The sequence below is a fragment of the Chiloscyllium punctatum genome, chromosome 46 (genome assembly GCF_047496795.1).
Source record: "Chiloscyllium punctatum isolate Juve2018m chromosome 46, sChiPun1.3, whole genome shotgun sequence".
Classification (NCBI taxonomy): Eukaryota; Metazoa; Chordata; class Chondrichthyes; order Orectolobiformes; family Hemiscylliidae; genus Chiloscyllium; species Chiloscyllium punctatum.
Window position 1 is genome coordinate 64157154 of NC_092784.1, and position 144179 is coordinate 64301332.

Below are 144179 nucleotides of genomic sequence, written 5' to 3' on the forward strand. Positions count from 1 at the left end.
ATATAGTTTATTTTGTGTTGTCTGCGTAGGAAGAAAACAAGTGCTTTCCGTGGCAAACTGAGTAGGTTGTGTGACATCAATCGTTATGCAAATAAGGAGAAGTAACCCAGTTTACATTCTAACCTTTTGTGTGGCACCTTATTGACTGCCAGTTGGAATCCAAATGCACAACATCTGTTGATTCCTCCTTGTCCATCCTGCTTGTGACATTATTAAAGACTCCAGTAATTCAGTCAAACATGATTTCCTTTCATGAAACAATGTTGACTCTAACTGTTTTTATTCCAAATTTCTAAATGCCCTGCTACTATTTCCTTAATCATGGACTACAGTATTTGGCAGGGATAGCTGTTAAGCTAACTGGGCCACAGTTTCCTGATTTCAATCTTCCTCCATTCTTGAATTTTTTCTACTCATTACAGGATGAGAGAGTCACAGGATAACCAGCATTTATTGCCCATCCCGGCAGGCAGTTCAGAGTAAACCACATTGCTGTGAGCCTGGGGTCACACATAGGCCAGACAAGGTAACAGCAGCAGTTTTCTTCCTAAAGGACATTAGTGAACCAGATGGGTTTTTCCAACAATCAACAATGGATTCCTGGCCATCACAGACTCTTGATTCCAGATATTTATTGAATTCAAATTCCACCATCTGCTGTGGCACGATTTGAACCTGGGTCCCCAGAACTTTATCTGGGTCTCTGGGTTGAGTCCAGCAATAATACCACTAGGCCATTGCCACCTACATATAGATATTACAATGCAGTTTTGCTGTTTGCTGGAATCCTTCCAGAATGTAAGGAATTTTGGAAGACTATTATGAATATATCCATCTTCTCTGCAGCCACTTCATTTAGGATTTGAGGATGCAGGCCTTCTGGTGCAGGATTTTTACCCTTTAGTCCCATTACTTTTTAAGTATTATTTCTGTAGCAATACTGATTGTTTGATGCTCCTCCCTCTGTTTTGCTATTTGATATTCTACTGCTCTTGGGTGCCTTTTATGTCTTCTAGCATGAAAATCATTACAGAATACGTTTCAAAGTCTCTGCTTTTTTATTATTGCTCTCTATCAGTTGCCCTATCTCGATATTTAAGGCAACAACATCTACTTTAATTACTCACTTCCTCTTTATATATTTCATAGAATCCCTACAGTGTGGAAACAGGCCATTTGGCCCGAAACCTCCACATTGACCCTCCAAAGAGTAACTCACCTAGATCCATTCCCCCTACCCTATTACTCTACATTTACCCCTGACTAACGCAGCTAACCTACACATCCCTGAACACTATGGCTAATTCACCTAACCTGCACATCTTTGGATTGTGGGAGGAAACCAGAGCACCCAGAGGATACCCACACAGACACAGGGAGCACGTGCAAATCACACCCGAGACTGGGTCCCTGGTGCTGTGAGGCAGTGGTGCTAACCACTGAGCCACCATGCTGTCTATAAACCAACAGCCAACCAATGAGAAAAATAACTGCCAACTATGGACCAGTTAGCTTAACATCTGTTCTTGGGAAAATGTTAGAGTCCATTTTCAAAGATGCAATAGCAGAGCATTTAGAAATACATATTATAATCAAGGAGAGTCAGCATGGTTTCATGAAGGAGAAATCTTGCCTGTCAAATTTACAAGGTTTCTTTGAGAAAATAGCAAACATGTAGTAGATGTAATATATTTGGATTTCCAGAAGGCTTTTAATAAGATACTACTGATAGGATACTTAATAAGAGCCCATGGCATTGGAGAGAGGATTGAGTAATTAATAGAAGACGGAGAGTTGGGGTAAGGAGGGATATTCAGGATGGCATCATGTAGTTGTGGTGCACAGGATCAGTGCTGGAACCACAATTATTTAATAATATTTGTAGAAACTCTTCAGCCTCACAGTGCCAGGAACCCGGGTTTGATTCCACTATCAGATGACTGTCTGTTTGGAATTTGCACATTGTCCCTGTATCTGCGTGGGTTTCCTCCCACAGTCCAAACATGTGCAGGTTAGGTACATTGGCCATACTAAATGGCTTCATAGTGTCCAGGGATGTGTAGGCTGGGTGGATTAGTCATGGGAAATGCAGAGTTACAGGGATAGAGTAGGAGTCGGTCTAGATGAGTTGCTCTTCAGAGGGTCAGTGTGGACTCTATGGGCTGAATGGCCTGCTCTCACAGTGTTGGGATTTGGTGAAAATTCCTTGAGATCATAGAAGTATTTCAGCACAAAAGAAGGCTGTAATATTTGAGCCATTGTGTTTGCACTGGCTCTTTAAAAGAGCATCATTACCCATCACCAATTCTGTGTTTTGTTTTTTTACTCCATTCCCTTGCACATTATTTCTATTTAAATAAATCATCCAATACCTTCTTGAATGCTTCCTTTGAAACTGCTTCCATCATATTTCCAGGCAATGTATTCCACACATTAACTACTCACTGTGGGGCAAAAACTTCCTCCTTTAATAAATAATTTTAAATTTGTGGCTTCTCATTCTCCTAAACTCGAATGAATACAGGAATTTGTTCCTCATATGATACCATCCCCAGTATCAGCTTGGTGACTTTTTATGCACTCTCTCTGATAATTATAGCCTCTCCTCAGTAGAGAAAACTGAACTGTGTATACTTCTCCAGATGCAGTCTCACCAAGGCAAAGTTATTGCAGTGAGACATCCTAACTCCTGAACTCAAATCCTCTTACAATGAAATCCAACATGCCATTGGTCTTCCTAATTGCTGCACTCCAGTTTATTTTCATTGAATGATGCACACAGGCACCCAGATCAATCCACACTTCCCAAAATAATACCATTTAGATAATATTTGGCTCTTCTGTTTTACACTGAAGTATATAATTGCATACTAATCCATTTTATACTACATCTACCATGTGTTTGGCTTATGATAATGCTGTCACTTTAACAAGGCTATTTTGTCCTTGAGTTTTTTTTAATGAGGACACATAAAGGCAGAGGTGCTGAAATGTCTTGGAAAGAACTTTGTTTGTCAACGACAGTTCTCCCAGTTCAGGGATTTTCTAGTTTGTTTTAGTTGTAACATTCCAGAGAAAGGTTCCAAGCTTCAGCAGATGATCCCTAGCTGACCTTGCTCTGATATCTCTCTGTCTGTAAGAACCCGTGTTTGAATTTACCTTTTGCCAAGGGGTGTGTTTATGGGATGTTACAGGAATTGGAACAGCTCCTTAGTTAAGTTGCTGTATTGAGTCGGTTGAGTTTTCAAATAGTTAAGTTATTCTAAATTCCATTTTCTTTTGTTTGTATTTCAACAGCAGTCTTTAAATAAATTCTGTTTAATTAAAGCTGTGTGGTTTAACCAGCTGCATCATATCTGGAATATCCACTTCACATCTGCCTTTAAAATAAGAAAATGTTAAGGTCCAGGCTACCTTTTTAAAATATTATGAGGGGGTCTGGCCTGGTCCATAACAGCCCATACACTCAATTTGTCTTCTCATCCTGAAGCCTCCTCGCACCCTCCTCACAACTCACAATTCCAACTCGTGTTATGTCTAGTTTTTTAAAATTTCAAGTATTGAATGTTAAAGTCTGCACCGGTGCAATGTATTGTTGGTAGATTCTGTTTTGACAGAACTGGGAACTTTTTGTACCAGTGTGCATTGATGATATCACTATTTTCAGATAAACATGGCATGAATGCCCAATTGTATCAGCAACATGTTAACCCAGTTGAGTAAAGCTGTACTGATAGGAAAACCTGTCAGCATGAATTAGTGATTCAGGTTACTGGATAGTGGTGATGGAGGAAGAAAGTATACAAATTGGACTTGGAGAAGGGCTCCACTTTAAATTAAATCTGTCACATGAGCAAGCTTCAACATTCTTCAGATGGCTGACTATTACCATGTGCTCAATCCAAATTATACTAATGCAGTCAACCATTAAACCAGATGGAGAAAGCCAATTAAAAAGGTCTGCACTACTGAGCCACTAAATGTTTTTGAAATTCTGTAACAAATACTACTTGCCAGCCTTGTTTTAATTTATCCAGATTATTCCCAAGATTTCACAATTATGCAATTGTCTGGTTTCAGCACGATGCTGAGCCAGATAAATGTTCATTGGAAAAAAATGCCAAGTCAATGACTAAGGTAATATGCCTCTAACACAAGAGATGGCTCATTTGATAACTGAGACAGATATTTAACTTTCATATGGGTGCTGCACATACGTATTCGGAACTGCGCTAATTGTGTGCTCTGACCACAATCCCTTTGTGTGGTTACAGTTAGCTTATGATTAAAAAATGTATATCCGTTGTAATGGAGCATTGCATTGCAAAAATACAAAAGGATGATATAAACTGTTTTGGTTTATAAAATAGCTATGTCATCAAACTTTCACATAAATTATAAGGCAATTCTAGTCTTTGAAAACTTTGTTTCATGTAAAATATCGTGCTTTCTATGAAGTGCGAACAGGGAAATGGATATATTTCATCTAGGTGCTCAATGGAAGAGGAAGATCAGCACTTAATCTGAACCCCTGAGTGTAACAGTACTTTTTCCCAATTTATAGTTAGTAAAATATTATATGGAGTTCATAATACAATCAATGAGTAAATAAATATTCAGGCCTAATTGAGGCTTAAGGCTGTTACAATAAGTTGCTTGGGCAGGGATTCTGAAAGGTTTCACTGAATGTTAGAACGTAAGATGATGACAGGTGGTTTATGCTTAAAGTTTATTCTATTTCCTAAGTGTAATGAATCAAACAGAGTAGTGTGCAATCATGTAGATGTTAACAAATTTTCAAGTAAGTCTTTACAATTCAGTAACAGCTGTTATGAAGGCCAGACTCCTTCATAACTTTTCAAGAAAGTTGACCAGACCCTGATTTTGCTAGTTGTTTTAAGCAGGTGTAACGTGGCTATTCCAGGGGGGATGCAATTGGTCAAACGACTTAGTTTTAAACAAAACAGAATTTATTTACAAGATTACTGAATGAGACACAAACAAAAGAGAACAGAATACTGAATAATTTAACCAATCTGAAAACCCAATAAATCATTTCAATGTAATGATGTTCTTCCAATACTTGCAACAATCCCCACAAACACCTCTTGGCACAAAAGGTAAAATCAAACACAGGGACGTACAGGAGAGGTGTCAGAGAGAGATACCAGCATGGACCTGCTTCTTTGGGTCTAGCAGCTTCACAATACTACCACTTGCTAACCAAACCAAACCGGAGAAAATCTGAGCTGGGAGAACTGGTCACCCCCCTTTCATTGTTCAAATGTTTTCTTTAAACTTGAAAGCCTTCTGATTGAAGCAGTATCTGTTAGCTATAGACAGATTACCCCTAAAACCTTCAACTTAGACTTTTCGGAGTCTGTGTCTTTTATGACCTCTCTGAGAAAAACCCAAGGACAACACGACGTTGTTAAAGGAGCAGCATTGTCACACCTTCCCCTTTAAAAAAGAACCATTATAACCAAAGATGGCTTCATTTTGCAACCCCTTATTCCTAAATTGTTTTAGGAATTCGAGTCTCAAAAATACAAAAGCAATCACATTTTTTTGTCCTGCCACATGCACAATTTTCAAATTGAATGGCTGCCACAACAGGCTCCATCTAAACAGTCTGGCATTTTTATCCCTATCTTTCTCTACAAACTTCAATGGGTTAAGATCAGTGTATATGATTGTCTCAGATACATTACTGGTAACATAAGCATTGAAATGTTTTAACTGCAACACTAAGCTCAAAGTCTCCTTCACAAATGTCAAATATTTCTGCTGATGAATTTTCAATTCCTTAGAGAAATATCTGATTAGTCTTTCTATCTTGTCACCATCTTCCTGCAAGATCACAGCACTGACACCTCCATCACTTGCGATGATAGCCACCTTGAATGGCTTTGTATAATTAGGTGTAGCTAACACTGGGGCAGTGGTGAACACAGCTGTCAGGCTGTCAAATGCCTTCTGACAGTACACTGTCCACTGACATTTCTTGCCTTTCTTTAGCAATTCAGTGACTGGAGCAATCACAATGCTAAACTTTAGTACACATTTTTGATAAAATCCACTCAATCCCAGGAATCGTAGTACTGCTCTTTTTGTCGATGGTGTAGGGGATTCCCTAAGTACCTTTGTTTTTGCATCCCAAGGGGCCATTTGTCCATGTTCAGTAACATGGCCCAGAAAGGTGACCTGGGTTTTGGCAAATTCACTTTTAGCCAAGTTTATCAGCAAGCTTGCCTTCCAAAGTCGATTGAACAAGTCTGATAAATGTTGCAAATGTTCCCTCCTTGTATGACTAAAAATCATCAGGTCATCAATATATAGGACACAGTTGGGTAATCTGGCAATGACCTTATTGTTTAGTCTCTGAAATGTGGCTGGCGCATTTTTCATAACAAATGGCATGACTTTAAACTGATAAGTCCATTTAACGTTACGAAAGCTGAAATTGCTTTTGCTCTTTCTGGGGCGGCACAGTGGCTCAGTGGTTAGCACTGCTGCCTCACAGCATCAGGGACCCGGGTTCAATTCCAGCCCCAGGTGACTGTCTGTGTGGACTTTGCATGAGTTTCCTCAGGGTGCTCCGGCTTCCTCCCATAGCCCAAAGATGTGCAGGTTAGGTGGATTGGCTGTGCTAAATTGCCCATAGTGTTCAGGGATGTGTAGGTTAGGTGCATAAATCGGGGGTAAATATAGGATGGGGGAGTAGATTTAGGTAGGTTACTCTTCGGAGGGTTGCTGTGGACTTGCTGGGCTGAAGTGCCCTTTTCCACTCTGTAGGGAACCAAGATTGTAAAAAGGTACTTGCCAGTATCCTTTGAGCAAATCCAACTTAGAAATAAAAGTTGTTTGTCCCACCTTCTCAACACAATCTTCCCAATATGGAATTGGAAATGCATCAGTCTTTGTAACTGCATTGACTTTGCGATAGTTCACGTACAACCATTGGGTACCATCTGTTTTTGGCATCATTACTATGGGTGAGCTCCAATTACAGTAACTCACTTTGATTATGTCATCTTGGAGCATGCATTCAATCTCCTTTTGAACCTGTGCCAACTTTAGAGTGTTCTGCCTTCATGGGTGTTGCTTAATGAGAACAGCATCTCTTATACCTACATCGTGCATAATTAGGTGCATACTTCCCAGCTTATTTCCACATATCTCCCCATGTGATCATCATAATTCTTTCCGATCATTTCAATTTTCCTCTGGAAGGTAGCTCAATAATTTATCCCAATTTTACATAGAACATAAAACATTACAGCGCAGTACAGGCCCTTTGGCCCTTGATGTTGCACCAACCTGTGAAACCAATCTGAAGACCATTTAACCTACACTATTCCATTATCATCTATATATTTATAGTGATAGAGTCATAGAGGTGTACAGCATGGGAACAGACCCTTCGGTCCAACCTGTCCATGCCGACCAGATATCCCAACCCAATCTAGTCCCACCTGCCAGCACCCAGCCCACATCCCTCCAAACCCTTCCTATTCATAGACCCATCCAGATGCCTCTTAAATGTTGCAATTGTACCAGCCTCCATCACTTCCTCTGGCAGCTGATTCCATACATGTACCACCCTCTGCGTGAAAAAGTTGCCCCTGAGGTATCTTTTATATCTTTCCCCTCTCACCCTAAACCTATGCCCTCTAGTTCTGGTCTCCCCCACCCCAGAGAAAAGACTTTGTCTATTTATCCTATCCATGCCCCTCAAGATTTTATAAACCTCTGTAAGGTCACTCCTCAGCCTCCAATGCTCCAGGGAAAACAACCTCTCCCTGTAGCTCAAATCCTCCAATACTGGGAACATTCTTGTAAGTCTTTTCTGAGCCCTTTCAAGTTTCACAACATCTTTCCAATAGGAAGGAGACCAGAATTGCACACAATATTCCAACAGTGGCCTAACCAATGCACTGTAGAGCCGCAACATGACCTCCCAACTCCTATACTCAATACTCTGACCAATAAAGGAAAGCATACCAACTGCCTTCTACACTATCCTATCTACCTGCGAATCCACTTTCAAGGAGCTATGAACCTGCATTCCAAGGTCTCTTTGATCAACAACACTCCCTAGGACCTTACCGTATAAGTCCTGCTAAGATTTGCTTTCCAAAATGCAGTACTTCACATTTATCTAAATTAAACTCCATCTGCCACCTCTCACCCCATTGGCCCATCTGATCAACATCCCATTGTAGTCTGAGATAACTTTCTTCGCTGTCCAGGACTTGGCTAAAGTCGACTAGAAACAAAGATTTTATGTTGGGACAGTTGACGAGCGGTGGAGGGCTTTCAAAGCAATTTTTTAAAGCGCTCAGCAAAAGTGTGTTCCGGTGAAAAGGAAGGACTGTAAGAAAAGGCGTAATCTGCCATGGGGTGTCTAAGGAAATAATGGAGGCTATCAAAGTGAAAGAGAAGGCATACAATGTGACCAAAAACAGCAGGAACCTAGAAGATTGGGAAAACTTTAAAGGTCAACAGAAAGCCACAAGAGCTATAAAGAAAAATTACATTGAACATGAGAAAAAACTAGCCCAGAATATAGAGACAGATAGCAAAGGTTTCTATTAATACATAAAATGAAGAAGTGTGGCTAAAGTTAACCCTGGTCCTTTATAGGATGAGAAGGGGTATTTAATTATGAGATATGATGAAATGGCTGAGGCTTTGAACATGTATTTTGTATCGGTCTTCACAGTGGAGGACACTAATAACATGCCAGTAATTGACAAAGAGATGAAGGTACGTAAGGACCTGGAAACAATTATTATTATGGAAGAGGTAGTATTGGGTAAACTACTAGAGCTAAGGATAGACAAGGCTCCTGGCCCTGATGGAATACATCCCAGAGTCCCAAAAGAGGTGGCGGGAGAAATAGCAATTGCACTGGTGGTAATTTTCCAAAATTCGCATGATTCTGGGGCAGTCCCAGCAGAATAGAAAACAGCAAATGTGAAGCACTGTTTAAAAGGAAGGTAGATGAAAGATGGGGAATTATAGACCAGTTAGCTTAATCTCTGTAGTGGGGAAGATGCTTGAGTCTATTATCAAGAAAGAAATAGCAAGGCATCTCGATAGAAATTGTCCTGTTGGACAGATGCAGCATGGGTTCATGAAGGGCAGGACATGTTTTAACTAATCTCCCATGAAGAGAAACATTCTCTCAGCATTTAGGGATCCTATATGTTTCAAAGAGTATATTTTAAAGGTGAATTTCTTAACTGTACTCGTCTTGTAACATGCTCTGATTTGAACCAATTGGTTAATTGAAGGTGAATGGGAGGTATTTCTTCCATGTCCCATCTGCTGTCATGTGATCTCACACATTAGCACTTACAGGAAAATCAAGTTGAAGGGGTTGTCTTCCACTACCCTTCTAATATCGATCTGCTCTTCTCTTTATGAAGCTTCTAATCCCTCTTTCACATAAGTTGGAAAGACTGCTGACTTTGCTCTCTCCTATTATGAAGCTGTAACCCCCACACACTCTCATGCTATTTCAGAAGTGCACACACCCAATCCTTTTCCATGCTTAGTTTGCTTATATAACATAGAACATACAGCGCAGAACAGGCTCTTCGACCCTTGATGTTGCACCGACCTGTGAACTATTCTCAGCTCGTTCCCCTACACTATCCCATCATCATCCATGTGCTTATCTAAGGATTGTTTAAATCTCCCTAATGTGGCCGAGTTGACTACATTAACAGGTTTGGCATTCCCGCCCTTACCACTCTCTGCATAAAGAACATGCCTCTGACATCTGTCTTAAATCTATCACCCCTCAATTTGTAGTTATGTCCCCTCGTACACGTTGATGTCATCATCCTAGGAAAAGGACTCTCACTGTCTACCCTATCTAATCCTCTGATCATCTTGTATGTCTCTATGAAATCCCCCTTAGCCTTCTTCTTGCCAATGAGAACAGGCTCAAGTCTCTCAGCCTTTCCTTATAAGACCTTCCCTCCAGACCAGGCAACATCCTGGTAAATCTCCTCTGCACCTTTTCCAATGCTTCCACATCCTTCCCGAAATATGGGGACCAGAACCGTACGCAATATTCCAAGTGTGGCCACACCTGTGTTTTGTATAGTTGCAGCATGATGTTGCGGCTCTGGAACTCAATCCCTCAACCAATGAATCCTAACACACCGTATGCCTTCTTAACAGCACTATCCGCCTGAGTGGCAACTTTCAGGGATCTATGCACATGGACTCCAAGATCCCTTTGCACATCCACACTACCAAGAATCTTTCCATTGACCCAGTACTCTGCCTTCCTGTTATTCTTCCCAAAGTGAATCACCTCACATTTAGCTGCATTGAACTCTATTTGCCACCTCTCAGCCCAATTCTGCAATTTATTCAAGTCCCCCTGCAACCTGTAACATTCTTCCACACTGTCCACTATTCCACCAACTTTAGTGTCGTCTGCAAATTTACTAATCCATCCATCTATGCCTGCGTCTAAGTCATTTATAAAAATGACAAACAGCAGTGATCCCAAAACAGATCCTTGTGGCACACCACTAGTAATCGGACTCCAGGCTGAATATTTTCCATAAACCACCACTCGCTGCCTTCTTTCAGAAAGTCAGTTTCTAATCCAAACTGCTAAATCACCCTCAATCCCATGCCTCTGTATTTTCTCCAACAGCCTACCATGTGGAACCTTATCAAAGGCTTTACTGATGTCCAAGTACACCACGTCAACTGCCCTACCCTCATCCACATGCTTGGTCACCTTCTCAAATAACTCAATGAGGTTTGTGAGACATGATCTGCCCTTGATGAAACCATGTTGACTATCTGAAATCAGATTGTTGCTTGCAAGATGATTATAAATCTTCTCTCTTATAATCCTTTCCAAAACCTTTCCTACGACAGAAGTAAGGCTCACTGGTCTATAATTGCCTGGGTCATCTCTGCTGCCCTTCTTGAACAAGGGCACAACATTTGCAATCCTCCAGTCCTCTCGTACCAAACCTGTAGACAATGATGACTCAAAGATCAAAGCCAAAGGCTCTGTTATCTCCTCCCTAGCTTCCCAGAGAATCCTCAGATAAATCCCATCCAGACCAGGGGACTTGTCTACTTTCACTTCTTCTAGAATTGATAATACTTGTTCGTAACTAACCTCGATCATTTCTAGTCTAATATCTCATATCTCATTCTTCTCCTCTACAATATTCTCCTTTTCCTGAGTGAAAACCGATGAGAAATGTTCATTTAGCATCTCTCTGATCTCCACAGGGTCCACACAGAACTTCCCACTTCTGTCTTTGACTGGCCCTATTCCTATCCTAGTCATCCATTTATTCCTCACATATCTGTAGAAAGATTTAGGGTTCTCCTTTATTCTATTTGCTAAAGACTGCTTGTGTCCTCTCTTGGCTCTCCTTAACTCTCGCTTTAAATCCTTCCTAGCTGATCTGTACCATCTTGCCTCATCAACACATAAGCCTCCTCCTTCTTCTTCGTAACAAGAGATGCAATTTCTGTAGTAAACCACAGTTCCCTTACCTTATCACTTCCTCCCTGCCTGACAGGGACATACCTATCAAGGACACGTAACATCTATTCCCTAAACTAGCTCCACATTTCCATTGTCTGCATCCACTGCATTTTGCTACCCCATTCTACGCATCCTAATTCCTGCCTAATCGCATTATAATTTCCCTTGCCCCATCGATAACTCTTGACCTGTAGCATGTCCCTATCCCTTTCCATCACTAAACTAAATGTAACCGAATTATGGTCACTCTCTCCAAAGTGCTCGCTTACAACTAAATCAAACACCTGGCCTGGATCATTCCCAAGCACCAGATCCAATGTGCCCTTCGACATACTGTGCCAGGAAACTCTCCAGCACACATTAGACAAAAACTGATCCACCCTGTTCCTTTCACTCCTACCCAGAATAATTTTGCTACTCCTCTCTTCCACCTCCCTGGAACGCTGTGGAGGCCTATAAAAAACTCCAAGCAGTGTGACCTCTCCTCTCCTCTTTCTAACCTCAGCCCACTCTACCTCAGTAGGCAAGTCCCCATCAAACATTCTCTCAGCCACCGTTATACCGACCTTGACTAACAAGGCCACACCTCCCCCTCTTTTACTGCCTTGCCTGTTCGTAATGAAAGATCTAAACCCTGGAACCTGCAACATCCATTCCTCACCCTGCTCTATCCATGTCTCTGAAATGGCCACAACATTGAAGTCCCAGGTACCTATCCATGCTGCAAGCTCACCGACCTTAATTCAGGTCTCGTGGCGTTGAAGTAGACACACTTCAAACCACTTCGCTGTCTGCCAGCGCATTCTTGTGATCCTGAAATCTTGTCCCTGTCCTTCCTACTCTCATCCTCCTGTGCACTGCAACTACACCTCCGGTTCCCACCCCCTGCTGAGCTAGTTTAAACCCACCCGAATAGCACCAGCAAATTTCCCACCCAGGATATTAGTATCCCTCTGGTTCAAGTGAAGACCGTCCCATCTTCCCCAGAATAAGCCCCAATTATCCAAGAATCTGAAACCCTCCCTCCTGCGCCATCCCTGCAGCCACGTGTTCAGCTGATATCTCTCCCTATTCCTTGCCTCACTATCACGTGGCATGGGTAACAAATCAGAGATAACAACTCTGCTTGTTCTAGCTCTCAGCTTCCACCCTAGCTCCCTGAAATCCTGCCTTACATCCGTATCCCTATTTCTACCTAGGTTGTTGGCACCTCTGTGGACCACAACTTGGGGCTGGTCACCCTCTCCCTTCAGGACACGATCAGAGACATCACGGACCCTGGCATCTGGGAGGCAACATACCAACTGCGAGTCTTGTTCATTCCCAACAAACCTTCTATCTGAGCCTCTAACTATTGAGTCCCCAATGACTAACACTCTCCTCCTTTCCCTTCTTCCTTTCTATGCAACAAGGACAGCCTCTGTGCCAGAGTCCTGGGCCCCACTGCATACCCCTGGTAAGTCGTTCCCCCTGAACAGTATCCAAAACAGTATACATGTTTTTCAGGGGATCCCTCCGCTGACTGTTTCTTTCCCCCTTCGAACAGTCACCCAGCTTTCTTCATGCCTAGGAGTAACAACTTCCTTGTAACTCTTATCTATCACAGCCTCTGCCTCCCAAATGATCCGAAGTTCATCCAGCTCCCACTCCAGTTCCCTAACACGGTCTTGGAGGAGTGAGAGTTGGGTGCACTTCCTGCAGATGTACTTGGATGGGACACTAATGGCGTCCCTCACCTCAAACATCATGCAGGAGAAACATTACTCTCCCTGCACTGCCATTCCCGCTAGTCCCCTTATCACAAAGTATCACTTCAGTGATACTTGCTGCACACTTCTCCCAGTTCCAAGGCCGAAGTAGGGAACCCCTAGCCACTTCTTTGCTTTGTTGAATGACCTCTTGCTTATTTCTGGGCTATAGCTTCAGCAGGACAGTATGTAGAAATATATGGGGGCTGCACATACATTGTCTCTTGAAAGCTGATTTTTGAACAATCGTCTATCCTGGGAAAACAACCCTTGTGTCTGTTGTTTCTCCTTCCTGTTGATGCACAATATCATCCTTCTCTCTTGTTGAGGGGAAGAAATGTCTTGAGGGAGATCAAAGAGCCCATCCCCACTTACCTAGCCATCAGAACGAAAGCATCCATGGCTTGAGCAATAGTGAACATCTTTGTATATATCCAGCAAATTTGGATTGTTCTGCTAGATCTAATTCTCCACAGCAACTACTGCTTGTTCCATGAAAGCAGTCAGGTGTTATTCCCAAGCCATAATAATGGCCAGACTCCTCTTCCCTTCATACCAGATCACCTGTCATTCCTCTCCCTGGGAAGAATCTGTCCACCTTTGTCTTAAATATATGTGATGACCCCATCTCTATTGCCTTCTGAGGCAGAGTCCCAAAGTGCATAACACTCAAAAAAAATTTCTCAACTGTCCTAAAAAGATGACTCCTAATTTTAGAACAGTGCCCCCCCTCGCCCCCACCATTTCTTGGCTGACCCACAAGAAGAAACATCCTTTCCATGTTCACCAAGTCAAGACTATTCAGGATCTATCAAGTCAGTTACTCTAAACACTAGTAAAAATAAGCTCAGCCTGTTTAACCTATAAGACAGTGCACTCATTATAGATATTAATCTAGTAAATGCATTGAAGGGGTCCAGATGAGGTGTACATCCTTTCTTAAATAGGGAGACTAAAACTGCTCAGCATTTGTGATGTGGTTTTGAAAAGGCAGCTTGATTGAAGCATATAAAATTCTAAGAAAATATTTCCTCTTATGGGAGAATCTAAAACTAAGAGTCAATGTTTAAAAATCAGGGATCACCCATTTAAAGTGGTAATTTAAATGGGAATTATAAACTAATTGAGTCACAATTCAGGATGTAACAGCAAACATCTGGAAAATAATGAATAAGGTTTAGACAATGCATGTAAATTAACATCAAATCAAGGAAGAATACATGTACACTTTTATTATTATTTTGACTTTAACAAATATGTATTGTAGACCTGTGAAAACCTCACCAGTAAATACATGTAACAGTTTGAATTTCATAAGTTACATAAATATCCCAAAAGGTAGCTAATTTGTAAATATAGAATAAACAGACAATAAATTAGTGCAAAAAAAGTTACATTCAAATGGAAATACAAGATAAGACATCGTTCATGGAAACGTGTAGTAATAGTGTCCTTTGGTAGTTTCCAATGGAAATCAAGAGAATGAGGCAACTTGAATCAGATTTGAAATGGACACTAGATTGCCAAACAGTTCAAGTCAATTTGCTTTATATAAGTATTTCACCTCTTACAAAAAAGGCATATGTAGAGAATCCCAAATTTTGGAATACCATAATCTGAATATCAGACAAAGGACATAATAACATACCCGCAGCAAAGCAGGGACTAAACACTCATATATAAATAATGTAGTGAGATTAAAACATTAAGTCCCTTTATGCAAAAATGTTTAGACTCAAACAGGCTCACAATAAGCGTCCAAAAGTATGGCACTGCAAAAGTACAGCCAATCAGGCAGCACTGAGGAGCAGAAGAGTAGACATTTTGAGCATAAGCTCTTCATCAGGAACGTCCAGAGTTGGGTAATGATAAATAACCAACATCCATTGCATTGGGACAATCCATGAATCATACACAAATTATAGTTTGTTAAAGTGCAGTCAGTTGCATTGATTGAAGAACATCTAGCTTTCTATCAAGAAAGCTCCAAAATATGTATGATCAATATCCAGCATGACATTGTCTTCCTTCTGCAAGCCTTCAATTTTGGCTTGCATGAAGCCCTTGCTTGAGATTTGGACTAATATGCCCGAATACCCAAAGGCAACCTGTTCCTCTTGTCCCTTCTCTTGGGACACTTTCATCTCAGTGCTCAGTACAGGTAAGCAGGAACTTTCAATGCAGTGGGTAATATCTAACTTGACCGGTGAACTGTTCTTGCATTCATTTAAAACTGAGCAGTACACTTTCAGCTTTGCATACACATAATACATCCCATCTCTGGTGGTCTGTAACTTCTGATTTTCAAAACGGAAGCCACTGCCCAAATGGTTCCGTCCTAGCCCAGGGATGGCTGACCATCTTACTGTTGCGTTGGGCCCTGTTGAAAGAATTGAGATAGACAGAATAAATGACTTTGCTTCAGTTAATAAACACCTCTAAATATATAACTTGCCTCCACATGTGTAGATGTTGGCTGAGTAATTGTCACTGCCCAAAATTACACATGAAGAGTCACCAGGGAGATAAAGTGTGAGAGGGACATGGAAACAGTGGAAGTTCCTTTCAGTGGGCAGGAATAGAAGATAACTTATTTTATGCCTACTTTAAAACAGTCATTCTGTACTACTCAACATCTCAAGCTATGAGCATCACATAGGTGTTCTTAGTGAGTTTGAAGGGAAGTCAATCATGTAAACACTAGAAGACTTTAATTGAATAAAATGAAATTCACGCTGAAGATGCTGCCAACTGAGCAAAGTCAATAAACAACGCACTAAGATGTTTACCATTATTAATTATCCTAACATGACATCAACACTTGCAAGCAGAAATTAAGCTGGGGGGGGGGGGGGGTGGATCTTGAACTAGGAGGTCACAGTTACAGAATAAGAGGACACGTTTAAAACTGAGATGCAAAGGGATGGTTTCTCTCGGAGGGTAGTGAATATCAAAGTTGTGGAGGCTAGATCACTGAAAGGATTAAATGGATTTTTGGAGTTGAGGGCTGTGACGAGCTAGCACAAATGAGGATTGAGACCTGTGGCAGATCAGCCATGAGCTTAAGGAATAGGCAGGAGGCTGGGAGAACACAGCAAGCCAGGCAGCATCAGGTGGTGGAGAAGTCAATGTTTTAGGTGTTACACCTGAAATGTCAACTTCTCCACCTACTGATGCTGCCTGGCTTATTGTGTTCTCCCAGCCTCCTGCCTATCTACTTTGGATTCCAGCATCAGCAGTTTTTTTTTGTCTCTATGAGCTTAAAGAATGGCAGGGTAGGCTTAACAGGCTGAATGGCCTACTCTTACATTTTTTAAAAATGTAAGGAATTTAGTATTTAGTATCTGTGTTGCTTTATCCATTGGACCTATTTACACTAATCATATTCATACATTTTATATTATTCCTTTTCAAAACTTATCAAGTTTCATTTAAATGGTGTCTCTGCTCAAACCTCTAATCTTATTTGTGTGAAAAACACTTCTTCAAAGTTATTCCTTCCTCATAATGACAACACAGAGTCAATGCACATGAACTGTAATATCATTGGTTACCTTAAAGTAAGGAACTTGTCTCAATTCACCTGCAGCCCAGTGTCTCAGCACTTAATTATCACCCTTTCTTTGCTGAGTATCAAATGCGTTATTTTACTTTCATTTATTTTTGTTTCTGCAATCATTAAGATCAGAAATATAGCTTCCCCTATGCTGTCCATCATATTCTGAAGGTAGATGCAGCATAAGTTTGGTACATTGTAAAGGTCCCTTTACACTGACCTATCAAACACTCCCACTAAGGTACGGTCAACTTCCTGTTGTGTTTTCATGCCTAATCTTGTTACACATTTAGACTATTTATTTTTAAAAATAATTAAAGATATACTTACCATGATCTGCTAATATGTGTACAGCAAACTGCAATATAAACAGAATAATCATTAGGATGAAATCAGCAAATCTTTGAATTTACATATTCTGTCAATTCCTGTATCTATTAGATTTTTAAAATAAACAACAATGAGCATTGTGTATGAGCATTTTTGGGTGTTTGACTGTATTTCTGTGCACACACTTTAGTACATATTTCCCACATGTATGGCATAATGGTAATGTCATTGAGCTAGTAATCCCAGAACATAGGTCAATGCTCTGGGGAACACAGGTTCAAATCCAGTTGATGAAATTTAGATTTAATTAATAAAATCTGGAATTGAAAGCTAAACTGATGGTGACCATGAAACTATCATTGTTGTTAAAAACCCATCCTATTCACTTATATCCTTTAGGAAAGGAAATCTACCATCATTACCTGTTTTGGTCTACTTTTGATTTCAGATGCATAGCAATGAGATTGATTCCTAACTGCCCTCTGAAATGGCCTAGAGAGCCAGTTAGAAGCCAGTTAGGGATGACCTTGTATGCAATGCTCACATCCCACGAAAAGAACACTCCTGAAATGGACAACTCCAAGTACTATCTTAACTAATTGGCAAATCTGTGTGAAACAACATAAAGGTATATGGAAACAGAGCACAAATATGAGGACAACTCTTTGCAGATGGACAAATAGCTTCTTTGGATGCTCTACCCCAAAAACATTTTATTACCAGCAACAGTCATAATAAATAACTGTATGTAATTATTCTCCTGCACTTTGTTCTCTTTCAGTTCAACAGTCCCATATACAGCAATTGGAAACCATTCAAATCTGCATTACAATTTCAAATTAAGCAGATCCGGAAGAGGAGTGAGCCGTGTAGCTTCTTATTTGCAATTCAGTACAATTATGACTGATCTTGAGCTTGAACTCCATTTTCCCCCTTACCCCTGGACTTCCTGAGATTATAATCAGTCTCTCAAGATATTCAATAATGAAGCATCCACACTGAAGGGGTAGAGAATTTCACAGATTAATCACCCTATTGAAGAAATTTCTCCTCAACTCAATCCTAAATAATTTACTTAATTTCAAATTATGTCCTTGCATCATACATTCTCAAGCCTGGTTAAACAACCTCTGTATCTCTCCAATCTCTTCAGAATTTTATCTATTTCAATGACATCACTTCATTCTTCTAAACTCCCCTGCCAAAGGCTCACTTTACTCAGCTTAGTGGAAACTAACTGGTGAATATCTGCCATCCTGCCTGTATATTATGTCCTTCCCTAAATATGGAGAGCAAAACTCCACAGCTGTGGTCAAAGTCCTGTACATTTGTAGACTTCCTTATTCTTAAACTCCAGTTCCCTTGAAATAAAGGGCATTCTGCTTCTTTCCCCTCACGTGGTTTCCTTGGTAATGAAGGTTTGTTAATCACCGCACCAGGATATCCCAACTGGGGAAAAGGAGGAGGGCAAACTCCAAGTAGCATCTCAGCTGGTGTGGGATTGAACAATTAACTCGGTCTTGGCCTCCCTAACACGGCTTGCCTTACTAAATGCATGCTAAATTTCTAGTTCATTGCATGATTACGCTCCAGTCTCTATGAACAACATTTACAATTTTCACTCCTTTTGAAAAGTGTTCTACTTTTATCTCGGTACATGTGACAAATGAATCTTATCAAATCGTCAAAGTGACAAACCTCACTGCTCCACATTAGACTCTACCTGCACCTTTCGGCTTATTCACTCGGCCCTATCTCCTCTGAAACTTCCCCCACACCTCTCGATCCTTCCTGCCTTTGTATGATGAACAACCCTTAAATACATTACTGTGTTTGGTGATCTAGTTACTAATTGCCAAAGCCTGCCAACAGGAAAAATCTCCTTTCTCCATTGCGTTTGGTTCTTATCTTTGAACCAATCCTCTCGATATTCTGCTAGCAATGGCGATTTCGCAGCTTCATTCGTTTTCAATACTGGACCTGACCTTCCCTTCCAGTCCCACTCCATATTTTTAAATAAAATACAAGAATTGACGTTCGGCAGCCGTGGATTAAATAATCGTGGTACAACCCGGATATAATGAAGTGTTGAAGGTCGGGATAAATTCTAATCCAATGAATTTCCCTGATTTAAATACGATACCGATAGACCGAAACTGGCCTGCACTTACTTTGCCTCCAGTTCCCTTGTTCTCCGCGGTAAATTTGGGAAAGATTAAAAGCCAAAAGGTGCAGACAAGGGATGCGATGATGATGAAAAGTAGCAGCACGGAGGCGAGCAGGACAGTGAGCAAACGGCGCTCACACTGGTTCGATTCCTTGCCTCGGTCTAGCTCCCAGCTGCTCAGGGTTTGACTCACGGTAACTTCGCTCAAATCCTCTTTCTGTGACATGACTCAGCGTGGCGCCTTCTCACTTGGGTTGTCGATCCGCTCCCTGGAGAGGAACGTTTCTGCTCTGAAGCCTGTTACTTTCTCGGGCCCCTTTTTGTTTCATTAAAAGAGGAAGTTTCCGTGATGACAGAATCCATGTTGGACTTCCCCGGGGAGGAGATGCAGTTTCACTGACAGAAACTGTCCAGGATTCACCCGACAAAGCGGAGAAAGGAAACGGGGGCGGAGGAAAGGCAACTGTCAGTGGAAAGGGGCGAGGTTTAACTGGAGAGAAAATCATAATGAGTGAGAAAAGGAAACATTAAACGGAATAGCAACAGGAGAGACAACGAGCTCGGAAACTCAGCGCAGAGAGAGATGGCATAAAGGAAAACAAGTGAAAGGGTGAGAAACATGTAGTTATGATTTGAAGATGTCGGTGTTGGACTGGGGTGTACAAAGTTAAAAATCACACCACACCAGGTTATAGTCCACCGGGTTTATTTGGAAGCACTAGCTTTCGACGCGCTGCTCCTTCATCAGGTGGTTGTGGAAAAATGGTGACACCAAAATGAGCAGGACCCGAAGTGAGGCACAAGGGGAAAGGATCCAGACAAACAATACAGATACTACACAGAGACAGAGGCTTGGTCTAGGGCATAAAGTGGTACAGCCCGCCAGTACAGTCTCGTGAATCAGAGAGAGTTCACACACAAGGAAACACAGAATGAAAAAGCTTGTTGTGTGCAAATTGCTGTTGCCGTTACAGCAGTGACTACAGTTCAAAAGTATTGTCTAAAACACTTTGGACTTCTGGTGGTCGGGATAACCTTGTCAATGCAAGTCTTTCTACAAAGAAATAGACATGCACTCAGTGAGACAGGGAGGATGTACCACTTTCCAAAAGAAGCATATTTGGTGAGACACAGTCAGAAGGAAACACGAATCGCCTCAACGATACTAAAAGGCAGGGGCATTGAGAAAAACAAACGGTAGAGATTGGCAGGAGAGTGAAAGATGGAGAGGCGCTATTGAAACAGAATGGGAAAAGGAAATACTGACAGTAGTTGAAAAACATAAATAGCTGGGAAAAGAAAATACAGACAGGAGGCCACTTGCCTACATTGTCCCATCCCCCCACCCCGCCCCCTTCCAGTGAGCACCACCCATCCCCAGTGTAGCCCCATCCATCAGTCTGTACATCCACCTGCAGACTCACTCTGAGAGTGGAAGAGAGTCATTCTGGTCTGAAAGGGACTGCCAACGATGATGGGAAAAGATCCATTGGAATGAGCTGACCAGGATTACACCGTCCCTGGGATTTAGGACTGCAGGGGCATACATCTCTCTCTCACACACACAATCTCACACGCTCCCTCAGAGGTGCAAGACAGTTAATGTCAGTCAATGCCACTGAGTGTGGTGGTTCCTGCTGGTAATGCACAAAGAACTCAGATCAATGAGGGACCCAGGCCACAGGTGGGTGAGGAAGGGGAAGAGGATTGACTCCCAACAGGCAGCCATTCCCAATGGAAGGGCAGGCAGTAGCATAGAGATAATGTCATTGGGAAAATAATCTAGAAACCTCAGGGGACATGGATTTGAATCCAGCTCTAGCAGTTGGTGAAATTTGAATTAAATAAAAATCTGTAACTAAAGGCTAGCCCAGAGGTGGGGAACCTTTTCACATTGGAAGGCCTCATTATGTTAGTTGTAATCTAATAAGGCCTCATCCAAGAAACTTCAATTATATATTCTTCAAAATTCACATTTTTTTACTTGTGGCGGTCAGTCTGTGAGGATTATTTTGTTGAATTTTCTTTTACTCTCTGGTATTTTAAATACATTCATTTTAAGATTAAAATAAAAATAATAAAGGATGAAAAAAACATATTAATAAAAAATAAAAGATTTGTTCTGCAAAATTTGGATTCATTCAAAAGGCCCCACACAACGGCCTAGCAGGACACATGCAGCCTATCAGGTCGGAGGTTTGCCACCCCTGGGCTAGCCTAACGGCAATGACATAACTCTTATAAAAAAAAAGACATCTGTTCACAAATGTCCTTTAGGGAAGGAAATAGAACATAGAACTGTACAGCACAGGAACAGGCCCTTCAGTCCATGATGATGTGGCAAACATAACCAGTTAAACAAACCCCCTCTGCCTGCCCATGCTCCACATCCCTCCACTCCTTGTTTATTCATGGACTTATCTAAAAGACGTTTAAACACCCCTATTGTATCTGCCTCCACCACTATCCTTGGCAGCACATAACAGGCACCTACTATTCTGTGTAAAAAATTTACCCCTCACATCCCCTTTGAACTTCCCATCTCGAATACATGCCCTCTCGTATTAGATATTTCAACTCTGGGAGAAAGATTCTGACTGTCAACTGTATCATAATTTTATAAAGTTCTACCAGGTCTCCCCTGTGACAATGCTGTCACTTCAACAAGGTTATTTTTTTCCTTGGATTTTTTAAAGAGAGGTGGTAAAGGCAGAGCTGCTGAAAGACTCTAGTTTAACAATGGCAAGGGAGTGGCTAATTCTCCTAGCTCAGGTTTTTTCTAGTTTGTTTTTAGTTGCAACAGTGAGAAGCTGCTGCAGTCCAGAAAAAGGTTCCAAGCTTCAGCAGATGATTCTCAATTGACTTGTCTCTCTGAAATATTTCTGGGTGTTGTTCCCTCTTACCTGTAAGATTCTGCATTTGAATTTGCCTTTTGCAAATGGGATGTTGCTGGATTGGAACAGTTCCTTAGTTAAGTTGCTCCATGGGGTAGGTTAGGTTTTCTAATAGTTAAGTTATTCTAAATTCCATTTTCATTTGTTCATATTTCAACTGTAGTGTTTAAGTCAATTCTATTTTGTTTAAAGCTGAGTGATTTGACCAGTTGCATCACACCAGGAATCTCCACTTCACAGCAGCCTTTAAAATAAGAGAAAAAGTTAGGGTCTGGGCTACTGTAAAATACTTTAAGGGTGTCTGGCCTGGTCTAAAACACCCTCAGCCTCTGCTGCTCCAGAGAAAACCCTCTAATAGAGGCAGCATCCTGCTAAACCTCTTCTGCAACCTCTAACGCCTCCACATCCTTCATGAAATGTGGCAACCAGAATTGAATGCAATACGTTTAAGTGTGGCCTGACCAAACTTTTATCTGTTGTCCTTACCTGATCAGGTCAACATGTAGACTCTAGACCCACAGCATTGTTGATTCTTAACTGCCCACTGAAATGTCCCGAGTAAGCAACTTAGATCAAGAAACCATTAGGAATGGCTAATAAAAGCTAGCCCAGCCAAGGAATCCCACATCTCATGAAATAATTTTTTTAAAAGTGCCAGGTCACTTGATAAAGGAACCCCAGAAGCCTTCAACATGCTCAATAAACACAATGATACCCTTAAAAGGGCATCAGTTGGCCATTTGAGGATTTCAATTAACATCTAAGTGGAAGGCTGTCCATGATCAGGCAAAGGAGGGAATCCAGCGAGGACCCAACCTGCACCCTCCTGACAAATTAAATGTCCTCCATATTTACGTTTGGGGTTGGTGTACCATTGCATTTCACTATTTGTGTCTCTTCATTTTTCACTTTCTATTTTCCTCCTCCCATCTCTTTAGCTTAGAAATGATTATTAATGATGCTTTCTTTTTAATTCTTACATATATATGAGCAAGGCCAGCATTTGTTTCCTACCTTTAATTGTTTTTAGAAAGTGACAGTGAGCTACTTTCTTGAACTGTTGCACTCCATCAATTGTGGATACTGTTATGATGTCACTAAGAAGGGAACTCTTGGATTTAGATCCAGTCACCGTCTAGGAGCAGCTTCTGTATGTAGTTCAATATCAGTATAGGATGTGGCTTGGAGGGGAGTTTGCAGGTAATGGTGTTCCCTCGACTCTATTGCTCTTGTCCTATTCAATGCTATTGAAAGGCACTGTGTAAAGAGCCTTGGAGCAATCTTGTATAAAGTGCACGCATTGTCATTGTGCGCTGGTAGAGAGTGTGCATGTTTATTTTGGTGGAATGGGGTGTTGATAAGTGGATTACTCTGTCTAGATATGTCAAGTTTCTTGAGTATTGGAGCTGCGTTCACCCAACCAGTCTGGAATATTCTAACAGCCTTGTAAATGGTGGACAAGCATCCCCACTTTGGATGTCATGATGAAAGGAAAATTACCAATGAAGTGGCTGAAGGTAGCTGAGCCTTGGACACATAAGGAACTCTTTAAGAGATGTCCTAAACCTGAGAGGACTTGCCTCCAAAACTTCAACCATCTTCCTTTATGCGAGGTATGACTCTGACCAGCGAAAGGTTTTCTCCATGATTTTCATTGATTCCAGGTTTATTAGACTCATGGATGCCACAAAAAACAGTCACTTTCACCTCCTTTCTTGTGTTCAGCTCTTTTGTCCATTTTTGAATCAAAGCTATAATGAAAGCAAGAGGTGAGTAGCCCTAGTGAAACCCGACAGGGATGTCAATGACAGTCTAAAGCTGATCAAGACATTGCTGTGTAAGTGCTGCTGGGTGGCACTGTCATCAATAGAGATAAAATACTAAATGGTCCCTCAAGTTCTTTGCCTGTAACCTTTATTAGATGTTTTAACACATTTAAGATAAAGAACTGCTTGAATCAGTGGTTGCAGAATTAACATTTAAAAAAATCTCCAAATGTTGTAAACAATTTCTATACTTCTTTATCTGCCTCTAATTACATCCCTTTCTGTTCATTCCCTTTTTAAATTATCTGTCACCTATGTTTTCCTGTCATTTTCCAATACATGTTCACTTTCCTTAATTTTCTCTTCTCCACAACAATATTCTATTTTGTGGTCACTTCTTCATATCTCTGTGTCACTGAGTATCTTGTTTCTGTCTTTTTTTTCACTGTGTGTATAATTCTTTGAATGCCTGCGTTTCTATCTCTCTGTCAATCTCAATTTCTTTCCTTTGCAGTCTTAGTTCGATTTTCTGGCTAGGTCCTTCCTTCTTTCTATTTATCTGCTCATGACTTGAGCTATCTTTATCTTTCCCAACTAGCTCATGTCAAAACCTACTTGGTCAAATTTGGGATGTTAAACTTCCTTTCTAACACCACTTATGTTTTTCCTCTCTCCTTTAATGCCCCTTTCATAGAGTCATGGATTTCCACAGCATAGAGACAGGTCCTTTGACCCATGCTGACCAAAATGTCCATCATCTAGCCCCATTTCCCTGCACTTGGTCAATATCCTTCTAACCCTTTCCTATCTATGTATTTGTCCAAACACCTTTCAAATATTGTTAATGTCCCTGTGTCAACCATTTGAGTGGGAGCAGCGGCCGAGGAAAAGCGAACCCGGGAGACTACAGCTAAGGTAAGACAGTTTGTTTCAAAATTACTTACCTGTAGCGGGCAGCGGAAGTGAGGTTGGAGCGCATAGCTGGGCGGGAAGGTAAGTGATTAGTATTTGAGTGGGTGTGTTCTAGACCCCAGGTTATTGACTCAGTGTTCTTGTTTTTGGGACAAAGTGTACAGTCATGGCAGCGCAGGCGGTGGAATGTTCCTCCTGCAGGATGTTTGAGGTAGGGGTGACCACCGATACTCCTGCCGACTTCGTCTGCAGGAAATGCAGTCAGATCCTGATCCTCACCGAACGAGTTAGGGAACTGGAACTGGAGCTGGATGAACTGAGGACTATTCGAGAGGCTGAGAGGGTGATTGATAGAAGCTACAGGGACATAGTTACGCCGGAGAACAGAGGTAGCTGGGTAACAGTTAGAGGTGGGAAGGGGAAGAAGCAGGCAGTGCAGGGTTCCCCTGTGGTCGTTCCCCTAAAAAATAAGTATACAGCTTTGGAAACTGTTGGGGGGGACAGCCTTGCAGGTGTAAGCTGCAGTGAAGGGGTCTGTGGCTCTGAGACTCAGAAGGGAAAGGGGGAGAGGAGGAGAGCGATAGTTATAGGGGACTCTCTAGTTAGAGGGACGGACAGGCGGTTCTGTGGACATGGGCGAGACTCTCGGATGGTTTGTTGCCTCCCGGGTGCCAGGGTCCGAGACGTCTCGGACCGTGTCTTCAGAATCCTTAAGGGGGAGGGTGTGCAGCCAGAAGTCGTGGTACACATTGGCACCAACGACATAGGTAGGAAGAGGGGTGGGGAGGTCATTCAAGAGCTCAAGGAGTTAGGCTGGAAGCTAAAAGCTAGGACAGACAGAGTCGTCATCTCTGGGTTGTTGCCGGTGCCACGTGACAGTGAGGCAAAGAATAGGGAGAGAGTGCAGTGGAACAAGTGGCTGCAAGGATGGTGTAGGAGGGAGGGCTTCAGATATTTGGACAATTGGACTGCATTCTGGGGAAGGTGGGACCTGTATAAACAGGACGGGTTGCACCTGAACCAGAAGGGCACCAATATCCTGGGGGGTAGGTTTGCTAGCACTCTTCGGGGGGGTTTAAACTAATTTGGCAGGGGGATGGGATCCGGACTTGTAGTCCAGCAAGTAAGCTAGCTGTGTGTCAGGATGCCCAAGACTGTAGGGAGGCTGTGGAGAAGGTAGCACTGACAGGGACTATTTGCGGACACAGAGATGGGCTCAAGTGCGTATACTTCAACGCAAGGAGTATCAGAAATAAGGTGGGTGAACTTAAGGCATGGATCGGTACCTGGGACTACGATGTTGTGGCCATCACGGAAACATGAATAGATGAGGGACAGGAATGGCTGTTGGAGGTTCCTGGTTACAGATGTTTCAGTAAGATTAGGGAGGGTGGTAAAAAAGGAGGGGGGGTGGCATTGCTAATTAGAAATGGCATAACGGCTGCAGAAAGGAAGTTTGAGGGGGATCTGCCTTTGGAGGTAGTATGGGCTGAAGTCAGAAATAGGAAAGGTGCAGTCACCTTGTTGGGTGTTTATTATAGGCCCCCCAATAGCAGCAGAGATGTGGAGAAACAGATTGGGAAACAGATTTTGGAAAGGTGCAGAAGCCACAAGGTCGTAGACATGGGCGACTTCAACTTCCCAAATATTGATTGGAAGCTCTTTAGATCAAGTAGATTGGATGGGGCGGTGTTTGTGCAGTGTGTCCTGGAAGCTTTTCTAACGCAGAATGTAGAGTGTCCAACCAGAGGGGAGGCCATATTGGATTTGGTACTCGGTAATGAACCGAGACAAGTGGTGGGCTTGTTAGTGGGTGAACATTTTGGTGATGGTGACCACAATTCTGTGACTTTCACCTTGGTTATGGAGAGAGATAGGTGCGCACAACAAGGTAGATTTTACAATTGGGGGAAGGGAAATTACGATGCTGTAAGACAGGATTTGAGGAGCATACGTTGGGAGCATAGGCTGTCAGGGAAGGATGTGGTGGAAATGTGGAACTTTTTCAAAGAGCAGATACGACGTGTCCTTGATATGTATGTACCGATCAGGCAGGAAAGAAATGGTCGTGTGAGGGAGCCTTGGTTGACGAGGGAGGTTGAATGTCTAGTAAAGAGGAAGAAGGAGGCTTACATAAGGTTGAGGAAACAGGGTTCAGACAGAGCAGTGGAGGGATACAGGATAGCCAGAAGGGACCTGAAGAAAGGGATTAGGAGAGCTAAGAGAGGGCATGAAAAATCCTTGGCGGATAGGATCAAGGATAACCCTAAGGCATTTTATGCGTATGTGAGAAACCTGAGAATGACGAGAACGAGGGTAGGTCCGATCAAGGACAGTAGTGGGAGACTGTGTATAGAGTCGGAAGAGATAGGAGAGGTCTTGAACAAGTACTTCTCTTCAGTATTTACGAACGAGAGGGACCGTATTGTTGAAGAGGAGAGTGTGAAACGGACTGTTAAGCTAGAAGAGATACTTGTTAGGAAGGAAGATGTGTTGGACATTTTGAACAACTTGAGGATAGACAAGTCCCCCGGGCCTGACGGGATATATCCTAGGATTATGTGGGAAGCAAGAGAGGAAATTGCAGTACCGTTGGCAATGATCTTCTCGTCTTCACTGGCAACGGGGGTGGTACCAGGGGACTGGAGAGTAGCGAATGTTGTGCCCCTGTTCAAAAAAGGGAATAGGGATAACCCCGGGAATTACAGGCCAGTTAGTCTTACTTCTGTGGTAGGCAAAGTAATGGAAAGGGTACTGAGGGATAGGATTTACGAGTATCTGGAAAGACACTGCTTGATTAGGGACAGCCAGCACGGATTTGTGAAGGGTAGGTCTTGCCTTACAAGTCTTATTGAATTCTTCGAGGAGGTGACCAAGCATGTGGATGAGGGTAGAGCAGTGGATGTAGTGTACATGGATTTTAGTAAGGCATTTGATAAGGTTCCCCATGGTAGGCTTATGCGGAAAATCAGGAGGCATGGGCTAGAGGGAAATTTGGCCAATTGGATAGAAAACTGGCTAACCGGTCGAAGGCAGAGAGTGGTGGTAGATGGTAAATATTCAGCCTGGAGCCCAGTTACAAGTGGAGTTCCGCAGGGATCAGTTCTGGGTCCTCTGCTGTTTGTAATTTTTATTAATGACTTAGATGAGGGAGTCGAAGGGTGGGTCAGTAAATTTGCAGATGATACGAAGATAGGTGGAGTTGTGGACAGTGAGGAGGGCTGTTATCGGCTGCAGAGGGACTTAGATATGATGCAGAGCTGGGCTGAGGAGTGGCAGATGGAGTTCAACCCTGCCAAGTGTGAGGTTGTCCATTTTGGAAGAACAAATAAGAATGCGGAATACAGGGTTAATGGTAGGGTTCTTGGTCAGGTGGAGGAACAGAGGGATCTTGGGGTCTATGTACATAGATCTTTGAAGGTTGCCACTCAGGTGGATAGAGTTTGTAAGAAGGCCTATGGAGTATTATCGTTCATTAGCAGAGGGATTGAATTCAAGAGTCGTGAAGTGATGTTGCAGCTGTACAGGACTTTGGTTAGGCCACAGTTGGAGTACTGTGTGCAGTTCTGGTCGCCTCACTTTAGGAAAGATGTGGAAGCTTTGGAGAGGGTGCAGAGAAGATTTACCAGGATGTTGCCTGGAATGGAGAGTAGGTCGTACGAGGATAGGCTGAGAGTTCTCGGCCTTTTCTCGTTGGAACGGCAAAGGATGAGGGGTGACTTGATAGAGGTTTATAAGATGATCAGAGAAATAGATAGAGTAGACAGTCAGAAACTTTTTCCCCGGGTACAACAGAGTGTTACAAGGGGACATAAATTTAAGGTGAAGGGTGGAAGGTATAGGGGAGATGTCAGGGGTGGGTTCTTTACCCAGAGAGTGGTGGGGGCATGGAATGTGCTGCCCGTGGGAGTGGTAGAGTCAGAATCATTGGCGACCTTTAAGCGGCATTTGGATAGGTACATGGATGGGTGCTTAATCTAGGTTAGAAGTTCGGCACAACATCGTGGGCCGAAGGGCCTGTTCTGTGCTGTATTGTTCTATGTTCTATGTTCTATGTTCTATGTTCTATGTTCTATTTCTACTAGCAGCTCATTCCATATGCATATCACCCTTTGTGTAGAAAATGTTCCCCTCAGGTTCCCTTTTATTATTTCCCTCTAACCTTAAACTGATGCTGTCTAGTCTTCGATTCCCCAACCCTAGGAAAAAAACTGAGTGCATTCACCCTATCCATGCCTCTCATGATCTTATACAGTTCTATAAGATACTCTCTAAAGAGAAAAACCCTAGCTTGTCCAATCTCTCCCTACTCAGACCATTGAGTCTTGGTAACATCCTTGTAAATTCCTCCTGCCCTCTTTCCAGTTTAATAACGTCCTTCCTATAGCAAGGTGAGCAAAACTCAACACAATACTCCAAGTGTGGCCTCACTAATGCCCTGTACAACTGCAACATAACTTCCCAACTTCTATATTCAATGCTCTAAATGATGAAGGCCAGTGTTCCAAAAGCCTTCTTCACTGCCCTATCTACCTGTGACTCTACTTTCAAGGAACCATGCACCTGAACCCCAAGGTCCCTCTGTTCCACTATACTCCTAAAGGCCCTACCATTCACCATGAAACTTCCTTTATCTTATTTCCTCCAGATTGTCTTCTCTTTTCCTGTCCAGGTTTCATTATTGCCCTGTATATTTGTTGCTGTTGTTTGTGTGACTGCTCAGGGAATCATCTCAGTTAATCAGAAAACTCCTAAATGCCTTATAGAAAGGGGATCCTGGGAAGCCCCACATGAACAGTAAGAGCTGCCTATTTTTAGACACAACATAAAATTATGTCATAGCTCTACTTGGCTGTTTAAATGGAATTCTTGTCTAATTTTAGCAATTTTTTGTATGGTCTATATGTTTAGGTTTCATTATTAATAAAATTTAAAATAAATGCAGCTCCTAAAACATGTGAAAATACTGCACAGACAGGAGAATGACAGAGATAGAGTATAAGACAAATAGAGTGGACGAGAATACAGAGACAGATGGTGTGTGAGAGAATAAGAGATTATAGGTACAAAGAGAAGCACAAATGGAGAATTAAAGAATGGAGGCTGGGAAAGGACAAAGAGAGCCAGTGGGAGAGAATATAAAATCGAGTTCTTCCAAAACATTCTTGGCCACATCCTAACTTACACTAAGTCATATTAGCTCATCATCCACAGTGCTTGCTGTCTCACATTGACTCCCCACTAAGCAACACTTGATTTTAAAATCTGCGTCTTTGTTTTCAATCCCTTCACAGCCTTAACCCCCACCACTTCTAATATTTCCCATAGCCTCCTACAGTTCACTGCTGTTCCAATTCTCACTATTTTTAATTATTTCACATTTGGTGACAGTGTTTTACACTGGCTGGTTCCTAAAATCCTGAAATCCACCCCCCCCCCCCCCAAACTACTTTGCTTCTCCAAGTCTTTTCCCCTCTAATAGGTTCATCAAAACCCTTACCTCTTTGACCAAGCTTTTAGCTATCGATCCTATTACCATCTTCCAAAAGAAGCACGTTACCCAAGCCATGGTGACAAAATAGAAGAATCATTCAGACAGTTTAAAATTGTTAAGGAGATGTTGGATAAGCTGTTGATACTTAGATTTGACAAGATACTTGATCCAGAAGAGATGCAAGAGAAAGAAGAAAGAAATAAAATTGCAGACGCATGGCCCCTAATCCTTGAGTCTTCTCTTATCTTGAAGGTGGTGTTAGATTAGATTCCCTACAGTGTGGAAACAGGCCCTTCGGCCCAACCAGTCCACACCGACCCTCTGAAGAGTAACCCACACAGAACCATTTCCCTCTGACTAATTGATCTAACACTACGGGCAATTTAGCATGGCCAATTCACCTGACCGGCACGTCTTTGGATTGTGGGAGGAAACCGGAGCACCCGGAGGAAACCCACGCAGACACGGGGAGAATGTGCAAACTCCACACAGACAGTCATCCGAGGCTGGAATCGAACCTGGGACCCTGGCGCTGTGAGGCAGCAGTGCTAACCACTGAGCCACCGTGCCGCCCTGTTAGAGGATGAAGAATTGCATACATGACACTCTTACTCAAAAAGGTAGTTAAGTCAAGCAATTGTAGACCAGTCAGTTTAGCTTTGGTAGAGTCAGAGAGTTTTACATCATAGAAAGAGGACTTTTGGCCCATAGTGTCCTCAGCTGTCATCGAGCAGTCTACAGTAGTACCATTTTTTCAGTACTTGCTGTATCCTTGTGGGTTCCAAGCAATCATCTAAATACTTCTTTAATGTTCTGAGGGTTCCTGCCTCAACCACTCTTTCAGGCAGTGAGTTCCAGGAATCCCCAACTCTGGATAATAAAGTTGCCTGTAAATCCTCTCTAAATTTCCTGCCATTTACCTTAAAATCTATGTAATCTGATTATTAATCCCTCTACAATGGAGAAAAGTTTCTTCCTATCTGTCCTATCTATGCCCTCAAACCTTTATACACCTCAATCAAAATCTCCCTCTGCATTCTCTGTTCTAAGGAAAGCAGCTCCAGCCTAGCTCGCCAGTCATCACACCTGAAACATTCCAGCCTAAGAAACATTTTGCTGAATCTCCTCTGCACCCTCTCTAGAGTAGTCACATACTTCCTCTGGTGTGAAGGCCAGAACTGCAAACAATAATCTAACTGGCGGCAAATTAATTTCTTATCCAGCTCCATCATAACCTTCTTGCCCGTAATAAAGGCATGTAGCCCATATGTCATCTTAATACTTTATCCACTTGTCCTATTGCTTTCAAGAATCTATGGATATACACATGAGGTTCCTCTGATCCACTGTACTTTCAAGAATCCTACCATTTATTATGTATTCCCTTGCCTTATTGTCCTCTAAAGTGCATCACCTCACACTTTTCTGGATTAAATTTTGTCTACCATTGTTATGTCCATTTGATCAGTCTATCCATATCATCCTGCAGTCCAAGGCTTTCCTGCTTGCTATTTACCTCACTACCAATTTTTGTCTTATCTGCAAACTTATCTGTGGGAAGCTAGAGGAGTCATTGCTGGGCCTCTTGCTGAGATATTTGTATCATCGATAGTGACAGATGAGGTGCTGGAAGACTGGAGGTTGGCTGACATGGTGCCACTGTTTAAGAAGGGTGGGAAGGACAAGCCTGGGCACTATAGACCAGTGAGCCTCACCTCAGTGGTGGGCAAGTTGTTGGAGGGAATCCTGAGTGACAGGATGTACATGTATTTGGAAAGGCAAGGACTGATTCGGGATAGTCAACATAGCTTTGTGCGTGAGAAACCATGTCTCACAAACTTGATTGAGTTTTTGTAAGAAGTAACAAAGAGGATTGATGAGGGCAGAGTGGTAGACGTGATCTATATGGACTTCAGTAAGGCGTTCGACAAGGTTCCCCATGGGAGGCTGATTAGCAAGGTTAGATCTCACGGAATACAGGGAGAACTAGCCATTTGGATACAGAACTGACTCAAAGGTAGAAGACTGAGGGTGGTGGTGGAGGGTTGTTTTTCAGACTGGAGACCTGTGACCAATGGAGTGCCACAATGGAGTGCTGGGTCCTCTACTTTTTGTCATTGAGATAAATGATTTGGATGTGAGCATAAGAGGTACAGTTAGTAAGTTTGCAGATGACACCAAAATTAGAGGTGTAGTGGACAGCGAACAGGGTTACCTCAGATTACAACAGGATCTGGACCAGATGGGCCAATGGGCAGAGAAGTGGCAGATGGAGTTTAATTCAGATAAATGCGAGGTGCTGCATTTTGGGAAAGCAAATCTTAGCAGAACTTATACACTTAATGGTAAGGTCCTAGGGAGTGTTGCTGAACAAAGGGATCTTGGAGTGCAGGTTCATAGCTCCTTGAAAATGGAGTCACAGGTAGATAGGATAGTGAAGAAGGCGTTTGGTATGCTTTCCTTTATTGGTCAGAGTATTGACTACAGGAGTTGGGAGGTCATGTTGCGGCTATACAGGACATTGGTTAGGCCATTGTAGGAATATTGCGTGCAATTCTGGTCTCCTTCCTATCGGAAAGATGTTGTGAAACTTGAAAGCGTTCAGAAAAGATTTACAAGGATATTGCCAGGGTTGGAGGATTTGAGCTATAGGGAGAGGCTGAACAGGCTGGGGCTGTTTTCTCTGGAGCGTCGGAGGTTGAGGGGTGACCTTTTAGAGGTTTACAAAATTATGAGGGGCATGAATAGGGTAAACAGGCAAAGTCTTTTCCCTGGGGTCGGGGACTCCAGAACTTGAGGGCATAGGTTTAGGGTGAGAGGGGAAAGATATGAAAGAGACCTACGGGGCAACGTTTTCGTGCAGAAGGTAGTATGTGTATGGAATGAGATGCCAGAGGAAGTGGTGGAGGCTGGTACAATTGTAACATTTAAGAGACATTTGGATGGGTATATGAATAGGAAGGGTTTGGAGGGATATGGGCTGGATGCTGGCAGGTGGGACTAGATTGGGTTGGGACATCTAGTCCGCATGGTCTGTTTGGACCGAAGGGTCTGTTTCCATGCTGTACAATTCTATGACTCTATAACTTACTGGTCATTCCTCCTACATTCAGATCTAGATATACACTATAAAACAGCAAAGGGACCCAGCACTGAACCCCGTGGCATGCCACTGGAGGAAAGAGGCAAGGAGACTAAGTATCAGTCAGCACAGTAATGACAATTTCTTATGGTTTTTACACAATGTGGCTTGTGCTGCATCAGGTGCAACAGGCCAAACAGAACCTAACTTACACCCCATCCAGTAAATGAGAGCTGGGTGCAGGGATCACTCATTGACAGTAAACTTGTTCCTGCTCAAAGGGCAATTGGTCCCTGTCTGTGCTTAGAAGACAAGTGGTCCCATTATGTGCTCAGAACCAAATGCAACTTTTGTTGGTTGTTTCTTTATTTCTACTGCTGCTGAGTAGGAAGTGAGTGTTTTCAGCTGTCTGAAGGTTTTCTAGTGCAATGTGGCCCCATGTTGAACAATGAGAAGACAGAAGGCTACAATGGACATTGATGAAAGAGTAGCCCTCTCTAGTTGGAGTTCTAAGAAACTGAGTTCATTCTGTCTGCTATAGTAGAACAGTACTGTCGTACCATATTCCAGTTACCGGTACTATAAAGTATATGTAGGTCTACACATATGTACAAAGGTTAATAGGCATTCCAGCAGGTGGCCAGGGCATCTACCAGGGGATATTCGTACAGCACACACTTCATGAAATAAAAGCAGAAGAGCAGTAAGACAAAATAAAAATACTGATAGTATTTTATTAGAAAATATCACATGAAACTATCAATAATATAAGATAAAAACTTTACATCAAAAAACTGGTATTAATAGCAAAAAAATCTCCTTACTGTATATCACAAATATTATGGGATAGCTGCTTAAAACAAAAGTTGCATGCAAAAATCCATTAGAATCCTTCAAATTCACTGTCCTCATCACTTGCACCACTGAATAATTCCTTCCAGTCATCTGGGTCAAGTATATCATCATATGGATCATCTTTGTCTGCAGTCCCAAGAGGATCATCAATTGATTTGTCATCACTTCCATCTGACCATAAATAGTCATTCTCTGTACCATCTAAAACATTAGAAGTTCCACATTTTTTGAAGGCTTTCACAATAATTTCAGTTTTCATCTCCTTCCAGGACTCAACAATCCACTCACATACAGTTGCAAGTAATGGAGTAAGCGTGTTGCCACCCTTTGTGAAGCATTTTTTCCCCTTCTTACATCTAAATGTTCAATTAAGTCCTTAAAAGGTTTTTTGATACTCATAAGGCCTCCAGGAATCATTGCAATATCAGTATTGTTAGCTCAAAGTTCACTGATAAGACTTTTCACTCTGTGTGAACTGAACATATCCCAAATCAGTCAGCTTTTTTCCTTTCTAAGTCCATCTTGTTGCATATTCTAGACCTACCTAATCCAATTCTTGCAGCCACCTTCATCCATCCACCCTTTTTCATGGATGAGGACAATAATGCCCTTCAGAAATTTCTGATTGTGCAGTTTTCTGATTAAAAAATCATCAAAGGTTTTGTTCCATCTGCCATACAACCAAGTACCACAGTGAATTGGCTCAAAGGTAGAGGACAGAGGGTGGTGGTGGAGGGTTGTTTATCAGACTGTAGGCCTGTGACCAGTGGAGTGCCACAAGGATTGGTGCTGCGCCCTCTACTTTTTGTCATTTACGTAAATGATTTCGATGTGAGCATAAGAGGTACAGTTAGTAAGTTTGCAGATGACACCAAAATTGGAGGTGTAGTGGACAGCGAACAGGGTTACCTCAGATTACAACAGGATCTGGACCAGATGGGCCAATGGGCTGAGGACTGGCAGATGGAGATTAATTCAGATAAATGCGAGGAGCTGCATTTTGGGAAAGTAAATCTTAGTAGGACTTATACACTTAACAGTAAGGTCCTAGGGAGTGTTGCTGAACAAAGAGACCTTGGAGTGCAGGTTCATAGCTCCTTGAAAGTGGAGTTGCAGGTAGATAGGATAGTGAAGAAGGCGTTTGGTATGCTTTCCTTTATTGGTCAGAGTATTGAGTACAGGAGTTGGGAGGTCATGTTGCAGCTGTACAGGACATTAGTTAGGCCACTGTTGGAATATTGCATGCAATTCTGGCCTCCTTCCTATCGGAAAGATGTTGTGAAACTTGAAAGGGTTCAGAAAAGATTTACAAGGATATTGCCAGGGTTGGAGGATTTGAGCTATAGGGAGAGGCTGAACAGGCTGGGGCTGTTTTCCCTGAGCATCGGAGACTGAGGGGTGACCTTATAGAGGTTTACAAAATTATGAGGGACATGGATAGGATAAATAGGCAAAGTCTTTTCCCTGGGATCAGGGAATCCAGAACTAGAGGGCATAGGCTTAGGGTGAGAGGGGAAAGATATAAAAGAGACCTAAGGGGCAACTTTTTCATGCAGAGGGTGGGACGTATATAGAATGAGCTGCCAGAGGATGTGGTGGAGGCTGGTATAATTGCAACATGTAAGAGACATTTGGATGGGTATATGAGTAGGAAGGGTTTGGAGGGAAACGGGCTGGGTGCTGGCAGTTGGGACTAGATTGGGTTGGGTTATCTGGTTGGCATGGACAGGTTGGACCGAAGGGTCTGTTTCCATGTTGTACATCTCTATACGTCGATGCTCCATTCATGGTCAGTAGTCTTAGCCAAAACTGTTTTTGATCCAATCTTGTCCATAATTCTGTACCCTGGCATATCAAGGTTCATTGGGATTTTGTCCATATTGCTGATGCATGAGAACCTGTACCTGTTTTTCTTCTGAGTTCTGATTACAAAGCAATGGAACTCAATTAACTTGTCATAACGTTCTGCTGGTAGACAATGGGCAATCTTGGTTTTCTGTCTAAGCACTAAATCATACCTTTTCATAAACCTATTGCACCACCTAGCACTGGCTTTGAAATCACTGAATCCACCTTTTTTTGCTTCATTTTGTCGAGTCACTATGCTTCTGTTCTGATGACACTGAATTACCAAGGCAGCAATCTTTTCTTCTAGCTGTGGCCACTTGTCCGGCTTTCCTTGTTTGGCATACTTCTGTTTTGGATATGCGTTTAACTGTGTGGCTTTTTTCCTCCAATCTCAAACAAATTTTTCATGTCCTCATCACTTGCACCACCGAATAATTCCTTTCAGTCGTTTGGGTCAAGTATATCGTCACATGGATCATCTTCATTTGCTGTCCCAAGGGGATCATCAATTGATTTGTCATCACTTCCATCTGACCATAAATAGTCATCCTCTGTATTATCTCAAATATGTTGTCATTTCAGAAATACGGGAACCCTTGCAGCCACGCTATTGTTGTTCTTCTCTGCAACTTTAATAACTTTTAGTTTAAACTATGCTGTATACTTGTTTCTTCATGATGCCATTTTGTCAGAAATATTTGGGGGAGTTTTACAATAAGTTCAGAGCACAACTGTACACAACACCTACGACTAAAGAAACTGAGGCCACAGCGAGAAGACAAGGTCAAGGGCTGCCATAAGGTAGATATTTGCATGCGCAGGTTAAATATATGTATGTAAATATTACATAAATAAATATACACTATATATATTAGATTACGTACAGTGCGGAAACAGGCTGTTCTTGATACTTTGTCTTGGAAGTAAATAGATAATTTAAAGCATAATTGTTTTCAATGAAATAGTCTCAAAACCTTTCTTGGACTCTGCAAACACAGGTGCTGCTTCCCAGCAAAACAATCTAGACAGCCCCCTCACCCCAATCTATTATCAAGTAGTCTTCAGAAGTGGTTACATGACCAATTAACTTAATCCTAAATTAAAGTTTGTGAGAAGATTTGTAGCTCGGGTGCTCGTTGTTGTGGTTCTGTTCACCGAGCTGGGAATTTATGTTGCAGATGTTTCGTCCCCTGTCTAGGTGACATCCTCAGTGCTTGGGAGCCTCCTGTGAAGCGCTTCTGTGATCTTTCCTCCGGCATTTATAGTGATTTGTCTCTGCCGCTTCCGGTTGTCAGTTCCAGCTGTCCACTGCAGTGGCCGGTATATTGGGTCCAGGTCAATGTGCTTATTGATTGAATCTGTGGATGAGTGCCATGCCTCTAGGAATTCCCTGGCTGTTCTCTGTTTGGCTTGTCCTAGAATAGTAGTGTTGCCCCAGTCGAACTCATGTTGCTTGTCATCTGCGTGTGTGGCTACTAAGGATAGCTGGTCGTGTCGTTTCGTGGCTAGTTGGTGTTCATGGATACGGATCGTTAGCTGTCTTCCTGTTTGTCCTATGTAGTGTTTTGTGCAGTCCTTGCATGGGATATTGTACACTACATTGATTTTGCTCATGCTGGGTATCGGGTCCTTCGTCCTGGTGAGTTGTTGTCTGAGAGTGGCTGTTGGTTTGTGTGCTTTTATGAGTCCTAGTGGTCACAGTTGTCTGGCTGTCAGTTCAGAAATGCTCTTGACGTATGGTAGTGTGGCTAGTCCTTTGGGTTGTTGCATGTCCTTATACCGTTGTCTTTCCCTTAGGCATCTGTTGATGAAATTGCGAGGGTATCCGTTTTTGGCGAATACATTGTATAGGTGTTCTTCTTCCTCTTTTTGCAGTTCTGATGCACTGCAGTGTGTTGTACCCTTTTGAACAGTGTCTTGATGCAACTTCGTTTGTGTGTGTTGGGGTGGTTGCTTTCGTAGTTCAGGACTTGGTCTGTGTATGTGGCTTTCCTGTAAACCTTTGTGGTGAATTCTCCATTCGGTGTTCTCTGTACCATCACGTCTAGGAATGGGAGTTGGTTGTCCTTTTCTTCCTCTCTAGTGAATCGAATTCCTGTGAGTGTGGCGTTGATGATCCGGTGTGTGTTCTCTATTTCTGTGTTTTTAATGATTACAAAGGTGTCATCCACATATCTGACCCAGAGTTTGGGTTGAATTTGCAGTAAGACTGTTTGTTCTAACCTTTGCATTACTGCTTCTGCTATGAGTCCAGAGATGGGTGAGCCCATGGGTATGCTGTTGATTTGTTCATATATTTGGTTGTTGAATGTGAAGTGTGTTGTGAGGTACAGGTCCAGTAGTTTGAGTATGCCGTCTTTGTTGATAGGTTCCCCATCTTGTTGTCTGTTCTGTATGTCCAGCAGGTTGGCTATTGTTTCTCTGGCTGGGGTTTTGTCGATAGAGGTGAACAATGCCGTGGTGAATTCTCCGTTCGGTGTTCTCTGTACCATCACGTCTAGGAATGGGAGTTGGTTGTCCTTTTCTTCTTCTCTAGTAATAAACAGGTTTGACCTACAGAGAATGAAACCTGAAAGCAACAACACCCCCAGATTCTATGGACTAACTAAAGTGCACAAACCAGACATCCCACTCAGACCCATAGTGTCACTACCAGGGACACCATCACACAAACTGGCTAAAGAACTACAGCAGAAACTGAAACACCTGATCAGTGGATCCAGACACTCTATACAATCAACACAGGGATTCTTGGACATCATCAGAAATATACACATAGACAAGGAAGAAACTATGGTCTCATTCGATGTAATGGCACTGTTCACCTCTATAGACAAACCCCTAGCCAGAGAAACAATAGCCAACCTGCTGGACATACAGAACAGACAACAAGACGGGGAACCTATCAACAAAGACGGCATACTCAAACTACTGGACCTGTACCTCACAACACACTTCACATTCAACAACCAAATATACAAATAAATCAACGGCACACCCATGGGCTCACCCATCTCTGGACTCATAGCAGAAGCGGTAATGCAAAGGTTAGAACAAACAGTCTTACCGCAAATTCAACCCAAACTCTGGGTCAGATATGTGGATGACAAAAAAACACAGAAATAGAGAACACACACTGGATCATCAATGCCACACTCACAGGAATCCGATTCACTAGAGAGGAAGAAAAGGACAACCAACTCCCATTCCTAGACGTGATGGTACAGAGAACACCGAACGGAGAATTCACCACAAAGGTTTAGAGGAAAGCCACACACACAGACCAAGTCCTGAACTACGAAAGCAACCACCCCAACTCACACAAAAGAAGTTGCATCAAGACACTATTCAAAACGGCCACAACACCCTGCAGTACACCAGAACTGCAAAAAAAGGAAGAAGAACACCTATACAATGTATTCGCCAAAAACAGATATCCCCGCAATTTCATCAACAGATGCCGAATGGAAAGACAACGGAATGAGGACATGCAACAACCCAAAGAACTAGCCACACTACCATACGTCAAGAGCATTTCTGAACTGACAGCCAGACAACTGCGACCACTAGGACTCATAACAGCACACAAACCAACAGCCACTCTCAGACAACAACTCACCAGGACGAAGGACCCGATACCCAGCATGAGCAAAACCAATGTAGTGTACAAAATCCCATGCAAGGACTGCACAAAACACTACATAGGACAAACACTAAGACAGCTAACGATCCGCATTTATGAACACCAACTAGTCACGAAACGACACGACCAGCTATCCTTAGTAGCCACACTCTCAGATGACAAGCAACATGAATTCGACTGGGGCAACACTACTATTCTAGGACAAGCCAAACAGAGAACAGCCAGGGAATTCCTAGAGGCATGGCACTCATCTACAGATTCAATCAATTAGCACATCGACCTGGACCCAATATACCGGCCACTGCAGCGGACAGCTGGAACTGACAACCAGAAGCGGCAGATACAAATCACTACAAATGCTGGAGGAAACATCACAGAAGCACTTCACTGGAGGCTGCCAAGCACTGAGGATGTCACCTAGACAGGGGACGAAACGTCTGCAACACAAATTCCTAAATTAAAGACACAGTCCCAAGGCATAACAATCGCATAAAGCTTATAACTGCAACAATCCAATTTTTGCACATGTTCTCTGCGAAGCTCCTATTTCGCAAACTGAATCAAATGAAATGTGCTTATCCAACTTCTGTGGGGGTCGCTGTGGCATTTTGGCATTGTCATGTTCATGTGGTGCTGTCATAGAGGAACAATTGAGGCACTGTCAATTCTCCACATGTGTGTCAATGATACAATCCTGTGATTGGCCTCTGCAGATTCGGTTACATTTTTCATCATCCAATGTTTCCAAAGTTCTTAAAAGAAATACCACTGTCAGGAATTGGATTAATGTACTATTTTAGACTTAGTAAAAATGTTCAACGTGTGATAGACTGAGAAGATGGCAAAGATAGATGCTGAAGACAGTAAAAGATCAATGAAATACAAAATGGAGAATACTCGTACAAAAGTAATTTAAAAACTAAAGATGAGAGATAGATGCTATCAGTAATCTGGACGTTACAGCTGCAAATATCAGGCATGATTGAGGCCATGAAAACACTGCCAGAACAGCAGTACAACCACATTTTAAAATGTAGATGTGGAACTTCACGTACTTTGATTGCCGTTCTTTTAGAGCGATGCAACCCATTCACAGGACTGAAGATTTTTCTGTTATGAACAACAATGGATATGAGGCCATATTATAAACTTGGAAATAAAAAGTTTGCCAAAATTGGAAATCTGTAATTAACACAATGTTGGAAATAAACAGTAGCTTTGTGATACTGTGAAATGAAAAGACAGATTAACTTTGGGGAGGCCTTTAGTTCTTCTGAAGGAGAGTCCATAGTCAAAACATGACTAATATATTGTAGTTATGTAAATGTTTCTTTTATACCAGAACTCTACATTGTACAGATACTTTGTGAAGAATTAGAATTAGATTTTATTGTCACATGTACTCAGAACAGGAGTACAGTGAAAGGTGTAGAAAGTCATTATTCTATGGTGCCATCTTAAAATACAAAAACAAAACTAGAATTTTTTTAAAAAGAGAAGAAATAAAGGAAACAGAGCCAAGCACTGCCACAGAGTGTGATTGAGTTTTGACAAGATTTGTAGCTCTGGTTGAGGTTCTGGATGTAAGAGAGCAAACCTACATCCAGAACAGAGTGTAGTGCAGGCAGATTCAATCAAGATATTAAAAAAGGAATTAGACTTACTTGAAAAGGAGAAAAATATACAAGGCTATGGGGAGAAAGTAGTGAGATTTTCATTTGGAAAGCTGACATAGACATAATGTCTCGTTTTGTGCTATAATACATCAGTGATTCTGATGTATACAATAAAGGAAATATTATATAGAGCATCTTTCAGGGTATCTCAAAACACTGCAGAGCCAAGAGCTGTAGTTCCTGCTGTTATATGTGAAGCCTAGTAGCCAACTCATACACAGCAAGGCCCCCAAAACAGAAACATTATTAGAACATTTATTTGACTCTTGTGAGATGTTGACCAGAATAATGGGAAAACTGTATCCTTTTCTTCAGAAGATTCTACAGAATCTTTGAAATATAGAAACTCACTTCACCTGACAATGGAACAGTGCTCCAAAAGCTTGTGATTCCAAATAAACTTGTTGAACTATAACCTGGGGTTTTGTTACTTCTGTCCACCCCAGTCCAACACCAGCACCTCCACATCTTTGAAACATCGAAGCCAGGAGCAGCCATTTGAGCTTGCTCAGCCATTCTTTATAATCATGGCTGATCATGAAGCTCAATTCCCTGATCCTGTCTACAACCTCCCTCGCACTACCCCAATATCCTTTGATCCCTTTAGCTGCAAGAGCTATATCTACTTTCTTCTTGAAAACATGTAATCTTTTGGTCTCAGCCACCTTGTGAAACCTTGTCTCACCCTCTGTAGGTGAAGAAATTCCTCCTCATCTCAGTCCTAAAAGGTTTGTCCTTTAACCTTAACACCCAGTCTGGACTCTCCCACTATCAGTAACATCCTCCCTATACCTAAACTGTCTAGTCCTGTTAGGACTTTATAGGTTTTTAAGTACAGGGTTGCTTTTCAGACTGAAGGACTGTGAAGAGTGGTGTGTGACAAAGATCGGTGCTGAATCCATTGTTTTTTTGTCTTTTATAGAACTGATTTGGATGTGAATATAGGAGCTATGGATAATAGGTTTGCAGATGACACAAAATAGATGGTGTAGTGGGCAGCAAACAAGGTGCCCTCAGAGTACAATGGGACTTTAATCAGATGGGCCAATGGGGTGCGGAGTGGCAGAAGGAGTTTAATTCGGATAAATGCCCGGTGCTGCATTTTGGAAAGACAGATCAGAGCAGGACTTCATGGTAATGTCATAAGTGTTGCTGAACAAAGAAACCTTAGAGTGCAGCATCATATTTCGTTGAAAGTGTAGTCCCAGGTAGACAGGGTGGTGAAGAAGGCGCTTGATATACTTGCCATTATTGTTCAGAACACTGTATATAGGAGTAGGGAGGTCATGTTGAAGCTGTACAAGACATTGGTGAGGTCATGTTTGGAACACTATGTGCAATTATGGTCGCCTTTCTATAGGAAGGATGTTAGAAGAAAGTGAGGACTGCAAATGCTGGGGTTCAGCGTTGAAAATTGTGATGCTGGAAAAGCACAGCTGGTCAGGCAGCATTTGAGGTGCAGGAGATTCAATGTTTTGAGCAGAAGCTCTTCATCAGATATTGAAGTGGAGGGAACAAGGGGGCTGAGAGAAGGAAGGATGTTGTTAAATTTGAAAGGGTTTAGAAAAGATTTACAAGGATGTTGCCAGGACTGGAGGGTTTGAGTTATAGGGAGAGGTTGAATAGGCTGGTTTTTTTTCCCTGGCACATTGGAGGCTGAGGAGTGACTTTATTGAGGTTCTGGGTGTAAGTTTGTTTGCTGAGCTGGAAGGATTGTTTTCAGATGTTTCATCACCATACTAGGTAACATCATCAGTGAGTGTCTGGTGAAGTGCTGGTGTTATGTCCTGCTTTCTATTTATGTGTTTAGGTTTTCTTGGGTTGGTGAAGTCATTTCTGCATCAGTGATGTTATTTTCTGTGTCGGTGATGTCATTTCATGTTTAGTTCCACTGAGAAAAAGAACAGGAAATGACATTACCAAATGGGAAATTACATCATCAGCCCAAGGAAACCTAAGTACATAAATAGAAAGCGGGACATACCACCAGTGCTTCACCAGAGGCTCTGATGATGTTACCTCGCATGGTGATGAAATATCTAAAGACGGACCAACCAACTCAGCGAACAAGCTTACATCCAGAACCTCAATCTGAGCTACAAATCTTCTCAAAACTCGCTAACTTTAAAGGGGTTTATAAAATCATAAGGGGCATGGATAGGGTGAATAGCCTAGGGTGGGAGGGTCCAAAACTAGAGGACGTAGATTTAACATGAGAGGGGAAAGATTTAAAAAGGACCTGAGGGGCAACTTTTTCATGCAGAGGATGCTGCATGTATAGAATGAGCTGTCAAAGGAAGTGGTACATTTAAAAGGCATCTGGATTGGTGAATTGAATAGGAAGGGTATAGAGGGAAATAGGCCAAATGCTGGCAAATTGGATGAGGTCAGATTGGGATATCTAGTCAGTGCAGACAAGTTGGACCAAAGGGTATGCTTATTTATCCTATGACTTTGAGATCTGAGAGTCCTCCATTCTTCAAAACTCCAATGAATACAATCTGAACTGACTCAATCTCTCCTCACACATCAGTCCTGCCCCCCCAGCAGTCAATTTGGTAAACCTATATTTTACTTTCATTTCCAATTGTAGACAGGCCAAGGATACAATATAATACATATCCTGTAAACAGAAATTGCATATATGGTTGTAGTGTACAGGTTATATAACACTATAACATTATATGGAGAACAAGCAGACAGCATATATACTGTAGAGCACCATTCCCTCAAAGCTGTGTGGCTGCATGTATGTACAGCTGCTCCAAAGGTCCACATACGCTGATCACAGCATTGACTTTCAGCTCCAGATGTTCCTGCCATGCAGGGATCTTGGAGGCCTGCACAGCTGGGATGAGAATTACAGGGAATGCTACAGTGGAGCATAATGCCGTAACTTTATATAAAAGTGTAGACGTCTCACATAATGCAGACAGAGAAAAATAAGTTAGATAGTATCTCTCAGGACAGTCCCAAGCAATTATGGCCAATTAAATAGTTTTGAATGTAGTCACAGCTGTAACATAGGAGGTGTAGCAGCAAATTTATGCAAAGCTCTCACAAATGGCAATATGATAATGACTAGAAAACATGTATTAATAACATTGTTTTAGGGGTAAATATGGACCAGAATACCCAATATATCTCTTCTGCTCTTCTTTGAAATAGCCTCCTGAGATCTTTTACACTCATCTGAAAGGTTTAATGCTTCAATTGAAAGATTACATCTTGAACTATGCAACACTTCCTCAGTACTGCATTGGAGTGTGAGAAATGTTAATGTCCTCAAGTCTTGGTTTTGTTCCAGGCATTACAGCTTTAATCTAAATATGGACAACTGAGCTGAATTATCAAGCTGAGCTGAAAGTGATTGCCATTGGTATCAAAACAAACATTGATCAAGTGTGTTATCAAAGAATCCTAATAAAACTAAATGTCAGTAGGAACTGAAAAAAACTGTCTGCTGACTGCAATCATACCTACAAAGCAGAAGTCAAGAGTCTAATGGAATACTTTGCAGTTGCCTTGATAAGTGAAGCTCCAACAATACAAGCAACACAACACCATTCAAGACATAGCAGTCCACTTAAACACTACTCTTTCCACCAACTTAAACATCAACTCCCTTCAGAACTGAAGCACAGTGGCAGCATTAATTGTTCACAAGGTATGGGTGTCATTAGCCAGGCCAGCATTTATGACCCATCCTTAATTGTCATTGAGAAAGTGATGGTGAGTTGCTTTCTTGAATTACTGCAGTCCATAGGGTGTGCAGCCACAATGCTGTTAAGAAGAGAGTTCCGAGGTTTTAACCCAATGACAGTGAAGGAACATGATACAGTTACAAATCAGGATGGTATGTGGTAGGTAGTAGTGTTCACATAGTACAAAATACTCTGCTCTTACCACAGCTTCATCCAAATCTATGGCCTTCTTATGGAGACAGCAAAGACAAGAGCACACCACCATCTGCAATATCCTATCTAAGTCACGCAACATCTTGATTTGGATATATCTGGTTTATTCTCCTTCACTGTTGCTTGGGTAAAATCTTGGAACTTTCTCTCCAAGAGCACAGTGGGTGCACCTCTATACCTGGACGTAAGAAGTCCACAATCTGTCACCGAAGCAAGGCTGTCCAGTAATCTCTGGAAAATGAACAGACTTTCTTTTTTGAGTAGATGATATAGTATTTGAAACACGATTAGATGACGAACCACAAAGTACATAACTATAAAAATTGGAATACACAAAATATAATGAGTTGCTAAATATAAACTCTGTACCTACTGTAAAAATTCCAGGTCCTTATTTCTTAGTCACAAGCAGAGTGAGAGTTGCAGGAATTCGGGGAGTTTTTACAGAGTGGCGAGCTGGGGAAATTGGGACCATGGTGATGATTCCTCCACCTCCCTCTAGCGGCGATCCCCTGCTGCCTACCGCAAATTGGGAAACTCTCAGCGCCAAAGGGCAATCAGATGATGTTGTACAAACAACACTTGCACCAGTGACATGGCTCGTTGGATTCAGTGCAAACTGTACCGCGAATTGCTGGGAAGTAAAAACACAGCCACGTCGCCTTCATTTCTCCAGGACCGGTTCGGGGCCAGAAACTCTTATCTCAAAACTGTACTAATTTCACCTGTAACAAATCCTGACTCACTAAAATCTTATCTATAATCATAATATTGTGTATTATTTTAAAGAGTGTTGTGGCCTGTGCCACACGACTATGTAATCCATGCAGTGAAGGAAAGTGGGTGATGGTCATCGGGGAGTGAATGTACAGGTGATGGAGAGTTAGTGATGGACATTGGGGGGTGAATGCAGTGATGGGAGAGTTAGTGATGGTCATTGGGGAGTGAATTCAGGGATGGTGAGTGAGTGATGGATATTGGGGGGGTGAAAGTAGTGATGGAGAGTGAGTGATGGACATTGGGGGGTGAATGCAGTGATGGAGAGTGAATGATGGTCATTTCTGGTCAGTATATGTTAGCAATCAGAGGTAAAGGGACTCAAACTGACCTACTTTGATTTTAAAATACTTTCTCAAACTCTTAATATGTTAATTATAGTTAGGAATGTTTGATCTATTTCTGATTGCCTTTAAGATGATGCCATTCTCAACCTGACTACCTGATTCATTAAGTAACTGCTCATAGATTAATGTTTTGAGCAGACCTTTCTGTGTTCAAATAAGACAGAACTTTCCAGTCACTTGCTTGTTTTTTTCAGCAATTGCACTGGTGACTTTTCAGTTGTGGTTTTTAGTAATGTCATGCAGATCATTGGAACCCACTCGTACTTCCAGTATCGTGAACATTTTACTTTCACTTCTTTCTCTTGTCATTTCCCAACTTTGTGGAGCACATTTTAATTTAACTCTTTAGAATCACTGAAGTTTCATTCAGGTAAAACAACTCAGACATTTTTTAAAATTGGAGATTTAGAATCATAAAATCCCTATGGTATGGAAACAGGCCGTTTGGGAAGCTAGCTACAAATGCAATAATGGAAAGCAAGAGGCTTTTGATTTTCTAAGGGTACATAACTCTCCTGTGATTGAACTGTAACTTCAACAAAATGCATCTCAAAACTCTACTGCTATTTCTATCGATAAGCATAGACATAGCATTATGGGACTACTAATCTCAATGAATGACATGTTGGACATACATGCTTGGAAAGCTGTGGACCTATCCAATGGACCTTTGGATTTCTATCCTATAAACCGATAAACTGAAATTTGTGATACGATAGATTTTGCTGCCATTTTAGACTGTATTTGTATAAATATAAAATTTCGCTATTGCTTTTTCTGTCCTGGGAATGTCAAATTAGGCAGTATAAGCAGTGGTGAAGCAATTAACTTGGCTATATTCAAAGTTAGGTCAATACACTTGAGTAAGAAAGTAGGAGGATAACATGTTTTATAGGTTTACACAGAAAATATGTCATTTAAAAGGGCCATTTGGATTAACCAATCCATGCTGGTATTCAAGATTCACTCAAGCCTCTTCTCGTCTTTTATCATCTTCGTCTACCTTATAACCATTATTCTCATCTCCATCTTATGTCTGTCTAATTTCCCTGTAAACAAATCTGTACTATTCACTTCAACCAATCAAATTCCAAATTCCTATCATTTGTTGGCAAATATGTTTCTTTTGAGTTTCCTATTAGATTTCTTGGTGACTATCTTATATTCATAGCCTCAAGTTATACTCTTTTCCACAAGAAGAAACATTTTCTCTGTACTTATTCTGTTAACACTTTTCAGAAGTTTAAAGGCCTTCAGTACATTACCTCTCAGTCCTTTAGTTTCTTGGAGAAAAGTGAACCAGTCATTCAAACTTTTCCTGACATGCCTCCATACACATTTCTGAGATCATATAGAGAAATCTTTTCTACACCTTATCTCAGTGTCTCTATAGTCTATACATTTTAAAATAATATAATGACTAGAACAGCACACAGTATTCTAAGCATGGTTTATATAAAGTTTAACACAGTGATATAAAGGGGAATTACTATAGATGTTAGAGATTTGAAATAAAAACAGGAAGTGCTGGAGAAAATCAGCAGATCTGACAGTATCTGTGGGGAGAGAAATAGAGTTTCTAGTATTTGAATGATGTGAGACATGGTGAGAAATTTTAGACATTGAGAAAATCAGGTAAGACATCACACAAGGACTTTCCAGATAGAAACTAGTTGCCAGGAATTTCTGACATAAAAGTCAGAGCAGTCACCACCATTTGTTCCTCTGAATCTCCACCTTAGACCCTTAGAAACTTTCTAGGCTGGAATACACTACATCAAAGCCATTAGTAGGATTGATTCATAATGTTGCATGATATTTTAAAGAGTGCTTCAGGCCAGGATATGTACTCACAACAGTAGGTCAATGTGTAAGGCCTCCATTCCTGATGAAGGGCTTTTGCCCGAAACGTCGATCTTCCTGCTCCTCGGATGCTGCCTGACCTGCTGTGCTTTTCCAGTACCACTCTAATCTAGACTCTGGTTTCCAGCATCTGCAGTCCTCACTTTTGACTAGTTGATTTTAGCCTCTCAATGTGTAAGGTTCACATAGAGCATTTTGTGATCACAGGTGTCTTTCACCTACTCTGTCTAGGTGTCTGTTTAATTGCCCTTCAGGATGGCAGAGATCACATGAAAGTAGAGCCCTTCCCTCATTTACTCTATCACTCAGGGGCAGTCATTTTCATCTCCACACTTTCTGGTTTGATGTTGATGAAAGGAGACAGCAGTTGCAGTGTGTAACAGACTCAGCTTCTCAATCTTGGTGACCTCTGAAATCTTCAAATCTCCTTCTTGGTTGCCCTCTCTGACAAACTTATCAGCTTTGGTCTTCCCAAGTTCCCACCAATCAACATTTATTAACATGTTCATTTTCCCACTTTCATCTCTGAGCCCCAGGCATTCCACACTGTGATGTCAGTGCACTATGGCTCCATCAATGGTAGTGCTGACTATTGATTTCCCCCAAACCACTCTCCATACACAAATATGTTGCCCCTTTCCCTTCCATCCAGTATTATTTCCACCATACATTTTGAGTTGCCCTTCTTCAGAATTGTCACTCCTCATTCTAGCATGGTACCTCCAATCCCCACTATTGAGTTCCACAGCTTCTCTATCAGAACAGCAGTCTCGAGAAGCCCTTCCTTTGACAGTTTGTGGACAGATTCCCAGGATTGACCATGAGCCAATACCTTGAATAACTTGGATGGATAGTTCCAAATGACGACTAACCAGACTTCTGACTGCTGTCTGTGCAGTTTCCTGAGTTACTTACTACAACTCCCCAACCTGGTTGCACTGGCCCTACAGGGCTGAACATGACCACTCCCTGGACAGTAATGTTATCTGACTGTCCCAAGTGACCAATTGACTGTGTTCATGCTCCTAGACTGACAGCAGACACTGCCTTTGATTTACTGTGTTGGGACTCTCTGACTGAAGACTGGATCCTGACTTGAATGAGTTCTACTCATTCATTGAGATGTGTCAGTTGGATGAAGCACATGCAGTTTGTTTGTCAAGGTGTAAGATTGATGTAGCACGTGCCATACAGCAATAGTCCAACCTCATGACTTTCGAAAACATTGATAGGTTGTTTGGCTTTGTGCTCACAGTAAATGGCAAGGCAAGACAGAAGGGCTGTGAATATTTAAGCTGCGGCCATGCAGCAACAAGGCAACACAATTAAGACCAGGCAAGGCAGAGATTCTGAGAGCATCTAAGCAGGCACAAAGTCAGTAAGTATTAAGAGTTTAGGAGAGGAATCCTGAGATATAGTCTGTTACACTCAGTGAGTTGGGTAATTCATCCAGCCCACAGCCGTATTACAATGAAAATTGATGGTGTGCTCCAAGCTGCAACATTGAAGTGCAGATTCATGTTGTAAGTGAGTCAGAAATGTTCTATGAGTGTGTGGTCAGCTGGTACAAGTCCAATGTCAATATTCATGTAAGGAGGTTGCATGTACTTGGAGTCGATGGAATGTGCCCTTAGATGTGGTGACTGCTGTACAGTATGGAGTCCTGGAGAAACAAGCAGTGAGTTGGAGTCACCAGGCACTCACTCGGACTTGCATGACAGGATTTGTTGCTACCTAGTTCCTGTTGAGTGAGTGGGAAACTGCATATTAGTGAGATAAGATTAGGTATTATTAGTATCCAATAAACCTATTGGCACTCCATAGCAAGATTCTCATCTCACCATTCAGCATTTGGTTGGAGAATTAGTCTTTTTCTTCTTGATGTTGAAAAGCTCATTTCAGTCAATCTCACCTTATTTTCCTAACTCATTCACCAAGGCATGGATGGGATGGGTGGACAGGGTCTTTTTCCCTGGGGTGGGGAAGTCCAGAACTAGAGGGCATAGGTTTGGGGTAAGAGGGGAAAGATATAGGAGAAACCTAAGGGGCGGCTTTTTCACGCAGGGGTGGTACGTGTATGGCATGAGCTGCCAGAAGAAGTGGTGGAGGCTGGTACAATTGCAACATTTAAAAGGCATCTGGATGGGTATATAATAGGAAGGGTTTGGAGGGATATGGGCCGGGTGCTGGCAAATGGGACTAGATTGGGTTGGGATATCTGGTCGGCATGGATGGGTTGGACCGAAGGGTCTGTTTCCATGGTGTACATCTCTATGAATCTAATACCTGTGCTGTTCAAGAGCTGGGAAAATTCTGTCTATGATCTATAAAATCAGATTTCATTTTGGAATTTGACTGGTTAAGTTGTATCATCAGCTGAATCTTCCACACAATTGTAAGCAATTTAAAGGACAAATCATCAGTATTTAAGCTCTGAGTCTAATTTAATCTGACCAAACATGGAAAATACAATTAAAAATGTTTTATCCGTTATAATTTAAAAGAAAGCTCTCACACAAACAGTTTACCAAGAAAAGCAGAGTCATGTTCCAACTCTCACCATATCTAAAACCCCAGGCACATGATATAAATGCAGGTAAAAGGCTGCAAAATCCTTTCTGATGTTACTTTCAGTAAAGAATGGGCACGATCAAATGTTTAAAAACTATGAAGCTTGTCTGCAGGCTGAACTGGAGTGTGCAGCAGGGCTGGCAGCTTTTACTGCATTAGCAGCACAACTAATTTAACTGGGGCTCCCGAGTTCCGTAGTCCAACAGCACTATGGTACAGTTAAGTTAATCTACTCTATCCTCAATTACAGCTGGATTGTGGAGTGGAGGTGGGGTTTTGATTGGGATATTGAAGGGAGAGAGAGTGGAAGTTGCAGAGACACTGGCAATAATCTTCTAATCTTCTCTAGATTCAACAGTGGTGCTGGAAAACTGGAGACTTGTAAACATTTTGCCCTTGTTAAATAAAGATTGTAAATTACAGACGAGTCAGTTTAACATCAGTGGTGAGGAAAACATTTGTTTATATTTTACTAGTTATCTTACTATTAATTGTTATGATCTGTGTGCACAGATGCACAACAAGTCTAGTAGACAAAGAGAGTAGATTAAGAGAGCTTCAGTCTTGAACTGATTTGTGCTTTACTTTCTTCCTCTTCGGTCGAGTCTTCCTTTTGGTTTTCCAGTCAACAATCTGCTGTGATTGCTGTTTTAACACTGCTCTTGTGACAATGTCACCACTTTCATCACTGCTGTTGCCATCATCCTCGTCATCATCAATATCATCATCATCATCATCATCATCTGCAATCAGAAAACTTGGTTACACATCACTGAACAAGAAAGAACGCAGGAAAAAGAAACTGATAGAAAAGTAAGGAGGCAGAGAGAGATGCACACAGATATAATCTGTCTTCCATTCATTTACAGTATGGAAATGTTCCTCCTGACACTACTAGTGGAAGACAGAGAAACAGACTAGGTCAAAAAAACTGGCATTGGCTAGCATGCTAATTTTGCAATGCTGGTCAATGTTCAGGAATGTAGGAACAGGGGAATACCTGCCAGATTCCCCCAATTATGACCAACAAAGGCCCTTTGAGAGTTCAATAAGAACATACTAACAAGTGCTGTTGATTGTCTCAGGGTGAAGGAGTAGAGAGTGGGGACTGCAGATGCTGGAGATCAGAGTTGAAACCTGTGGTGCTGGAAAAGCACAGCAGGTCAGGCAGCATCTGAGGAACAGGAGAATCAAAGGGCATAAGCCCTTCGAAACATCGACTGTCCTGCTCCTCAGATGCTGCCTGACCTGCTGTGGTTTTCCAGCGTCACACTCTCGACTCTGTATCAGGGTAAAAGTGAGATAGGGTGGAAGGGGAACATGGGTTACATGCTTTGTTGGAGCAGACGTGATGAAGGGAGCCACTCATGACTATTCCAGGGAATTAAAATCAATGAGGTAAAAACAATGACTGCAGATGCTGGAAACCAGATTCTGGATTAGTGGTGCTGGAAGAGCACAGCAGTTCAGGCAGCATCCAAGTAGCTTCGAAATCGACGTTTCAGGCAAAAGCCCTTCATCAGGAATAAAGGCAGTGAGCCTGAAGCTTGGAGAGATAAGCTAGAGGAGGGTGGGGGTGGGGAGAAAGTAGCATAGAGTACAATGGGTGAGTGGGGGAGGGGATGAAGGTGATAGGACAAGGAGGAGAGGGTGGAGTGAATAGGTGGAAAAGAAGATAAGCAGGTAGGACAAGTCCGGACAAGTCAAGGGGACAGTTACTGAGCTGGAAGTTTAGAACTACGATGAGGTGGGGGAAGGGGAAATGAGGAAACTGTTGAAGTCCACATTGATGCCCTGGGGTTGAAGTGTTCCAAGGCGGAAGATGAGGCGTTCTTCCTCCAGGCGTCTGGTGGTGAGGGAGCGGTGGTGAAGGAGGCCCAGGACCTCCATGTCCTCGGCAGAGTGGGAGGGGGAGTTGAAATGTTGGGCCACGGGGCGGTGTGGTTGATTGGTGTGGGTGTCCCGGAGATGTTCCCTAAAGCGCTCTGCTAGGAGGTGCCCGGTCTCCCCAGTGTAGAGGAGACCGCATCGGGAGCAATGGATACAATAAATGATATTAGTGGATGTGCAAGTAAAACTTTGATGGATGTGGAAGGCTCCTTTAGGGCCTTGGAAAGAGGTGAGGGAGGAGGTGTGGGCGCAGGTTTTACAGTTCCTGCGGTGGCAGGGGAAAGTGCCAGGATTGGAGGGTGGGTTGTTTGGGGGCGTGGACGTGACCAGGTAGTCACGGAGGGAACGGTCTTTGCGGAAGGCGGAAAGGGGTGGGGAGGGAAATATATCCCTGGTGGTGGGGTCTGTTTGGAGATGGCGGAAATGTCGGCGGATGATTTGGTTTATGCGAAGGTTGGTAGGGTGGAAGGTGAGCACCAGGGGCGTTCTGTCCTTGTTACGGCTGGAGGGGTGGGGTCTGAGGGCGGAGGTGCGTGATGTGGACGAGATGCATTGGAGGGCATCTTTAACCACGTGGGAAGGGAAATTGCGGTCTCTAAAGAAGGAGGCCATCTGGTGTGTTCTATGGTGGAACTGGTCCTCCTGGGTGCAGATACGGCGGAGGCGGAGAAATTGGGAATACGGAATGGCATTTTTGCAGGAGGTAGGGTGGGAAGAGGTGTAATCCAGGTAGCTGTGGGAGTCGGTGGGTTTGTAAAAAATGTCAGTATCAAGTTGGTCGTCACTAATGGAGATGGAGAGGTCCAGGAAGGGGAGGGAGGTGTCAGAGATGGTCCAGGTAAATTTAAGGTCAGGGTGGAATGTGTTGGTGAAGTTGATGAATTGCTCAACCTCCTCGCGGAAGCACGAGGTGGCGCCAATGCAGTCATCAATGTAGCGGAGGAAGAGGTGGGGAGTGGTGCCGGTGTAATTACGGAAGATCAACTGTTCTACATAGCCAACAAAGAGACAGGCATAGCTGGGGCCCATACGTGTGCCCATGGCTACCCCTTTGGTCTGGAGGAAGTGGGAGGATTCAAAGGAGAAATTGTTAAGGGTGAGGACCAGTTCGGCCAAACGAATGAGAGTGTCAGTGGAAGGGTACTGTTGGGGACGTCTGGAGAGGAAAAAACGGAGGGCTTGGAGGCCCTGGTCATGGTGGATGGAGGTGTAGAGGGATTGGATATCCATGGTGAAGATGAGGCATTGGGGGCCAGGGAAACGGAAGTCTTGGAGGAGGTGGAGGGCGTGGGTGGTGTCTCACACGTATGTGGGGAGTTCCTGGACTAGGGGGGATAGGACAGTGTCGAGGTTGGTAGAGATGAGTTCAGTGGGGCAGGAGCATGCTGAGACAATGGGTCGGCCAGGGTGGTCAGGCTTGTGGATCTTGGGAAGGAGGTAGAACCGGGCAGTGCGGGGTTCCCGGACTATGAGGTTGGAAGCTGTGGGTGGGAGATCTCCTGAGGTGATGAGGTTCTGTATGGTCTGGGAGATGATGGTTTGGTGATGGGGGGTGGGGTCATGGTCGAGGGGGCAGTAGGAAGAGGTGTCCTTGAGTTGACGTTTGGCTTCAGCGGTGTAGAGGTCAGTGCGCCAGACTACCACTGCGCCCCCTTTATCCGCTGGCTTAATGGTGAGGTTGGGATTGGAGCAGAGGGATTGGAGGGCTGCGCGTTGTGAGGGTGAGAGGTTGGAGTAGGGGAGGGAGGTAGACAGGTTGAGGCGGTTAATGTCCTGGCGGCAGTTGGAAATGAAGAGGTCAAGGGCAGGTAATAGGCCAGCGCGGGGTGTCCAGATGGATGCAGTGTGTTGGAGGTGGGCGAAGGGTTCCTCGGAAGGTGGGCGGGAGTCCTGATTGTGAAAGTAAGCTCGGAGGCGGAGGCGACGGAAGAGTTGTTCGACATCACGGTGTGTATTAAATTCATTGATGCGTGGACGGAGGGGTATGAAGGTGAGTCCTTTGCTGAGGACTGGTTGTTCGACGGATTCCCGAGAGACATAAGCATTTAAATATTGCAAAGGAGGATGTAGTTCAAGACAAGCAGAGTGGGACAGCAAGGAACAGAAAGTTAAACCATAATTGTATATTGCTGAGTAAGGCTCATGAAGGGAACAGGGAACAGGGATTGGTTAGCTTTAGCTGATGCCGAACAATGCATATGTTATGGGTTCAATTCCTGCACTGGCTGAGGTCACATGACAGCCCTGCCTTCTCAACCTCATCCCTCATCTAAGGCGCAGTGACTCTCAGGTTAAACTAACCATCGGACCTCTCATTAAAGAGAGAGCAGCCTTATGGTTCTCTAGGGACTGTGGTAGCTTTATGATGCAGGGAATAATAGCAAAAAAAACCTAAAGTTTCTTTATCTGAATGCATGAAGGATCCACAATAAGACTGATGAACAAGTGGCATAAACAGAGGTTTACATTTAATTACTATTTTAGAGGTCTGGTAACAAGGTGTAATAAATAAACTGGGGGTGGACAACATTTCAAAAAGCCAGATGGAATGACAAAGGAAGAGAGGTACCCATGACAGTAAAGAATGACTTTATCGAAAAAGAATCCTTTCTTACAAATTAACCAAGTGGGATTAGAGAAGTTAGGTGTTTGTTTTTGACCAGATCAGACTTGATGAGCCAAAGGGCCTTTTTCTATGCTGTAGACTTCTATGACTCCATGAAGTTGAATAAGTATAAATAAAAATCAAGAATAGCAAGGATCAGAAAAACACTGGTCAGAGTAGTTTATACTCACCTGTGCCTTTGGACACAGCAGTAAACAAAAAAATTATTGGAGCTTTTAATACAGGCAGTCATAGAGAATTTTAATTTTCATATAGACTGGAGTGATCAAAAGTATTCTAGAAAAATGAGTTTGTAGAATATTTTCTGGATAGTTTGCAGCGTGTTGTGAATGGACTAGAAAAAAGTTACATTGGGTCTAGTGTTGTGTAATCAGGAGTATTAATTAGTAATGTCATAGAGGGAAATAGTGATATAGTGGTAATATCATTGGATTAGAAATCCAGCGATCTATTACAATGCTCTGGGATATACATTAAAATCCCACCAATGTAGCTACTGAAATTTAAAATCCCACCAACGTAGCTAGTGAAATTTAAATTCCATGAATGAAACCTAGAATTGAAAGCTAATTTCCGTTGTAGTGATCATGAAAGTATAATCAATTGTCATAAAACCCATCAAATCCACTAATATCCTTTAGTGAAGGAAATCTGCTGTCCTTATATGTTCTGGTCTACATGTGATTATAGATCCACAACATGGTTGACTCTGTAATGGCCTAAAAAAACTCAGTTGTATCAAACTGATATAAAGACTAAAATGAATCGGACAAACAACCTGGTATTACCAAAGCCAACAACAGCTAAATCAGCTCTGATGGCCGTGCAAATTCCTCCTTCCAAATATCTGGGGGACTATGCTAAATTGGGAGAGCTGTTGCACAGACTAGTGGGAAAGCAAATGCTTGACCGCAGAGAAACTCAACAAATCGTGCCTTATAGACAACAACCCCAGGGCTTGCAGCACAATGGTAAACAGTTGGGCATGAGTTGAGAGTGTGGTTCTGGAAAAGCATAGCAGATCAGGCAGCATCCGAGGAGCAGGAAAATTAACATTTCGGGCAAAAGCCCTTCATCAGGAATGAGGCTGGGAGCCTCAGGAGTAGAGAGATAAATGGGAGGGGGGTTGGGGCTGAGGGGGAGGTAGCTGAGAGTGCAATAGATATTTGGAGTTGGGGGTAATGGTGATAGGTCGGAGAGGAGGGTGGAGCGGATAGGTGGGAAGGAAGATGGACAGGCAAGACAGGTCATGAGGGTGGTGCTGAGCTGGAAGGTTGGGATAAGGTTGGGGGAGAGGAAATGAGGAAACTGGTGAAATCCACATTGATGCCATGGGGGTGGAGTGTCTGAGGTGGAAGATGAGGCGTCCTTCCTCCAGGCATCAGATGGTTAGGGAGTGGTGGTGGAGAAGGCCCAGGACCTGCATGTCTTTGGCGGAGTGGAAAGGGAAGTTGAAGTGTTTGGCCACGGGGCGATGGGGTTGGTTGGTGCGGGTGTCCCAGAGATGTTCTCTGGAGCGCTCTGCGAGTAGGTGTCCTGGCTCCCCAATGGGAAGCAGTCTGAAATACCATCTGAAGCTAATGCCATTTGTTCAAAATACAACCTTAAACATCTAAAGTTTTCTTTCTGGTGAAACTCCGAGGTTTTGTTGTTATTGTGGAGAAATTCTTAATTTTCCTCACCATTACATACCACTTTTTCTCTAACGGCAGCAATGAACGGGGTCCCAATGTTTGGTTTAAAATATCATTATTTATGGATTGCCAAGAAAGAGAAAGAGTGCACAGAGACAATAAGAAGATATATCAGTGGCCTTGGGATTCAGGGGCCTCCACTCAATTTACTTGACGTGGTGTTCCTCTTCTGGCCTTACAGGAGGTGGAGGCAGCCTGCTAATTTATTTCTGCTAGCAACTAAGATGCATGTGGTAGTTGTCCTCATTGTGAAGATGCCTGTAGGGACATCAAGAAGTTGCTGTATCATTGCAGGATCTCTGTCATTTGGCCCTCTAGCAGAGTCAACCACTATCAGAGGGTTGGCAGTTCCTGAGGAGTAGTGCTTTAGTCCTCTTCTTGGTTGATCTACTCATGCTCCTATTTCATATGACCTTAGGAACATATAGAGCACAACTTACATCCTTTCCAAAGATCACCAGTGCTATTAACAGGTTAGTGCTGCACAATGTAACAAACATTCTGCACATTTTGTTCAACTGCTCCTGCATGCACTCTGAGCGCTACCACATTTGGCTCTCCAATAAACTCACCACTCTCTTCCTGGAGATGCCCTGTATTTGTAGCCCTGGGCATTGGAGGTGCTCACAAGTTAGATGGATTCCTCCATCCTAAACCCATACCTCTACACTGCCTCAGAGAACATTGACTTGTGGGACTGCCAAAGTTGCCTATGGTTCTGGCTTCTGTTTCTGCACACTGGTGCCATGCTTTGCATCCAGTAACTGAATTGCTGATCATATGGGACTACGCACTGCAATAAGATTATCTGCATTGGTGGATAGTGCACTTTCAAGTATGGTGGTGCCTCCTTGGTTTCTTGCTGAGGATCTTTGCTGTTGCTTGAGAGGATCTCAATGGATGGATATCTTTATCTATGGGAGACAGAAGAAAAGATCAGAGCAATAGCACTAGAGAGAAGATGACTGTGCTTACTGAATGCAATGCTCTCTGTGATCAGCTTTTCCACAGTGTCCATTTTCACCAGATGTAACACCCAACTAGGCCACAATCCTGGCTATTTCCAATAGCCCAATCTTCCCTAGATGTTATCACTTGGATCAAGGGGTCACTTCTTCCCATTTGGGCTCTCTCCAGGGGCATTGTGACCCAATTTCTTCTGCAAAGAGAAAGATAAGGCACTGCTGTCCTGTACGTTTTATGTTTCTGCTCCAAATTATTAATAGCTGCATGTCTCTGTAGTAATGGATCATCATAGCTGCACTATGGCTCTGTGTGCCATTCTGAGGAATCTATAAGTTTCCTCTGGTACTCATTTTTGAGATTTTCAGGGGGAGCATATACTCTGCAATTCCTCAGCAGGTGATTTTGCTGCAGTGGGAATATCCTGAGAGTTGGAAATGGCACTCATCTTACCAGAGCTCATGAGGTCATTGAATCATTTCCAGCACTGGTTCCAGGACTTCTTGGTGATACTTCACTCTGTTCACATTCCCAACAATATCCTGTCATGCATGTTTTGGCCAAATAAGGGGTTTCCTCCTGCCACCTCCTCTAGGAAGCAGACCTCTCTTATGGCTTCCATCATAGCCTCAAGAACTGCATTGGTGAAAGAGAGGACAGCCTTGCTCAATGTTCTTGGCCCCATACTAACAGAGAACATTTTGGAGATAACAGTAGGTTTAACAGCAGCCGCAGTAATGTCTACCAGGATCTGTTTAAATCAGGCCCAACAATCTTCAGCTGCTTCCTCAATGACCTTCCCTCTCTCATAAGGTCAAAAGTGGGGATGTTCGCCGATAATTGCACAATGTTCAGTACCATTCACAACTCCTCAGATACTGAAGCAGTCCATGCTCAAATGCAACAAGATCTGGACTATATCCAGGCTTGGATCAAGAAGTGGCAAGTAACATTCACGCCACACAAATGCCAGACAATGGCCATCACTAAGAAGAGATACTCTAACCATCGCCCCTTAACATTCAACGGTATTAGCATCACTGAATCCCCCACTGTCAACATCCTTGGGATTACCATTGACCAGAAACTCAACTGGACTCACCACATAAACATAGTGGCTACAGGAACAGGTCAGAGACTAAGGATACTGCGGTGAGTAACTCATCCCTGACATCCCAAAGTCTATCCACCATCTACAAGGCACAAGTCAGGAGTGTGATGGAATACTCCCCACTCACCCGGATGGGTGCAGCTCCAACAACACTCAAGAAGCTTGACACCATCCAGGACAAAGCAACCTGTTTGATTGGTATCACATCGACAAAATTCAATCCCTCCACCACCGGCACTCAGTCGCAGCAGTGTGTACTATTGACAAGGTACACTGCAGAAATTCACCAATGATCTTTAAGTAGCACCTTCCAAACCCACAGCCACTTCCATTTAGAAGGACAAGGGCAGCAGGTACTTGGGAACACCACCCCCTGCAAGTTCCCCTCCAAGCCACTCACCACCCTGATTTGGAAATATACCATCATTCCTTCACAGTCATTGGGTCAAAATCCTGGAATTACTTCCCGACCAGCATTGTGGGTCAATCCACAGCAAGTGGACTGCAGCAGTTCAAGAAGGCAGCTCCCCACCACCTTCTCAAGGGTAAATAGGGATGGGCTATCAATGCTGGTCAGCCAGCGACCCTCAAGTCCCACACATGAACTTTTTTTTAAAAAACTCCCACTCCCATGGCCTCAAATTGGATGATCAACCTCTCTCCGTATCGATATATCACAGTACCAATCATCAGCGCAGATATTATTCATCATTTTGTGTTTTCCCCTGGATCAGGTTTGTGATCCAGAAACAGAACTTATTTGTATGTATTGACCTTTCTGTGAAACTTCAGCCTTAGGTGTCAGATATCACAGAATTACTTACCAGCTTTTCCAAAGATATGAATTCGAAAGCACTGTTGCAGCTGATGCTCACATGGTACAGTCGTGAAGAAGACAGACAGTGAAGAATTTGCTCCAAGTTTTGCTGTGATCCATCTTCAGTGACTAATTGACATGATTTGAGGGAGGATCACACATATCCAGACCCCACATGACAATGCAAGTCATAAGTTATTTCATTTTCTAAGTTTGTATTCTGCTTTATTGCCTTTAGTTATGAACTGTTTCATAAAGAATAAAGTTGGTAATAAAAACAAGACAGATTGCAACTGGAGCTGCAGCTTTATGAAGTCGACAGTGTAAACTTTGTGATGAAGGAGAATCAAATTTAGTTCCTCACCGTCATATGTATCAGGTTTTTGGGCTGTGGGAAGCTTCACTCTCATGTTGTAAGGTGGAAGTTTGCCTTCCACACTGGCATGGAACTGAAACACAAGCAAAAAGATTGTTCACGAATATATTTCCACAGAAGAATGGAGATTTGCAACACATACTTGTAGGATCCCCCGGTAATGTGGGACTCGTACAGAATTGAGTTTGAGGTCCTGTAAAGAAATTTTCGAGAGCTAAATTGAAATTTGAAAAGCAGGGCTCTATAGGGTTATAATCTCAAGATTATCCCATGTGCTAGTAGGAAATATGAACAAAATACAGTTGAATATGTGGCTAAAGAGCTGGAGCCAGAAGGAAGGATTCAGATATTTGGATCATTTTAATCTCTTCCAGGGAGGAGGGACCTGTACAAGAAGGATGGCTTGCACCTAAATTGGAGGGGTATTGGGTGTCTTGAAAAATATTAGGTTAGATAAATTCCCAGGACCTGATAGGATCCTATCCCAGGATACTGAGGGAGACTTCTGGGGCATTGACAGAAATCTTTGTAACCTCTTTAGCCACAGTTGAGGTCCCAGAAGACTGTTTTTCTTTTGTTTAAGAAGGCAACAGGGATAATTCAGGAAATTATCAGCCAGTGAACCTGACATCTGTGGTAAGAAAATTACTGGAGAAGATCCTTAGGGACAGGATTTACTCACATTTGAAAAAGAATGGACTTATTATGAGAAGTCAGCATGACTTTGTGTGGGGGAGGTTTTGTCCTGCAAATTTGATTTGAACTTTTCGAGGAAGTGACAAAGATAATTGATGGTAGGGCAGTGGATGTTGTCTACATCGACTTCATTAAACTATTTGGCAAAGCCCTCATGGCAGAGAGGTCCATAAGATTAAGTCACCTGGGATCCATGATGTGTTTGTAAATTGGATATAAAATTGGTCATTGAAGACAGAGGGTGGTTGTGGAGGGTTTTTTTTCTGATTGGAGATCTTTGACCAGTGGTATTTCACAAGAATCAATGCTGAGACCTTTGTTATTTAGAATTTATATAAATGATTTGGATGAAAATGTACATGGTCTGATTCATACTTTTGTAGCATGCACAAAATTAGTGGAGCTGTGGGTAGTGAGAGAGATTTTCAAGCATACAACAGGATGTGGATCAGTTGAAAAGATGGGTAGAGAAATGGCAGATGAAGTTTAATCCAGACAAATGTAAGGTTATGCATTTTGGGAGGTCAAATGCAAGAGGAAAGGATATAGTAAATGGCAAAATCCTTAGAAGCATTTATTTACAGAGAGATCTTGGGTGCAAATCCATCACTCTCTGAAAGTGGATAAGATGGTAAAGAAAGTGTGGGGTATGCATAACTTCATTGTATTGATTATAAAAGTTGACAAGTCATATTCAGTTCTGATTGCCACACTCCAGGAAGGATGTGGAGACGCTGGAGAGAATGCAAAATAGTTAACTGGGACGTTGCCTAGTTTGGAGTGTATTAGCTGTAAAGGAGATGTATATTAGAAGTATAAAGGAGAGGTGTTTTAGTTATAAAGGAGAGGTATATTAGAGGTATAAAGGAGAAGTATATTAGAGGTATAAAGGAGAGGTGTATTAGCGATAAGGGAGAGGTTGGATAAAGTTGGATAATTTGTTTTCACTATAGCATCAGAGGCTGAGGGGCAACATCATAGAAATACAATAAAATTTTCAGTATCCGGCACCTTTGGGATCATGAGTGTGCCTATTGATTAAGTGGTCCAGATAATCAAGAGGTCCACGTAATCAATACACATGCCAAGTAATGGAAATGGAATGTGGGAGTATACACATCACTATTATACTTTATTTACAACAGAAATTACTTAAATAATAACACAACTTTACCTTAAATTAAACTTAGCGGCAGAAAACCGTCAAATGGCTACTTGGACATAGCAGTAGATTGCGGTCTTTGAGGAGAAATTGACTCAAAATTGAATCAACGGTTGATATTTTATATATGAACAGGCAGGGAATAAAGTGATGCAGACCATGTTCAGGTAGTGGGATTAGTTTAGTTTGGTATCAAGGTTGGCACAGACATAGTGGGCTCAAAGTCCTGTTCCTGTGCTGTAATGTTCTATGTTCCTCCACTTCCCACCTTGCAAACTGGGGTTGCCATTTAAAACCAAGTAACTAGAGGATTAAAAAAAGTTACATGAAAATAAATGCACAGAGGCTGGTATCTGCTAATCAAGTCACCCTTTACCTATACATGCACTGTACATGGACTCTGACCAGCTAGCTCAGAGTCAGGCCCTAGTGCGAGGGCACGCTCTGAATCTCCTGTTTACACCTGTCAGCCAGGACTCCCTTATTGGCTCAGGTTAACAACCCCAATCAGGGATTGCATACTCAATGAGATCCACCAGGTCCTTGTTCAAATCACCACACTGCACAATGGGTTACCTTACCTCATCATCCTCGATCAATTGCAATGTCTTCTTCATGTCAATTCCTTCTAGATTTCGATAAAGTTTAAGAAGTTTGTCCTCTGTTACTGACAACAAGTCCAATACATACTCATCTGACGTGGGGCTCAGTGCCACAGCTGGAATATTGCCCTTTGACTGAATAATTCAAACACAAACAAATTATGTGAAAATCTCTGAGAGCCCAGCATTAATGTAGCATCTTTCAATATCAAATATGTCATACATTTTATAAAATACATCATGTGAAGAAACTTTAATCCAATATATTATCAACATTGTAAACTAATGAAACAGAAAAGCTTTTACCACCAGTAATATCAGTAATAGCAAACAGGATCTCATTCCAACTCTCAACTAACCTATGGGTGATGGTAAAATTCCCTGCAATACTCTGCAGCTGATCAAGTTACTCACTGGAACAAAATCTCTGGAATTAGTTTTTTTGTGTGTGTGGCGATTACTTACAATTTGCAGATGCTTCAATTTCTCGTAGACATGTTCTACGCCTGCTTTAATGGACATGGTAATATGGCTGACATATTCAAGGTACTCCATTAACTTATCTCGTCGATCCTCCTCATTGTTCAGGTGAGTTTGTAGCTCCATTAACAACTTTTGCTCACTATGTTAAAGACCACAGGGAAAGCAGACAAGTCAGATTTAAAGCAATAATGAATGAACAGAGTGCTCAGTATGAATGGCAGTATGAATTCAAACATACAAGTAGTACACATGCAGGTGCATGGTTTCATATCACAGTAAAAAGACTGAGAACACCAGACTTTGCATAAGTATAGAAAACAAGAAAGAAAAGAATGAAAGTAAGTGGAAAGAAAGGACAAAGTATGAAAAGAAAAGGTAGGGAGGTCAAGAGAGAACATTGAGACAAAAATGCAAAAAGCAGAAAATAATACAGAACAGAAGGAGGCCACACGACCAATCTTGTCTATGCCAGCTCTTTGAGAGAGTTATCTCATTCAAATCCATTCCCTGTTACATTCTTCAAACCCATGTTAAATTCTTCATCCAGTTTTGAGAGGTAATTGAAAGACAAAATGAGAAATAAACAAGTACCAAAAATGATTAAAAGTATAATAGAATGGGAGATCAGAAAAAAATACAAACATTTCATACTGAAGTATGATGAGGAATGGGAAAGGAGAGAGTTATAAAAGGAAAAAGAAAAAAAGCTTTTTATACACTTCAATGAACAAACAGAAATAAAAAGACAATAAAAGTATGGATTACTTAATGGTTGATTATGCACTGCTTCATTTTTAGGTTGCTCTGGAGATAACCATATTTAGTAGTGACACAGACATAAATGGCACCAAGGCTTTTAAAAAATTATTTGATCATGGGATATGCACATCCCTGATTAGGGCAACATTTATTACTGATTCCCCATTGCCTTTAATAATGTGGTGAGATGCTTTCTTGAACTGCTGCAGTCCTTGGGGTATAGGTGCACCGACAGTGCTTTTGGAATGGATTACTCCAGATTACTGGCTGTATTATCCTCTACCTTCTTTAGGTTGTTGAGTGAGATCTTTGCCAAAACTTCTGAATGTTTCCTCGTAAGACAACTTTTGTACTAGAAATCAGCCTAATGAACCTTTGTCCTTTTCTCTTGATGCTTTTCGATAATGGAATTCTCAGAGTGCACACAGAACTATAACTGTGCATATCCAATGTCAAAATGATTTTTCAGAACTATTTATAAAATTCAATGCTATTTGTTTTGAATGGCTTCATCAATCTAGACCACTATTTTCCCAGAATGATACAATCCCTACATTGTGGAAGCAGGCCATTCAGTCCAATGAGTCCACTCTACCCAGACCCACCCTATTCCTGTAACCCTGCATTTCCCATGGCTGATCCACTTGACCCACATATCCCTACACTATGGGTGATAAATCATGGCCAATCAACCTAATCTGCGTATCTTTGACTTAGATTTAGTTATTTTAGATGACTATTCTTTCTTCATACACACACTTCTGTGTCTGAAATATGAGCTCTACCAGACAAAGCTAAACTGAAACTGGTTGATATTGTGGATGCTGAAAATCTGAAATAAAAATAGAAAGTGCTGGAGACATTCAGCAAATCTGGCAGCATCCGCGGAAAGAGAAGCAGTTAATGTTCAGAGTGCAATGAGACTCAGTTCTCCAAGAATCATACTGGACTCTGTTTTTCTCTCCAGAGAGACTGATTCATACTTGAAGCAAGCAAAGTTTGTAATTAATTAAAAACACTGTTCCTTTGTCTGCAATATTCATTTCATTTGAAACTTCTCCTTTAAATCTGAAACTAACCTACTGTCTCTCATGCTCTGAACATGATTGGATTGAAACTCTTAAATTGAACTGACCTAGCTTAACTCCTGATGTTAACCACATGAGAGATCACTTAAAGCAGAAAGGATTAAACATAAATCATGTATCAGCAGATGTTTTCTAGCTTTATAGAATGTGTCGGTTACATAGACTACAAGTCCAAGAAACAAAGTTATTTGGGATTACCTCAGTCACGAGGCCTAGGGTGTGGAAAACAGAACTGTCATCTAGATACACGGTCAGGGAATATTCTTCCTACCTGGAGAGTTTTGTTTCACCAGAATATTTCAGATGGTCATATTCTGCCTGCAGTACCTCTTTCTCCACCCTTAGCTGCACCATCTGCTTCTCATTCTCCAGTTCCAACTCCTCTAAATGCTTCAAGGTCTCTTCCTGTATCACAAAGCGTTTCACTACATTCTGCAACCAAAAGCAAGACATAAGCTTATACCAGAAAATCACAGAATCATAGAAACCCTACAGTGTGGAAACAGGCCCTTCAGCACAACAAGTCCACACCGACCACCTGAACAGTAACCCATCCAGACCCATTCCCCTACCCTACTATTGTATATTACCCCTGGCTTACACACCCAACCTACACATCCCTGAACCCTATGGAAATTTAGCATGGCCAATCCACCTAACCTGCACATCTTTGGATTATGGGAGGAAATCAGAGCACCTGGAGGAAACCCACGCAGACACGGGGAGAATGTGCAAACTCCACACAGACTGACAATCGCCTGAGGCTGGAATCAAACCCGATTCTCTGGTGCTGTGAGGCAGCAGTGCTAACCACTGAGCCACCGTGCCAGCCATGCAAACTCCACACAGACAGCTACCCGAGGCTGGAATTGAACCTGGATTCAATTCAATTAAATTAAATCCAAATGACCCACACATTTCAAATTATTACACTACTCAGCATCACATTCTATTGCAGCATTTTTTCTATTTTATGCTTATGGATTTATTTATTGTATGATTCTATAGTTCAGACTATTTGGGTAAAGGAGCCTGAGATCATTGTTTTCAAGAACATTTTCACTCGCACATTTAGCTACAGTTCCTCTGCAGTGTGTCTAGAAATTGAATGGAGAAGCTTATTCATTTTATTTCAATAATTTATTTTAACCTCAACCTCAGGAAGTGGCAGAATAACATGATATTATCATCTTAGGCTCAATCTAACATGCAATTACTTAAACAGTATTGAAAACACGTAGCAGTAACCTAAGATATATAATTAAACATTTGCAATGAACAAGGAGAAAATAATTTTCTTAAATCAATCATCTTTTAATTTTCTCATAGCATTCAGGAGCTGACCAACCAAAATCTCAAAGCATCCTGGATGTGCCTTTTGCTGAATACGTTTAAAAGTAATTAGACACGAAGGAACACTACACACAGAGTGCAGTCCCCTTACACACAGGCTGGCCTTGGTATCTAGACTGGAGTGGCAGCTGCAGGAATCTTTAAACCACACTTCTCCCTGAACACCCTTCACCTGTATGTCGCTAACACCAGTCACAGTTTTGATCCATAAGACAGATTCTTCAAATACATTGATGGCCCTTTCCTCGGCTCCAGTTTCTTGCGTTGCAGGTCGCTCAAAGTGCAGCTCATCAGAGTGAGCACCTGCTCGCATTGCCTGAAAAAGTCAATCACAAAAACAGTTTAATTACTCAGACATTTGTTAAATTCTCCAATAATGCAAACTTCTGGTGGTATTTCACAAGGTAAAGATTGTGAAATAATAATAGCTTCACCAAGAGCTACAATTACTGTCAGTACTGCATAGGGCAAGATTTTTGGATTTTGGGATGATCTTTTTTCAACTGAGTCAATAATGAACTTCAGCACAACATGATTCCCTATCTGCTATGATCTGTTTCCAGGATAATGAAAGTGATTGTATACAACCCCACAGGCCCTGGCTCAAGGTGAATGAAGTTGCCTTATTGAGCAACAGGAGACCGAGTAATTAGTTGAAGGGAGTTTCTTGAAATGGAGAAAGGTGACCAGTGGTATTCCACAGGGGTCAGTGATGGGGCCACTGTTGTTTGGAAACATAAATGATCTAGAAGAGGGCACCGGTGTGATCAGCAAGTTTGCAGATGACATGAAGATTGGTGGAGTGGCAGAAAGCATAAGGGACTGTCAGAGAATACAGGGGGATATAGATAGACTGGAGAGTTGGGGGGAAAAGTGGCAGATGGAGTTCAATCCAGAGAAATTTGAAGTGATGCATTTAGGCAAGACTAATTCTAGAGCGAATTATACAATGAACGGAAGAGCCTTGGGAAAAGTTGATGGGCAGAGAGATCTGGGAGTGCAGGCCCATTGTACCCTGAAGGTTGCTGCACAGGTGGATAGAGTGGTCAAGAAGGCATGTAGTATGCTTGCCTTCACTGGATGGGGTATTGGGTATAAGAGCTGGCAAGTCATGTTAAAATTGTACAAGACATTGGTTCGGCCGCATTTAGAATACTGTGTACAGTTCTGGGCACCACATTACCAAAAGGATGTGGACACTTTGGAGAGGGTGCAGAGAAGGTTTACAAAGATGTTGCCTGGTATGGAAGGTGCTAGCTATGAAGAGAGGTTGAGTAGGTTAGGTTTATTTTCATTAGAAAAAAGGAGATTGAGGGGGGACCTGATTGAGGTTTACAAAGTCATGAAGGGCATAGACAGGGTGGATAGAGAAAAGCTTTTTTCCAGGGTGAAGGATTCAATAACGAGAGGTCAGGTTTTCAAGGTGAGAGGTGGAAAGGTTAAGGGCGATACACGCGGTAAGTACTTCACACAGAGGGTGGTGGGCGTTTGGAACGCGTTGCCAGCAGAGGTGGTAGAGGCAGGCACGGTAGATTCATTTAAGATGCGTCTGGATATATGCATGAGTAGGTAGGGAGCAGAAGGATACAGATGCGTAGGAATTGACTGACAAGTTTAGACAGTACATTTGGATCGGCTCAGGCTTAAGAGGGCCGAAGGGCCTGTTCCTGGGCTGTAAATTTTCTTTGTTCTTTGTTCTTCTTTATTTGTGGAGGATTTATTCAGTATTGCGGCAAATATCTTAAGTTCAGAAACCATGTCCCGGCTAAGCTGGGAATGGAGGAGTTCACCATTGAACATTTGGATCCAAGCATGCTCATATTAATACATTTATATGGTAGAATCGCAGCAATATACTATTCACTCTATTGAGATTCTTGCTCCATTCAATTGGATCATGGCTGCTCATCTACCACAAGACACTTTCCTGTGCCTGCTACATATCCCTTGTCATTATTACTATCCAGAAATTGATTTCTGTCTTGACCCTGCTCAATGATTGATCTTCCACAGCTTCTAGTGTAGAGACTTCTAAAACATCACCACTCTCTCAGCGAATAAATTCCTCTTTATCTCAGTTTTAAATGGCCTACCCTTATTCTCAGACTATATCCCCTGGTTTGGGATTACCAGCGGTGTTCCCTCTAATTTCCTTTCCAGCTATGTGGGTTTCCAGGAACCCGGCACAGCAGCAACTTCAAAAACTGCAAGTCAATGCCACATTCAGTGTGCCAACACCGATCATTCTGCAGGACCACAAAGCTGCGCAGCTTAAAGGAAATATTAATCACCAGCCAAGGAAAATATTCTTCCTATATCTGTATTGTAAAGATTATGTAAGTTTCAATGACATCATCTGTCATCCTTCACAACTCTAAAGTTGAGAGGCCCAGTTTTCTCAATGTCTCCTCATAAAAAAAACCTTCACTGAATTACTCTGGTGACCTGCGTTGAATCCCCTTTATAGCATCTATATCCTTCCATAGAAAAGGAGACTAAAACTGTATACCATACTCCACATGCAGTCTAACCAAGCCTGTACACATTTACCCCAAGACAACCTTTGGTCCTGTGCTCAAATACCTTTGCAATGAAGATCAACATACTATTTGCCTTTCTAATTGCTAGCAGCACCTGCATGTTAACTTTAAGTGAATTATGAATAAGGACAGCTGGGTTCCTTTGAAATTAAAGACTCATTCTATATAATTTTTACCCGTCTTTCTGCACGTTCTGCTTGTGTTCTCTTCTCTTCAGCCATCTTCTTGTACTCAGTGAGAATCCTTTCCCGTTCCCGTCTTTCCTTGTGCAGAACCTCCTCGTGCTGCTGAAGTTCTGTCTGCTCAGTGAAATCACACAAGTATCATAAACCATTAAGTCCACTAAAATACAGGAGGTGGTGTGCAGCACAGTCACTGAAATGGTATGCTGGATCTTTAGTGTCACTGTACAGATACAAAAAACTTCACCTCTAAAATAAACTTATGATTAAAAGAAACAAAAACAGAGAATACTGGAGTAACTCAGCAGAACTGGTAGTTTCTGTGGCGAGAAAGAAAATCAGTTACTGTTTCAAGTTCAATATGACTTCTTAAGAATCGGAAGAAATTCTGGGTAGGGTGTTGGCAGGGGCGGTGTCAGGTCCCCAGGGTAGAGGGGGATATTGTGTTCTGTGGTTCTGGGGGGAGAGAAGGGTGTTGCCTCAGGATCTGGTGGGTGTAAGGAGTTGGGGAAGATATAGTTCAGGATGTGTGAGGTAGTCATGGGTCAGTTTAGTAGTTATTTATGTGCTAGATAAGATATTTAATAGTCTAACTTTTCCTGAGGAAACACCTACTTAGCTTCATTGGAATCTCGGACTTAAATGGATACTTTCAGAGGTTTGTATGCACAGGGACATTGAACCTTTGATTTTCCTGGGCAATGTTTGTGTTTGTGTTCAGGTTAGTACCTTGGCAGCATCTCGAGATAGTTGAGCATTGGTGTTCATGGCTTGCAGTTCTTTCAGTTCCTGTTGTTGCTGTAGGACTTCAGCTTCCAATGCATCAAGTTGTTTCTGAAAGGTCACACTCTCCTCCTGGAAATAGCAATAATGATGAATATAAAACAACAGAACAACATCACAACTAAATAATACATTGTTCCCCATATGCAAACAGATATCTGAATGCTCCCAACAAGAACCAGTAAGATATGTATATTTACACTACTTCTTCTACATGCTAAAGCAGCAAATAATATGAGAGTTTTGCAGTCCTAACACATCAGTTATGAATAATACAACAGATAGTTAACCAACAAAGTAGAAGGCAAAGCTGTGTGAACATTCCAAGCTCAAAGATGAGGGTGCCCACAATGTTCAGCCCAAAGCACTTGCAACCATTTTCAGTCATAAGTGCTGAGCATCCTTCTGAGAGCTCCACAGGCCAGTCTTCAGTCAGTTCAATTTACTCTATATTATATCAAGAAATGGCTAGTGCACACCAATTCTGGCTACATCACTGAGGCTTCAGCACCAGAACATGTGACGTGGTGTATATGGATTTCAGTAAGGTGTTTGATAATGTTCCCCACAATAGGGTATTGCACAAAGTACAGATGCATGGGATTGAGTGTGATTTAGCAGTTTGGATCAGAAATTGGCTAGCTGAAAAAGGACAGAGGGTGGTGGTTGATGGGAAATGTTCATCCTGGAGTTCAGTTACAAGGGAGGGTACCACAAGATCTGTTTTGGGTCCACTGCTGTTTTTCATTTTTATAAATGACCTGGATAAGGGATAGAAGGATGGGTTAGTAAATTTGCAGATGACATTAAGGTCGATAGAATTGAGGATAGTGATGAAAGATGTTGTAGGTTACAGAGGGACATAGATAAGCTGCAGAGCTGGGCTGAGAGGGGCAAGTGAGGTTTAATGCGGAAAAGTGTGAGGTGATTCACTTTGGAAGGAGCAACAGGAATGCAGAGTACTGGGCTAATGGTAAGATTCTTGGTATTGTAGATGAGCAGAGAGATCTCAGTGTCCATGTACACAGATCCTTGGAAGTTGCCACCCAAGTTGTTAGGATTGTTAACAAGGCATATAGTGTGTTAGCTTTTATTGGTAGAGGGATTGAGTTTCTGAACCATGAGATCACACTGTAGCTGTACAAAACTCTGGTGTGGCCACATTTGGAGTATTTCATACAGTTCTGGTCACTGCATTATAGGGAAGGTGTGGAAGCTTTGGAAAGGGTTCAGAGGAGATTTACTGGGATGTTGCCTAGTCTGGAGTGAAGGTCTTACAAGGAAAGGCTGAGGGACTTGAGGCTGTTTTCGTTAGAGAGAAGATTGAGAGGTGAATTAATTGTGACATATAAGATAATCAGAGAGTTAAATAGGTTGTAGAGTGAGAGCCTTTTTCTTCAGATGGCAATGGCGAGCATGAGGGGACATTACTTTAAATTGAGGGGTGATAGATATAGGACAGATGTCAAAGCTAGTTTCTTTACTCAGAGAGTAGTAGGGGTGTGGAATGCACTGCCTGCAACAGTAATAGACTCATCAACTTTAAGGACACTTAAATGGTCATTGGATAAACATATGGACAAGAATGGAACAGTGTAGGTTAGATGAGCTTTAGACTGGTTTCACAGGTCAGCACGACATCGAGGGCCGAAGGGCCTGTACAGCGCTGTAATGTCCAATGTTCTAACAAGACACACTCTTAACCAAGATTAGATTACTGACAGTGTGGAAACAGACCCTTCAGCCCAACAAGTCCACATCGACCCTCCGAAGAGCAACCCACTCAGACCCATTCCCCTACATTTACCCGTTCACCTAACACTACAGGCAATTTAGCATGGCCAATTCACCTAACTTGCACATCTTTGGACTGTGGGAAGAAACCGGAGCACCTGGAGGAAACCCACGCAGACACAGGGAGAATGTGCAAACTCCACTCAGACAGTTGACCAAGGCAGGAATTGAATCCGGGTCTCTGGCGCTGTGAGGCAGCAGTGCTAACCACTGTGCCACCGTGCTGCCCCAAAGATATTTCAGTCCAGCTACAATACTGACAACTATTTGACAAATTTAAAATTGATATTTATTTTCTAATCAACCTCTTCAGAGACATTGTTACATACTCGGGAGCAGGTGGGACTTGAATTGAGGAAACTATTAGCCCAGTAGCAGGGACAGTATCACTGCACCATTGAAAACTGACAAGCTATCTTGAAACCACAAAAAGCTGCACAAATCCAATCCGGCTAGTTAACTATCTGTTCGTCCAATCTCAGTTATCACCAATGTGATAAAAGATGTCCTTGACAATTTTATCAAATGGTGCTTAGAAAAATCAGCAGCTCACCAAGGGGTGAATTTTCCTTTTTGCAGTTGAAATGTGGTGGCGTGCGAGTGTCATTGCATCATGGCCTGGAACAGGTTTTCTTCTACAATATTCTGCTTTTCACCAACTAATTACATAAGCAATATGTTGGGTACATTCCTCACTGAATCCTGTGGTGAGCAAAATGAAACTGTCCTCTACTGCTAGCACCATATTTAAAACTCAGCTGAACACCACCTCAGAGACTAAAAGCCTGGTCTAACGAACTGGTCCTTGCACAGTGATGCTCATCCCTAAACTATGAAGGCATAGCACAGAAGCTCACTCCCTAATTCTTCAAAAAGAACCTTGAGTTTCTAGTGAGCAGGGTGGCAGGGAGAAGATTAGCACTTTTCCTAGATGACTGCAGAAAGAAGTAACCCACCAGAATCATTGGGCCTAGTCAGAGATAGCAGCAGAGGACTGTTCCCTACACTGTAGAAAGGGATATCCAGCAGTGTCACAAGAAGGCCAACAATCTCCTACACTCCACAAGGGTGAATACCACCATCTTCTCTCTGATACTTCATACTCAAAGGGTCATTACTCACTCTATCTTTGTCATGGCAATATCCAATTTCTCAAATAAAACATTATGTTATGAAACTTCATAATATTGTTTCCATATTTCTAGCCAGCTTTCTCTCATAGTCTATTTTCTCCCTCTTCATTATTGTTTTAGACATTCTTTCCTTTTTTATATATATAATCTTACCTTCTGACTTGCCACTAATCTTTAACATCCTTAGTTAGACATGAATGGTAAGTCCTTCACTGAGAGTCTTTCATTCTCACTGCCATGTATTTTGGCTGAGTGTTGTGCGATATCTCTTTAAATGTCTGCCATTGTATTTCTACTGACTCATTTCCTAGCTTAATTTCCCAATTCACTTGGACAATTACCTTCATAACATCATAATTGCCTTTACTTATGTTCTCAACTCTAATCTCAGACACATTCTTCTCTCCTTCAGGTAAAGATAGAATTTAATCATGTTATGATCATCATTACCAAAACCTGCCTTTCCTGAAATTGTTAATTAATTCTATCTCATTGTATATTACCAGATCTAGAATATTCTGCTCTCTGGTTGCCTTTTGTATGTGCTGCTCTACAAAATTATCCTGAAAATACAAAATAAATTTAGGGCGGCACGGTGGCTCAGTGGTTAGCACTGCTGCCTCACAGTCCCAGGTTCAATTCCAGCCTTGGGTGACTGTCTATCACTCAAGTGCTCTGGTTTCCTCTCACAGTCCAAAAAAGTGCAGGTCAGATGAATTGGCCATGCTAAATTGCCCATAGTGTTAGGTATGTTAGTCAGAGGGAAATGGGTCTGGGTGGGTTACTCTTCGGATGGTCAGTGTGGACTGGTTGGGCCGAAGGGCCTATTTCCACACTGTAGGGAATCTAATTAATCTTCCAGAAGTCTTTTGCCAATAATTCACAGATCTGTATGTAGATTAAAATCACCTATGATTATCACCTCACCTTTCTCATAAGCCCCTATTATTTCTTCCTGCATTCCCTGACCTACAGAGTGGTTATAGTTGTGGGGTCTGTAAACTTTTCCCACAAGTGATCCTACATCTTGATCTTTAGAATTCATGTCAGCTCTCTCTCGTGTACTAAAGCCATCTTAATGATCAGAGATACTCTTCTTTCTAATGTTAGCTTCTTGTCCTTCCAAACTGTCAGGTATCCTGGATTATTCAGGTTCCAGCCTTTGTCATTTTACAGCATTGTCACTCCTATCTCCGTAATGGCCTTGTGGATCTACCTACAGCACATGGACTCCAGTTCAAAACAGCAGCATTTTCTCAAGGACATCCAGGGTCATGCAATAAATGCTGGTCTAGCCAGTAACATCCACTTCCCATGAGTGAACACAAAAAGCACAGCACGCATATTCATTCACATTTGATTTATCAATATATCTGAATCATTGTGAATGCTAAGTATATTTGAATACAGAGCCTTTAACTCTGTCTTTTCTCCATTTTTGCAATTTCTGGGTTTGTCTTCTAGCACAATCTTAATTTTGTAATGCCACATTCTAAGTATCATTTCTCTAAATGCTACCTTGCCCCACTATGTTTTGGTTTTGGGATCTTTGTTGCACTGCTAATGCCAAGTGGTTCTTGTGCTGTTTTATAATCTTCTGCTCCCATAATGTACTTTGCTATATTGCATTTGATATGAAAAGCAATTAATCAAATTTTTGGTTTCTGTAAAAATTCAAGCACAATGTACATTTATTTTACTGACTCCTGGTTACACAAAACATAATGGTGTCTACAGAATCATTTCTAACAGATTCCTAAACATTTCCAGAAATAGACCTCATCTTTACTGTAGTGATAGTAATGAGGTCAGCCAGCTGAACCTCAGAGAATATGAGTTCTCTGATTGCCTGTTAACCTGGTCCAATCAGGGAGCCGTGGCTGACAGATATAAACAGGAGTGTCAGGAGTTGTGTTCACTTTGAGAGCTGGCTCTGAGGGAGCTGGATCAGTGTCAAAGACTTTCCACATGTAAATAAAGGGTGACTTGGTGACAGGATACCAGCCTCTGTGCAGTTATTTCAATCTAGAAATTGTATGATTTATCAGTACCTTGTAGGGTTATGCAATACATAAATACATTTGTCTGTGTACACTATTCTGCTCATTGGATTGTATACAAAGGCAGGATGATGGATCCTGTGACTGGGAAAAAGAGGTGCAGAATCAGCATTTTCAGTTGTTAAAAGCTCTATTTTTTTGTTAAGATAAGAAAGGAGGATAGAGTAGCCACACTACATCTCAACAAGTACCTTATGGCACTAAACTTAAGAATAGATTTACTTAGAGTTGCTGTTTCTGTAATGTAAACAAATGAAGTAGTCATTTTATCTTCACAAAATCCTGAAAAAAAGCTTAATTTCTGATGGAGTTGATTGCAAGATAAATATATACTTGAAACATGAGAAAACTCCTCCCCTTTATAATGGAATGCCCACGTCCACTTCAATTCCTGTAAATGCCTCGTTGGAACATTCCTTTTATTGCAAACCTTCCTTCTAAAAATCCATCGAGGAAAATGTGTGTGAAGTGGCATTATGTGTGAATCTAAAGGTCCCTTTGCATCAATGCTCCATATATTGGTTACCATTTGTAAGATTTATGCAAAATATTGGAATGGTAAACAACCAAGTCCAATCACTAGGATTCACTTTCTTAAATTTTACCTAAGACTACCTCATAAGGAGAGCAAATAATGCATTTGATCATGAGGCAAAGTGATCATTTTCTGAGTTGTCTCATCTAGCAAAATACACATTAGAAGTTAGGCCACATATGGCAACTGATTTTCCAACCATTTATTGCAAGTTAATAGTCAGAAAATCACAACATAATATTTAAGGTGGATACTAGTCACGACGTCTGACTGACTAATAACACCGTTTCTCTTGTTCACAAAATACGGTGCTGAGGACCTGGCTAAAGCTTACAAAAAGAGACCAAATCAAGTGTGGTGAGTGGGTCCAGAACTAGAGGGCATAAGTTTAAGGTGAGAGGGGAAAGATTTAAAAGGGACCTAAGGGGCAACATTTTCACACAGAGGGTGGAGCGTGTATGGAATGAGCTGTCAGAAGAAATGATGGAGGCTGGTATAATTGTAGCATTTAAAAGGCATTTGGATGGGTATATGAATATGAAGGGTTTAGAGAGATATGGGCCAAATGCTGCCAAATGGTACTAAACTAATTTAGGAAATTTAGGACTGAAAGGTCTGTTTCTTTCTGTACATTGCTACAACTCTATAGAAGCAGACTTTTATGAAGCCAAGGTTGATTACATATTAGCAATTCAAACAAAAGAAGATTTTGAAGTAAAAAAAACTCTTGATGTTCCTTCTTATCATCAAGGAATGATATCTTAGAGACTAGGTAACATGTTGCTTTTACAGTCTGTGTTTCCACAGTAGAATATTGAAACGAAATCAATTGTTAGTTGTTAATTATATATTGTTGACATCAACTGTTTTAAATTGTCTTTAACTTATATTTCACGGTACTTTTGATCACGCTGAGATTGGTATTTGAAAAGATGACCCAACTAGATGGCATAACTTTCAGCTGAGAGGAGAAAGATTTAAAAGGAAACTGAGGGGCAACTTTATCACAAAGAGGGTGGTTCGTATGTGGAATGAATTGCCAGAGGGGATGGTAGATGCAGGTACAGTTACAACATTTAAAAGACATTGGACAGGTAGCTGAATACAATCAGTTTAAAGGGATATGGACCAAAGGCAGGCAAATGGGATTAGATTAGTTTAGAAACTTAGTCAGCATAAATGAGTTGGACCAAAGGTTCTGTTTGTGTGCTATATGTCTTTATGACTAGAGTTCTATCAGACTAGAGTTCATGTGCCCATATCCAAATACTCCACAATTCTGGAGGCGGTTATGCTTTTAAGAGATGGTGCAACAATAGTTAAATAAACATATAGGGCAGAATCTTATTGTTTTGGTTAAGTCCAAGTTAGAACATAGAACAGTACAGCACAGGAACAGGCCATTCATATTGTGATGCTGTGCCAAACATGTTACCAAATTAAACTACTTCTTTCTTCCTGCCCTTGGTCCAAATCCTTATTCATGTGCTTTTTTAAAAAGCCTCTTAAGCATCCCCATCTTATCTGCCCCCACTACTACCCCTGGCCATGAGTTCCAGGTACCCACCACTTTGTGTGAAAACAAAACAAAAAAACTTGCCCATCACACCTCCTTTGAACTTTCCTCCCCTCTTACCTTAAATACATGGCCTCTAGTATTAGTCATTTCAACTCTGGGAAAAAGTTCTGACTTTTAACCCTATCTGTTCCTCTCATAATTTTATAAATTTCTATCGGGTCTCCCCTCAGCCTCTACCACACCATCCTCTCCTTAAAGCTCATACCCTCTAATCCAGGCAGCATCCTGGTAAACTTCTTCTGCACCCTCTCCAAAGTCCCCACATCCTTCCTGTAATGTGATGACCAGAAATGAGAACAATACTCTAAGTGTGGCATAACCAAAGTTTTATAAAGCTACAACATGACATCCTGACTTTGTACTCAACACCCTGACTAATAAAGGCGCATATGCCATATGTCTTCTTTTCATCCAATCTGCTTGTGTGGCCACTTTCAGGGAGCTATGGACCAGGAGCCCACGATCCCTCTGTCCATCGAGGCTGGTCAGGGTCCTGCCATTAACTGCATACTTTCCCTTAACATTCGATCTCCCGAAGCCCAACACCTTACAGTTACCCAGAGTAAACTCCATCTGCCATTTTTCCACCCATATCTGCAATTGATCTATATCCCACTGTATTCTTTGACAATCTTATATATTATCCACTAATCCACCAATCTCTGTGTCGTCTGCAAATTTACTAACCCAACCATCTTTGTTTTCATCCAAGTCATTTATATAAATCACAAACAGCAGAGGTCCTAGTACAGATTGCTGTGGAACACCACTAGTCACAGACCCTCCAACCAAGGATATTTTATGACCTCTGCTTGCTCTTGTAATTTCCTATTTGAGTTCTTTCATGCTTTGTTTATATTCCTCATGGGGTCTGTCCGATTTTAACTTTCTAAATGTTACATCCACTTCCTTTCTCTTTTTGACTAAATTCTCAATCTCCCTCATTATCCAAGGGTCCCATACCTTGCCATCCTTGTCCTGCCTCCTTACTGGAATATGCTGATCATGAACTCTGATCAGTAGGTCTTTAAAGAACTCCCATATGTCAAATGTGGACTTGCCCAATAACAATTGCTCTCAATTAATACTTTCTAGCTCCTATATAATTCTGACATAAGTTGCCCTCCCCCAATTTAGTACCTTCCTGCATGGTCCTGACTTATCCTTATTCATAGCTTTCTTAGATCTTAAGGAGTTATGATCACTATTTCCAAAATGCTGTCCCAATGAAAAGTCAGTCACTTGGATAGGCTCATTAGCCGAATCAAGATTTAGTATTACCCCTCCTCTAGTTGGACATACTATTGCAAAATAAACCCTCTTTGATGCACCTTATAAATTTTGCCCTGTCTAAGCCTCTTGCTCTAAGAAAGTCCCAGTCAATATTGGGGAAGTTAAAGTAACCCACTATGATAACCCTGTTATTTTTGCATCTATCCATAATCTGCCTACATATCTGTCTCTCGATGTCCCAGTGGCTGTTGGGGTGGCCACTAGTATAATCCCATCAGAATGATTGCATTTTTTAAAATTTTTGAGCTCTACCCATATTGCCTCAGTGGATGGCATCATGCAACTGTGACGTTCTCCCTAATAAATAATGCAACACCTCTACCTCTTATACCTCCTTCTTAGACCTATTATGTCTAAAACATCAAAAACCTGGAGCTTTGAGCAGCAAGTATTGTCCGTCTCTCAACCCAGTCTCTGTAATGGCCACAACATCATAGTCCCATTTACTGATCCAGAATCTAAGCCCATCTACCTTACCCATAATACTCCTTGCACGCTTCAGCCGATCAACCCTATTGTGCTCATTAACCTGTCCCTGCCTGTCCTTCCTTTCAGACTTGTTGGTCATAACATCTACCTTTCCTCAATCCCTCCATCTGCTGCTCTGGTTCCCAGTCTCTGAATAGCACTAGTGAACTTCCTTGTGAGGATATTTGTTCCCCTCTAGTTAAGATACAACGTATCCCTTTGTACAGGTCAACCCTGTCCTAGAAGAAGTCCCAGTGATCCAAAAAGCTGCAACCCTGTCCCCTGCATGAGCTCCTTAGCCATGCGTTCATCTGTCCTATTTTCCTATTTCTGTACTCGCTTGCATGTGGCACCAGGAGTAATCCAGAGATTACAACTTTTGAGGTCCTGTTTTTAATCTACTGTGCACCTCTCTGAATCCTTGATGCAAGACTTCATTCTTCACTTTGTCCATATCATTGGTACCAACATGTACCATGACCTCCATCTCATCACCCTCCCTTTTCAGGTTGCCCTTGAATTAAGGATGCAACACATCATCCTGGACTCATGTTGGCTGCAGAAATGCCTGTCTGCTCCCCTGACTAAAGAATCCCCCATCATTATTGCTCTTCCTCCTCCCCCACTGTACAGTTGTGGTGTCAGACGCTTGGCTCAGACCTCACTCCTCCAAGGTACCGGCACCCACATCAGCTTCCAGAATAGAATTCTGGTTAGTGAGCGTGACCCCAGGGGACTCCTGTACTACCTGCCTGTTCTTTCTGGACTGTTTGGTAGTCACCAATTCCCTTCGTTTTTCCAGTCCCTATCATGCACCATTTCACCAATGCACCAATCAGCAGATATCTGCTGAATGACTGGTATCTCATGTGCCCATGCCACTGTGCATCCGGACAAGTGTTGAAAAATCTGGCATTGCCCTTCACTGGCAGTATAATGGCAGAGCAGGTGGCACAGTGGTTAGCACTGCTACCTCACAGCGCCAGAGACCCAGGTTCAACTCCCGCCTCAGGCGACTGACTGTATGGAGTTTGCACATTCTCCCCGTGTCTGCGTGGGTTTCCTCTGGGTGCTTCGGTTTCCTCCCACAGTCCAAAAATGTGCAGGTTAGGTGAACTGGCCATGCTAAATTGCCCGTAGTGTTAGGGGCAGGGGTAAATGTAGGGGAATGGGTCTGGGTGGGTTGCTTTTCGGCGGGTCGGTGTGGACTTGTTGGGCCGAAGGGCCTGTTTCCACACTGTAAGTAATCTAATCTAATACCACGTTACCTATAGCACATAATTGGCAAGGTTGACATCCTGATGAAGGGCTTTTGCCCGAAACGTCAATTTCGCTGCTCGTTGGATGCTGCCTGAATTGCTTTTCACATACAAACCCTATTCTCTTATCCTAGTCACGGTGTAATCACCAGGTCATATACTTTACCTGTCCTTAAACACTTTCTGTCTACATATCTCTCTAGGTCACCGCTACTCTTTTCCTAAAGCCCTATGTAGACCCTACAGTTTACCATTGTCCATTAAGGGAACATCATATATAGGATATACAAACAATTGGATCGCAATTCAAATCAGTATATCTCGGTTGGGAATTATAACAAAGATGGGAAAAGCAAGAAATAAGGATAAGGCTTTGCTCAAACAAGATCTGATGATAGCAAAACAGACTAGACAGAATTGCATCCTTCTGTTCCTGTGAGTCCTGTCTAAGTGCTTGCAATGCATTTGATCAGATGATCTGGTGCAAGATTACATTGCTCTGGGAAATTAAGTTGCAAATACAAATCTACAGCTAACCACTTTGCTACTTTCCTTAATAGAATCAGTGTGGGGACAGGTTTCGATAATATAAATACTGTTAATATTCATTACCCACTTAATATTGTACTTTCAATGGAGTAAAGATAGCATTTCTCCAGATTTTTGATGTCCCAGTTTAACCAGTTTGAGCTGATAATCAAAACAGAATTTGTTGATGTCCCTCTGATGTAACGATGTTCTGATCAACTTTACCCTTTTCCATCATAGCAATGCTGGGAATTGCAAGGCTACCAGGTTATGTTGCAAGTAAAAGGTGGTCATACCTGCAGATGCACCTTTAGTCTCTGATACACTTTCATCACATGAACTGCTTCACGATACTTTAGCTGGGTCTTCTCCAAACGATTCTCCAGGAGCCGCAAGGTCTGAAGTTAGTGACATCAGAGATAACTTAAGGGTTTACTTAGCAACTCATGTAAAACACATTCAATAAAACCACAATGTTCAGTGGCAACGACAAAATAAGCTGCCAGTAATTATCTCGTAACAACCCCAAAGGTTGTATCAAACAGCTTGCTCCCTACACCCTGACAGGGGGTGAGAACGTCACTCTCAGGAAACGATGTGAATGCTAACAGGCATCCAGCTTTCATCCCCTCTTTTAGAGGACCTTTTTTTTAAATTGATGTATTAAAAATTGCCCAGTGGCTTTTCCTTGAACTGGCAGTTTCACCTGTGCATCCTCGGACATGTCCTCCATGACGTCTTGCAGGGTTTCCACTTCCTGCATACTCTTGCTGTATTTTATCTCAAGATCCATCTGAATTTTCTTCTTCATCTCTGTCTCATGCTTAAGAGCATTCAGCCGCTTAATCTTATCACAAACTTTCTGGTCCAAAACCATAATAACATCCTGTGCAATAAATGAGGCATGAAAACCTTTAATTAAATTCATATTTTGTTATAAATTGTTATATTAGATGTTAAAAAGGATGTTATTCAATGAAAAACTAGGTGTTGCATGTTTTGGGACTTAGCCAAACATTTTCTTGTACTTTATCCTAAAAAAAACTTGTTAAAATTGGGTTGCCCAGAAAAATAGTTTGGGAGGCATTGACCTGTGTGAGTAAACCTTTAGTGCCATATTTCCAACAGCCTTCATTCTAAGGAAGGGTCAATTGACCCGAAATTTTAATTCTGATTTCTTTCCACAGATGCTACCAGAGCTGCTGAGCTTTTTCAGCAATTTCTGTTTTAGTTTCTAAAGTTCTATTCACTGTGATTGTACAGAATCTCAAAGGGCCAAACCCTTCCTATTCCTTCTTATTGTGCAGAGTCCCACTTCATCAAACTGCTTCCTTTTAGCTCCCGTGATGTGTGATTCCAATGGTTCAAGTTGTGAGTGGCTCACTGAGGCTTCCAAGAGCAATTCATTTACGGCTTTAATGCTAAAGCAAGCTGATGTTGAAATAGGCATGGAGTTTGTAGTCATTCTAAATTTCAAATATCTTGATCAGCAATGATTACAAGATTGGCTGGTATTAGTCTCATCCTTGGCAGTATGTAGTTTCCAACTGGCAGCAAATTTCTACATTTCAAAAATCTTTCCCCTCACAACAACCTCCTGGAACAAAGCAAACTTCACAGAGTTTTGAGTTTACTACAGCTTGAGCCCTCTCTGACAAAACACAATTAGAAACATAGGGACAGGAGGAGGCAATTCAGCCCCTCAAGCCTATTCTCCCATTCAGTGAGATCACAGCTGATCTGTGACCTCACCTTATTATCCCTTAGTATCTTTACTTAACAGATTTAAAACTAACAACTGCCATCAAAACAATTACCATTTATGGAACAGCATTCCAAACCTCTACCACTCTTTGTGTAGAAGTGCTTCCTACCATCTCTCCTGAATGGTCTGGCCATACTTTTTTAGACTATGCCCCTTAGTTCCCCATCCAGTGAAAATGGTTTATCCACCTTATCTTTTACAGTTAATATCCTGAAGATTTTGATCATGTGTTCCTTAACCGTCTAAATTCTAGAGAAAATAGGCCTAGTTTGTATAATCTCTCCTCATAACATAATCCCTAAAGTCAGGGTATCATTCATATAAATATGTGTAACAAATGTCTAGCTCGTGCTCAGGATCATGGGATTAAAAATGAAGCATTTTGGTTTGTGTTTCTCTTTTCACCTTTAACTATTTTCAAGAGGTTTGGAACCACATTTGATTTTGCTATCGCTGTCATGAACATCCACTAAAAATTACCTTTCCACTCTTGTTCCTCAGTGCCACTTTCTCATGACGATCTTGAAATGATTCTTTGACAAGTTTCTCATCGCTCTGAAACACAAAATTCAAATGCATTCCCATAAATTAAGGCATTACGCCATCCTATAAGATGGAAAGATACACAAAAACATCAGATAAGGATAAAATCCGACACAAGGCAGAGGGGTGAATCTGAGACAGGACAGGGTGGTGGGAAAGGAGAACCCTGCCACAGTGAGGAATGATGGACCATCACACATGTGGGTAGGGGTGGAAATCTGTTGCCAATTGTTGTAAAATCAGAGAGATTCACCTCCATGCCTATGGTACACTGAAAATATTCTTGCTCTAGAATGATATAGATAAGTTGAGCAACAGGTGTGCAAGGTTATGTGCTAAGTTACCCTATAGTGTGCAGGCTGGGTGGGTTAACTTTAGTAAACATGGGCTTAGTGGGAGGGGGGATGCTCTTTGGAGCATCAGTGCAGACTTGATAGGTCAAACAGCCTCTATCTGCAGTGTAGGGATTCTATGAACAGGTTAGAAGCTAAACCAAACTTATGTGCATTTTTCATACTGTCCGTTTACCTTCTAATTCCTGACCTTGATTACAGACTAGGCATTAAGATGAGGGTCTCCTTTCCCTGGCAAGATGGACATATCTAGCCACAATGACTAATGACCAATATTCACTAACCTACATTCATTCAGTCTACCAATCCATTAAACTTATAAGGTTCACCTTCAAATGTTTCCACTGTCTCAGTAATTCCACAAACTCTTCCAGCCAAATGCCGACAAACTTCATTTTCTTAAAACTTAACTTTTCAACCAAGTCTTTCATCAACTTTTATAATTTATTCTTCAATAGTTCAGTGTACATTATTTGTAATATTCTCAGTTATTCCCTTCCTGTCTCTGTGAAACACTTTTGCACACTTTCTGTTTAAAATATGCTGTGAACATGCAAGTTTATTGTTACTCCATCATTGTGATGAAGGCAATTAAAAGCACATATACAACTTCTATGGAAATTTGTTATAATAAAGGAGAATTACTGAGCCTGTGAGAATGACAGTTAAATCAAAATCCAAGGCCAACAAGTCAACATATCCAACCAGACCATAGGGCTGCTCTCTTGTTAGAGAGCTGACTGGTGATGATCTAACTTGAGATTTATTACACTTCAGGCAAAGGGAGAAATTGAGAAAGATTTCATCTTACCATCAATGCTCCTGCAAGCATTCTGCGTAGGCGTTTATTTTCTTCTCTGACATTTTGAATTGTGTCCTTGTTCTTCTTGATTTTGCACTGTGAATTTTCATAGTAAGCCTTACGATCACCCTCTGAAATAAACCAGTCAATGAGGTTAGGATGTTCTGCAACTGTGAATAATCTTATTCTGTTCAGGAAGCAGTAAGATAGAGTAAAGTCACCATAGTCCTACTGAGCATAGGGCTGCTCTGTCATTACAGATAGACTACAGGTGGTGGTTTAACCTGAAGTCACCACCTCAGGCAAAGGCAGAAAACCTAGGTCTGGCTCTGCCCTCTGCAACTGGATCCTCAGCTTGCTGACCCATAAGCTGCAATCAGTGAAGATAGAAAACTGCAAGCTCTCCACGATAACACTCAACGCTGGAGCCTACTGTACTTCCTGTGCTCCCATGACTGTGTTGCCAAACTCCAAACAACCACCATCTATAAATTTGCTGATGGTATCACCGTGGTAGGATGGATATCTAACAACAAAGAGTCAGCACCCAGAAAGGAAATAGAGGGCTTGGTGATGTGGTATGTTTCGACATGGGGTACACCCCTCTGCTAATTTAAACCAGCAACACAGAAAGGATTTACCCCATGCTGTAATGTGTTAAAATTTGAGAGGCAAAGAACTATCCCAAAAATCACTATTTAAAGTAAAAATTTAAGAACTTTATTCTTTAGGTTTAATAGAGTATTTACAACTCCTTTCCCTTAAACCTATCTTTTAGCTCCCACTCTACTAGTCCGATAAAAAAATCCTGATTACGATTTACAAAAAAAAATCATGTTTTAAAGCTAGTCAGCTTTGTCGAGTGTCCTCTGTAGATTTTCCTTTGTAGATTCTCTCTCCAGGTTGGCCTCAATGTTCTGTTGCACAAATTTATAGACAGGTACCTCTCCGAGAGCTGTTCTGCTGGTAGTCTGTACTTGTTGGTGGCTTGACAGTTCTCCCACTCAACTGTTCAAAAATATCCAGTTTTATACCCCAAGACATCAAATCATTTCACAAACTTGGCTGGAGTTTGGTATCTTGAGGCATAATTTAAACTGACCGAATTTGAATTTGTTTTTGTCATAGAAAGCACACAGTCTGGGTGCATAGAGGCCTGGTACGGCAACTGCTCTGCCGAGGACCGTAAGAAACTACAGAAGGTTGTGAGCACAACTAAGACCATCATGGAAGCCAATCTCCCATCCAGAGACTCCATTTACATGTCTCATTGCTGCAGAAAGACTGCCCATATCATCAAAGACCCATTCCACCCCAATAATACTCTCCCACAATCTCTTCCATCAGGCAGAAGATACAGAAGCTTGAACACTTGCACAAGCAGACTCAAGAACAGCTTCTTCCTTGTCGTTATTAGACTGATGAATGGACTCTAACTTCAAATATCGCTGATCTTGTTAATGTTGATATTGCTTAGCGCACATACTGTGCAGTATATCCTGTATGCCTCACTCTGTCCAAGGTTTTTTTCACCCTATGATCTGTATGTCCTTGCTTACTATGAGCTGCCTGTACTGCTTGCAAACAAAGCTTTTCACTGTACTCAGGTACATGTGGCAATAAATCAAATCAAAATGGAGAATCAAAGCAAATCAGGAAATTGGAAAGAACTTTGGCTTATTTTTTGCCACAGAAAATTTATAAAGAATTACAGAGGGGTTCCATATTACAGAGGAGGAAGTGCTGGATGTCTTGAAACACATAAAAGTGGATAAATCATCAGGACCTGATAAGATGTACCCTAGATCTCTGTGGGAAGCTAGAGAAGTGATTGCTGGGCCTCTTGCTGAGATATTTGTATCATCGATAGTCACAGGTGAGGTGCCGGAAGACTGGAGGTTGGCTAATGTGATGCCACTGTTTAAGAAGGGTAGTAAGGACAAGCAAGGGATCTATAGGCCAGTGAGCCTGACATCAGTGGTGGGCAAGTTGTTGGAGGGAATCCTGAGGGACAGGATGTACATATATTTGGAAAAGCTGATTAGGGATAGTCAACATGGCTTTGTGCATGGGAAATCATATCTCACAAACTTGATTGAGTTTTTTTAAAGAAGTTACAAAGAAGATTGATGAGGGCAGAGCAGTAGACGTGATCTATATGGACTTCAGTAAGGCAATCGACAAAGTTCCCCATGGGAGACTGGTTAGCAAGGTTAGATCTCACGGAATACAGGGAGAACTAGCCATTTGGATACAGAACTAGCTCAAAGGTAGAAAACAGAGGGTGGTGATGGAGGGTTGCTTTTTCAGACTGGAGGCCTGTGACCAGTGGAGTGCCACAAGGATCGGTGCTGGGTCCTCCACTTTTGTCATTTACATAAATGATTTGGATGCGAGCATAAGAGGTATTGTTAGTAAGTTTTCAGATGACACCAAAATTGGAGGTGTAGTAGACAGCAAAGAAGGTTACCTCAGATTACAACAGGATTGTGATCAGATGGGCCAATGGGCTGAGAAGAGGCAGATGGAGTTTAATTTAGATAAATTCGAGGTGCTGCATTTTGGGAAAGCGAATCTTAACAGGACTTATACACTTAATGGAAAGGTCCTAGGGAGTGTTGCTAAACAAAGAGACCTTGGAATGCAGGTTCATAGCTCCTTGAAAGTGTAGTCGCAGATAGATAGGATCGTGAAGAAGGTGTTTGGTATGCTTTCCTTTATTGGTCAGAGCATTGAATACAGGAGTTGGGAGGTCAAGTTGGGGCTGTACAGGACATTGGTTAGGCCACTGTTGGAATATTGCATGTAATTCTGGTCTTCTTCCTATCGGAAATATGTTGTGAAAGTTGAAGGGGTTCAGAAAAGATTTACAAGGATGTTGCCAGGATTAGAGGATTTGAGCTATAGGGAGAGGCTGAACAGGCTGGGACTGTTTTCCCTGGAGCATCAGAGGCTGAAGGGTGAGCTTATAGAGGTTTACAAAATTATGAGAGGCATGGATAGGATAAACAGACAAAGTATTTTCCCTAGGGTCAGGGAGTCCAGAACTAGAGGGCATAGGTTTAGGGTGAGAGGAGAAAGACATAAAAGAGACGTAAGGGGCAACTTTTTCACACAGAGGGTGGTACGTGTATGGAATGAGCTGCCAGAGGAAGTGGTGGAGGCTGGTACAATTGCAACATTTAAGAGACATTTGGATGGGTATATGAATAGGAAGGGTTTGGAACGATATGGGCCGGGTGCTGGCAGGTGGGACTAGATCGGGTTGGGATATCCGGTCGGCCCATGGACGGGTTAGACCGAAGGGTCTGTTTCCATGCTGTATATCTCTATGACTCTAATTTTAGGTTCCTGTTTAATAGCAACTCACTGATGTAGTAGGTTATCCTTGGCAACTATCACTAAAGGGATCATCACTATCTCTTTTATCTTCTAACTGATAGGATGAATACAGCTCAGACTACTGCATCCTTGTCTGCACTAATTTGTACCTCTTCAGCTTCGTTTATCTCACATTCATTGCTCTTTCATCTCTCCGTTTTTATTTCCTTCCTTTCCCATTCTCCATTTACCCGATTATCTCGCTTTTAATTCTCGCAAATCGAAGGAATCAAATGAAGAGTTTCTCCTACACGTCCCCAATGAAAATATCTGAACAGTTCGAGTCTCCAGAAATAATATCATTAGGGACACGAAGTGTCAGACTGGGCTCATTCTCCTCCGTTGTATTGTTTTGATCCATCCAACCAAACTTACCCAACAATTGGATTTTTTTCTGCAAATCCCAGATCTGTTCCTGAACGGGGACTCGCGAAGGTCCGAACATGGTGAACCCTGGGCCGTCCCTTCTGTTGTGCCTACCCTATTCTCTTTATCCCAGAACCTGGTGAGCTTCCAGTCTTTGCAACTGAATGTTTCGGAGCTTATTTCTCTCTTTGGCTCGACATAATATCTTTCTGCCACTGAACTGAAATCTCTTTCCAAATTCACCCCTCTCCTTATCTTCGCCGCTCTGAGCCGATTCCCCGCTCTGTGATCAGCTCCTCTCTCTCCCTTTTCTGTCTCGTTTCGTTTGCTTGATCTAATCTCCCGAGCAACAGTTGCTGAGAAACCCTCATTTCCGTTTCCCGTCCGCCCTGCTGTGGTTCCCAACCAGGTTGAGTTTTCTGCACCCTCGGATGAACGGGGAAGGGACCTATGAGTTGGCAGTATCCTGACTCATGCCATTTCTCCCCTCTCGTCAATGCTATATTGTACCTCCGACAGAACTGCGCTCGAATCAGCAAACCCGCCCCCTCCAAACCCTCTATTTGCTACCTGATCTCAAACACAAGTTCCTTCTTTTACCAGTAGCTTGCTGCCTGTAACTAAGGTCTACTGATATTGAACAGGGATGGTGTGAGTGTTGGGAGCTGCTGCAGCACTTCCTCATGTGACTGTGAAATCTGGAGGGAGCACCTGTAGATGCATCTGCTGCCCCCAGGATAGAAATGCCTGGTTCAGAAGGTGCTGTTGAAGGCAGCTTTGCAAACTTGTTGCAGCACATTCTGTAGTTACATTGCAGCCATTGTACTCTGGTCCTGCTAGAGGTACTGAATGTTGAAGGTGGTGAATAGGATGTCAGTAAAGGGGCTGTTTTGTCCTGGATGGTATTGAGCTTCTTGGGTATTGTTGGAGCTATACTCAGCCAGGCAAATGCAGAGTTTTCTATCACACTCCTGGTTTGTGTTTTGTAGATGGCGGGGGGGAGGGGGGGCAGGCTGTAAGGAATAAAGGGATGAAATACTCGTTGCAGAATTCCCAGCTTCTGATGTACTCCTGTAGCCATAGTTTTTATATGGCTGATTAGATTATGTTTCTCATCCTCATCCCTTTGGAATGGCAGTAGAATGGACACCATCAGATGGGAGAAGAAGACCTGGCAAAGTACATTTAATGGGGACCTTCAAGGCTCAGACACCACCTGGGCTAAACCAAGAGATGACAATACATCAGGTCTAATGACAGAGTATTGATGCCCATTATCCCAAATGGGACCAGAGGAATTAAGTCTTAATTTTCCAGCCAATAATCCTCGAAGGCTGTTAATGGTTGAGAGTTAACAATGATAAATCCAGGGGAATTTGTTTGATTCTCTGTTATTGGAGATGGCAATTGCCTAGCATGGCACTATTGTTACCACTGTTAGATGTTATTTTCTAAGCCACAGCCTAATCCTGACTTGAAACTATAGTGCCATTCCTACTGTTGCTGGATGAAGAACCTGATAGTCAACACTATGGATCTACCTGCGCCAGATGAACTGTGGTGCTGCAAGAAGGTGAGTTATTATCTTTTCAAGGAGTGATGTAACTGAAGATATTTTAGTCTTGGACACGACCCTGTAGAACTCCTCCATCATCCACAACCATCTTTCCTTGTGCTCATTATGACTCCAAACAGTGGAGAGTTTCCACAATTCTCATTTTGCCTGGACTCTTTGATGCCATACTGAGTCAAAAAGCTGACTTGATATTGAAGGGCAGCCAGTTTCACCTCACCTTTATTATTCAGCTCCTTCTCCATACTTGGGCTGTATTAAGGATTGGAGCTGAATGTTCCTGATGGAATCCAAACTGAGCTTTGGTGAACAGATTATTGCAGAGTAAGTCCAACTGGAGAGCATTGTCAATGACACCTTCTATCACTTTGCTGATGACTGAGAGTAGACTAATGGGGTGATATTTGCAAAGAACATACCTGGGAAATTTGAACCTTGTTGGGTTGATGTCAGTGTTTGTATCTGTACTACAACAGCTTGAATACATGTGTGATAATTCTGTATCACAGCCAGGTTGTTGTCGAGGCCTAGAGTTTTTGCTGTGCCTGATGTTGGTTATAGAGTCATAGAGATGTACAGTATGGAAACAGATGCTTTCATTAACCAGTCCATGCTGAACATAATCCCTAACTAAACAAGTCCAACCTGCCTGCTCCTGGCCCATATCCCTTCAAACCTCTCCTATTCATGTATTTATTCAAAAGTCGTTTAAACAGTGTAATTGTACCCACATAGAACATAGAATATTACAGTGCAGTACAGGCCCTTTGGCCCTTGATGTTGCGCTGCCTGTGAAACCAATCTGAAGCCTATCTAACCTACACAATTCCACTCTCGTCCATATGCCTATCCAATGACCATGTAAATGCCTGTAAAAATGGCCAGTCCGCATCCGCCACTTCCTCAGGAAGTTCATTCCACACGCGAACCACCAAATTCGCCCCCCGTCTCTTTTTTAAGTCTTTCTCCTTTCACCTCAAAAATGTATCCCCTAATCTTTGAAATGCCCCATTCCCCCTACCATTAATCTATCTATAATCATTATTTTATGAACTTCTATAAGATTGCTTTGAGGATCTGAAACCTGAATACAGGCTGAAGTGACAAGTTGTTGTCAAGGGCAACCACTTAACAGATCCTCTTAATAACCTAGGTGGCAACAAGATGGCTTCTCGATACAAATAACATGACAAAATGACTTCTAGGCAGCAAACTGACAATTCTGCTAAAGCTGCATAAAATGGCTTTTAAGTTACTAACTTCTAATTCTGCTAGAGCTGCATAAGTGACAAACCACAGTCTGCTTCAATAGAGATTAGCAGACAATGCGCCCTTTAAAGCATGGAAATGACTCAACTAGATAAGAAATTACTGGCCATCCTAACTGACCTTCGGGTGCCGGTGCAATGGCTCAGTTTGTGAGTGAAGAGTAGCCTAAGCGTTGGAAAATAAAGTCGGTTCCCAGGAAATATCACCGGACCATGTAACTGTAAAAGCAGTATCGTATATTGATTGGTAACTGTTTGAATGTACTATGCGATCACGGTCTATAACCTTCTCTAAGGCTTTTTGTTTTAAGCCATGCGTGCAGCTCCTCCGAGGAATATGGAACACTTCTGTGTTTCCGGTTGCTCTGTACCTGGCCATATGAAGAAATAAAGAGTGAAGTCTTAAAGTCTTAAAGTCCAAACTGATTGTGACTGCTTATTGACCGATCACAGAACCAAGAAACCCTCCCCCCCACTCCTCACCCTGGGGGTCCAGATCTTCAGCCTTTCAACCCCCTATGCACCAGTGAAAAAGTCCCAGCCTATCCAGCCTTTCTTTACAACTCAAACCTTCCATACCTGGCATCATCCTGGTAAATCTCTTCTGAACTCTCTCCAGCTTAATAATATTAGGGTGTTACGGTACCCCATCCAAATACCTCTTTTTATATTTCCAATATTTGTAACTTCATAGTTAATTCTTAATATGACACAGAGTGATTTGGCTAAAGATTGGCATCTATGATATCAAATAAAAATTGATTCCCATCTATGATGAAAAAGAACATTAAGCAGTTTTGGCTGATCATTGATTGCAAATATTTCAGCCTTGTCTTTTGCACTGATGTGTGTTTATCCTCAGGTTAATGGTAGTGGTTGATTGAGGGATGTACTGGGCCTTGGGGTTCAAACTTAGGGTTGAATCCAAATCTTCTGCAGATGGTAGAATTCTGTGGAAGTAGCTACAGAAATATTTACTGGTTGTAATCTTTCAAGAATTCTTAGATTCTGGAAAACTCCCAGAGGATTGGAAAATACCAACAAAACATTCAAAAAGAGTGGGACAAAACAACAGGTATTATAAGCCAGTTAGTTTAACATCTGTCATGGGGAAGACATTAGAGTCTATTATAAAGGATGTAATAGCAGAGCATTTAGAAATGCATAATAAAATTTAACAGAGTCAGCATGGCATCATGATGGGGAAATCACAGTTGACAAATTTATTACATAGAACATAGAACATTACAATGCAGTACAGGGTCTTTGGCCCTGTCATACCAATCTGAAGCCCATCTAACCTACACTATTCCACATATGTCCATATGCTTGTCCAATGACGACTGAAATGTACTTAAAGTTGGAAAATCTACTACCATTGCAGGCGAAGCATTCCACACCCTTACTACTCTCTGAGCGAAGAAACTACCACTGACATCTGTCTTATACCTATCTCCCCTCACTTTAAAGTTGTGTTCCCTCGTGTTTGCCATCCCCATACTTGGAAAAAGGCTCTCCCTGTCCACCCTATCTAACCCTCTGATTATCTTTTATGTCTCTATTAAATCACCTCTCAACCTTCTTCTCTCCAATGAAAACAGCCTCAAGTCCCTTAGCCTTTCCTCGTTCTTTGAAGAAGGAATAAACAGGCTAGATGAAAGGGAACCAGTGGCTGTAACATATCTGAATTTCCAAAAGATGTTCAATAAGGCATTGTACATAAGACTACATTTATTCCTGATGAAGGGCTTTTGCCCGAAACGTTGATTTCGCTGCTCGTTGGATGCTGCCTGAACTGCTGTGCTCTTCCAGCACCACTAATCCAGTACTTGATAAGAGCCCACGGTATTGGGGTTTGTATATTAGCATAGATAGAGGATTGGCTAATAGGAGGCAGAGAGTTAGACTGAATAGCAAATTTTCAGAATGCAACCTGTGATCAGTAGAGTGCCAAAGTGCTGAGACCACAATTCAGTGAGGTTTATTTTTGTTCTGTCAGAAGGTGAATTTGTGGAAACTAAGTTGTTATGTATACTCAAGGCTGAGATAGACAGACTGTTAATCAATAAGGGAATAAATGGTGGCGGACAAAAGGCAGAAAGTGGAAATGAAGGTTATTAGATTAGCTATGACTTTGTTGAATGCTGGAGTTGGCTCAATGCTGAATGGTGTTCATACCCGGTATCAGTCTAGCGCAATGTTTCTCAACCTTTCCAGTATCCAGGCACACTTCAATGAGACAAACAATTCCACATTGCACCCACTTCTTTTCAGCTGAATGGATTGCTCACAAATGTCACATTTATTTGCATTGACTATGTTACAGTTTTACGACAGTCGTTTGTAACATAGAGCAAAAGAAAGGTCAAATGCATTAATGTTTAAAATTCACCAGCAAAAATATACCATCTTCCACTGCAAGCGTCTGACACGTTTTCAAAATCTGCTCCTCAACTATTTCTGACTATTCATGCATGATGGGTCAGAGCAAAATGCAAACTAAATTCCAATGTCCTAGGTTGAGTGGGAAATCTGCACCTGCCCCTAGGGGATTCGATGAGAAGGCTACCCACAAATCATGCTCCACGGTCAAGCATTCTGTTTTGATGTGTAGAAAGTGCTATTTCGCAGAGGTATATTGTTGCAAGAGTACAGCAATAGCATGGTCAGAAATCGTCGAATATTTAGTTAGTTAAGCAAAAAACACACACACAGACACCTCTCCAAATTTCAGCGTCAATGTACAGTCCATCCATAGTTCTGAATATTCCACTTTTTCTTTTAATCTCAGTTTTTGTGATGATTCAGAAGACAGTGAATTTCACAATCCCAAGTTTGCGAACAGTTCTGTTCCGGACTTGGTTCGCAAGTCGATTTGTATGCACAATGCAACACAATATAAAGTAACTGTTTGTAAGTAGGGGAAAGTTTTTCAAAATGTCGAATCTTTAAAATTAAACTCGTGGATGGGATCTTGGTCGTAAGTCGGAGGTTTGTACATTGGGGACGTTTTTTGAAAGGTAGCAGAATTTGATCTTCTCCTGCAGTGCATTGAGATGTTTGAATATGAGGCAATGCTTGTTGACAACTGCATCTGTCGCTGACAATGCCAGTGGAAACATCGCAAGTGAACCCTTAGCCTCTAACTCTTGCCAAAGGCCCAGTTTGACCTGAAATCTTGAAGTTTATCTGTGATGGTCTACGTTTTAGTATTAGGCGTATTCAGAGGCTGAAAGTATATGTGGGATTTGCGAACTTGTCCCAACAGTAATCATCTTTACAAGACAGTTCCTGCAATGCTGAAAACTCCGGAGCTCCATGAACCCGGGAGAGACCCCTCCCCAACAATAACCGTGACACGTGTTTTGTAACAGTAAACCTTGCACACAAATAGCGAACAAATGCGATTGCAATGGCCATGATTTTATGTAATTCACAATTCTTACAGCTTTCTCAAATACCGCAGCTAACTTTGGTGACATTGTTTTGGCTACAAGAGCTTCACGGTGAGGGACGTGGTGGATGATTGGAATGCCAGGATTTTGATCTTTCATCTTACTGACAAATCCTTTGAGTTTCCCCATCATGGAGGCTACTCTGTCTGTGCAAATACTTCAACAAATGGCCAATATAAGTTTGCTTTCCCTCGAGTAGGTATCTGTTACATAAAATATTTATTCACCAGTCGTATCCTTACCATTAGTCACCATTTATATCGGTGGACTGGTCAATCTTCCCACTTGTGGCGCATTTCTCTTTCAGCACCTTCTTCCTGTCAGCTGACCAGTCGTCAATTTATAATCAATGATCATCACAATTTGTTGATCTCTTTTACAGCAGCGCTTCCTGACATAAAAGCTATGTTATTTTTGTATTCAGGCATGATTAAGGTTTCGGCCTTTACTACAAAATCAGTCACCAAATAACTAGGCTTTTGATCTTTATCTGACGCCTGCACACGCTTCATCAGGTTTTAGGTCTACTTGATATTTTCTTCTCCCAAGTTCTTGATGTACTGTTCATAAAATGTATATGTTCATAAGAGATTGATATTTAGTCTGTAAATGGCATGTTAATTTAATTGGTACCATTGCAATGTTTGCCAATTTCACTCTGTAGATGAAATATTCAAGTAAGGGGCAAGTACCATCTCCTGTCCATCAAACGCCAAAGGCCAGATATCTCTCATTGTGCTGTCTCTGATCAATTTTTTGTTTTATTTCCTTTTGGGTTCAGATAGTTCATCAACTGAATAAGACCTCTTTTGACAAGAAACATGCTGATTTCTTCTTAGAATCAAAGACTTGGATCAATGGCATTAGTAAAAAAAATCTAAAAATATTCACTTTAAAATCTATGCTAGCATGAAAGTGTGTTCAAGCAGTCAGGCAGGTTCTATAGCCATTTCAACTGAATGTATCTTTTACTGCACATGCAGTTTGTTTTCATGAAAAATGTTTGGTCCTTTGTGTGTGCAGGTTCTGATTCTCTGCACATGAGCAACGCCCAATATCTGCACATGTGCAGTGCTGATTCTCCACACATGCAGAATACTAACATGTATGGAGCTGGCTCTCTGTGCTTGTGCAGTATTGAATATCTGCACATGTACAATGCTGAATATCCACACATGTGCAGTACCATTTCTCTGCAGCTGTAATGTCTGTATATGTGCAGTACCAATTCCCAGCAAATGTAAAATCTGTATACATGCAATGCCAATTCTCTGCATGTGCAGTGCCGAATATCCATGTATATGCAGTGCTCATTCTCCTCACACGTGCAATGCTCATTCTGCACATGTGCAGAGCCAAATATCCTCACATGTGCAGTACTAATTTTCCACATATGCTTTGGGATTCTCAATGCATGTGCAGTGCTTTTCTCTGCACATGTGGTGACAAATGTTCATGTTTAACCTGATGCCATGAGATTTCATGGGGTCCAGAACAATGTTTCCTCTCAGCTGTGCAATGGCTCTGATGTTTTGTGTGGACACATTATTCACAGCATTGACTACCAGTTCTAGAAATGCACAGGTCTCAGAGACACATTCAGCCTAAAATAAAATTAAGAGAGAATGCTGTGACAGAGATTATGTTCTGGAGTTCCCAAAGCAACTCCATCCAGACTCTGTCTCACTTTGTTTCCATCTCTGTACTCAGGGATGGCGATATGGTTGTCTGTAAAGTATGATTCTGTGAGTGTGATTATGTCAGGCTGTTGTTTAAAGTGGAGAGTGTGATGCTGGAAAAGCACAGCAGGTCAGGCAGCATCCGAAGAGCGGAAGAATCGACTTTTCGGGCACAAGCCCTTCATCAGGAATGAGGCTTGTGGTTCGGGGCTGAGAGATAAATGGGAGGGCACTGGGGCTGGGGGGGAAGGTAGCTGGAAAAGCGATACGTGGATGAAGGCGAGGGAGAAGGAGATAGGTTGGGGGAGCAGAGTGATGGATGGGTCTGGAGGACAGTGCTGAGTTGGAGGCTGGGGCCTGGATAAGTGGGGGGAGGGGTGCAAATGAGGAAGCTGTTATAATCCACATTTATCCTGTGTAGTTGCAGGGTCCCAAGGCAGAATATGAGACATTCCTCCTCCAGGCATCAGGTGGTAACAGTTTGGCAGTGGAGGCGGCCCAGGACCTGCATGTCCTTGACTGAGTGGGAGGGGGAGTTGAAGTGTTCAGCCACGGGGCGGTGGGATTGGTGGGTGCGGCTGTCCCAGAGATGTTCTCTGAAATGATATGCAAGAAGGCATCCTGTCTCCCAGATGTAGAGGAGACCACACCAGGTGCAACAGATGCAGTAGTTGACATTGGTAGAGGTACAGGTGAATTTCTGATGTATGTGGAAGGATCCCTTGGGGCCTTGGACAGAGGTGAGGGGAGTGGTTTTGGTGCAGGCTTTGCACTTCCTGCAGTGGCAGGGAAAGGTGCCGCGAGTGTGGTGTGGGGTGGTGGGGTGTGTGGAACTGATGAGGGAGTCGTGGAGGAAATGGTCTTTTTGAAATGCTGATGGGGTGGGGAGGGAAACATATCTCTGGTGGTGGGGTCCGCTTGGAGGTGGTGGAAGTGGCAGAGGATGATATGTTATATGCGGAAGTTGGTGGGGAGGAAGGTCGGGAGGTTCTGTCCTTGTTGCATTGGGAGGGATGGGGTTCAAGGGCAGTGTGCATGAAGTGGAAGAGATATACTGGAGGGCATCATCAACCATATGGGAAGGGAAGTTGTGATCGTGGAGGAAGGAGGCTCCCTGGGACTTTCTGAGGTGGAATTGGTCACCCTGGGAACAGATGCGGTGGAGGCGGAGGAATTGGGATTAAGAGATGGCAATTTTACAGGAGGTAGGATGGGATGAGGTGTAGTTTAGGTAGCGGTGGGAGTCGGTGGGCTTGTAGTATATGTCTGTGGGTAGTAGGTCACCAGAGATGGTGATAGAGAGGTCCAGGAAGGGGATGGAGGTTTCCGAGATTGTCCAAATGAATTTGAAGTTGGGGTGGAAGTTGTTGGTAAAGTTAATGAAAGGTTCAACCTGTTTAGTCATCGATGTAGTGGAGGAACAGGTGGGGGTTGGTGCCGGTGTAACTCCGGAAGTGGACTGTTCCACACATCCAACAAACAGGCATAGCTGGGTCCCATGCAGGTGCCCATGGCTACCCCTTTGGTTTGGAGCAATTGGGAGGATTGAAAGGAGAAATTGTTGAGAGTGAGGACCAGTTCAGCCAGGCGGATGAGGGTGTCAGTGGAAGGGTATTGGTAGGGACAGTGTGACAGGAAGAAATGGAGGTCCAAGGTGAAGATGAGGCGTTGAGGACCGGGAAAATGAAAATCTTGGAGGAGGTGAAGGGCATGGGTGGTGTCATGAACGTAGGTGGGGAGTTACTGGACTAAGGGGGAACAGCAGTGTCAAGGTAAGAAGAGATGAATTCAGTGGGACAGGCGCAGGCTGAGATGAATGGTTGACCGGGGCAGTCAGGTTTGTGAATCTTCGGAAACAGGTAGAATCAGGTGGTGTGGAGTTCACAGGTGATGAGGTTTGAGGCTGTGGATGGGAGATCCCCAGAGATGATGAGGTTGTGGAAGGTCTGGGAGATGATGGTTTGGTGATGGGAGGTGAGGTCGTGATCAAGCAGTAGGAGGAGGTGTCTGCGAGTTGGTGTCTGGCTTCAGCAGTGTTGGTGCACTACTACTACAGCACCCCCCGCCCCCCCTCCTTGTCTGCGGGTTTGATGATGAGGTTGGGGTTGGAGCTGAGGGAGTGGAGGGCTGCAGGTTGTGAGAATGTAGTGCTGGAAAAGCACAGCAAGTCAGGCAGCTTGGGGGAAGCAGGAGAATCGACGTTTCAGGCATGAGTCCTTCTTCAGGAAGTTTAAAGTGACAGCTCTCCCAGTTTTGGTACTAGGTCTCTAATGTTAGTCAAGTCAGATTTGCGGGGTCAAATTTCTGGATTTGCCTTAGACATGATCGGTTCTGGAGTCAAAGTAGGTGCTGAGTGGTGCTCAGCTTCTCTGCTTTTCTTGGACTTAATAGCAATTTGATGTGATGTTTTCTTGGTAATTCCGGAGCACATAAGAGTTAACGACATAGCTGTGATCTAAAGTGATACATTGGTCAAGTCGGGTGAGGACAACGGATTTCCTTCGGGCTTCCCTCCTCTCTGGAGATATTGAATCTTGCTGCATTAAGCACATCGCCAAACATCAACGAGTGTGCGTGGGATAGTCACTTGTTTGAGTTTCGCTTTCACTGAAGAATCGCTCCTTCCCGAGTCATTAGATATAGCAGGGGCGCGATAGGCTTTTCCTGACCTGAATACTGAGAGCAGGACTGGAACACAGAGTGAGTTTCCTGCTTTCTGGGCTTGGCACTACTTCAGGGAAGGTGCAGAGAGCACCGCTTGGTGTTCGTCACGATCACAAACAATAACTGCAGAATCCGCACAGAGAGAGAACCAGAGCTCAGGTCTGGAACTAACTGGGACATTTCTGTTGGTACCTCTGGGAGATGGAAAGCTGCGCTCAGCCCCACTTGTATCTGGGACTGTTCAGTGAAAATTGAGTCGGCTGGGGCGTGGGCAAACACCAGTCACGGACAGATCCGGAATAAAAGGTGAGAGCGTGAATTTACTGGGAGTTTGTGGTCTGTGAGCTACTTTCCGTTTCGTGGTCACGGGAACAGGAGCAGGAGCAGGAGCAGGAGCAGGGCTGGCTGTTCGATCGGGACTGAGCTGACGTTTGAAGCAATCATTAGTAAAACTCGGAGGTGACTGGTTTCTTTTGGGAACCAGCGGTTTGTCTGTTTAAACTTGTTCCAAACGGAAGTTTCCGAACACTGTATCGGCAGCTAAAGGCTGAAGGCGAAACGCAGAGTCAAGTGTCGACCGCTTCCTGCAGCACCTTGTGAGTTTTTGAATTTTAAGAACTGGGATTTGGTGTTAACGCTAATTTAGATTGAGAACTTTTATCTATCAGACGGCAAGAATTTGGGGAAATCTCAGGAAAGAGACAGAAACCCATTTAATTTCACTTCCTCCAGACTGCATATACAACGTGTTACTTTGGTGGGGAATGTCTGGAGTTTTGTAATGAGAGTTTTTTTTACCCCTTTCTCCACAAGCATACTTGGGCTGGTTATCACAAAGGCCTCCTCCAGGGCCTGGCCACAGGACGCCTGGAGGGAGAGCGCCTCATCTTGCGGGTAGGAACCCTCCAACCACAAGGGGATGAATGCAGGTTTCTCCAGCTTCCTCATTCCCCCCCCCGCCCCCCCCCCTTTTCTCAGTTCCGGCCCTCCGACTCAGCACCGCCCTCTTGACCTGCAATCTTCTTCCCGACCTCTCCACCTCCACCCCCACCCCCACTCCGGCCTATCACCCTCACCCTCCTTCCACCTATCGCATTCCCAGCGCCCCCTCCCCCAAGTCCCTCAGCCCCACTTGGCACACCAGCCTCATTCCTGAAGAAGGGCTTATGCCGCAAATGTCGATTCTGCTGCTCCTCGGATGCTGCCTGACCGGCTGTGTTTCTCCAACCCCACATTTTTAAACTCTGGTTATCACAAACACATGAGAAATTGCCAGCCTATACTTCTGCCTCTCTGTCTTCATCTCAATAAAGCCGGAAAATAAAGGGGAGAAAGTGATGCTTCAGTGTCAGGAAGTGTTGGTTGGGTCAGTTTTAGAGTACAGAGGAATCTCGATTATCTGACAAAATACTTCCCGCTCGTGTCGTTCGGATAATCGAGGCTCCTCTGTATTCTGAAATGAGTGTTTCTTTCCGGCTCTCGGAGATATGGACAAGTGCAAGTATTTCACACTTAATGCCAGGAAAGCCGCCGACTAGAAACCAATCACTTTAATCATGTGATGGGAAGCCCGTAGAAACAGTATTTCAGGATAAAACTAAGTCCACATGGGCAAATATAAAGGAATTAAGGAAAACCAGTGTGGATTTATAAAAGGGGAAATCACATTTCTCTAACTCAAATGCATTTTTGATGAGATAATGGAAAGAGTTCACAAGGTAATGTGGTTGATGTGATGTGCATAGAGTCCAAAAGATAGAGTTGCCAGAAAAACTGAAGGTCTTGAAATAGGAGGAAGCAGTGACAGCAGGGAAATGAAATTGGTTGAGTGCCAGAAATACAGAACATTGGTAAACAATAGCGTTATCAAGTGGTTGGAAAGATACCGCTGGAGAACGAATGAAGAAGGAGCCCTGTCAAGCCCCGTAAGAACGTCGTATGTTGGAATCAGGTCATTTCTCATTCTTCTAAACTCCATTAAAGATCTAGTCTGAAGGCAGCTCTATCTTCTCCAAGGGCAACATGGAATGAGCAATAAATGCTTGCCCTACCAATGACGCCTACATCCCTGGAGTGAATTTAAGAAAAAAATGTGATGCTCCCCACCAGGGATTGGTGCTAGAGCCACTATTTTATTGACCTTTAATAACCACATAACTATGGATTTACAGGCAGAATTTCATAGTTTTCAGATCTCATAAAACATGCAAGTATCACAAACTGTCAGGTAGATAGAGCAGGGAAATGATCAGACAGGTCATAGAGCACAGAAATGGACCCTTCACTCCAACTTATCCATGCTAACCAATTTTCCCAAACTAAACTAGTCCCACTTGTCTGCATATGACCCATATCCCTCTAAACCTTTCCTAGTCATGTACCTTTCCAAATGTGTTTTAAATGTACCTATATTTACCACTTCCTCTGGAAGTTCATTCCAGATACTCACCACTCTGTGTAAAAAAGTTGCCCCTCAGGTCCCTTTTAAATCTTTCCCCTTTCACCTTAAACCAATGCCCTCTAGTTTCGAATTTCCCTACCCTTGAGAAAAGACCTGTTCAGTTTGTCTATGCCCTTCATGACTTCATAAACCTCAGTAGGGTCACCTCTCAACCTCCTATGCTCCAAGGGAAGGAAGTCCCAGTCTGTCAAGCCTCTCATTATAATAGACAATAGACAATAGGTGCAGGAGTAAACCATTCAGCCCTTCGAGCCTGCACCGCCATTCAATATGATCATGGCTGATCATTCCTAATCAATATCCTCTTCCTGCCTTATCTCCATAACCATTGATTCCACTATCCTTGAGAGCTCTATCCAACTCTTTCTTAAATGAATCCAGAGACTGGGCCTCCACTGCCCTCTGGGGCAGAGCATTCCACACAGCCACCACTCTCTGGGTGAAGAAGTTTCTCCTCATCTCTGTCCTAAATGGTCTACCCCATATTTTTAAGCTGTCTCCTCTGGTTCGGCCCTCACCCATCAGCGGAAACATAATACAAACCCCTCAGTGCTGGTACATCCTTGTCAATCTTTTCTGTACCCTTTCCATGGGGTACTGTGCATCGCATACAAAAGTGACCTCACCAATGTCCTGTACAGCCACAACATGATGTCTCAACTCCTGTGCCAAATGTCTTCTTCATCACCCTGTCTACCTGTGACCCACTTTCAAGGAAGTATGCACCTGAACCCGTAGGTCTCTCTGTTTGATAACCCTGCCCAGTGCCTTACCATTAACCCTGTAAGTCCTGCCCCAGTTTGTCTTACCAAAATGCAACCTCACATTTATCTAAATTAAACTCCCTCTGCCACTCTTCAGCTGATTGGCTCAATTGTTCAAGATCCCATTACACATTCAGATAACCATCTTCACTGTCTGCTATACCATCAATTTTGATATAATTTCCAGACTTACAGTATGCTTCCTATATTCTCATCCAAATCGCTTATGTAGAAGACAAATAAGAGGACCCAGCACTGATCCCTGTGGAACACCGCCTACAGGCCTACAGTCCAAAAAACAACCCTCTATCATAACCCTTGTGTCTCCTCTATTAGAACCAATTTTATATCCAATTGGCTAGCTCTCTCTGGTTCTCATGTGATGAACTTTACTAAGCAATCTACCATGTAAAACCTTGTTGAATGCCTTAAAGTCCATGTAAACAACACCTGGCACTCTATCTTCATCTGTCTTCTTGGTCACATCCTCAAAAAAACTCAATAACGTTTGTGAGACATGACTATCCCTAATTAGTCTTTGCTTCTCCAAATGCATGTTAATTCTGTCTCTTAGAATCCTCTCCAACAACTTAACTATCACTGATGTCAGATTCACATAGTTCCCTGGCTTTTCCTTGCAGCCTTTCTTAATTAAAGCCACAATATTAGCCACCCTGAAGTCTTCTGGCACCTCACCTGTAGCTGTAGATGATACAAATACCTCTGCTAGGGACCCTGTAATTTCATTCCTAGCTTCCCACAATTTCCTCGGATACTTGATCAGGTCTTGGGGATATATGTGCATTTTAAGACCTCGAGCACATCCCCCAAGTTCCCTAGTTTCCATGTCTTTCTCCACAGTAAATACTGATGTGAAATGTTAATTTAGTATTCTACCCATCTCCTATGGTTCTACATATAGACTGCTCTGTTGATCTTTAATGGGCCCTATTCAACCCCATTGCTCTTTTGCCCTTGTAGAATTTCTTTGATTCTCCTAAACCTCATCTGCCAAAGCCATCTCATATCCCATTTTTGCCCGCCTGACTTCCTTCCTCAGTGGTGCCCTTGTACTCTTTGAGGGATTCATTGATCTTAGCTGTCTATACCTGACACATGCCTCCTTCCTTCTCTTGATCAGAGCCTCAATATCTCTAGTTATTCAGTGTTTTCTACTCCTAACATCCTTACCGTTCCCTCTTACAGGAATGTGGTAAATGAAATTAAATGTCGAGAATTGTAACAGTTTGTTAGGCACAATGACAAACAAAACACAAAGTAAAGCAAATGATTTGAAAAGGGATGCAGGAACAGTGACCTGAGGGTTTTAAGTGCACAAATTGTTTTAAGGTGGCAAGGCAGATCAAGAAAGCAGTTAAAGCATATGGAATCCTCATTTTTAAATAGAGGCAGAGAAGGTGAAGGAAGGAAATTATTATGAACCTTTAATTAAACACTGGTTCAGCATCAACTGGAATATTGTGTCCAGTTCAGACACTATATACTAGGAAGTAGGGGAAGCTTTAGGTAGAATGCAGAAAGCATTTACAAGAATGGTCCTACAATATGCGATAATCGGTTACATAGCAAGTTTGGAGAAGCTGTGACTCTTCCTTTCTTAAAAAAAAGAGAAGGGTTGAATGGAAATCCAATGAAAGAGTTCAGAATCAAGAGGCATTTATATCAAACAGAGAAAAACTATTCTCATTGGCAAGAACTGAGAGCTAGACAACATCAGTTTCAGGTAAATGGAAAAGTAACTGTTGGCAACGTGGAAAAATATTTTATGCTGACTGTGGTTAGGGTTTGGAATCAATTGTCTGAGAGTGTGTAGGTGGCAAAATGAATCATGAATTTCACTAGGAAAATGGATAAGCACTTGAAAAGAGAAACAAAGCCACAGGGTTGAGGACAAACCAAATGCCGTTTTCTGTACTGCAGTCATTCTATAATTTTACAGATGTGGAAATGTAACCCAATCTCCTATCAGTTTGGTTTCTAAGGCTTTAATAGCAGTAAATGTCCTTCAGAGAAAAGAATCGATTGGCTTTACCTGGTCTGACATATATCACACCATAGCAATTTTGTTGATTCTTAACTGTCCCTGGAAATGGCCTTGCATGCCACTCAATTGTCATGAACCATTACAATTTAAGAAAAAGAAATTTAAATCAGATGGAGCATCCAACATGGACCTTGGCACCAAAAACAACAATGCTAAACTCAGCTATGATGAATCTACAAAGTGCTCCTTACTCACATCTGGGGTTTGTCTCAAAATTGGGTATGCTGTCTCACAGATTAGTTAAGCAACAGTCATATTTCCAGAATTGTATTTTACAATTAATGTCCTAGCCACCACTGTCACTATCTCTGAGTATGTTCTGTCCCATTGGCTGGACAAATCGACCAGAGGTGATAACGTAGTGCTATGCAGTTAAGATGGGGTTTTCCTGGGAGTCTACAACATTTACCCCAGACCTTGCAAAGTCTTATAATGTCAGGTCAAACATGGGCATAGAAACCTCCTGCTGATTCCACCTACCACATCATCTCAACTGATAAACCGTACTCATCCAAGCTGAACATCAAATGAAAGAATCAATGAGGATGACAAGAGCACAGAATGTGGTCTGGATGGGAATTTCACTAGAAATCTCCAACAAAGGCTCAATAGAAGCACTACAAATTGAATATTAAAGGGCATAGCTGTTAGACTGGGTCTGCAGGTGATCAGGGAACCAACAAGAGGGAAAAGCTACTTGGTCCAATCCTCAATAATCCACCAATTGCGTATGCTTCTGTCCATGACAATGTTGATAAGTGACAATTGCACAGGCATCTCATGTGGCACTGCCACAGTGCTAAATAGGAAATGTTTTGAACAGGGTAAAAACAATAACTGCAGATGCTGAAAACCAAATTCTGGATTAGTGGTGCTGGAAGAGCACAGCAGTTCAGGCAGCATCCAAGGAGCTTCGAAATCGACGATAGGTCGAAAAGGAGATAGGCAGGTCGGACAAGTCTGGACAAGTCAAGGAGATAGTGCTGAGCTGGAAGTTTGAAACTAGGGTGAGGTGGGGGAAGGGGAAATGAGGAAGCTGTTGAAGTCCACATTGATGCCCTGGGGTTGAAGTGTTCCAAGGCGGAAGATGAGGCATTCTTCCTCCAGGCGTCTGGTGGTGAGGGAGTGGTGGTGAAGGAGGCCCAGGACCTCCATGTCCTCGGCAGAGTGGGAGGGGCATCAATGTGGACTTCAACAGCTTCCTCATTTCCCCTTCCCCCACCTCACCCTAGTTTCAAACTTCCAGCTCAGCACTATCTCCTTGACTTGTCCAGACTTGTCCGACCTGCCTATCTCCTTTTCGACCTATCCACTCCACCCTCTCCTCCTTGACCTATCACCTTCATCTCCTCCCCCACTCACCCATTGTACTCTATGCTACTCTCTCCCCACCCCCACCCTCCTCTAGCTTATCTCTCCACGCTTCAGGCTCACTGCCTTTATTCCTGATGAAGGGCTTTTGCCCGAAACATCAATTTTGAAGCTCCTTGGATGCTGCCTGAACTGCTGTGCTCTTCCAGCACCACTAATCCAGAATGTTTTGAACAGATCCACCAAGTCAAAATAGTATAAATAAGAGATGCTGTGACCATTAGAAGCAGCAAAATTGTATTCAACCAAAATTTGTAACTTCATGGACTGCTTTGCCTCCCACTCCTCCATTTCAATTAAGGTTGGGGATCAATCCCTAATTCAATGGAGAGTGCAGGCCAGGAGCAGCATCAGACATATTGAAAAATGGGGTGCCAACCTTGTGAAGCTACAACACCGGATTACCTGCATGCAAAACAGTTGAAACAGAGAGGGCTAAGAAATCCCACAGTCAGTGGCTTGGATCTAAGCTCTGCAGTTCTGCCACATCTAGCTATGAATATTGGCAGATAATTACTCCTCATAGGATGAGGAGACTCCTCAAATATCCCCATCCTCACCAAAGGGGGAGCTCAGTGTGACAGTTCAAAAAGCAAGGCTGAAGATTTGCATCCATCTTCATCAACGGATGAAAAGTGGATGATCTCTCTTGACCTTCTCCTAATGCCACAGTGACGGTTACCATAAATAAGCATAAGGGCAGCAGAATACCACCAGCTGCAAGTTCTCCACCAAACTACACACCTTCCTGGCTTGGAGCAATTTCACTGTTCCTTCATTGACACTGGGTCAAATTTCTGGAGCTACCTTCCGAACAGCACTGTGGGTGTACTTAGGCCATAAGGACTGAAGTGGTTCAATAAGACAGCATATTGCCATCTCTTAAGGGAAATTGGACAGGAAACAAATGCTGGCCTAGTCAGCAATGCCAACATCCCATAAATGAATTTAAGAAGACGGGAAGTTCAGAGAGTCAGGATTTGGAATGACCCTTTGCATCTCTTGGAAAATTATGCAGACTTGCCATTTAGCTTCACTATTTCACACAATCACTGGTTACCTGAGCCACATGTACGCTGTGCAAATAATGTTAACCTGAAAGCACCCATCAATCCCCCCTTTTCTCCAAGGAGAACAGTTGTGAATTCTCCAAACTATCAATAGAACTGACATTCTTCATTACTTGGGCCATTCTCAATAATCTTCCTCCAGAGTCTCTAATATCTTCACATCTTGTGCTTCCCAGAATTGGATACATGTTTGGTTTTGGCTGAAATTGTGTCTTACTCGGTTTACTACAACCTCCTTACTTTTAGACTTGAAACATCCTCAGCTTTATAAAGAAAGGCATAATTAACCCAATTTCTCAACCTGTCCTGTCACCTTCAATAATTTGTGCATATAGACCTGCAGGCCCCTGTCCTCCTACACTCCATTTGGAACTGAACCCTTTATTATTTGTTTTACAGCTGATCATTCTTCTTACTAAATTTCATAATTTCACTTCTCTGTATTAAATTGTACTCTTGAAGTCAATCATTGTCATCCTCATAGTCCACAGCACTTCCAAGTTTTGTGTCAACTGCAAAGTTGGAATTTGTGCCCTGTACGCCCAAGTCTATATCATTAATGTAGATCAAGTAAAGCCGTGGTTCTGATTCTACTCTTGGGAAACTTCATGTACACCTTCCTCAAGTCTGAAAAACAATTGTTCACCTCTGCTATTTCCTGCCACTCAACTTTCAATCTATGTTGTCATTATCCTTTTATCAAATGACCTCTGGAAATCCATGTGCATTAATTACTTTACTCTCACTGACTCTCTGTTACCTTCTCAGAAAACTCAATTACATCGGTTCAATATGATTTGTCTTCAACAAATCCACAATGGCTTTCTTAATATGATTTATTTTCTTAAATTCTATTCATCCTTAAAATCAAATAAACAGGTATAGATCCAGAGAAGGTGGGAAGGGTGGGAATGTTAGGGATCAGATGTTGATGAATAGGTTTAGAATTGGGAAAGAACAAAATGTTAAGTACATAGTCAGAACAGCAAAGCCTACAATGTTTTACTTCTGCTTTGTGAAACATATATTGGAGAGATGCAGTGCAGACACACTAGAAGATATCAGGGCCAAAATGGTTAAATTGGGAAGGGTTGAAAAAAAAACTTGGCTTGTATTTTCTTGTGTTTAAAGCTATGAGGTAATGTGATTGAGGGTTTTAAAATGATAAAGTGGGACAATAATTATCTTTTTATTTCTTCTCACAGGAATCCAGATCAAAAGGCAATCGTGTTTCCTTTATTTATTTTGGGTACCTTGCATGAAAAGCCTTGCAATGCAAACCATTACGGATTGCACTGTTTTAAGTCAGCAGGAATTATTGAATAAGCTGAGTCAGTCAACATGGGATGTGATTAATACATAAATGATCAAGTTGAACTCTGTTCCAGGGCAGAGTCCAAATGTGCTGTTCGAGACTACTTGAGAAGAACTAGTTAGTAACAAAAAAGCACATGAGTAAAATCCAATCAAAGTCTGTTGCAAATAAATCCAGCAAGTGGTGGTGGGAATGAGTCAACACTGTTTTGGAAAAGGTTCAATATAGCTGTTGGTCTGCTACAAATTGTAAATCCTGCACATTTAGAGTTGTTGTTACAGAGAAAGAAAGTCCTTGGAATTTAAGTGTTTCTTTGGGTGAATCCTACTAAATTATTTGCGTTGTATAAGTTTCAGATGATGGTGTTTCCGATCCACACAATGGTGCACCTGATCATTTTTCAGACTGTGATATCAGTCACCAGTTCAGCTCATGTGATGGGTAAGAATTGTCAATTCTGCTATCTCTGTAATGCCATGACAAGCAATATGGATATGTTTTGCGATAAGTTGGGAGATTTTAAAGCTATACAAATGTTTGTGTATTGTGTTAGTGTTAAATGTGAGTGGTTTGTGTATATTTTTATTCCATCTGTTAATAAGAATGGGTTACTTTCACCTGACAATGGAGCAGCTCTCCAAAATTGTGATTTCAAATAAATCTGGACTGTAATCTGGTGACTTGTGCCTTCTGACTCTGTCCACCCCAGTCCAACACTGGTCCCTCCATATCAAGTCCAGTTCAGTAACAGCTGTTAGACAGTCAAAAGATTTACAGGTCATTCTGCTATAACGTGCATTTCATTCAGGCAAATTTGCTGTCATGTGCTTGACAAATTGGGGACACTTTCTAAAGCTCAAACATTTAAAACATATGTAAGCTATGATGCGATTACATGCCAACACTTTAAGCAGTTTCTAAAGTGCAATTTTTCTGTAATGCGGGGTTGCACAAGTATGCAACTATACTCACAGAAGAACTATCTATATTATAAAGCAGAGGTTTGAAAATACAAATGGACACTGTCTCTTAAGGTCCAAAGAAAGATTTCTCACTTTCATAGCATTCCTAAACCTGACAAGGGCTTTACCCAATTCCTTATCTCAGGAGTCTGATTTTCTTATTTTCAGACTGTGTGGGGATGGGTAGTGACTAACACCCACACTATCTCAGCCTAATGCAGGCCTTGAGACATTAAAAGCTGTCTGCCAATCAGACACTGGCATCTTCTGAATCCTAAAGACCACTTGCTGAGATCTATTCCTTTTAGGATACAGAGGCAAGAAAGTAAGATTTTCAGTTGTCAGGAAGGGTGGCATCCAGGGGTTTGGAGGCAGGGGCTGGAGTAGGGCTTTCAGAGACTTCTACTTTGCCCCCACCTATGCTTCAGTGCGCACTGACTGGGGCAAATAGAGATCTCTCGTCCAGTCTGGCAGGCAGCTCATTCTAGTTTCCCAGTCAGGAACTAGCCAACTTCCTCATCAGTCAAGAAGGCACTTACATGGCCAATCATTTACCAATGAACGGTCCCAATTAGTGGTGGACTAAGCATCTCCAATGATATTCTTGCCCAGAATTTAAAGGTTACTTTACAGGAAAAAATGGAGGAAAGTATTTACTAAGGCCAACTCTCCCTTCTCACCTTCTACAAGAGAGAAACATTCTGGTGGTGGACTTGTTAAATGGCTTGCAAGGGTCCAGCAAATTCATGCTATACCTGAACCAGCTGAAGTAGTTAATTTGCTGTTCTGTTGCTCAACAAGAGACAGAAGCTTCCGGTCAGAGTAATTATTAATTGGCATTTAGCTGCAAAGTGGGGAAATTGTTATTAATTCCTGGTGGGATGGGGCAATTATTTTGAAATTCTTAGCGTCCAGGAGACTTTGGATTTGAAAGCTCAGATTAAACTTCTTTGTTGAGTATTTGTATCTTGAACTGAATCTTAGATGGGTACAAGTGATTTGGTCCTTTTACATTGTCATTTAGTTCAAGGTTCCAAACCTCCCTGTGGTAATCAGTTTGGGAATTTATAAGATGTGCACATTCTGATGGTAGGAGAGAATGAGAGAGGGATAATCAGTTTAAGGCACCAGATCAAAAGATTGCTTTTAAATGATGTAACCACTTTGAAAATTTCTCCTATAAATTACATCAGACAACAAGGCTATTCAAAGCTATACTCTTGCACATAGCTTTTCAATTGGCATCTGCTAATTTGCTGATATCTTTTGTGTACAATATTTGTAACCTTTTTCCACTTAAATTTTGGCACAGGTCACTCCAAAGTTATTCGTTTCTTGGCAGTTGGAGATTGGGGTGGGCTCCCATATTCACCATTCACCACACCTGTGGAGAAAAGAACTGCACAACAAATGGGTGTTGTGGCTGAGATGATGGGTGCTGACTTTGTTCTCTCTCTGGGGGATAATTTTTATTACGATGGAGTTAACAGTGTAACTGATAAAAGATTCCAGGTAACGTTATCAAATTCTCATTTTCTCAAATGCATACATACAGCTGAAGGCTGGAGAACCAAAAATGGTTTATGCCTAGGCCTATTTTATAGAGCTACAATGGGATGGTATGCAGATGTGATTGGGCCTGCGAATGTCCATTAATACTCAAACAATCTTGAAAATGGGTTGACATAGTGGTGGATGGCAGGAACTTCTATGAACATCTAGGACTGACCCAAACAACAATTAATTGTATTATATGGAACATTTTACAATATTAAAGGCTTTGGCAGCATTTGTCAAACAAAGTTTGATGAGGTATTTGGACAGATGACTAAAAAGCTTGGTCAAGGTGTAGATTTTCAAAGGTGTATCTTAAAGGAGGGCAGATAGAAATATCAAGGTTTAGGCAATAATTTCCAAACCTTGATCCTGGATAGCCATAAATGGTAAAGTGATTAAAATCAAAACGTACAAAAAAAGTCAGAAGTGAATGAATGGAGTTGATTTGGAGGCTATGGAGGTGGTATTTGGTGGGGTAGGGAGGGGATGGAGAGGGCCCTGAAATTAGATAGATACAGGTATATCTATTATTCTCAAACGGATTACAGCTTGATAGTATCAAGTGTCCTGGAAAATAAGCAACCTCAGAAACTAACACTGAAACTTGATGTGAAAGGATATCTGCTTCAAAGCCTCAAAGGTTTAGCATTGTTTGAGGCAAATAGATTGATAATTTGAGGTTGCAGTGTTCTTTGTAATCACAGGAAACATTTGAGGAAATCTTTTCTGCCAAGTCACTGAAGGACGTGCCCTGGTTTGTTGTAGCAGGAAACCATGATCATTTGGGCAATGTAACTGCACAGATCGAGTATTCCAAGGTTTCCAAAAGATGGTGAGATGGGTTAAGTTTCCTGTAGTTTCCCATTTCTCCAATATCACAACTGTTTTTGATTAATTCGTCTAAACAGTACATGGTTTGATTTCCAGGAACTTTCCACATTATTACTATGACCTAAATTTCACCATCACAGACTCAAACACCACTGTTACAATCCTGATGCTCGACACTGTCCTTCTTTGTGGAATTTCTGATGACTTCCAGGGGAAGGGACCAGAAGCACCAAAAGACTATACTGTGGCTAACACACAACTCAAGTGGGTCAAAGACAAGCTGAAAAATTCCAGGTATGTACCCTGTGTGCTCTTCCTATGTAAAGAGGTTATTTTGTGAATGTGTAATATTATTTAACTGGCTGTGTTTAAAGAAAAAGTCTTTCGTACCCTCAATATCTCAGTGCTTCAGTACTAATTAATTGCCCTTGGAAATGTGAGCACTGTTGTAATGCAGCGGTCGTAGATTGGGAGGAACAACATTTAACAATATTTTCCTTTATTATTAAAATATCTTAAAAACAACTCCTATTTCTTATTTTTAAATTGGTCCTCAAGCCTGCTGAATCATTCAGTATTTCCATATATTTTGCCATATATTTTGCCCCATCTGCTTGTTTTACCTGAGACACTCTTTCTTGGGCTTGTAAACATTCAAACGGAGCATCCACAAACTTCAGAATTTCAAATTTTCACAAGCCTTTGCATGGAGAAATTTCTCCATCCAATTCTAATTAATCAAAGACTGTGTTCTAGATTCCCTAGACTAAGAGACAGTCCACAATTTCAAAAGGAAATTGGTCTGGTACTTGCAAAAACTAAACTTATAGGCTGGAGGGACAGTGGAGGAGTGGGATTAGCTTGATTGTTCTACAGAGTGCTGGTATGGACTCGATAGGCTGAATTGTTTCCTTTTGTGTTTGTAATGGCTGTTGGGCCAAATAACCTTTTAATATTTATACTATGTCCCTATAGAATTTTGTGTTTCAATGAGAACACTTCGTGTTTGTTTCAGTAAAGACTACTATGTGAAAACATATTGTTTTTTAATTTCAGATCAAATTATATTCTCATCTGACTTGTCTCGTAGTGGCATCAGTTTGGAATCATTAAAAAACTCCATTAGTCATACAGTTCAATGCCAAACCGAACGGCTTGCCGGAACTGCATGTAGTTATAGACAGACCAAACCCCCTTAAGATGTATTAAAGAGATAACCTAGACCCTAACTTTTACTTAACAGCAAGTGTAATGTATAGTACTGTGTTCCAGATTTTGATTTGATTGGTCTACCAAAAGGCTTTAAGCAAAGCACACTTTATTCTTGCAACACAGTTAAAATACAAAAAAAGTATAACTTTAACTCTACTGAAATACTTAGTTAAAAGGTATTATTATTTAACTACTAATCATCAACAGTTCTAATATGGCAGCATTCCATAAACACACCCTTGGCAAAGGCAAATTCAGCAAAACAGATTTCCTTGTGCTATCTCCCTTCCAGTACAGGAGAATGGATTCCAGAAAAAATCTAGCAGCATAGGAGAACTCAAACTTTTTGTTGCAGCATAGAGAGAGCTGCAGAAGTCCACCCTGTACTTGTGGGAGATAAGTTCCAAGACTTACTGCGGAAGTCCGAAACAGTAGATATTAGCGAACACATTTATTTAAATGAGAAATTTAATTCCCTGGCAGCCCCCTCATCCAAAGTTCTGGAGTGTTCCATGTGATATGTTAGGGCTGTGGGTAACTGAAATTGCGGAAGCCGACTCCATGGATACAGCGGTTGCGCTGTGTATCTATCGGTTCCACACTGTAGATTAGAGTGGTGTTGGAAAAGCACAGCAGGTCAGGCAGCATCCGAGAAGCAGGAAAATCGATGTTTCAGGCAAAAGTCCTTTTTTGCCCAAAACGTTGATTTTCCTGCTCCTTGGATGCTGCCTGACCTACTGTGCGTATCCAGCACCACTCTATACTCTGATCTCCAGCATCTGCAGTCCTCACTTTTGCCCTATTGGTTCCAAACTCCAAGTGAAAGCAAAATCATAACCCTGGGTCTTTGTGAATCTGACTCTACCCACGCATGCTTCTTTTGTTTAATTTAGAAAAAAACACTTCTGGAGTTCAAAGCTGTTTACCCATTGCTCCAGAAGCAGATAAACCAACACAACTGTGGCAACAGCTGTCTACAAGAGAAACAGCACAGAACAAATCTCTCTCTCTCAAAGGCACAGTACTGTCATAATTCTAACTCTGTCTTCCTTATAGAAGAATACTCTAGCCTCTGAGTACTAAGTTTTGCTTTTATTATTGTTACCAAATTGAACAAGCTCACACTTGCTGACTGATCCCAAATATACCCTGCTTCCTCCATCTACATAACCCTATTGTGCCCAATTCCTTGGGTACTGATGAAGTCCATGTTGAAATGCAGCAAGACCTAAGTGGTAAGTATCATTGGCAATCCATACAAATACCAGCAATGACCATTTCCAACAACTGTGAATCTAACCATCATCCCTTGACATTCAATGGTATTACTATCACAGAGTTGCCTGCTGTTAACATCCAGGGGGTTACCGTGGAGCAGAAACTGCACTGGACTAGCTACATAAATACAGTGGCTACAAGAACAGTTACTTGCTGCATGTGACTCCCTGAATCTTGGCCATCAACTCAGGAATACTCCTCACTCACCTGAGTGTGTACAGATCCAACAGCACAAGCTTGACACCATTCAGGACAAGCAGACCCCTTAGTTGATCAAGATCCAATTGTACACTTAGATTACGTTCACTGTCCACTATATCACAAATTTGGTGTCCTCTACAAACGTATTGACCATGCCTCCTATACTTTCATCCAAATTATTTATATAAATGATGAACAACAGTGGGCCCACACCATTCCTTACAGCACACCACTGGTCCCAGTCTTCAGTCTGAACAACCCTTTACTACTACCCTCTGTCTCCTACCATCAAGCCAATTTTGTATCCAATTAGCTAGCACTCCCTAGATCCCATGAGGTCTAACTATTCTATCATGTAGCACCTTGTTAAAAGCCTTGCTAAAGTCTTTGCAGGTGACATCTTCTGCTCTGCCTTCATCTATCTTCTTGATCACCTCTTGAAAACATTCAAACTCTTTCCCCCACTGAGTTGAAGTCTTCCTGAGTAATATTAGCAAATCTCCCTGCCAGCATATTAGCCCCCTTCCAATTCAGATGCAACCCATTCTCCTTATGCAGGTCACTTTTACCTTGTTGGTACCAATGTGTATAAAGACCTCTTGCTGGCTCACTTTCTCCTGTTTTAAATGGATCACGAAAATCCTGGTCAATGGTGTTTAAGAGGGACTTTGAAGAAAGAGGATCTTGCAGATTAGGAATGGAATTCCTCAGAATGTTTGACTCAAAAAGCTGAAGGCATTAGTTTAAGAATGACACAATGGTGGAATTCACAAAAGACCAGAATCAGGGACTCATGAAAGCAGCTTTCAGTCATTTAGATGATACCCTCTAAAACTCCTTAACCAAAACCTCTTCAGCTTTTATTTCCCTACCATATCAAATCTTTAATTTCATTCAATCAAAACTTTATTATTATTCACTTCAATCTATTTCCATTGCATAAATGCCTTGAGATGTTGTGTGTATCTTTTGGATGAATTAAAAATATTCAGTTGTGCTGTTTCTGTTTTTCTTGATGTTTTCTCTGTTTTATTCACTGTGTAAAGTGAGCAGCTCCCTTTCTTGCTTCCTGCAGATCAGACTTCCTGATTGTCGCTGGACACTACCCAGTTTGGTCAATAGCTGAGCATGGACCCACCAGCTGTCTGGTAGAAAAGCTGTACCCTCTCCTCACTCAATACAAGATCAGTGCATACTTCTGTGGGCATGACCACAACCTACAGGTAAGAAGCAGTCAATACTGGCAAGCAATTGAATGCCACGATAAAGCTCAATACAAATAATTTTTCATTCACCCAACATCTCAAAGGGCTTCCATACTTTGTAGAAAGTCAATGTGAATATAAATACTATATAGTAGGTAGTAGATGCTTCCTTCCTCCAAGTGAACAACTGGTAACGTGTGTTCTGTAGCCAGATTTGCAGGTGACACAAAAATAACTAGAAAGGCAAGTTATGATGGGGGATTAAAACAATTTAGAGAGAGATTGATAGGTTAATTAAGTGGGCAAAAAATTGGCAAATGGTGTATAATATGGGGAAATATGAAGTTGATTGTATGGAATGAATAACAAAAAAGTGAATTATTTAAATGGAGAAAAGCTGCATAAGGATGCAACACAAAGGGACTTCAGGGTATGTGTGTATGAAACGTGGAAAGCTAGCACACAGGTGCAGCAGGTAATTGGGAAGATGAATGGAATATTCGCCCTTATTTTAAGGAGATTGGAATATAAAAGTAATAAAGTCTTACTGAAACTATACAAGCTGCAGCTGAGACTATGTCTGGAGTACTGTCAGCAGTTTTGGTCCCATTAAGGAAAGGTATAATTTCGTTGGAGGTAGTTCAGAGAAGATTCACTAGAATGATCCCTGATGTGGAGGAATTGTCTTATGAGCAAGTCTAAACAAGCTGGGAGTCCACTCACTGCAGTCAAAAACGAGAGATGATAGGATTAAAACATAGAACATATCCTATGTTCTGTAGGATGCTTAAGAGGCTTGACAGGGTAAATCTGAGAGGATGTTTCCACTCATGGCGGAGTCTAGGACCAGAGGGTACAGTCTCAGAATTAAGCAGTGCAAGACTAAGACTGAGATAAAGAGGAATTTCTTCTCTGATAGTGAGAGTCTTTGAAACTCCTGGTCACAAGGAGCTGTGGCAGCAGTGTCCTTGTGGATATTTAAGGCTGAGAGATTATTAATGCGTAAGGGAATCAAGGGTTAAGGGAAAAGGCAGAAAAGTGGTTTTGAAGAATGTCAAATCAACCATGTACATTTTGAATAGTGGAGCAGGCTCAAGGGGCTGAATGACCTACTCCGGTTCCTATTTCTTATGGTCTTATTACTGCTCAGTATTGATTATAGAGGAGAAAAAAGTGAGGACTGCAGATGTTGGAGATCAGAGTCAAGAGTGTCGTGCTAGAAAAGTACAGCATCTGAGGAGCAGGAGAGTCGATGTTTCGAGCATAAGGTCTTCATCAGGAATGTGTTGACAAAGAGCTTATGCTCGAAATGTCGACTCTCCCAACCCTTGGATGCTGCCTGACCAGCTCTGCTTTTCCAGCACCACAATTTTTGACTCTGACTGAGTATATTTATGACTCCCCAAAACCTGTCCACAATCCACAAGGCAAAGTGGAGTCTAATAATCCCAACTTGCCTGGATGTGTGCAGTTTCAACAACATAAGAAGCTTGACACCATTCGGGAAGAAGCCGTTGACTCTACTGGCACCACAAATGTTCATTCCCATCACTGCTGATGCTCCGTGGCAGCAGTGTGTGCTAGATCTCGAAGGTACACTACAGAAATTCACCAAAGATCCTGAGAAGTACCTTCCAAATGCACGACCACTTCCATATAGAAGGACAAGGATAGAAGATACATGGGAGTACCACCAGGTTCCCTACCAAGCTACTCACCATCCTGACTTGGAAGTATATCACTCTTCCTTCAGCATTGAAATCCTGGCATTTCCTTCTGAATAGCATTGTGGCACCAGACTGCAGTGGTTCAAAGAGCTCACCACCACCTTCTGGAGAGAAATTAGGGAGGGAAATCATTGCCCATGTGCTGCTGCCCAAACCCCATGCATGAATGAAAAAAGAACTCCATGAGTATTAGAATATTCTCCTTGTGTGGCACCTTATCAAATGCCTCATGAGCCCAACATCTATTGTCTACATCATGAATGAATTGTTAAATTAATATCTCTACAGTCCTGAGTTTATCCACAGAGTGAATGGGTGAGGGTTGATTGGTGGGGTTTGGGGGATTTGTGCCCATAAAATAGTTACATTGACATTTCAAGATAAATGTTGGATGCAATTCATAAAATGACAAGTTTCTTGATTTTTCTTCCACCTTCCTTTTAATTTAGTTTATTCAGGATAGCAATGGTATTGGCTACGTCCTAAGTGGAGCTGGAAATTTCATGGAAAATTCAACGAGGCACAAGGACTATGTTCCAAAGGAGTGGCTTAAATTTTTCTACACAGACATCAGCTCTTTGGGAGGCTTTGTTTATGTAGAGATCACCTCAGATGAGATGCTGATCACATTCATTGAGGCTCATGGTAAATCCCTTTATCAGACCACTATCCCCAGACGCTCAAACAGATGAAGCAACTTAATTAGCTATTGCAAAAGATAGTAAAAATGCATAGTGCTGAATGGGAGATCTCGTTGCTTTTACTGCATTAAATGTAACAAGTGGCTTTCTGCTTTCCTTTCATGTACACTTAAAAAGATGTCTGTTTTTATTGGGACATTCTCTTTAGTCTAACATCTGCCAAGTTAACCCTCCATGGTTTCAAAATTAACCCTCCATGGTTTCAAAAATCTTGCATTGAGCTGCTAATACATGTAAATAGAAAGACAGGTGCCTAGGCTTCTTCCACATTTTAGCTCCACAGACTTTAAGTTTACATATACATTTCTAAAGTCCATTGTTTGCTTGAATAACAAGATATCTGTGGCAGAAGTGTAATGTTGTAATAAACTTGTTTCAACTTGTATAAAGGATATTGCTGATCGAAGCACAAGTAGTATTTTCTCAGTGTTTGGCTCAGCTACGTCAACAAACCAGGAGCAAAAGGAGGAAATGATGCAGAATGAGTTTGAATAAAGTATAAGGGGGAAGTGACATAGCTTCAGCCACTCTGGTCAAGGGGTCTCCTACTTCTAGAGAACGTTTGCTGGAATACTTACACTGCAAAAAAAAATTCAACAGGCTTTGCTAGCACACCATTTCCAGCTGGAATTGGAATGATATCAAGTGAGAGTTTCAACTATAAACAGGCCCCAACCATATATCCCATAGCACACATGATTCAACTCTAGTTGTTTGTATAAAGTTGGTTTAATAGACATAACAACAAAAATTATGTCGGCAGAAGTGAAGTAATAAAGTGGCCAGAAAGCTTCTTACTGTATGCAAGGCCTTCTCTGATATTTGAATTAACCTGATGTTTTCTGAACCTATTTTCTGATGTAAAGTGTTCTTAACATTCTGTAATTGTTTTTGTATGATTCTTGATTTCTAAATTTGGGAATAAATACTGAAGTAATTTTTTAATGTTGGCAAGTTATTTTTACAGCCACCCTAATATTACATAAACACAGAAGGTTCACATCCGCATCTAATATTAACATCAGCATCAGGTGTTTCGGTTTTAGCACTGCTCATGTATATCTCCCTGCACTGCATTGCATTCCAAGGGCGTACAAATTCTGTTCTATTTGGTTCTGACTGAAGTACAGAAACCAAATACAAGGAAAATTGCACTTTTTATTAGCTTCCATTGTTCTAGACTACTGCACTCCTCCTAAAAAATTTAAATAGCGGTAGCCACATAATATATCCACACTACTCATTATACTTCATTTGCAGCTTGATTAGGAGGGAATAAAGAGTTTGCTGAAACCAATGTTCTCTAGCACATGCTTGGTTACAGCAATACTATTTATATACTCACTAATACCTGGAAAGGCACTTTGAATGGAAAGATGCCTACAGTGAGACTTGATATATAAATCAAAAAAACATAATGCCTACCATTTAGTAACCAAGGAAGTAAAGCACTCAACAAATAAATAAAAAATAATCACACTTAATAAGATTAAAAAGTAGTCGCATACAAAACACATGACCAACAGCAACTAATACAGTTAATTATTAATCAAACAATTATCCTTTTGGCATTTTAGTGCGCTAATTATTATACAATCACACATAATCTTCATAGAATCAGAGTATAGAAGAAGACCTTTGGCCTATTGAGTCTGCATTAACAAATAAAAACTACATGAAACCAACCAGAGAGATGGTGAATCAATGGACTTCATTTCCATAGAAGGCTGTGCCGGTCAGGCCAATGAGTATATTTAAGACTAAGGTAAACGGGTTCTTGATTAAGGGGATCAAGGGTTCTGGGGCGAAAGTGGGAGAACATGACTGAATGGCAGAGCAGACTCAATGGGCTGAATGGCCTAATTTCTGCTCCTATGTCTTATGGTCTTAAGCTTTCTAGTCATAGTCATAGTCACACTTCAAATGCTTTTCCAAGTACATTTTAACAGTCGTGAGGTTTTCAAACTCCAGATTGTGCATTCCAGATTCTCACTGCCCTCTGGATGAAAAAGAATTTCCTCATTCCCTCTAAACCTCCTGCCTTTCATCTTAAAATGATGCTCCTTGTTAGTGACCTTTCAACTAAGGGGAAGAGCTACTTCTAATCCATGTCCCTCAAATCTATACACCTCTATCAGATCCCTAAAGAAAACAACATAAGCTTATTCAGCCTCTTTTCATTACTAAACTGCTCCATTCCAGGTAACATCCTGATGAATCTCCTCAAAAAAAAGGGATTAGTTCAGTTTAGGAAACCTGGCCAGCATGGACAAGTTGGACCAAAGGGTCTGTGTCTGCGCTGTACAACTCTATCCCCTCCGATGCAATTACATCCTTCGTGGAGTACAGTGACCAAAACTCTATGCACTGCTTCAGCTGTGGCCTAAACAAAGCCACGTGCAGCTCCAAAAGAACTTCCCTGCCCTTATAATCTATACCATGACTGATAAAGACATGTGACCCATATGCCGTCTTAACTAAACTTTTAACCTGTCCTGTTGCCTTCAGGAACCTGTGGACAAGCACTCCGGCAAGATCCTGCTGTTCCTTTGAGCTCCTTCATTAAATATTCCCTTGTCTCATTACTTCTTCCAAAATGTCTTTTATTAGGGGTAAAAGGGCTATGATATGAAGAGCTTGAATAGCTTTGGCTTGGACTCACTGGAGTTCAGAAGAATGAGGGAGGTTCTGATTGAAGTACAGTAACTGTGGGGGATATGTTCCAGGACCTACTGTGGAAGACTGAAACCACGGATAGGAGCAAACCCATTCATTTCAATGGGAAAAGTACCTTCCTGGTCCTCTGTAATATATTCCATCCGCAGGTAAATGAAATCACAGAAAATGATTCCGCGGACACAGGGAAGTGCTAAAGGGGATTGATAAGGTGGATGTTGAACAGATGCTTCCCCCTTGTGGGGAACAGATGCTCCTCTATTGCCCGCTGATTATTGTACACTCCCAGCAGGGTGATTACCCATTTTATTCCTAAACTCTACCCATAAAATCACATTTAAAAGGTTCTTCTAGGATATCATCCCACCTTACTACTGAAATGTAATTGCAGTGACTCCTTAGCTAATAATGTGACACCACCTCCACGTTTACACACTTGCCTATCCTGCCTGAAGATTCTCTGCTCTAGGATGTTCAATTGCCAGTTCCTGCTCTTCCCTCAACCGCATCGACAATGATTCTAACCTTACACCTTTAATGCATTGTCTGAGCTGAGGTGTCAATTTTTTTTATAAAACCTTACGGTATCTCAGAACTATGACTTGAAGGAAGTTCTGGGATTTACATATTAATGAATCCAAACCTGCAATCCATTCTAAAAGATGAAAGACTTAACAGCAATCAACTTTGTTAAATATATGAACAGCTAGTTGTCACGGTGCATATAGGCACCAATGATATAGGTTAAAAAAAAGGGATGAGGTCCTAGAAGCAGAATTTAGGGAGTTAGGAGCCAAGTTAAAAAGTAGGACCTCAGAGGTAGTAATCTCAGGATTGCGACCAGTGACAAGTGCTAGTCAGAGTAGAAATGAAAGAATAGGCAGGATGAATGCATGGCTTGAGAGATGGTGCAGGAGGGAGGGGTTCAGATTTTTGGGACATTGGGACCGATTCTGGAGGGGTTGGACTGTTACAAGTTGGATGGACTACACTTGGGCTGGACTGGAACCAATGTGCTTGGAGAGGGTTTAAACTAATGTGGCAGGGGGCTGGAAACCAACTGAGGAGGTTAGTGGACTGTAAAGAGATAGTAACTAAAGCCTGTAAGGGACTAGATAATGAGGTCAGCGTGACTAAGGGGAAGAGTATGATGAAGGGCTTCCTGATGAAGTCTTATGCCTGAAATGTCGATTCTGCCGCTCCTCGGATGCTACCTGACCTGCTGTCCTTTTCCAGCACCACACCCTCGACTCTGATCTCCAATAGTGCAGTCCTCACTTTCTCCTAAGAGGGAGTAGGCAGGGAGCAGATGATGAATGCAAAGGGACTGGTGGTCTGAGCTGCATTTGTTTTAATGTGAGAAGTGTGTTAGGTAAGGCAGATGAACTTAGAGCTTGGATTAGTACCTGGGCGTATGATATTATTATTGCTATTACTGAGACTTGGTTGAGGGAAGGGCATGATTGGCAACTAAATATCCCAGGATATTGATGCTTCAGGCAGGATAGAGAGGGAGGTAAAAGGGTTGGTGGAGTTGCATTACTGGTCAGAGAGGATATCACAGCTGTGCTGAGGAGGGCACTATGGAGGACTCGTGCAGTGAGACAATATGGGCAGAGCTTAGAAATAGCAAGGGTGAGGTAACAATGTTGGGGCTGTACTACAATCTCCCAACAGTGAGCGTGAGATAGAGGTACAAATATGTAAACAGATTATGGAAAGATGTAGAAGCAACAGGATGATGGTGATAGGAGATTTTAATTTTCCCAACATTGACTGGGATTCACTTAGTGTTAGAGGTTTAGATGGAGCAGCATTTGTAAGGAGCACCAGGAGGGTTTTCTAGAGCAGTATGTAAATTGTCCAATTCGGGAAGGGGTCATCCTGGACCTGGTATTGGGGAATGAGCCTGGCCTGGTGGTTGAAGTTTCAGGAGGGGATTACTTTGGAATAATGATCATAATTCCGTAAGTTTTAGAATACTCATGGACAAAGACGAGAGTGGTCCTAAAGGAAGAGCTAAGTTGGGGGAAGGCCAACTATACCAAAATTTGGCAGGAGCTTGGGAATGTAAATTGGGAGAAGCAATTTGAAGGTAAATCCACATTTGATATGTGGGAAGCTTTTAAAGGGAGGTTGGTTAGAGTGCAGGAGAGACATATTCCTGTGAAAATGAGGGATAGAAATGACAAGGTTAGGGAACCATGGATGACATATGAAATTGTGAGACTAGCTAAGAGGAAAAAGGAGATATACATATGGTCTAGCCGACTGAAGGAATTATGAGTGCTAAAGGATGTCATGAGATATCTTTAGCAAACAGGGTTAAGGAAAATCCTAGAGTTTTTTATTTATATATAGGGGAAGCAAGAGGGTAACGAGAGAAAGGGTTTGCCACTCAAGGACAAAGGAGGAAAGATACGTGTGGAGTCAGAGAAAATGGGTGAGATTCTTAGTAAGTACTTTGTAACAGTATTTACCAAGGAGAGGGACACGATGGCTGTTGAGGTTAGGTCAAGTCGGCATATAGAGGGAGGAAGTGTTGGATTTTAAAAGGCATTAAAGTGGACAAATCCCCAGGTCTGGATGGGATCTATCCCAGGTCACTGAGGGAAGCAAGAGAGGTAACAGTTGGGGACTTAACAGATATCTTTTCAGCATCCTTGAACACAGGTGAAGTTCCAGTGGACTGGGGACTTACGAATGTTGTCCCCTTGTTTAAGAAGGGTAGCACGGATAATCCAGGTAATTATAGACCAGTGAACCTGACATCAGTGGTAGGGAATCTGCTGCAGAAGATACTGAGGGATAGGATCTACCTGTATTTCCATTTGGACAAAAATGGGCTTATCAGTGATAAGCTACATGGTCTTGTGCAGGGAAGGTCATGTTTTACCAATTTAATAGAATTATTTGAGGAAGTGACAAAGTTAATTGATAAGGGAGGAGCTGTAGATGTCAGATACATAGACTTCAGTAAGGTGTTTGATAAAGTTCCGCATGGTAGGCTGATGGAGAAAGTGAGGTCGTATGGGATCCAGAACGTATTAGCTAGATGGATAGAGAACTATCTGTGCAATAAGGGGCAGAGAGTAGTAGTGGAAGGGAGTTTCTCAAAATGGCGAACCGTGGCTAGTGGTGTTCCACAGGAATCTTTGCTGGGACCACTGTTTTTTGTGATATACATATATGATCTGGAGGAAGGTATAGTTGGTCTGCTTAGCAAGTCTTCAGATGATACTAAATTTAGTGGAGTAGCAAATAGTGAAGGGGACTGTCGGAGAATGCAGCAGAATATAGATAGATTGGAGAGTACAGTTCTGGTCGCCACATTACCAGAAGGGTGTGGATGTTTTGGAGAGGGTGCAGAAGAGGTTCACCAGAATGTTGCCTGGTATGGAAGGTGCCAGCTATGAAAAGAGGTTGAGTAGATTAGGATTATTTTCCTTAGAAATACAAAGGTTGAGAGGGGATCTGATGGAGGTCCACAAAATCATGAGAGGTACAAACAGGATGGATAGCAAGAAGTGACCACAACTCGGTGATTTTTACTCTAGTGATGGAGAGGGATAAGTGTGTACTACAGGGCAGGAGTTATAGCTGGGGGCAGGGAAATTATGATGCGGTGAGGCATGACTTAGGATGTGTGGATTGGAAAAGTAGATTCCGAGGCAAGAGCGTAATTGATATGTGGAACTTGTTCAAGGAGCAACTATTGAGTGTCCTTGATAAGTACGTACCTATCAGGCAGGGAGGAAAGGGTCGTGTGAGGGAGCCGTGGTTTATTAAGGAATTGGAATCCCTTGTTAAATGGAAGAGGGCGGCCTTTGTAAAGATGAGGCGTGAAGGTTCAATAGGGGCGATTGAGAGTTATAAGGTAGCCTGGAAGGACCTGAAGAGAGAGCTAAGAGCAGCAAGGAGGGGACATGAAAGGTCCTTAGTTGGTAGGATTAGGGAAAACCCTAAGGCTTTCTATAGGTATGTTAGGAATAAAAGAATGACTAGGGTAGGAATAGGTCCAATCAAGGATAGTAATGGGAAGTTGCGTGTGGAAGCTGAAGAGATTGGGGAGGCACTGAATGAATACTTTTCGTCAGTATTCACTCAGGAACAGGACATTGTTGTCGATATGAATACTGAGGCACGAATAAGTAGAATGGATGGCTTTGAGATATGTAGAGAAGAGGTGTTGGAAATTCTGGCAAGGGTGAAAATAGATAAGTCCCCTGGGCCTGATGGCATTTATCCTAGGATTCTCTGGGAAGCAAGGGAGGAGATTGCAGAGCCATTGGCCTTGATTTTTGTGTCCTCTTTGTCTACAGGAGTAGTGCCAGAGGACTGGAGGCTAGCAAACGTGGTTCCCTTGTTCAAGAAGGGGAGTAGGGATAATCCTAGTAACTATAGGCCAGTGAGTCTCACTTCTGTTGTGGGCAAAGTCTTAGAGAGAATTGTAAGGGATAGGATTTATGCACATCTGGATAAGAATAATATGATCAAGGATAGTCAGCATGGTTTTGTGAAGGGCAGGTCGTGCCTCACAAACCTTATTGAATTCTTTGAGAAGGTGACTAAGGAGGTAGATGAGGGGAAAGCGGTAGATGTGGTGTATATGGATTTTAGTAAGGCGTTTGATAAGGTCCCCCATGGTAGGCTACTGCAGAAAATACAGAGATATGGCATTGAGGGTGAGTTGGAGGTTTGGATTAGGAATTGGCTGGCTGGAAGAAGACAGAGGGTAGTAGTTGATGGCAAAGGTTCATCTTGGAGTGCCGTCACTAGCGGTGTTCTGCAAGGATCTGTTTTGGGACCATTGCTGTTTGTCATTTTTATAAATGACCTGGAGGAAGGGTTAGAAGGTTGGGTGAGCAAGTTTGCAGATGATACGAAAGTCGGAGGAGTTGTAGACAGTGAGGAAGGATGTGGCAGGTTACAGCGGGATATAGAGAAGCTGCAGAGCTGGGCAGAAAGGTGGCAAATGGAGTTCAATGTAGCTAAGTGTGAAGTGATTCACTTTGGTAAGAGTAATAAAAAGATGGGGTACTGGGCTAATGGTTGGATACTTGGTAGTGTGGAAGAGCAGAGGGATCTTGGTGTCCATGTACACAGATCTCTGAAAGTTGCCACCCAGGTAAATAGTGCAGTGAAGAAGGCATATGGCGTACTGGCTTTTATTGGTAGAGGAATTGAGTTCCAGAGTCCTGAGGTCATGCTGCAGTTGTATAAGACTCTGGTGCAGCCGCATCTGGAATATTGTGTACAGTTTTGGTCACCATACTATAGGAAGGATGTGGAGGCACTGGAACGGGTGCAGAGGAAGTTTACCAGGATGTTGCCTGGTATGGTAGGAAGATCCTATGAGGAAAGGCTGAGGCACTTGGGGTTGTTTTCATTGGAGAAAAGAAGGTTTAGGGGTGACTTGATAGAGGTGTACAAGATGATTAGGGGGTTAGATAGGGTTGACAGTGAGAACCTTTTTCCACGTATGGAGTCAGCTATTACAAGGGGGCATAGCTTTAAATTAAGGGGGGGTAGATATAGGACTGATGTTAGGGGTAGGTTCTTTACTCAGCGAGTCGTAAGTTCATGGAATGCCCTGCCAGTAGCAGTGGTGGACTCTCCCTCTTTATGGGTATTTAAGCGGGCATTGGATAGGCATATGGAGGATAGTGGGTTAGTGTAGGTTAGGTGGGCTTTGATCGGCACAACATCGAGGGACGAAGGGCCTGTACTGCACTGTATTCTTCTATGTTCTATGTTCTATAAGCTTTTTGCCAGAGTGGGGGACTCAATTACTAGGGGTTACGAGTTCAAAATGAGAGGGTATAACATTTAGGGGAGATATGTGTGGAAAGTTCTTTACGCAGAGGGTGGTGGGTGCCTCGAATGTTTTACCAATGGAGGTGGTAAAGGCAGGAACGATAGCGTCATTTAAGATGCATCGAGGCAGATACATGAATGGGCAGGGGGCAGAGGGATACAGACCCTTAGAAAAAACGCGACAGGTTTAGATAAAGGATATGGATCAGCACAAGCTTGGAGGGCCGAAGGGTCTGTTCCTGTGCTGTAATTTTCTTTGTTCTTTGTGTTTTGCATCGTGATGGAAGCTGGTACAATTGCAACATTTAAAAGGCAACTGGATGGGTATATGAACAGGAAGGGTTTGGAGGGAATATGGGCCAAGTACTGGCAGGTGGGACTAGATTGGGTTGGGATAACTAGTCAGCATGGACGCGTTGGACCAAAGGGTCTGTTTCCGTGCTGTACATCTCTGTGACTCTATGACTATAATCTTTTGCTATAAATTCTGCATCCTATGTTTCTACTCCACTAGCTACCTGATGAAGGAGCAGCATTCTGAAAGCTTGTACTTCCAAGTAAACCTGTTGGACTATAACCTGGTGTCTGTGATTTTTAACTTTGTCCTTCCCAGTCCAACACCAGCACCTCCACCTCACATCTATGATGACAGCAACACTGCAATTTCATGCATTAATCCATACTCTTAACTCATTTGTCTTACCCACAATACTAGCGTTAATGTAGAGGCTGGGGTCAAGAGTGTGGTATTGGAAAAACACAGCCAGTCAGGCAGCATCCAAGGTGCAGGAGAGTCAATGTTTTGGGCATAAGCCCTTCATCAGGAATGAGGCTTGTGGGCCAAGGGGGCTGAGAGATAAATGGGAGGGGGGGTGGAGTCGGGAGAGGGTAGCTGAGAGCGTGATAGGTAGATGAAGTTGGGGGTGAAGGCGATAGGTTGGAGTGGATAGGTTGCAAGGAAGATGGACAGGTAGGACAGGTCAAGAAGGTGGTGCCGAGTTGGAAGATTGGATCTGTGATAAAGTGAGGGAGGGGAATTGAGGAAACTGGCGAAATCCACATTGATCCCATGTGATTGGGTCCCAAGGTGGAATATGAGGCCTTCTTCCTCCAGGCAGCAGGTGGTGTGGGTTGAGCGCTGGAGGAGGCCCAGGACCTGCATATCCTTGGGGGAGTGGGAGGGAGAGTTAAAGTGTTCAGCCATGTGGTGGTGGGGTTGCTTTGTGCATGTGTCCCGGAGATGTTCTCTGAAGCGTTCCACAAATCGGCATCCTGTCCCCCAACATAGAGGAGACCACATCGGGAGAAACACTACAGTAAATGATGGAAGTGCAGATGAATTTTTGACGGATGTGGAGGCTGCTTTTAGGCCTTGGACGGAAAGGAAGGGGTAGGTGAGGGCACAGGTTTTGCAATTCCTGTGGTAGCAGGGGAAGGTGCTGAGACTGGCGGATGAGTTGGTGGAGGGAGGCGTGGACCTGATAAGAGAGTCACGGTCTTTACAGAACGCAGATAGGGGTGGGGAGGGGAATATATGGCAGGGTCTGTTTGTAGGTGAAAATGGCAGAGGATGATGCAATCTATCTGGAGGTTGGTGGGGTGGAAGGTGAGGATGGGGGGGGAGGGGGGGGGGTTCTGTCCTTGTTGTGGTTGGAGTGGTAGGGTTCAAGGGCAGATGTGCTGGAAGTGGATGAGATGCCTTGGTGCGCATCATTGTCTGCGTGGGAGGGGAAATTGCGGTCTTTGAAGAAGGAGGCCATCTGTTGTGTTCTATAGTGGAATTGGTCCTCCTGGGAGCAAATGCAGTGGAGGCAGAGGAATTGGGAATAAGGGATAGTGCTTTACAGGGAGGCAGGGATGGGGTGAGGTGTAGTTCAGGTAGCTGTGGGAGTTGGTGAGTTTGTAGAAGATATCAGTGTTGAGTTGGTCACTGTTGATGGAGACGGAGAGGTCCAGGAAGGAGAGGGAGGTGTTTGAGATTGTCCAGGAGAACTTAAGCTCGGGGTAGAATGTGATAGTGACGTTGATGAGATGGTGTGGATACAGTAGTCAATGTCATGGAGGAAAGGTGGGGAATGGTGCTGGTGTAGCTGCGGAAGATGGACTGTTCCATGTACCCGACAAAGAGACGGGCATAGCTGGGGTCCATGCAGGTGCCCTTGGCAATCCCTTTAGTCTGGAGGAAGTGGGAGGATTCAAAGGAGAAATTATTGAGGGTGAGGACCAAATAAATGAGTGTCGCAGAGGTAATGGTCTTTATGGAAAGCAGTGTCGCAGAAGGAATGGTAATGCTGAGCTATCTAGCCATGCCAATTTCCTCGAGACACAGCATGGCTGAACTCTCTGTGCCTTGATTCCTTTAATAAAGTATACTGTATCCCTATGGTTTGAACACTGTGTCCCCTCCTCCTACCAGCTAGTTTAAATTCCTCACAACAGCATTAGCAAATTCACCTGCAAGGATGTTGCCTGAAAGGTAAAATTCCCATATTCCCAGAGAACTGCTCTCTCATTAGTGGAAGACAACTGGTTGTGAGTTTAACCTGAGGGTCACCACACCTCAGTCAAGACCTTAGCAATGCAGTGTATATTCTTGTATAACGTTTTTCCTTTTTGTAATTTATGCATGTCATCTGGTAAAACTTTAAGAGATCTGACTAAATTTAATGAAGGCTAAAATGTACCCCAAAGTGACAAGAATCCAAATAATTCCAATTCTGAAGAGGGGTCCAGAGCTCAATAGTTTACTCTGATTTCCCTCCACAGATACAGCCAGACCTGCAGAGCTTTTCGTCAGCAAGAAGCATTTCTGCTGTTGATTTAAAGGGATTGTTTACAATAAAGAGAAATGTCAATCCAAAATATCTGGACAAATTAACAGTATTGGGGTGTGGGGCAAGGTTAGGTGAGTTGGAGGGTGTCAGGAGATGATTGAGGGTGAGTGAGGGAGTGAGGATGTTGGGAGATGATTGAAGTTGAATGTAATGGGAGATTAGTGAGGGTGAGGATGTCAGGAGATAATTGAGGGTGAGGGTGTTGGAAGATGAGTGAGGGTGAGGGTGTTTGGAGATAATGAGGGTGTTGGGAGATGAGTGAGGGTGAGGGTGTTGGGAGATGATTGAGGGTGAGAATGTTGGGAGATGAGTGAGGGTGTTGGGAGATGATTGAGGGTGTAGGGAGATGAATGAGGGTGTTGGGAGATGGGTGAGAGTGTTGGGAGATGAGTGAGGGTGTTGGGAGATGAGTGAGGGTGTTGGGAGATGAGTGAGGGTGAGGGTGTTGGGAGATGTGTGAGGGTGAGAATGTTGGGAGATGAGTGAGGGTGTAGGGAGATGATTGAGGGTGTAGGGAGATGATGAGGGTGTAGGGAGATGATGAGGGTGTTGGGAGATGATGAGGGTGTTGGGAGATGAATGAGGGTGTTGGGAGATGGGTGAGGGTGAGGGTGTTGGGAGATGATGAGGGTGTTGGGAGATGGGTGAGGGTGAGGGTGTTGGGAGATGATGAGGGTGTTGGGAGATGGGTGAGGGTGAGGGTGTTGGGAGATGATGAGGGTGTTGGGAGATGATGAGGGTGTTGGGAGATGAATGAGGGTGTTGGGAGATGGGTGAGGGTGTTGGGAGATGGGTGAGGGTGTTGGGAGATGGGTGAGGGAGTTGGGAGATGATAAGGGTGTTGGGAGATGAATGAGGGTGTTGGGAGATGGGTGAGGGTGTTGGGAGATGATGAGGGTGTTGGGAGATGGGTGAGGGTGTTGGGAGATGATGAGGGTGTTGGGAGATGAATGAGGGTGTTGGGAGATGGGTGAGGGTGTTGGGAGATGGGTGAGGGTGTTGGGAGATGAGTGAGGGTGTTGGGAGATGAGTGAGGGTGTCGAGAGATGATGAGGGTGTTAGGAGATGATTGAGGGTGAGAAGGTTGGGAGATGATTGAGGGTGAGAATGGGAGATGAATGAGGGTGAGGGTGTTGGGAGATGAGTGAAGGTGAGGTTGTTGGGAAATGAGTGAGGGGGAGGGTGTTGGGAAATGAGTGAGGGTATTGGGAGATGAGTGAGGGTTCGGTTTAGGGTTAGGGTTACACCCTCACTCATCTCCCAACACCCTCACCCTCAACCATCTCCCAACACCCTCACTCATCTCCCAACACCCTCACCCTCAACCATCTCCAAACACCCTCACCCTCATTCATCTTCCAACACCCTCATCATCACTCATCTCCCAACACCATCACTCATCTCCCAACACCCTCACTCATCTCCCAACAATCTCACCCTCACTCATCACAATACCCTCACCCTCACTCATCTCCCAACACCCTCAATCATCTCCCAACAATCTCACCCTCACTCATCACAATACCCTCACCCTCACTCATCTCCCAACACCCTCAATCATCTCCCAATACCCTCACCCATCTCCCAACACCCTCACTCATCTCCCAACAATCTCACCCTCACTCATCACAATACCCTCACCCTCACTCATCTCCCAACACCCTCAATCATCTCCCAATACCCTCACCCATCTCCCAACATCCTCATCAGCTCCCAACACCCTCACTCATTTCCCAACACCCTCACCCTCACTCATCTCCCAACACCCTCACTCATCTCCCAACACATTCAGCCATCTCCCAACACCCTCACTCATCTCCCAACATTCTCACTCTCACTCATCTCCCAACACCATCACTCTTGTCCCAACACTCTCACTCATCTCTCAACACCCTCACCCTCACTCTTCTCCCAACACCCTCATCATCCATCTCCCAATACCCACAACCTCATCTATCTCCCAACACCCTCACTCATCTCCCAACATTCTCACCCTCACTCATCTCCCAACACCCTTATCATCTCCCAATACCCTCACCCATCTCCAAACACATTCACCCTCACTCATCTCCCAACATTCTCACTCTCACTCATCTCCCAACACCCTCAGCCATCTCCCAACACCCTCACCCTCACTCATCTCCCAACACCCTCATTCATCTCCCAACACCCTCAATCATCTCCCAATACCCTCACCCATCTTCAAACACCCTCACCCTCACTCATCTCTCAGCATTCTCACTCTCACTCATCTCCCAACACCCTCACCCTCACTCATCACGCAACACCCTCAATCATCTCCCAATATCCTCACCCATCACCAAACACCCTCACCCTCACTCATCTCCCAACACCCTCACCCTCAATCATCTCCCAACACCGTCACTCATCTCCCAACACCCTCACCCTCACTCATCTCCCAACACCCTCACTCATCTCCCAACACCGTCACTCATCTCCCAACACCCTCACTCATCTCCCAACACCCTCACCCTCACTCATCTCCCAACACCGTCACTCATCTCCCAACACCCTCACTCATCTCCCAACACCGTCACTCATCTCCCAACACCCTCACACTCACCCATCTCCCAACACCCTCACTCATCTCCCAACACCCTCACTCATCTCCCAACACCCTCACCCTCACCCATCTCCCAACACCCTCACCCATCTCCCAACACACTCACTCATCTCCCAACACCCTCACCCATCTCCCAACCCCCTCACTCATCTCCCAACCCCCTCACTCATCTCCCAACACCCTCACCCTTCTCCCAACACCCTCACTCATCTCCCAACACCCTCACCCTTCTCCCAACACCCTCATCATCTCCCAACACCCTCATCATCACCCATCTCCCAATACCCACACCCTCATTCATCTCCCAACACCCTCACTCATTTCCCAACACCCTCACCCTCACTCATCTACGAACATTGTCACTCTCACTCATCTCCCAACACCCTCACCCATCTCCCAACACGCTCACCCTCACTCATCGCCAAACACCCTCACCCTCACTCATCTCCGAACATTGTCACTCTCACTTATTTCCCAACACCCTCACCCTCACTCATCTCCCAACACCTTCACTCATCTCCCAACACACTCACACATCTCCCAACACCCTCACCCTCACTCATCTCCCAACACCTTCACTCATCTCCCAACACACTCACACATCTCCCAGCACCCACACCCTCACTCATCTCCAAACACCCTCACCCTCACTCATCTCCAAACACCCTCACCCTCACTCATCTCCCAACACCCTCATTCATCTCCCAACACCCTCACTCATCTCCCAACATCCTCACCCTCACTCACCTCCCAACACCCTCACTCATCTCCCAACAGCCTCACTCATCTCCCAACATCCTCATTCATCTCCCAACATCCTCATTCATCTCCCAACACTCTCACCCATCTCCCAACACCCTCACCCTCACTCATCTCCCAACACCCTCAACCTCACTCATCTCCCAACACACTCACACATCTCCTAGCACCCCACACCCTCACTCATCTCCAAACACCCTCACCCTCACTCATCTCCCAACACACTCACTCATCTCCCAAAACCCTCACCCATCTCCCAACATCCTCACCCTCACTCATCTCCCAACACCCTCACTCATCTCCCAACACCCTCACTCATCTCCCAACACTCTCACCCATCTCCCAACACCCTCACCCTCACTCATCTCCCAACATCCTCACTCATCTCCCAACACCCTCACCCATCTCCCAACACCCTCACCCTCACTCATCTCCCAACACCCTCACCCTCACTCATCTCCCAACACCCTCACCCATCTCCCAACACACTCACTCATCTCCCAAAACCCTCACCCATCTCCCAACATCCTCACCCTCACTCATCTCCCAACACCCTCACTCATCTCCCAACACCCTCACTCATCTCCCAACACTCTCACCCATCTCCCAACACCCTCACCCTCACTCATCTCCCAACATCCTCACTCATCTCCCAAAACCCTCACCCATCTCCCAACACCCTCACCCTCACTCATCTCCCAACACCCTCACCCTCACTCATCTCCCAACACCCTCACCCTCACTCATCTCCCAACACCGTCACTCATTTCCCAACACCCTCACTCATCTCCCAACATCCTCACTCATCTCCCAACACCCTCACACTCACCCATCTCCCAACACCCACACCCTCATCATCTCCCAACACACTCATCAACCCCCATCTCCCAAAAGCCACACCCTCCCTAATCTCCCAACATCCTCACCCTCACTCAGGAGATAATTGAGGGTGTTGGGAGATGTGTGAGGGTGAGGGTGTTGGGAGATGAGTGAGGGTGTTGGGAGATGGGTGAGGGTGAGGGTGTTGGGAGATGAGTGAGGGTGAGGTTGTTGGGAGATGGGTGAGGGTGTTGGGAGATGAGTGAGGGTGATGTTGTTGGGAGATGGGTGAGGGTGTTGGGAGAGGAGTGAGGGTGTTTGGAGATGGGTGAGGGTGTTGGGAGATGGGTGAGGCTGTTTGGAAGTGGGTAAGGGTGAGGGTGTTGGGACATGGGTGAGGGTGTTGGGAGATGAGTGAGGGTGAGGTTGTTGGGAGATGGGTGAGGGTGTTGGGAGGTGAGTGAGGGTGTTGGGAGATGGGTGAGGGTGTTGGGAGATGAGTGAGGGTGTTTGGAGGTTGGGAAGAGTGATGGTGTTGGGAGATGAGTGAGGGTGTTGGGAGATGGGTGAGGTTGTTGGGAGATGGGTGAAGGCAAGTGTGTTTGGAGATGAGTGAGGGTGTTGGGAGATGGTTGAGGGTGAGGGTGTTGGGAGATGGTTGAGGGTGAGGGTATTGGGAGATGAGTGAGGGTGATGGGTGATGGTGAGGGTGTTGGTAGATGGTTGAGGGTGAGGGTGTTGGGAGATGAGTGAGGGTGTTGGGAGATGGTTGAGGGTGAGGGTATTGGGAGATGAGTGAGGGTGAGGGTGTTAGGAGATGAGTGAGGGTGTATGGAGATGGGTGAGGATGTTGGGAGATGGGTGAGGATGTTGGGAGATGAGTGAGGGTGTTGGTAGATGAGTGAAGGTGTTGGAAGATGGGTGAGTGTGTTGGGTGATGAGTGAGAGTTTTGGGAGATGGGTGAGGGTGAGGGTGTTAGGAGATGGGTGAGGGTGTTGGGAGATGAGTGAGGGTGAGGGTGTTAGGAGATGAGTGAGGATGTTGGGAGATGAGTGAGGGTGTTGGTAGATGGTTGAGGGTGAGGGTGTTGGGAGATGAGTGAGGGTGTTGGGAGATGGTTGAGGGTGAGGGTATTGGGAGATGAGTGAGGGTGAGGGTGTTGGGAGATTGGTGAGGGTGTTGGGAGATGAGTGAGGATGTTGGGAGATGAGTGAGGGTGGTTGGTAGATGAGTGAAGGTGTTGGAAGATGGGTGAGTGTGTTGGGTGATGAGTGAGAGTGTTGGGAGATGGGTGAGGGTGAGGGTGTTAGGAGATGGGTGAGGGTGTTGGGAGATGGGTGAGGGTGTTGGGAGATGAGTGAGGGTGAGGATGTTGGGAGATGGGTGAGGGTGTTGGGAGATGAGTCAGGGTAAGGGTGTTGGGGAGATGGGTGAGGGTGTTGGGAGATGAGTCAGGGTAAGGGTGTTGGGAGATGAGTGAAGGTGTTGGGAGATGGTTGAGGGTGAGGGTGTTGGGAGATGAGTGAGGATGTTGGGAGATGGGTGAGGGTGAGGGTGTTGGGAGATGAGTGAGGGTGTTGGTAGATGAGTGAAGGTGTTGGGAGATGGGTGAGGTTGTTGGGAGATGGGTGAGGTTGTTGGGAGATGAGTGAGGGTGAGTGTTTTGGAAGGTGGATGAGGGTGTTAGGAGATGAGTGAGGGTGTTGGGGAGATGGGTGAGGGGGTTGGGAGATGGGTGAGGCTGTTGGGAGATGGGTGAGGCTGTTTGGAAGTGGGTAAGTGTGAGGGTGTTGGGAGATGAGTGAGGGTGTTTGGAGGTGGGGAAGGGTGAGGGTGTGGGGAGATGAATAAGGGTGTTGGGAGATGGGTGAAGGCAAGTGTGTTGGGAGATGAGTGAGGGTGTTTGGAGGTGGGGAAGGGTGAGGGTGTTGGGAGATGAATGAGGGTGTTGGGAGATGGTTGAGGGTGAGGGTATTGGGAGATGAGTGAGGGTGTTGGGAGATGGCTGAGGATGTTGGGAGATGAGTGAGGATGTTGGGAGATGAGTGAGGGGATTGGGAGGTGGGGAAGGGTGAGGGTGTTGGGAGATGGGTGAGGGGGTTGGGAGATGGGTGAAGGCAAGTGTGTTGGGAGATGAGTGAGGGTGTTGGGAGATGGTTGAGGGTGAGGGTATTGGGAGATGAGTGAGGGTGTTGGGAGATGGCTGAGGATGTTGGGAGATGAGTGAGGATGTTGGGAGATGAGTGAGGGGATTGGGAGGTGGGGAAGGGTGAGGGTGTTGGGAGATGGGTGACGGCAAGTGTGTTGGGAGATGAGTGAGGGTGTTGGGAGATGGTTGAGGGTGAGGGTATTGGGAGATGAGTGAGGGTGTTGGGAGATGGCTGAGGATGTTGGGAGATGAGTGAGGATGTTGGGAGATGAGTGAGGGGGTTGGGAGGTGGGGAAGGGTGAGGGTGTTGGGAGATGGGTGAGGGGGTTGGGAGGTGAGTGAGGGTGTTTGGAGGTGGGGAAGGGTGAGGGTGTTGGGAGGTGAGTGAGGGGGTTGGGAGGTGAGTGAGGGTGAGGGTGTTTGGAGGTGAGTGAGGGTGTTTGGAGGTGGGGGAAGGGTGAGGGTGTTGGGAGGTGAGTGAGGGGGTTGGGAGGTGAGTGAGGGTGTTTGGAGGTGGGGAAGGGTGAGGGTGTTGGGAGGTGAGTGAGGGGGTTGGGAGGTGAGTGAGGGGGTTGGGAGGTGAGTGAGGGTGAGGGGTGTGGTGGGGAGGGGGAGTGAGGAGGGGTTTGGAGATGGGTGAGGGTGTTGGGAGGTGGGGAAGGGTGAGGGTGTTGGGAGGTGTGTGAGGGGGTTGGGAGGTGGGGAAGGGTGAGTGTGTTGGGAGATGAGTGAGGGTGTTGGGAGGTGAGTGAGGGTGAGGGTGTTGGGAGATGGGTGAGGGTGTTGGGAGGTGAGTGAGGGTGAGGGTGTTGGGAGGTGGGGAAGGGTGAGGGTGTTGGGAGATGGGTGAGGGTGTTGGGAGGTGAGTGAGGGTGTTGGGAGGTGAGTAAGGGGGTTGGGAGGTGAGTGAGGGTGAGGGTGTTGGGAGGTGAGTGAGGGTGTTGGGAGGTGAGTGAGGGGGTTGGGAGGTGAGTGAGGGGGTTGGGAGGTGAGTGAGGGGGTTGGGAGGTGAGTGAGGGGGTTGGGAGGTGAGTGAGGGTGAGGGTGTTGGGAGGTGAGTGAGGGGGTTGGGAGATGAGTGAGGGGGTTGGGAGATGGGTGAGGGGGTTGGGAGGTGAGTGAGGGTGTTGGGAGGTGAGTGAGGGTGTTGGGAGGTGAGGTGAGGGTGTTTGGAGGTGGGGAAGGGTGAGGGGGTTGGGAGGTGAGTGAGGGGGTTGGAAGTAAGTGAGGGTGTTGGGAGGTGGGGAAGGGTGAGGGTGTTGGGAGGTGAGGTGAGGGTGTTGGGGAGGTGTGTGAGGGTGAGGGTGTTGGGAGGTGAGTGAGGGTGAGGGTGTTGGGAGGTGAGTGAGGGTGTTGGGAGATGAGTGAGGGGTGTTGGGAGGTGAGTGTGGGTGTTGGGAGGTGAGTGGAGGGTGAGGGTGTTGGGAGGTGAGTGAGGGGGTTGGGAGATGAGTGAGGGTGTTGGGAGGTGGGGAAGGGTGAGGGTGTTGGGAGGTGAGTGATGGTGTTGGGATGTGAGTGAGGGTGAGGGGTGTTGGGAGGTGAGTGAGGGGGTTGGGAGATGAGTGAGGGTGTTGGGAGGTGGGGAAGGGTGAGGGTGTTGGGAGGTGAGTGAGGGGGTTGGAGGTGAGTGAGGGGGTTGGGAGGTTGAGTGAGGGTGAGGGTGTTTGGAGGTGAGTGAGGGTGTTTGGAGGTGGGGAAGGGTGAGGGTGTTGGGAGGTGAGTGAGGGGGTTGGGAGATGAGTGAGGACGAGGGTGTTGGGAGGTGAGTGAGGGGGGTTGGGAGATGAGTGAGGACGAGGGTGTTGGGAGGTGAGTGAGGGGGGTGGGTGGTGGGGAAGGGTGAGGGTGTTGGGAGATGAGTGAGGGTGTTGGGAGATGGGTGAGGGTGTTGGGAGGTGAGTGAGGGGGTTGGGAGATGGGTGAGGGGTGAGGGTGTTGGGAGGTGAGTGAGGGGGTTGGGAGGTGAGTGAGGGTGAGGGTGTTTGGAGGTGAGTGAGGGTGTTTGGAGGTGGGGAAGGGTGAGGGTGTTGGGAGGTGAGTGAGGGGGTTGGGAGGTGAGTGAGGGTGAGGGTGTTGGGAGGTGAGTGAGGGTGTTTGGAGGTGAGTGAGGGTGTTGGGAGGTGAGTGAGGGTGTTTGGAGGTGGGGAAGGGTGAGGGTGTTGGGAGGTGAGTGAGGGGGTTGGGAGATGGGTGAGGGTGAGGGTGTTGGGAGGTGAGTGAGGGGGTTGGGAGGTGGGGAAGGGTGAGGGTGTTGGGAGGTGAGTGAGGGTCAGGGTGTTGGGAGGTGAGTGAGGGGGTTTGGAGATGGGTGAGGGGTGTTGGGAGGTGGGGAAGGGTGAGGGTGTTGGGAGGTGAGTGAGGGTGTTGGGAGGTGGGGAAGGGTGAGGGTGTTGGGAGATGAGTGAGGGTGTTGGGAGATGGGTGAGGGTGTTGGGAGGTGAGTGAGGGTGTTGGGAGGTGAGTGAGGGGGTTGGGAGATGGGTGAGGGTGAGGGTGTTGGGAGGTGAGTGAGGGTGTTGGGAGGTGAGTGAGGGGGTTGGGAGATGGGTGAGGGTGTTTGGAGGTGAGTGAGGGTGTTGGGAGGTGAGTGAGGGGGTTGGGAGGTGAGTGAGGGTGAGGGTGTTGGGAGGTGAGCGAGGGGGTTGGGAGGTGAGTGAGGGTGAGGGTGTTGGGAGGTGGGGAAGGGTGAGGGTGTTGGGAGCTGAGTGAGGGGGTTGGGAGATGAGTGAGGGTGAGGGTGTTGGGGAGGTGAGTGAGGGTGTTGGGAGGTGAGTGAGGGGGGTTGGGAGGTGAGTTAGGGGGTTGGGAGATGAGTGAGGGTGTTGGGAGGTGAGTGAGGGTGAGGGTGTTGGGAGGTGAGTGAGGGGGTTGGGAGGTGAGTGAGGGGGTTGGGAGATGGGTGAGGGTGTTTGGAGGTGAGTGAGGGGGGGTTGGGAGGTGAGTGAGGGGGTTGGGAGGTGAGTGAGGGTGAGGGTGTTGGGAGATGAGTGAGGGTGTTGGGAGGTGAGTGAGGGTGAGGGTGTTGGGGAGGTGAGTGAGGGGGGTTGGGAGATGAGTGAGGGTGTTGGGAGGTGAGTGAGGGTGAGGGTGTTGGGAGGTGAGTGAGTGGGTTGGGAGATGAGTGAGGGTGTTGGGAGGTGGGGAAGGGTGAGGGTGTTGGGAGGTGAGTGAGGGTGTTTGGAGGTGAGTGAGGGGGTTGGGAGGTGAGTGAGGGGTGTTGGGAGATGAGTGAGGGTGTTGGGAGGTGAGTGAGGGTGAGGGTGTTGGGAGGTGAGTGAGGGGGTTGGGAGATGAGTGAGGGTGAGGGTGTTGGGAGGTGAGTGAGGGTGTTGGGAGGTGAGTGAGGGTGTTGGGAGGTGAGTGAGGGTGTTGGGAGATGAGTGAGGGTGTTGGGAGGTGAGTGAGGGTGTTGGGAGGTGGGGGAGGGTGAGGGGTGTTGGGAGGTGAGTGAGGGTGTGGGAGATGGGTGAGGGTGTTTGGAGGTGAGTGAGGGTGTTGGGAGGTGAGTGAGGGTGTTGGGAGATGGGTGAGGGTGAGGGTGTTGGGAGTGTGAGTGAGGGTGTTGGGAGGTGAGTGAGGGTGTTGGGAGGTGAGTGAGGGGGTTGGGAGATGGGTGAGGGTGAGGGTGTTGGGAGGTGAGTGAGGGTGTTGGGAGGTGAGTGAGGGTGTTGGGAGATGGGTGAGGGTGAGGGTGTTGGGAGGTGAAGTGAGGGTGTTGGGAGGTGAGTGAGGGTGTTTGGAGGTGAGTGAGGGTGTTGGGAGGTGAGTGAGGGTGTTGGGAGGTGAGTGAGGGGGTTGGGAGATGGGTGAGGGTGAGGGTGTTGGGAGGTGAGTGAGGGTGTTGGGAGGTGAGTGAGGGTGTTGGGAGATGGGTGAGGGTGAGGGTGTTGGGAGGTGAGTGAGGGTGTTGGGAGGTAAGTGAGGGTGTTGGGGAGGTGGGGAAGGGTGAGGGTGTTGGGAGGTGAGTGAGGGTGTTGGGAGGTGAGGTGAGGGTGAGGGTGTTGGGAGGTGAGTGAGGGGGTTGAGATATGGGTGAGGGTGAGGGTGTTGGGAGGTGAGTGAGGGTGTTGGGAGGTGGGGAAGTGTGAGGGGTGTTGGGAGGTGAGTGAGGGGTGTTGGGAGGTGAGTGAGGGGGTTGGGAGATGAGTGAGGGTGAGGGTGTTTGGAGGTGAGTGAGGGTGTTGGGAGGTTAGTGAGGGGGTTGGGAGATGGGTGAGGGTGAGGGTGTTTGGAGGTGAGTGAGGGTGTTGGGAGGTGAGTGAGGGTGTTGGGAGGTTGGTGAGGGGGTTGGGAGATGAGTGAGGGTGAGGGTGTTGGGAGGTGAGTGAGGGGGTTGGGAGGTGAGTGAGGGGGGTTGGGAGATGGGTGAGGGTGTTTGGAGGTGAGTGAGGGTGTTGGGAGGTGAGTGAGGGGGTTGGGAGATGGGTGAGGGTGTTGGGAGGTGAGTGAGGGTGAGGGTGTTGGGAGGTGAGTGAGGGTGTTGGGAGGGTGAGTGAGGGTGAGGGTGTTGGGAGGTGAGTGAGGGTGTTGGGAGGTGAGTGAGGGTGAGGGTGTTGGGAGATGGGTGAGGGGGTTGGGAGGTGAGTGAGGGTGTTGGGAGGTGAGTGAGGGTGAGGGTGTTGGGAGGTGAGTGAGGGTGTTGGGAGGTGAGTGAGGGTGAGGGTGTTGGGAGATGGGTGAGGGGGTTGGGAGGGTGAGTGAGGGTGTTGGGAGGTGAGTGAGGGTGAGGGTGTTGGGAGGTGAGTGAGGGTGTTGGGAGGTGAGTGAGGGTGAGGGGTGTTTGGAGGTGAAGTGAGGGTGTTGGGAGGTGAGTGTGGGTGTTGGGAGATGGGTGAGGGTGTTTGGAGGTGAGTGAGGGTGTTGGGAGGTGAGTGAGGGTGTGGGGAGATGGGTGAGGGTGAGGGTGTTGGGAGGTGAGTGAGGGTGAGGGTGTTGGGAGGTGAGTGGGGTGTTGGGAGGTGAGTGAGGGTGTTGGGAGGTGAGTGAGGGTGAGGGTGTTGGGGAGGTGAGTGAGGGGTGTTGGGAGGTGAGTGAGGGTGAGGGTGTTGGGAGATGGGTGAGGGGGTTGGGAGGTGAGTGAGGGTGAGGGTGTTGGGAGATGGGTGAGGGGGTTGGGAGGTGAGTGAGGGGGTTTGGAGGTGAGTGAGGGGGTTGGGAGGTGAGTGAGGGTGTTGGGAGATGGGTGAGGGGGTTGGGAGGTGAGTGAGGCGGTTTGGAGGTGAGTGAGGGGGTTGGGAGATGGGTGAGGGTGTTGGGAGGTGAGGTGAGGGTGTTGGGAGATGGGTGAGGGTGTTGGGAGGTGAGTGAGGGGGTTGGGAGGTGAGTGAGGGGGTTGGGAGATGGGTGAGGGTGAGGGTGTTGGGAGGTGAGTGGAGGGTGTTGGGAGGTGAGTGGGGGGTTGGGAGTGAGGTGAGGGTGTAGGGTGTTGGGGAGGTGAGTGAGGGTGGTTGGGAGGGGTGAGGTGAGGGGGGTTGGGAGATGGGTGAGGGTGTTTGGAGGTGAGTGAGGGTGTTGGGAGGTGAGTGAGGGTGTTGGGAGATGGGTGAGGGTGAGGGTGTTGGGAGGTGAGTGAGGGTGAGGGTGTTGGGAGGTGAGTGAGGGTGTTGGGAGGTGAGGTGAGGGTGTTGGGAGGTGAGTGGGGGTGAGGGTGTTGGGAGGTGAGTGAGGGTGTTGGGAGGGTGAGTGAGGGTGAGGGTGTTGGGAGGTGAGTGGTGAGGGTGTTGGGAGGTGAGTGAGGGTGAGGGTGTTGGGAGATGGGTGAGGGGGGTTGGGAGGTGAGTGAGGGGGGGGTGTGGGAGATGGGTGAGGGGGGTTGGGAGGGTGAGTGAGGGTGTTGGGAGGTGAGGGTGAGGGGGTTGGGAGATGGAGTGAGGGTGTTTGGAGGTGAGTGAGGGGGTTGGGAGGTGAGTGAGGGGGGTTGGGAGATGGTGAGGGGTGAGGGTGTTGGTGGAGGTGAGTGAGGGTGTTGGGAGGTGAGTGAGGGTGAGGGTGTTGGGAGGTGGGAGTGAGGGTGTGTTGGAGGTGAGTGAGGGTGTTGGGAGGTGGGTGAGGGGTGTTGGGAGGGTGAGGGAGGTGTGAGGGTGTTGGGAGGTGAGTGAGGGGGTTGGGAGATGGGTGAGGGTGTTTGGAGGTGAGTGGGGTGTTGGGAGGTGAGGTGAGGGTGTTGGGAGGTGAGTGAGGGTGAGGGTGTTGGGAGGTGAGTGAGGGGGTTGGGAGATGGGTGAGGGGGGTGTTGGAGGTGAGTGAGGGTGTTGGGAGGTGAGTGAGGGGGTTGGGAGGGTGAGGTGAGGGGTGTTGGGAGGTGAGTGAGGGTGAGGGTGTTGGGAGGTGAGTGAGGGTGTTGGGAGGTGAGTGAGGGTGTTTGGAGGTGAGTGAGGGTGTTGGGAGGTGAGTGAGGGTGTTGGGAGGTGAGTGAGGGTGTTGGGAGATGGTGAGGGGGTGTTGGAGGTGAGTGAGGGTGTTGGGGAGGGTGAGTGAGGGTGTTGGGGAGGTGAGTGAGGGTGAGGGTGTTGGGAGGTGGAGTGAGGGGGTTGGGAGATGGGGGTGAGGGTGTTTGGAGGTGAGTGAGGGTGTTGGGAGGTGAGTGAGGGTGTTGGGAGGTGAGTGAGGGGGTTGGGAGATGGTGAGGGTGTTGGGAGGTGAGTGAGGGTGTTGGGAGTGGGAGTGAGGGTGTTTGGAGGTGAGTGAGGGTGTTGGGAGGTGAGTGAGGGTGTTGGGAGGTGAGTGAGGGGGGGTTGGGAGATGGGTGAGGGTGAGGGTGTTGGGAGGTGAGTGAGGGGGTTGGGGAGGGGTGAGGGTGAGGGTGTTGGGAGGTGAGTGAGGGGTGTTGGGAGATGGGTGAGGGTGAGGGTGTTTGGAGGGTGAGTGAGGGTGTTGGGAGGTGAGTGAGGGTGTTGGGAGGTGAGTGAGGGTGAGGGTGTTGGGAGGTGAGTGAGGGTGTTGGGGTGAGTGAGGGGTGGGGGGGTGGGTGTTGGAGGGTGAGTGAGGGGGTTGGGAGGTGAGTGAGGGTGTTGGGAGGTGAGTGAGGGGGTGTTGGGAGGTGAGTGAGGGTGAGGGTGTTGGGAGGTGAGTGAGGGTGTTGGAGGTGAGTGAGGGTGTTGTGGAGGTGAGTGAGGGTGTTGGGATGGGTGAGGGTGAGGGTGGTTGGAGGTGAGTGGGGTGAGGGTGTTGGGAGGTGAGTGAGGGTGTTGGGAGGTGAGTGAGGGTGGGGTGTTGGGAGGGGTGGGGTGAGGGTGTTGGGAGGTGAGTGAGGGTGTTGGAGGTGGTGAGGGTGTGGGGAGGTGAGTGAGGGGTGTTGGGAGGTGAGTGAGGGTGTTGGGAGGGTGAGGGTGAGGGTGTTTGGGAGGTGGTGAGGGGTGAGGGTGTTGGGAGGTGAGTGAGGGTGTTGGGAGGTGAGTGAGGGGTGAGGGTGTTGGGAGGTGAGTGAGGGTGTTTGGAGGTGGAGTGAGGGTGTTGGGAGGTGAGTGAGGGGGTGTTGGGAGGTGAGTGAGGGGGTTGGGAGGTGGTGTGAGGGGGGTTTGGAGGTGAGTGAGGTGAGGGTGTGGGAGGGTGGGTGAGGGTGAGGGTGTTGGGAGGTGAGTGAGGGTGTGGGAGAGGGTGGAGGGTGAGGGTGTTGGGAGGTGAGTGAGGGTGAGGGTGTTGGGAGGTGGAGTGAGGGGTGTTTGGAGGTGAGTGAGGGTGGTTGGGAGGTGAGTGAGGGTGTTTGGAGGTGAGTGAGGGGGGTTGGGAGGTGGAGTGAGGGTGTTGGGAGGGTGAGGTGAGGGTGTTTGGAGGTGAGTGAGGGGTGTTGGGGAGGTGAGGGTGAGGGTGTTGGGGATGGTGAGGGTGAGGGGTGTTGGAGGTGAGTGAGGGTGAGGGTGTTGGAGGTGAGGGTGAGGGTGGTTGGGAGGGGTGAGGTGAGGGTGTTTGGAGGTGAGTGAGGGTGTTGGGAGGTGAGTGAGGGTGTTGGGAGGTGAGTGAGGGGGTGGGGATGGGTGAGGGTGAGGGTGTTTGGAGGTGAGTGAGGGTGAGGGTGTTGGGAGGTGAGGTGAGGGTGAGGGTGTTGGGAGGTGAGTGAGGGTGTTGGGAGGTGAGTGAGGGTGAGGGGTGTTGGGAGGGTGAGGTGAGGTGTTGGGAGGTGAGTGGGGTGTTGGGAGGTGAGTGAGGGTGTTGGGAGGTGAGTGAGGGTGTTTGGAGGTGAGTGAGGGTGGGGTTGTGGAGGTGAGTGAGGGTGTTTGGAGGTGAGTGAGGGTGTTGGGAGGTGAGTGAGGGTGGTTGGAGGTGAGTGAGGGTGAGGGTGTTGGGAGGTGAGTGAGGGTGGGTGTTTGGGAGGTGGAGTGAGGGTGTTTGGAGGTGAGTGAGGGTGTTGGGAGGTGAGTGAGGGAGGTTGGGAGATGGGTGAGGGTGTTTGGAGGTGAGTGAGGGTGTTGGGAGATGGGTGAGGGTGTTTGGAGGTGAGTGAGGGGTGTTGGGAGATGGGTGAGGGTGAGGGTGTTTGGGAGGTGAGTGAGGGGTTGGGAGATGGGTGAGGGTGTTGGGAGGTGAGTGAGGGTGTTGGGAGGTGAGTGAGGGTGTTGGAGGTGGGTGAGGGTGAGGGTGTTTGGAGGTGAGTGAGGGGGTTGGGAGGTGAGGGTGAGGGTGTTTGGAGGTGAGTGAGGGGGTTGGGAGTGGGTGAGGGTGAGGGTGTTTGGAGGTGAGTGAGGGTGTTGGGAGGTGAGTGAGGGTGAGGGTGTTTGGAGGTGAGTGAGGGGGGTTGGAGGTGAGTGAGGGGTGTGTTGGAGGTGAGGTGAGGGTGTTGGGAGGTGAGTGAGGGTGTTTGGGAGGTGAGTGAGGGGGTTGGGAGTGGGGAGGGTGAGGGTGTTTGGAGGTGAGTGAGGGTGTTGGGAGTTGGGTGAGGGTGAGGGTGTTGGAGGTGAGTGAGGGGGTGGGTGTGGGAGGTGAGGTGAGGGTGTTGGGAGGTGAGTGAGGGTGAGGGGTTGGGAGGATGGGTGAGGGTGAGGGTGTTTGGAGGTGAGTGAGGGTGTTGGGGATGGGAGGGTGAGGGTGTTGGGAGGTGAGTGAGGGGGTTGGGAGATGGGTGAGGGTGAGGGGTGTTGGGAGGTGAGTGAGGGTGAGGGTGTTGGGAGGTGAGTGAGGGTGTTGGGAGGTGAGTGAGGGTGAGGGTGTTGGGAGGTGAGTGAGGGGGTTGGGAGATGGGTGAGGGTGAGGGTGTTGGGAGGTGAGTGAGG

At 44.0% G+C, this 144179-nt stretch overlaps 3 protein-coding genes across 9 annotated transcripts; 1 reads left to right on the forward strand and 2 right to left on the reverse strand.

The window, feature by feature from the left end:
* Nucleotides 1-14541: 14541 nt before the first annotated feature.
* Nucleotides 14542-19569, reverse strand: LOC140468241 (uncharacterized). Its single transcript, XM_072564517.1, has 3 exons — nucleotides 19348-19569; nucleotides 17177-17204; nucleotides 14542-15670 (listed from the first exon to the last, which is right to left on the reverse strand). The coding sequence occupies exons 1-3, from the start codon at nucleotides 19567-19569 to the stop codon at nucleotides 15255-15257; spliced, it is 666 nt and encodes a 221-aa protein (XP_072420618.1). The 3' UTR covers nucleotides 14542-15254.
* Nucleotides 19570-19842: 273 nt separating this feature from the next.
* acp5a (acid phosphatase 5a, tartrate resistant) lies at nucleotides 19843-118276 on the forward strand. Of its 7 annotated transcripts, XM_072564510.1 has the most exons (8): nucleotides 19859-19953; nucleotides 23617-23850; nucleotides 108014-108098; nucleotides 109932-110131; nucleotides 110881-111008; nucleotides 111104-111301; nucleotides 114774-114921; nucleotides 117080-118276. In XM_072564510.1, the coding sequence occupies exons 2-8, from the start codon at nucleotides 23719-23721 to the stop codon at nucleotides 117320-117322; spliced, it is 1134 nt and encodes a 377-aa protein (XP_072420611.1). In that variant the 5' UTR covers nucleotides 19859-19953; nucleotides 23617-23718; the 3' UTR covers nucleotides 117323-118276. The 7 variants fall into 7 exon arrangements, with proteins under 7 accessions (XP_072420617.1, XP_072420611.1, XP_072420615.1 ...); XM_072564516.1 differs by lacking the exon at nucleotides 23617-23850 and having other exon boundaries at nucleotides 19843-19953; nucleotides 108008-108098; XM_072564514.1 differs by lacking the exon at nucleotides 23617-23850 and having other exon boundaries at nucleotides 19864-19953.
* On the reverse strand, nucleotides 51435-88386 carry odad3 (outer dynein arm docking complex subunit 3). Its single transcript, XM_072564509.1, has 13 exons — nucleotides 87982-88386; nucleotides 84235-84356; nucleotides 83008-83082; nucleotides 81469-81648; nucleotides 81059-81160; nucleotides 70060-70185; nucleotides 69325-69447; nucleotides 66781-66924; nucleotides 65527-65687; nucleotides 63391-63547; nucleotides 62905-63060; nucleotides 60454-60538; nucleotides 51435-51731 (listed from the first exon to the last, which is right to left on the reverse strand). The coding sequence occupies exons 1-13, from the start codon at nucleotides 88049-88051 to the stop codon at nucleotides 51547-51549; spliced, it is 1686 nt and encodes a 561-aa protein (XP_072420610.1). The 5' UTR covers nucleotides 88052-88386; the 3' UTR covers nucleotides 51435-51546.
* Nucleotides 118277-144179: the final 25903 nt, after the last annotated feature.

Excerpts from the sequence above, each read along its gene's own strand:
- LOC140468241 (XM_072564517.1), bottom strand. The coding sequence starts at position 19,569 with ATGTCACAGAAAGAGGATTTGAGCGAAGTTACCGTGAGTCAAACCCTG. Across the intron at positions 17,205-19,347 it reads ACAAGGGAACTGGAGGCAAA|TTTGCTGTACACATATTAGC; the intron begins GTAAGTGCAGGC and ends TTTATATTGCAG. Across the intron at positions 15,671-17,176 it reads ACACATATTAGCAGATCATG|GGCCCAACGCAACAGTAAGA; the intron begins GTAAGTATATCT and ends TTCTTTCAACAG.
- acp5a (XM_072564510.1), top strand. The coding sequence starts at position 23,719 with ATGATGAAAGGAAAATTACCAATGAAGTGGCTGAAGGTAGCTGAGCCT. Across the intron at positions 108,099-109,931 it reads CAGTTCAGCTCATGTGATGG|GTCACTCCAAAGTTATTCGT; the intron begins GTAAGAATTGTC and ends ATTTTGGCACAG. Across the intron at positions 111,009-111,103 it reads TCCAAGGTTTCCAAAAGATG|GAACTTTCCACATTATTACT; the intron begins GTGAGATGGGTT and ends TTTGATTTCCAG.
- odad3 (XM_072564509.1), bottom strand. The coding sequence starts at position 88,051 with ATGTTCGGACCTTCGCGAGTCCCCGTTCAGGAACAGATCTGGGATTTG. Across the intron at positions 63,061-63,390 it reads AATTGAAGCATCTGCAAATT|TCAAAGGGCAATATTCCAGC; the intron begins GTAAGTAATCGC and ends TGAATTATTCAG. Across the intron at positions 51,732-60,453 it reads AAAACCTGATACATATGACG|ATGATGATGATGATGATGAT; the intron begins GTGAGGAACTAA and ends TTCTGATTGCAG.